The sequence below is a fragment of the Lampetra planeri genome, chromosome 5, assembly GCF_965212315.1.
Source record: "Lampetra planeri chromosome 5, kcLamPlan1.2.h2, whole genome shotgun sequence".
NCBI classification, from domain to species: Eukaryota; Metazoa; Chordata; class Hyperoartia; order Petromyzontiformes; family Petromyzontidae; genus Lampetra; species Lampetra planeri.
Window position 1 is genome coordinate 16,897,868 of NC_136111.1, and position 114,632 is coordinate 17,012,499.

The 114,632-nt window shown below is 52.1% G+C and overlaps 2 protein-coding genes across 6 annotated transcripts; one reads left to right on the forward strand and one right to left on the reverse strand.

Annotated features, from left to right (window-relative positions):
- Positions 1 to 41,876: 41,876 nt before the first annotated feature.
- Positions 41,877 to 61,467, reverse strand: LOC144719037 (growth factor receptor-bound protein 2-like). 2 transcript variants are annotated; one of them, XM_078594784.1, is made up of 6 exons: positions 61,360 to 61,467; positions 58,241 to 58,758; positions 57,862 to 57,959; positions 48,507 to 48,629; positions 45,285 to 45,453; positions 41,877 to 43,073 (listed from the first exon to the last, which is right to left on the reverse strand). In XM_078594784.1, the coding sequence occupies exons 2-6, from the start codon at positions 58,316 to 58,318 to the stop codon at positions 42,891 to 42,893; spliced, it is 651 nt and encodes a 216-aa protein (XP_078450910.1). In that variant the 5' UTR covers positions 58,319 to 58,758; positions 61,360 to 61,467; the 3' UTR covers positions 41,877 to 42,890. The 2 variants fall into 2 exon arrangements, with proteins under 2 accessions (XP_078450910.1, XP_078450911.1); XM_078594785.1 differs by lacking the exon at positions 61,360 to 61,467 and adding an exon at positions 60,663 to 61,330.
- Positions 61,468 to 77,597: 16,130 nt separating this feature from the next.
- LOC144719031 (epsin-2-like) lies at positions 77,598 to 107,284 on the forward strand. 4 transcript variants are annotated; one of them, XM_078594764.1, is made up of 12 exons: positions 77,598 to 77,715; positions 79,257 to 79,919; positions 89,251 to 89,470; positions 93,500 to 93,618; positions 94,051 to 94,083; positions 96,569 to 96,640; positions 98,688 to 98,783; positions 99,345 to 99,765; positions 101,115 to 101,321; positions 103,684 to 103,779; positions 105,395 to 105,694; positions 106,906 to 107,284. In XM_078594764.1, exons 2-12 carry the CDS (start codon positions 79,515 to 79,517, stop codon positions 107,190 to 107,192), a joined length of 2,256 nt encoding a protein of 751 aa, XP_078450890.1. In that variant the 5' UTR covers positions 77,598 to 77,715; positions 79,257 to 79,514; the 3' UTR covers positions 107,193 to 107,284. The 4 variants fall into 4 exon arrangements, with proteins under 4 accessions (XP_078450890.1, XP_078450892.1, XP_078450893.1 ...); XM_078594765.1 differs by lacking the exon at positions 77,598 to 77,715 and adding an exon at positions 77,743 to 77,761; XM_078594766.1 differs by lacking the exon at positions 96,569 to 96,640.
- Positions 107,285 to 114,632: the final 7,348 nt, after the last annotated feature.

Sequence of the window (114,632 nt, forward strand, 5' to 3'; positions counted from 1 at the left end):
ATGAAAAATTACGATTACTTTACTGTACAAGTAAAAAGTTAGTGTTTTAATATTTATGTGTTTTTAAAACAAAACTTGTATGGCTCCTTTATACCAAACTAGCGGTAAGTACCCGACGTTGCCCGGGCGAAAAAGACAGGCGACGCACACATCGACTTACACACAGACATCGACCCACACACATAGAAACACATCGACTTACATGCACACACACACACACATATGGACTCACACAGCAACATATGCTACAGGCCTGGCACTAGCTTAGTCGTGCCACTGATCGTAGTGCAGACGTGAACACTCGGGTCGGGCTGCTACCGTCCTCCGTTGAAAGCCACGTCCCGAGGCGATGCCCGCGTTGATCGCGTGCACACGTGTGGGCACGTACACGTGCACGTGTGTACACCATGTACGTACACGTGCACGTGTGTACACCATGTACGTGCACGTGTTAGTATGCACACGTGTGCGTTGTCTACACCTACGTGCGTTGTGTGCACACGTGATCGTGTGTGTGTGTACGTTGAACTTCTTTCGCACCGCACGTAGCCAAGGTGCGGGAGGTATGTGCACCCTGCTAATCGGAGGCGTGTGCACGTGTTCGTTCGTGTGTGTGTGTGTACGTACGCACACATGTACACGTCCATGCATGTACACCTGTGTGTGTACGTACGCACACACGTCATCAACATTGCTTCCTCTTAATTCCCGCTGTGGCTGCGACTTCAAAGGGAACAATCACAAGTACGGGGAAGACATTCACGGGTGCGGAAGGGAATCTAATTATCGCCTCTCGCTTTCATAAATATTGCGTTTGTCTCCTCCTCCTCGTGAACCCGAATTAAACACCGTCCGACAGGAGCGCCGCGTGCAACGATCTCTCAACAATTGAGAAGTGTGGGGGAAGTGGAGGGGTGGGGGAGGGAGGAGGGGTGGGGGGCAGTGGAGGGGTGGAGGGAGGGAGGGAGGAGGGGGTGGGGGCAGTGGAGGGGTGGAGGGAGGGAGGGAGGGAGGAGGGGGTGGGGGCAGTGGAGGGGTGGAGGGAGGGAGGGAGGGAGGGAGGAGGGGGGTGGGGGGAGGGAGGGAGGGAGGGAGGGAGGAGGGGGTGGGGGGAGGGAGGGAGGGAGGGAGGGAGGAGGGGGTGGGGGCAGTGGAGTGGTGGAGGGAGGTAGGGAGGAGGGGGTGGGGGCAGTGGAGGGGTGGGGGGAGGGAGGGAGGGAGGAGGGGTGGGGGGCAGTGGAGGGGTGGAGGGAGGGAGGGAGGGAGGAGGGGGTGGGGGCAGTGGAGTGGTGGAGGGAGGGAGGGAGGAGGGGTGGGGGCAGTGGAGTGGTGGAGGGAGGGAGGAGGGGTGGGGGTGAAGGGAGGGAGGGAGAAGGTGGAGGGGGGAGGGGAGGGAGGGGGTGGGGGGAGAGAGAAGGTGGAGGGGGGAGGGAGGGAGGGAGAAGGTGGAGTAGGGGTGGAGGGAGTGGGAAGGGAGAAGGTGGAGGGGGGAGGGTTGCAGCACCAGATAGGGAGGTCGAGGATGGGGTTTAGGGACAGAGTCATCGAGGGGTCAGGGATAGTTCCATTTGTCTGCTGAGGCGAGCGGTTGTTCGCTGTGGGGGGCGGGGCAGGCGAGCAGGCGACCACGCGGCGTGGATCCCGTGCAGACGACGTTTCGGGCGAGCGCCACATTGCGGCGACAACAAAATAAATGGATCCGTCACGTGACGCGAACGCGTTTGCTCAACAAACGGCGTTTGGACACGAGCGAGAGGCGTGGAGATCTCTGTGTGTTGTGGCCTTAGTGACCTTGGGGGGCGGTGAGGGGGGGGGCAGCAGTAGCGGCTGCTGCTTCTGCTGCTGCTGCACCAACATCACGTGCACATTTTTTTTTGTCTTCTCGACAGACCTGCTCTCCACCTGAGGACGGCTGCTTGCGTTGTGGCCGAAACGTCGTGAGAATTATTTTATTATGTTTTATTTTTATTATTTTATTGATTTTATTGTTTCCATTCTACGTGATGACTTTACCGAAAGAACCACGAAGATCACGTGCACAGCCACTGGGCGAGGAGGCGGTGCGGGCCGTCGCGTGACGGCGTCTCGTGTCGTCCGTTCGTCGCGCAAATCCGTCACCTCGTGGGCGACACGGACCTCGAGTGTGAGATAGCCACGGCGACTGGCTAGAGCGGTGCGCGCTCTGCGTTAGAACGGAGCGCGCTCTGCGTTAGAACGGAGCGCGCTCTGCGTTAGAACGGTGATCACACTCTGCGTTAGAACGGTGATCACACTCCGCGTTAGAACGGTGACGGCTCTGCGTTAGAACGGAGATCACACTCCGTGTTAGAACGGTGATCACACTCTGCGTTAGAACGGAGATCACACTCCGCGTTAGAACGGTGATCACACTCCGCGTTAGTTCGGTGATCACACTCCGCGTTAGAACGGAGATCACACTCCGCGTTAGAACGGTGATCACACTCTGCGTTAGAACGGAGATCACACTCCGCGTTAGAACGGTGATCACACTCCGCGTTAGAACGGTGATCACACTCCGCGTTAGAACGGAGATCACACTCCGCGTTAGAACGGTGATCACACTCCGCGTTAGAACGGTGATTACACTCCGCGTTAGAACGGAGATCACACTCCGCGTTAGAACGGTGATCACACTCCGCGTTAGAACGGTGATCACACTCCGCGTTAGAACGGTGATCACACTCCGCGTTAGAACGGTGATCACACTCCGCGTTAGAACGGAGATCACACTCCGCGTTAGAACGGTGATCACACTCCGCGTTAGAACGGTGATCACACTCCGCGTTAGAACGGTGATCACACTCCGCGTTAGAACGGAGATCACACTCCGCGTTAGTTCGGTGATCACACTCTGCGTTAGAACGGTGATCACACTCCGCGTTAGAACGGTGATCACACTCCGCGTTAGAACGGTGATCACACTCCGCGTTAGAACGGAGATCACACTCCGCGTTAGAACGGTGATCACACTCTGCGTTAGAACGGAGATCACACTCCGCGTTAGAACGGTGATCACACTCCGCGTTAGAACGGTGATTACACTCCGCGTTAGAACGGAGATCACACTCCGCGTTAGAACGGTGATCACACTCCGCGTTAGAACGGTGATCACACTCCGCGTTAGAACGGTGATCACACTCCGCGTTAGAACGGTGATCACACTCCGCGTTAGAACGGAGATCACACTCCGCGTTAGAACGGTGATCACACTCCGCGTTAGAACGGTGATCACACTCCGCGTTAGAACGGTGATCACACTCCGCGTTAGAACGGAGATCACACTCCGCGTTAGTTCGGTGATCACACTCTGCGTTAGAACGGTGATCACACTCCGCGTTAGAACGGTGATCACACTCCGCGTTAGAACGGTGATCACACTCCGCGTTAGAACGGAGATCACACTCCGCGTTAGAACGGTGATCACACTCTGCGTTAGAACGGAGATCACACTCCGCGTTAGAACGGTGATCACACTCCGCGTTAGAACGGTGATTACACTCCGCGTTAGAACGGAGATCACACTCCGCGTTAGAACGGTGATCACACTCCGCGTTAGAACGGTGATCACACTCCGCGTTAGAACGGTGATCACACTCCGCGTTAGAACGGTGATCACACTCCGCGTTAGAACGGAGATCACACTCCGCGTTAGAACGGTGATCACACTCCGCGTTAGAACGGTGATCACACTCCGCGTTAGAACGGTGATCACACTCCGCGTTAGAACGGAGATCACACTCCGCGTTAGTTCGGTGATCACACTCTGCGTTAGAACGGTGATCACACTCCGCGTTAGAACGGTGATCACACTCCGCGTTAGAACGGTGATCACACTCCGCGTTAGAACGGAGATCACACTCCGCGTTAGAACGGTGATCACACTCTGCGTTAGAACGGAGATCACACTCCGCGTTAGAACGGTGATCACACTCCGCGTTAGAACGGTGATTACACTCCGCGTTAGAACGGAGATCACACTCCGCGTTAGAACGGTGATCACACTCCGCGTTAGTTCGGTGATCACACTCCGCGTTAGAACGGTGGTCACACTCCGCGTTAGTTCGGTGATCACACTCCGCGTTAGAACGGTGATCACACTCCGCGTTAGAACGGAGATCACACTCCGCGTTAGAACGGTGATCACACTCCGCGTTAGAACGGAGATCACACTCCGCGTTAGAACGGTGATCACACTCCGCGTTAGAACGGTGATCACACTCCGCGTGATAACGGCACGCGCGTTCCACGTTGTGCGAGAAGTGTTCCCCAACGGGTGTCCACGTGGCATCCCACTAAAGTTCCCCCGCCACCCCATCCAGCTACCCTCGCCCCCCCCCCCCCCCCCCGTGACACCCACCCGACACCCACCCCCCAACGCAACCCGCCGCCCCGCACGAAACAAATGGTGACATTTGTTTACTTCCGAGTGTTGTGGGGAGTGTCTCGGCTTGCTTCTCACCCCCCACCCAACCCCCCTCCACCCCCCCCACCCAACCCCCCTCCACCCCACGCCCACCCCCCGCCCCTTCGTCTGTTGTTGCAATCGCGACAATTATCGCGGCTGGAGGCGATGCTGCTTTAGCCGCCCGCTAATCTCGCCCAGGACCCGATCGGTTTTGATAATTTGGGGTGTTAATTGCTATGCTAATTGCGTAGTGTTAATCGGGACGCAGAAGCGGCTATAAATGTAGCTGGGACACAGTTTCACGCGTTTACCTTCCACCTCCCCATCTACCACCTCCCCATCTACCACCTCCCACCCTCCCCACTCAGATTCCTCCTCTTCACCAGATTCCTTCTTTCCCCGCGAGATGTTAACTCCCTCGCCTGGTACACAGGAGGTCGTGGGTTCGATCCCGACCCTGACGCCTGCTGTTGTATATTTGGAGTTTGCGTGTCTCTCTCTCATCATCATCACGGTGGCTAGGAGATGTTAACTCCCTCGCCTGTTACACGGGAGGTCGTGGGTTCGATCCCGACCCTGACGTCTGCTGCTGTATATTTGGAGTTTGCGTGTCTCTCTCTCTCTCATCATCATCATGGTGGCTAGGAGATGTTAACTCCCTGGCCTGTTACACGGGAGGTCGTGGGTTCGATCCCGACCCTGACGCCTGCTGCTGCTGTACATTTGGAGTTTGCGGTGTCTCTCTCCCCGTGGTCGCGGGGATTTTTCTCCGGTGCCTCCGGTTTTTCCCCTCCAGATTTAGAATCAACGCCACGCGTTTAGAACATTCGGCCGCTCTACATTGCCACGTGACGGTAAGCCCACTTCATTTGGGCCATCGTCTCTGATGGCTAAAGTCGCTTCTGACAAAAAAAAAGCTGTTTCGCTCAAAATCTTGACTCGAAGCTTTCGTGACTGCAGGAATTCATATTCTTTGGGTCTTTCGGTAAAGTCACGGAGATAGGTTCAAAGAAAATAACAAAATAACAACAAACAACGATGTTTCGATCGCAATACAAGCGGTCGCATCATCAGGAAAAAAGGGTACAGCTCAAGTTGGCCTTATCTGGTAAAATAAAAAATAAATGTTTCATAGTTTTAGTTTAATGCGTTTTCCCCCATCCGGCAAACCGTGATCTGCACCCGTTTGACGCGCGAATGGGGACGGAGGGGAGAGCGAGATTTGGGTGGCGTGGCCGCGGGAATTGTGAGGGTTGAGTCGACCCAGCCGTACCCCAAGCCGCGATCATATTTCGAAATCAGTCAATTTATCACGTAGGCCTTCGCGACCGAATATTATCCATAATAGAGGTATGTTTTCGTGGTTAGGTCGCATAAATAAAACATTTTTGTAAGGTTTGTCACGTAAACAACACGTGCCAATTCGTTACGAGTACAGCACATCGGTGTGTTGGAGAGTAAACCCACTACAACATTGACAATTCGAGTACCGAACAACGACCAGCATCATCAGGCGACAGCCAGAATTGTGGAGAAATCCTCCCCCTGCTTCGGTCTTAAATAGTCTGGGGGGGGGGGGGGGCATAACCGTGATGACGTCACTCGTGAGCCAATCACGTGGGGAAACCAGATTAGGGAGGGGGGGGCACTTTCGCCGATAAGACATCGTGAGTGTGAGTGAGTGGCCGCCACACATTTGAAACCATTGGGGTTTCACAGCAGCACGATGGTGATGATGATGGGGTTGGGGGGGTTATTCAAATGTGTGTATTGTCTGGGGGAGGGGTGGTGGGTGGGCCCTATTCAAATGCCACCAGGGGCAGCCAGTGACCGGCGGCTATGTCGATGATGGTGTGAGTCATGGTCCGGAGTGAAACCTCGGTTGCTCCCCCACCCACCTCCTCCCCACGGTGACGATGGTGGAGGGTGATGGTGGGGAGGTTGGGAGGATGGAGAGAGGTTTTTGGAGAGGTGGTGGAAGTTGAGTGCTTTCCTGGACCCTGTCCGAGGAGGAGGGTGGAGCTGTAGGGCGGACATGTGCCAGGGTGGCCGGGGGGGCCACTGTGGACAGGTGACACCGACCGGCAGCCTGGGGGGAGGAGGCGGTGACTCGTGGTGTGAACTTCTTTCGCACCGTACGTGGACAACCATGCTAAACGGAGGTGTGTGGTGATGGTGGTGGTAATAGTGATGACGGTGGTGGTAAAGGTGATGACGGTGGTGGTGGTGATGATGATTATGATGTTGATGATGATATTGATGGTGGTGGTAATCGTGATGACGGTGGTGGTGGTGGTGGTAATAGTGATGATGATAGTGGTGATGATGATGATGGTGGTGATGATGATGGTGATGATATTGATGGTGGTAAAGGTGGTGATGGTGGTGGTCGTAATCGTGATGACGGTGGTGGTGGTGGTAATAGTGACGGTGGTGGTGATGGTGGAGATGGTGATGATGATATCGATGGTGGTAGCGAAATGACGAGGGACAACCCTGTAGAGGCGGCTGTCACGGGCCAGGGTCTTCCCCGCGACTGGACGAGGCGAGTCGGGGAGCGCGCTTTGGTCACTGCGCTCTTCCCGGGCGGAGGGGGTGGACCGAGAGACGCAGGTGGCTGATCCGAGGGGGAGGGGCCGATGGGGGGGAAATCTCCTCCCCCCCCCACCACCGTCCTCGGATCGGCAATGCCCCCGCGACCCCCCACCCTGTCACCCTTGAGACCTCGACAATTGCTATTTTATTGATGTTTACCAGATAAATACATTGGATGTATTTTTCGATTTTCAATGTAGGGCCACGATTTAATAGGCTTGGTGTTTTGATTAACCCCCCCCCCAAGCACTCTGAGTACGTTTCTAGATCCATCTGTGGTGTGAAGCACGAGTTTGGTGTTGCCAGAACATTAAGGATGGCAGATGGGGGTTGTTCTGTTAGGTTAGAGATGATGATGATGGCGGTGGTGAAGAGATGGAGCTGATGCGGTACGGGAAGGGTGTGTAGCTGAGAAGACTTGCCGATGACCGGTACTAGCGGTGTCAAGATCGGCCTCAGTGGAGGAGGCTCGTGAAGGACGCTGCTACTGGGCAGTTGGAGGCAGTCGCCCTCCAACAACAACGGAGGGCGGAGGAGCGACGCTCACAACAACGAGCGGAGCGTCGGGTGGATGAAACACGGCAATTTGGCACAGTAGGGGGTACAGTTGGGTGCAATCTACCAGGCATCTCAGTCAGTTAACCCATGGCACCTGGGTCTGTCCCGAGACATCCTGTCAGCGAGCCTTCGACACTTCACGTGGCCTCAAAGTGCACCTGGCCTGGCACATGCGCGGTGGTGATTCATCGTCACGCAGTGGCGAATGGCTGATGTCGGGATTGGTGATGTGGGGAGCGGTGGTGTAGCGGTTAGCGCGCTGCGCTACAAACTCGGCGACCCGAGTTCGATTCCCACTCACGGCCAACACCAATGACGTCTACCTGAACCGGTCCTGGGCCTCGCCTAAGTCGACTCAGCATCAAACGTAGTACCTAGTGGGGTGTATAAACATCGCCTCGTGAAAGACAAAGGCGGCCGGGCGTGGTGGCGGCCACCCACTCCTTCGTGTGCCGTACCGGCCTTCATAGGTGCTCCTCGCTAACAGCGCTTGCCCCAACAGTCTGTTAAGGCTACGCGGGGGATCTTTGTCTGTGTGTGTGTGTGTGTGTTTCCATCCGTGTGTGGATGTCGACGCGAGCCCGTGTGGTGATGAGCCCGGGTACCTCTCCGTGTGGAGGTGTGCGAGGTTAATTGCCCATTAGTCTGGCTAATTGACTGGGCACTCCGACAGAACGCCGGGGGGAGGTAAAGGGGAAGAGAGAGTGGGGTGGCGACAACAATCATCTGTACCCCCCCCCTTCCCCAAACATTCCAGATAACAACAACAACAGCAGCAACAAGACCAACAACAAAAGCAACAACACAAGCAACAACAACATCAGCAGCAACAAGACCAACAACAAAAACAACAACATCAGTAGCAACAACATCAGCAGCAACATCAGCAGCAACAACAACAACAACAGTAACAACAACATCAGCAATAAAAACAGCAACAAAAGCAATGACATCATCAGAAAAAAACAGCAACAACGACAGCATGAAGAACAGCAACAACAACAGCAGCAATATCAACAACAACAGCAGCAACAAAAACAACAACGTCCTTCAATCGAAAAGCTTCGCGGTCTCAAGACTCATTCGCAGGAGGAGGCTCCTCCTGCGGTACTGGAGTATTTGGGTCACCTCCTGATTGTTGTCATCATCATCATCAGCAGCAGCAGCCATGCTCCAACCACTGCTCAATGAAATCCTTCCCAACACCTCCGGCGATGTTGGACGATCCGCACCGATTTCATTCAACAACACAATCAACAACAAAAGCAACAACAACATCAGCAGCAACAACAACAGTAAAAACAACACCAACATCAGCATAAACAACAACAGTAAAAACAACACCAGCATAAACAACAACATCAGCATAAACAACAACAGTAAAAACAACACCAGCATAAACAACAACATCAGCATAAACAACAACAGTAACAACAACATCAGCAATAAAAACAGCAACAAAAGCAATGACATCATCTCCTCGTGCGGACAAAGTTGGGGGGGGGGAGACCACGTGGTAAAGCCTCCCCGGTTCACCACGTGGTCCGCGTGCTGCAACCAAGCACGTGGGGAGGGTGCCACGTGGTCTCTAAACAGTCTCCTGGCAGCTCACTGGTGCCGGTGCAGTGGCTGACGACTCAGAGACATACTCTTAGTTCTTTCGGTAAAGTCACGTAGGTAAAAAATGAAATAAAAATTTATAAAAAATAAAAACAATAAAATCACGACGTTTCGGAGGCAACACAAGCTTCCGTCTTCAGGTGAAACTGTCACAGCAAAAAAATCTGTATCAAGTGAAGAGAAGTCACAAGAGGTACGACCTTATATACTGGTTAAGGGGGGAGGAGCCAGGAGGGGCAGTGGGAGAGGAGGACTTTACCGAAAGAACTAAGAGCATGAATCCTTGCAGTCACGAAAACTTCAAATCTATACTCAGAGACACTCAGGGTAGGAGGCTCTCTGTTTATTAACACGGCCTGACAGTAACACTTAGTGACTACAGTTCCCAGTCAGCACGGCTGGTAGACTGTCTGACTGACGACGCCGAGATGGTGAAGACTCGAGCAGCAGCACGACGGGGGGGGGGACTCCCCTCCCCCCCACTCCACACGACAGCCCCGAGCTCCCCTCCCGGGGGCCCCTCTTATACTGCCAGCGTGGCCTGGCTCCGCCCCCGGCCACGCCCCCCTTCTGGAACCTACCAGCGGGTTATCGGTGTGCCCCTCCCCCTAGATCCCTCTCTGCTCTATCACGTGACCTGCTGTCAGTCAGGGCTGCTGTAAGCTGCAGACCCCCTTCCCTGCCAGCAGCCTATGCTGCTTCGTGATCGATTCTATGTCACTAGACCGGTATAGCCGGGGCACGGCTCACTGATGATCGTTAATGACCCCTGGAACACCCTGGAGGCCCTGATGAAGCTGGCCGTAATCACGGGCGAAACGTCGTACTCAAATTGTGGTAATCTCCAACACGCAGGTGTGCTGAAGTAGTCGCGGATTGGCACGCTTTGTTTACGTGCCAGACCTCACGGATTGGCCGTGTCGGGTGGCGGTGGGTTAACGACACGTTCATATTGACGCGATGTTACCCCAACAACAACAACAACAACAAACATTTATTACGGATAATATTGGCCGCGTTTCATTTTTTTTGTTACATTTGGGAGCCTGCAGCTGGTGACATATTTAGCCGATAAGTCGTTACTATCATCGGGACTAATTGGCGGGCGATAGCCGGCAGTGGCTCGCCGATGATCCCTGATGACAGCGATGAACTCTACGCGAACACCCTGGGTCTCGTTGGGAGGTGTGCAGCTTAGCACGCGTCTCGCTGAATGACCCTCGAGCATGCTAATGGGACCCTACCATCGCACGCTCGTCTCGTAATTGGCAAACTCGGCAGCCTGGCCGACGACTCCACCGACGATCTGTAATGGGCGCGATGACCCGTGTAGAACGATCGGCGCCCTGGACGGCGCTCTCTCGCCGAAGCTGGGCTTCTCGGCTCGCTGGTGATGCCCAAAGAGGGCGAAGCGCCTCTTTGTTTGATGCCTTTCTCTGCACCCGCCGGCATCGCTGATTGATTCTCACCTGCCAGGGAACAAACCTCCTTACGGCTCTCCCGCTCACTCTCTTACACTATCTCACACCGCCCCCCCACCCCACCCCACCCCTCCATGTCCACCTCCGTATGGGTCCAGGGAGGAGACACGGGGAGCGAGAGGTGAGTTATTGAGGGAGAGGAGAGAAGAGGGAGAGATATGGAGAGGTAGTGGTCAGGAAGGGACACACGTGACGTTGAGGGGGTAGAGATGTTGAGTCGGCCGACGAGGAGAGGAGGGTGTGGGAGGAATGGGTGCTGGTCGTGATGGTGGTGGTGGGGAGCGGTGGTACAGCGGTTAGCGCACTGCGCTGCGCTACGAACCCGGCGACCCGAGTTCGATTCCAGCTCACGGCCACCAGCACCAGTAGTGACGAATATCAGAACCGGTCCTGGGCCTCCCACCCAGGTCTACTCAACCTCAATTGAGTACCTGATGCGGTGTGTAAAATACATATCGCCACTGGGGAGACAAAGGCGGTCGGGCGTGATACTGGCCACCCCATCCTCGTGTTTACCGTGGCGGCCTTCGCTAACAGCACTTGCCTCAGCAGTCTGTTGAAGGCTATATGGGGAATCTTTGTCTTTGGTGGTGGTGGGGGGGAGAGTGTGAGCTGTGCTGTGAGAGATGAGAGGCGGCGTTGAAGGACGCTGGGAGACGGAGAGGAGGGAGGAGGAGAGGAGGGAGGAGGAGAGGAGGAGGAGGAGATGAGAGAGGAGGAGGAGAGGAGGGAGGAGGAGAGGAGGGAGGAGGAGATGAGGAGGAGATGAGAGAGGAGGAGGAGAGGAGGGAGGAGGAGAGGAGGGAGGAGGAGAGGAGGAGGAGATGAGAGAGGAGGAGGAGATGAGGGAGGAGGATAGGGAGGAGGAGATGAGGAGGAGGAGGAGGGGGGGGTAGAGGAGAAGGAATAGTAGAGGAGGAGGAGGAGGAGAGGAGGGAGCTGACTCACGCCCCCTCTTCGTCTCACCCACTGTGACAGCAGAAGTGAAAGAATGATGCACGCACAGACTCCCCCTGCAAATACTGAACAGCCCAGCATCCCTTTGTCAATCCTCATGTGTTCCACAAAGGCAGACAAAGTCCCCCCCCCCACCCTACAGCCCCCCCCCACCGCCCCCGTATAGCATTGACAAACTATTGAGGCAGCTGCAGTGAGCGGACACTTATGAAGGCCGGCACGGCACACGAGGGGGGGTGGGTGGGTGGGTGGGTGACCGACAACCTCACCCGGCCGCCTTTGTCTCCCCAGTGGCGATGTTTGCTGCACGCCGCATCAGAGGTCCTCGTTTGAGGCTGAGTCGACCTAGGTAGGGGGAGGCTCGGGACCGGGTTCAGATAATCGCCGCTGGCGTTGGCCGTGAGCCGGGATTGAACTCGGGACAATCCGCAGCGCGCTAACCGCTACACACACACACATTCAAACACAGACAAAGATCCCCCGGATAGCTTTCAACAGACTGTCGGGGCAAGTGCTGTTAGCGAGTCGCACCTATGAAGGCCGGCACGGCACACGAGGGGGTGGGTGGCCGGCACCGCGCCCGGCCGCCTTTGTCTCCCCAGTGGCGATGTTTGCACACGGCACTAGGTTTACTCATTTGAGGCTGAGTCGACCTATGCACGCTGTCACACACACACACACTCATTCACACTGGCACAGGCACACCACCACCAAGCTCACAGGACGATCCATCAGTGCTTCCCGCCGTGATCTGTACCCCCCCCCCCCTCTCGGCTCCCCCACCTCCCTCCCCCCCTCCCTCCCCCGCTGACAGAATCATTCCCTGCAAGGTCAGCCAGTCCGTCCGTCAAAGATGACCGCATCAGGGGCAGAGTTCACGAGGTGCATCGTCGAAGTCGTGAACGGACTGGGTCCCGGCACTGGCAACGCGCTGCGACAAATAACAACAAGAAAAAATTACAGCACAATCCACGCGGACGATTGGTCCGACGATTCTGGCAGTGACCCTATCCCAGGGCCATTTCTAGCTCTTTATCGCAATGGATAATTAATAATTGGCCATGAATCCGACACGCAAAACACGCAACAGGTTCCGTAATATCACTGTGGCCTGAAGAAGTAGATATATCGATAAAATATGCGACGTTTCAGGCTATGGCCCTTCTTCATGGCAGCACTACGTAGAGAGGCCAGAGGGACGGAGTGGCTGGATTGAGTCGCAGACTAAGGCGCTTGCTGAGAATTAAAAAAGTACGTTTCCTAACGATCAGTTTTGTCAATAGGCAATTTAATAGTTGTTCCTAATAGCCATCGAGTAACGTACAAGGCCCTTCAACAACCACAAGCTACTCTGTATAACGATCAAATAAGCTCATATCAAAAGTAAACAAAATAAATTAAATCGATTTTTTTTCCTGTGCACCACTGCCAAGGCAGCATCACCAAACTATTTATTTCGATAAAAAAAATTAGGGCTAATTAATGCATCATTTAAAAACACGTTCTATTCATGTATAGCACTGTACATGAGTCGAAGAGAACGTTATCAGCTCGTGTGCTGTTGCTCGGCGGATCATTGCATTCCCAGCCAGCGCATGGCCAAGCAGCTTCTGTTTGGCCGGAGAGAAGTGGGCGCGGGGGGGGGAGAGCTAAACGGGCGCGGCACGGGCTGGAGGAGAAACGGAGCTGATGTGCTGGAGGAGAGAAGAGGAGGAGGAATGAGGAGATGAGGAGGAGTAGGAGATGAGGAGGAGGAGGAGGGAGGAGATGAGGAGGAGGAGATGAGTAGGAGATGAGGAGGAGGAGGAGGAGGAGGAGGAGAAGAAGGGAGGAGATGAGGAGGAGATGAGGAGGAGATGAGGAGGAGTAGGAGATGAGGAGGAGGAGAGAGGAGATGAGGAGGAGGAGATGAGGAGGAGGAGGAGGAGGAGGAGGAGAAGAAGGGAGGAGATGAGGAGGAGATGAGGAGGAGTAGGAGATGAGGAGGAGGAGGAGGGAGGAGATGAGGAGGAGATGAGGAGGAGTAGGAGATGAGGAGGAGGAGATGAGGAGGAGAGGAGGAGGAGATGAGGAGGAGGAGGAGGAGAAGAAGGGAGGAGATGAGGAGGAGATGAGGAGGAGTAGGAGATGAGGAGGAGATGAGGAGAAGAAGGGAGGAGATGAGGAGGAGGAGATGAGGGAGGAGATGAGGGAGGAGATGAGGAGGAGGAGATGAGGAGGAGGAGGAGATGAGGAGGAGGAGGAGATGAGGAGGAGGAGGAGGAGGAGAAGAAGGGAGGAGAGGAGGAGGAGAGGAGGGAGGAGGAGAGATTGCGTGATCCGGGTTTTACTAAGTTCCAGTTTCGGTCGGGATCAACTCAGCCAGCCGTAATCGTCAAACCCCAGGGCGATACGAATGTTGTGTTAATGTATCTCCCTGCATGTCCCACGATCTCTACGGATCTCGGAAACTAAAGCTAAGCTGCAGAGAGAGCCAGGTCAGGAACCACGGGCGGTAGACTGTGTAAGTGATCATGCACACGCCTACACGTGTGTCTGTGTAGTACACACGTGTGTGTGTGTGTCGTGCACGTGTGTGTGTACTACACACAGACACGTCATTGTGGCAATGTGTGGTGCAAGGCCGTAATTATAATATATATTGGGGGGGGGGGGGGACATCCCCCCCCCCCCCCAATATTCAAATAAGCTCAAAATGTTCCCCCCAATATATTGCTTTTAAAAATATTTTTGAAAATTGCTATGCTATGTAAATAAAAAACAATAATTCGTTAAACCTTGGCCACAATATCTGTACTTGTCTTCATATAACGATGCATAGATTTCTGTTTGTATGATTGTGGTTATGGTTGTCCTTTATTAATCCCTAATCTCTGCCATTACATACAATGAAACAAGAAGAGGAAAAAAAGAAAAAAAACAGAGACATGTAATACAATACACTAGTAGACATTATTGTAAAAAATAAATAAAAAGCCCATCCCATGTGTTAGTGGATTTTAAAATATTTTAGGCAGGAAATGAGTTTTCAAATTTAGATTTTTTTTATGGGGGGGGGACCCCAGACCCCCTGGAAAATGTGGTCCCCCCCAATGTTGACTCTATGGTTACGGCCTTGGTGTGGTGCACATGTGTGGTACACATGGGCACAATGACGGAGTGTACAAACTCAGCCACTCACACACCCACACTCACCCACACCACTCACCCACGCCACTCACACTCAGCCACTCACCCACGCCACTCACACTCAACTCACTCGTGCACCCACTCACTCGCCCGCACCCACACACTCACTCGCCCGCAAGCACCCACTCGCTCGCACGCACCCACACACTCGCACCCACGCACTCACTCGCCTGCACGCACCCACACACTCACTCGCCCGCACCCACACACTCACTCGCACGCACCCACACACTCACTCGCACGCACCCACACACTCACACACACGCACCCACACACTCGCTCGCACGCACCCACACACTCGCACGCACCCACACACTCACTCGCCCGCACCCACTCACTCGCCCGCACCCACACACTCACTCGCACGCACCCACACACTCGCTCGCACGCACCCACACACTCGCACGCACCCACACACTCGCTCGCACGCACCCACACACTCGCTCGCACGCACCCACACACTCACACACACGCACCCACACACTCGCTCGCACGCACCCACACACTCGCTCGCACGCACCCACACACTCACTCGCACGCACCCACACACTCGCTCGCACGCACCCACACACTCGCCCGCACCCACACACTCGCTCGCACGCACCCACACACTCGCACGCTCGCACGCACCCACACACTCGCTCGCACGCACCCACACACTCGCACGCTCGCACGCACCCACACACTCGCTCGCACGCACCCACGCACTCGCTCACACGCACCCACACACTCGCTCGCACCCACACACTCGCACGCTCGCACGCACCCACACACTCGCTCGCACGCACCGACACACTCACTCGCTCGCACCCACACACTCGCTCGCACGCACCCACACACTCGCACGCACCCACACACTCGCACGCACCCACACACTCGCACGCTCGCACGCACCCACACACTCACTCGCACGCACCGACACACTCACTCGCTCGCACCCACACACTCGCTCGCACGCACCCACACACTCGCACGCACCCACACACTCACTCGCACGCACCCACACACTCGCTCGCACCCACACACTCACTCGCACGCACCCACACACTCGCACGCTCGCACGCACCCACACACTCACTCGCACGCACCCACACACTCGCCCGCACGCACCCACACACTCGCACGCACCCACACACTCGCCCGCACGCACCCACACACTCGCTCGCACGCACCCACACACTCGCTCGCACGCACCCACACACTCGCTCGCCCGCACCCACACACTCACTCGCACGCACCCACACACTCGCACGCACCCACACACTCGCTCGCACGCACCCACACACTCACTCGCACGCACCCACACACTCGCTCGCACGCACCCACACACTCGCTCGCACGCACCCACACACTCGCTCGCACGCACCCACACACTCACTCGCACGCACCCACACACTCACTCGCACGCACCCACACACTCGCCCGCACGCACCCACACACTCACACACACGCACCCACACACTCGCCCGCACCCACACACTCACTCGCACGCACCCACACACTCGCTCGCACCCACACACTCGCTCGCACGCACCCACACACTCACACACACGCACCCACACACTCGCACGCACCCACACACTCGCTCGCACGCACCCACACACTCGCTCGCACCCACACACTCGCTCGCACGCACCCACACACTCGCTCGCACGCACCCACACACTCGCTCGCACGCACCCACACACTCGCCCGCACCCACACACTCACTCGCACGCACCCACACACTCGCCCGCACGCACCCACACACTCGCTCGCACGCACCCACACACTCGCTCGCACGCACCCACACACTCGCCCGCACCCACACACTCGCTCGCACGCACCCACACACTCGCCCGCACCCACACACTCGCTCGCACGCACCCACACACTCGCTCGCACGCACCCACACACTCGCTCGCACGCACCCACACACTCGCCCACTCTAAGTCACACTCGGGACCGCGGCGCCGCAGACACGCGAGAGAGCGGTTGGAGACCGGGTCGATCGTCTCTGAATTATTAAGCGGAGACCTTGGGGCTGCTGCTGCTGCTCTAATGATCGGGACGCGGTCCCCACGGGCCGGCCCAGCTCGATAGCCCCCACCCCCCATCCCCCATTCCCCCCCCCCACTACCCCCCCCCCCCTCCATGCACCCCGCCCCGTGAAATCCATCAGCGCCTTAATAAACTGCGCGGCCTCCTCTCCCGGCATCGCCACGGAGATTAATAACGCGGCGAGGGGGTGGAGGAGGGGGTGGAGGAGGGGGTACGGGGGTTTTAATCAAGTGTGAGGGATAGGGAGGGGGGAGATAGGGGGAGGGGTGGGGTCGTTCTTAGCCCCCCCCCACCCCCCACTTCTGTCCTCTGTTGAGCCTGCAGATGTCACCCCGTCTCTGTCTGTTGCCCCTCCCCCAACTACTACGTCCCCCCTCTTTAACTATGACCCCCCCCCCCCCCACGATCCCCTCCCCCCCTTCTTCTCCATCCTCTGTTGAACCCGATCGGCTGCTGCTCCCCCAGGCACGTTTATATCTGCGGCACTCAGACAAGGGGCTGGGAGGTGGGGGAGGTAAGAAGGGGTGGGGGGGGGGCAGCAGGGGAGAGGGGGGGACAGGAGTAGTGGGGGGGGGCAAAGGAACAGAAAACCTGCGATCGTCATGAACACGACGAGTCATCAACCAGTCAACCCTCAAGGCTTCTCCTAGCCACAGTCCTAGCCATAGTCCTATAGCTGTAGTCCTAGCCATAGTCCTAGCCACAATCCTAGCCATAGTCCTAGCCATAATCCTAGCCATAGTCCTAGTCATAGTCCTAGCCATAGTCCTAGCCGCAGTCCTAGCCATAATCCTAGCCATAGTCCTAGCCATAGTCCTAGCCATAGTCCTAGCCATAATCCTAGCCATAATCCTAGCCATAGTCCTAGCCATAGTCCTAGCCATAGTCCTAGCCATAATCCTAGTCATAGTCCTAGCCATAGTCCTAGCCATAGTCCTAGCCATAGTCCTAGCCATAGTCCTAGCCATAGTCCTAGCCGCAGTCCTAGCCATAGTCCTAGCCATAGTCCTAGCCATAGTCCTAGCCATAGTCCTAGCCGCAGTCCTAGCCATAGTCCTAGCCATAGTCCTAGCCATAGTCCTAGCCATAATCCTAGCCATAGTCCTAGCCATAGTCCTAGCCGCAGTCCTAGCCATAATCCTAGCCATAGTCCTAGCCGCAGTCCTAGCCATAGTCCTAGCCGCAGTCCTAGCCATAGTCCTAGCCATAATCCTAGCCATAGTCCTAGCCGCAGTCCTAGCCATAGTCCTAGCCGCAGTCCTAGCCATAGTCCTAGCCGCAGTCCTAGCCATAGTCCTAGCCGCAGTCCTAGCCATAGTCCTAGCCATAGTCCTAGCCATAATCCTAGCCATAGTCCTAGCCGCAGTCCTAGCCATAGTCCTAGCCGCAGTCCTAGCCATAGTCCTAGCCATAGTCCTAGCCGCAGTCCTAGCCATAGTCCTAGCCGCAGTCCTAGCCATAGTCCTAGCCGCAGTCCTAGCCATAATCCTAGCCATAGTCCTAGCCATAGTCCTAGCCATAGTCCTAGTCATAGTCCTAGCCATAATCCTAGCCACAGTCCTAGCCGTAGTCCTAGCCATAATCCTAGCCGCAGTCCTAGCCATAGTCCTAGCCATAATCCTAGCCGCAGTCCTAGCCATAGTCCTAGCCATAGTCCTAGCCATAATCCTAGCCACAGTCCTAGCCATAGTCCTAGCAATAATCCTAGCCATAGTCCTAGCCGCAGTCCTAGCCATAGTCCTAGCCATAGCCCTAGCCATAGTCCTAGCCGCAGTTCTAGCCATAGTCCTAGCCGTAGTCCTAGCCATAATCCTAGCCATAGTCCTAGCCATAGTCCTAGCCATAGTCCTAGCCATAATCCTAGCCATAGTCCTAGCCATAGTCCTAGCCATAATCCTAGCCGCAGTCCTAGCCATAGTCCTAGCCATAGTCCTAGCCATAGTCCTAGCCGCAGTTCTAGCCATAGTCCTAGCCATAGTCCTAGCCATAGTCCTAGCCATAGTCCTAGCCATAGTCCTAGCCATAATCCTAGCCATAGTCCTAGCCATAATCCTAGCCGCAGTCCTAGCCATAGTCCTAGCCATAGTCCTAGCCATAGTCCTAGCCGCAGTTCTAGCCATAGTCCTAGCCGTAGTCCTAGCCATAGTCCTAGCCATAGTCCTAGCCATAGTCCTAGCCATAATCCTAGCCACAGTCCTAGCCGTAGTCCTAGCCATAATCCTAGCCGCAGTCCTAGCCATAGTCCTAGCCATAGTCCTAGCCATAGTCCTAGCCGCAGTTCTAGCCATAGTCCTAGCCGTAGTCCTAGCCATAATCCTAGCCATAGTCCTAGCCGCAGTCCTAGCCATAGTCCTAGCCATAGTCCTAGCCGCAGTCCTAGCCATAATCCTAGCCGCAGTCCTAGCCATAGTCCTAGCCATAGTCCTAGCCATAGTCCTAGCCGCAGTCCTAGCCATAGTCCTAGCCATAGTCCTAGCCATAGTCCTAGCCGCAGTCCTAGCCATAGTCCTAGCCATAATCCTAGCCATAGTCCTAGCCGCAGTCCTAGCCATAGTCCTAGCCATAGTCCTAGCCATAATCCTAGCCATAGTCCTAGCCATAGTCCTAGCCATAATCCTAGCCGCAGTTCTAGCCATAGTCCTAGCCACAGTCCTAGCCATAATCCTAGCCATAGTCCTAGCCGCAGTCCTAGCCATAGTCCTAGCCATAGTCCTAGCCATAATCCTAGCCATAGTCCTAGCCGCAGTCCTAGCCATAGTCCTAGCCATAGTCCTAGCCATAATCCTAGCCGCAGTCCTAGCCATAGTCCTAGCCATAATCCTAGCCGCAGTCCTAGCCATAGTCCTAGCCATAGTCCTAGCCATAGTCCTAGCCATAATCCTAGCCATAGTCCTAGCCATAGTCCTAGCCATAGTCCTAGCCATAATCCTAGCCATAGTCCTAGCCATAGTCCTAGCCATAATCCTAGCCATAGTCCTAGCCATAATCCTAGCCGCAGTCCTAGCCATAGTCCTAGCCATAGTCCTAGCCATAGTCCTAGCCATAGTCCTAGCCATAGTCCTAGCCGCAGTCCTAGCCATAGTCCTAGCCATAATCCTAGCCGCAGTCCTAGCCATAGTCCTAGCCATAATCCTAGCCATAATCCTAGCCATAGTCCTAGCCGCAGTCCTAGCCATAGTCCTAGCCATAGTCCTAGCCATAGTCCTAGCCGCAGTTCTAGCCATAGTCCTAGCCATAATCCTAGCCATAGTCCTAGCCATAGTCCTAGCCATAGTCCTAGCCACAGTCCTAGCCATAGTCCTAGCCATAGTCCTAGCCATAGTCCTAGCCATAATCCTAGCCATAGTCCTAGCCATAGTCCTAGCCACAGTCCTAGCCACAATCCTAGCCATAGTCCTAGCCATAGTCCTAGCCATAGTCCTAGCCACAGTCCTAGCCATAATCCTAGCCATAGTCCTAGCCATAGTCCTAGCCACAGTCCTAGCCATAGTCCTAGCCACAGTCCTGGCCATAGTCCTAGCCATAATCCTAGCCATAGTCCTAGCCATAATCCTAGCCATAATCCTAGCCATAGTCCTAGCCACAGTCCTAGCCATAGTCCTAGCCATAATCCTAGCCATAGTCCTAGCCATAGTCCTAGCCATAATCCTAGCCATAATCCTAGCCATAGTCCTAGCCATAGTCCTAGCCATAATCCTAGCCATAGTCCTAGCCACAGTCCTAGCCATAGTCCTAGCCATAATCCTAGCCATAGTCCTAGCCATAGTCCTAGCCATAGTCCTAGCCATAATCCTAGCCATAGTCCTAGCCATAGTCCTAGCCATAGTCCTAGCCATAATCCTAGCCATAGTCCTAGCCATAGTCCTAGCCATAATCCTAGCCATAGTCCTAGCCATAGTCCTAGCCATAGTCCTAGCCATAGTCCTAGCCATAATCCTAGCCATAGTCCTAGCCACAGTCCTAGCCATAGTCCTAGCCATAATCCTAGCCATAGTCCTAGCCGCAGTCCTAGCCATAATCCTAGCCATAGTCCTAGCCATAGTCCTAGCCATAATCCTAGCCATAGTCCTAGCCATAGTCCTAGCCATAGTCCTAGCCATAGTCCTAGCCATAGTCCTAGCCGCAGTCCTAGCCATAATCCTAGCCATAGTCCTAGCCATAATCCTAGCCATAGTCCTAGCCATAGTCCTAGCCATAGTCCTAGCCATAGTCCTAGCCATAATCCTAGCCATAGTCCTAGCCACAGTCCTAGCCACAGTCCTAGCCACAGTACTAGCTGTAGTACTAACCATAGTCCTAGCCGTAGTCCGAGCTGTAGTACTAACCGTAGTCCAAACACGAGCGTTCACATTCACTCTTATCCGAACCATGGCCTTCACCATCGCCATAACCGTCACCACCCTAACCCTGGCTCCAAACCGCTCGCTGCCTTATCGCTCGCCTTGTATCTCACAGAGCCCCGATCTCTAACCCCTGACCTTAGCGTGAACTACCAGCCCCTCCTCCACGTTGTGGGCGTGTGGTCAGCGGGGTGTGCGGTGAGCGGGGTGCGGTTAGCGGTGAGTGTGGTGTGTGTCAGTGGTGAGCGGTGTGTGGTCAGTGATTGTAGTGTGTGTGAGTGGAGTGTGTGGCTGAGCGGTGAGTGACTTCCGTGTGAGTGAGTGGAGTGTGTGGTGAGCGGTGAGTGGTGAGCGGTGTGTGGTCAGTGATTGTAGTGTGTGTGAGTGGAGTCTGTGTGGTGAGTCATGAGCAGTGAGTGATTGTGGTGTGTGTGAGTGGAGTGTGTGGCTGATCGGTGAGTGACTGCCGTGTGAGTGAGTGGAGTTTGTGGTGAGCGGTGAGTGGTGAGCGGTGTGTGGTGAATGATTGTGGTGTGTGAGTGGAGTGTGTGGTGAGTGGTGAGCAGTGAGTGATTGTGGTGTGTAGTGATCGGTGAGTGGTCAGCGGTGTGTGGTGAGTGATTGTGGTGTGTGTGAGTGGAGTGTTTGGTGAGTGGTGAGCAGTGAGTGATTGTGGTGTGTAGTGATCGGTGAGTGGTCAGCGGTGTGTGGTGAGTGATTGTGGTGTGTGTGAGTGGAGTCTGTTGCTGAGCGGTGAGTGAGTGCCGTGTAAGTGAGTGGAGTGTGTGGTGAGTGGTTGTGGTGTGTGTGTGTGTAAATGAGTGAGGTTCGTGGTGTGCGGTGAGTGATTGTGGTGTGTGTGAGTGGAGTGTTTGGTGAGTGGTGAGTGACTGCTGTGTGAGTGAGTGGAGTGTGTAGTGATCGGTGAGTGGTGAGTGGTGTGTGGTGAGTGATTGTGGTGTGTGTGAGTGGAGTGTTTGGTGAGTGGTGAGTGACTGCTGTGTGAGTGAGTGGAGTGTGTAGTGATCGGTGAGTGGTGAGTGGTGTGTGGTGAGTGATTGTGGTGTGTGTGAGTGGAGTGCGTGGTGAGTGGTGAGTGACTGCTGTGTGAGTGAGTGGAGTGTGTAGTGATCGGTGAGTGGTGAGTGGTGTGTGGTGAGTGATTGTGGTGTGTGTGAGTGGAGTGTTTGGTGAGTGGTGAGTGACTGCCGTGTGAGTGAGTGGAGTTTGTGGTGAGCGGTGAGTGGTGAGCGGTGTGTGGTGAATGATTGTAGTGTGTGTGAGTGGAGTCTGTGTGGTGAGTGGTGAGTGACTGCCGTGTGAGTGCGTGGAGTGTCTAGTGATCGGTGAGTGGTGAGCGGTGTGTGGTGAGTGATTGTGGTGTGTGAGTGGAGTGTGTGGTGAGTGGTGAGCAGTGAGTGATTGTGGTGTGTAGTGATCGGTGAGTGGTCAGCGGTGTGTGGTGAGTGATTGTGGTGTGTGTGAGTGGAGTCTGTTGCTGAGCGGTGAGTGAGTGCCGTGTAAGTGAGTGGAGTGTGTGGTGAGTGGTTGTGGTGTGTGTGTGTAAATGAGTGAGGTTCGTGGTGTGCGGTGAGTGATTGTGGTGTGTGTGAGTGGAGTGTTTGGTGAGTGGTGAGTGACTGCAGTGTGAGTGAGTGGAGTGTGTAGTGATCGGTGAGTGGTGAGTGGTGTGTGGTGAGTGATTGTGGTGTGTGTGAGTGGAGTGCGTGGTGAGTGGTGAGTGACTGCTGTGTGAGTGAGTGGAGTGTGTAGTGATCGGTGAGTGGTGAGTGGTGTGTGGTGAGTGATTGTGGTGTGTGTGAGTGGAGTGCGTGGTGAGTGGTGAGTGACTGCTGTGTGAGTGAGTGGAGTGTGTGGTGAGCAGTGATTGATTGTGGTGTGAGTTAGTGGAGTGTGTAGTGACCGGTGAATGGTGAGTGGTGTGTGGTGAGTGACAGTGGTGTGTGTGTGAATGAGTGAGTTTCTTGGTAAGCAGTGATTGATTGTAGTGTGTGTGAGTGGAGTGTGTAGTGAGCGGTGAGTGGTGAGCGGTGTGTGGTGAGTGATTGTGGTGTGTGTGTGAATGAGTGAGATTCATGGTGAGCAGTGAGTGACTGCTATGTGAGTGAGTGGAGTGCGTGGTGAGTGGTGAGTGATTGTGGTGTGAGTGAGTGGAGTGTGTGGTGAGTGGTGAGCGGTGTGTGGTGAGTGATTGTGGTGTGAGTGAGTTGAGTGTGTGGTGAGTGGTGAGCGGTGTGTGGTGAGTGATTGTGGTGTGAGTGAGTTGAGTGTGTGGTGAGTGGTGAGCGGTGTGTGGTGAGTGATTGTGGTGTGAGTGAGTGGAGTGTGTGGTGAGTGGTGAGCGGTGTGTGGTGAGTGATTGTGGTGTGAGTGTGTGAATGAGTGAGGTTCGTGGTGAGCAGTGATTGATTGTGGTGTGTGTGAGTGGAGTGTGTGGTGAGTGGTGAGTGGTGAGCGGTGTGTGGTGAGTGATTGTGGTGTGTGTGAGTGGAGTCTGTGGCTGAGCGGTGAGTGACTGCCGCGTGTGTGAGTGGAGTGTGTGGTGAGTGGTGAGCGGTGTGTGGTGAGTGATTGTGGTGTGTGTGAGTGGAGTGCGTGGTGAGTGAATGACTGATGTGTGAGTGAGTGGAGTTGGTGGGGAGCCTTATGCCAGCAGCGTGCCTTCGACACTTCACGTGGCCTCAAGGTGCACCTAGCCTGGCACAAGTGCCATGGTGACGTCACCGCCGCTGAATGGAGGAGTAGTACGCTGCGCTACTAACCAGGGGACCCAGAGCTCGATTCCTGCTCACGGCCAAGACCAGTAACGATTATCTGAACCGGTCCTGGGCCTCCCCTCGGTCGACTCAGCCTCAAACGAGTACCTGGTGCGGTGTGTAAACATCGCCACTGGGAAGGTCAAAGGCGGCCGGGCGTGGTGCTGGCCACCCTCTACCCCCTCGTGTGCCACAGTGCCGGCTTTCACAGGTGCAGCTACTCGCTAACAGCACTTGCCCCAACAGTCTGTTCAGGCTGTACGGGGGGAGCTTTGTCTTTGCGCGGTAAGTGATGAGCGGTGAGTGAGCGGAGTGAGTGGTGAGTGAGTGAGTGAGTGGTGAGTGAGTGGTGAGTGGTGAGTGAGTGAGTGGTGAGTGAGTGGTGAGTGAGTGAGTGGTGAGTGAGTGAGTGAGTGGTGAGTGAGTGGTGAGTGAGTGAGTGGTGAGTGAGTGGTGAGTGAGTGAGTGGTGAGTGAGTGAGTGAGTGGTGAGTGAGTGAGTGGTGAGTGAGTGGTGAGTGAGTGGTGAGTGAGTGGTGAGTGAGTGAGTGGTGAGTGAGTGAGTGGTGAGTGAGTGGTGAGTGAGTGAGTGGTGAGTGAGTGGTGAGTGAGTGAGTGAGTGAGTGAGTGAGTGAGTGAGTGGTGAGTGAGTGGTGAGTGAGTGGTGAGTGAGTGAGTGAGTGGTGAGTGAGTGGTGAGTGAGTGAGTGAGTGGTGAGTGAGTGGTGAGTGAGTGAGTGAGTGAGTGGTGAGTGAGTGGTGAGTGAGTGAGTGAGTGGTGAGTGAGTGGTGAGTGAGTGGTGAGTGAGTGAGTGAGTGGTGAGTGAGTGAGTGAGTGGTGAGTGAGTGAGTGAGTGGTGAGTGAGTGGTGAGTGAGTGAGTGGTGAGTGAGTGGTGAGTGAGTGAGTGGTGAGTGAGTGGTGAGTGAGTGGTGAGTGAGTGAGTGAGTGGTGAGTGAGTGGTGAGTGAGTGAGTGGTGAGTGAGTGAGTGAGTGGTGAGTGAGTGGTGAGTGAGTGAGTGAGTGAGTGAGTGGTGAGTGAGTGGTGAGTGAGTGGTGAGTGAGTGAGTGGTGAGTGAATGGTGAGTGAGTGGTGAGTGAGTGGTGAGTGAGTGGTGAGTGAGTGGTGAGTGAGTGAGTGAGTGGTGAGTGGTGAGTGAGTGGTGAGTGAGTGGTGAGTGAGTGATCGTTGTGCGGTGAGTGAGTGGTGAGTGAGTGGTGAGTGAGTGGTGAGTGAGTGAGTGGTGAGTGAGTGAGTGAGTGGTGAGTGAGTGGTGAGTGAGTGGTGAGTGAGTGGTGAGTGAGTGAGTGAGTGGTGAGTGAGTGAGTGGTGAGTGAGTGGTGAGTGAGTGAGTGAGTGGTGAGTGAGTGAGTGGTGAGTGAGTGAGTGGTGAGTGAGTGGTGAGTGAGTGAGTGGTGAGTGAGTGGTGAGTGAGTGAGTGGTGAGTGAGTGAGTGGTGAGTGAGTGGTGAGTGAGTGAGTGAGTGGTGAGTGAGTGAGTGGTGAGTGAGTGGTGAGTGAGTGGTGAGTGAGTGAGTAGTGAGTGAGTGGTGAGTGAGTGAGTGGTGAGTGAGTGGTGAGTGAGTGGTGAGTGAGTGAGTGAGTGGTGAGTGAGTGGTGAGTGAGTGGTGAGTGAGTGAGTGAGTGGTGAGTGAGTGGTGAGTGAGTGGTGAGTGAGTGAGTGAGTGGTGAGTGAGTGGTGAGTGAGTGAGTGAGTGGTGAGTGAGTGGTGAGTGAGTGAGTGAGTGGTGAGTGAGTGGTGAGTGAGTGAGTGAGTGGTGAGTGAGTGGTGAGTGAGTGGTGAGTGAGTGAGTGAGTGAGTGGTGAGTGAGTGAGTGGTGAGTGAGTGAGTGAGTGGTGAGTGAGTGGTGAGTGAGTGAGTGGTGAGTGAGTGGTGAGTGAGTGAGTGGTGAGTGAGTGGTGAGTGAGTGGTGAGTGAGTGAGTGAGTGGTGAGTGAGTGGTGAGTGAGTGAGTGGTGAGTGAGTGAGTGAGTGGTGAGTGAGTGGTGAGTGAGTGGTGAGTGAGTGGTGAGTGAGTGAGTGGTGAGTGAATGGTGAGTGAGTGGTGAGTGAGTGGTGAGTGAGTGAGTGGTGAGTGAGTGGTGAGTGAGTGGTGAGTGAGTGAGTGAGTGGTGAGTGGTGAGTGAGTGGTGAGTGAGTGGTGAGTGAGTGATCGTTGTGCGGTGAGTGAGTGGTGAGTGAGTGGTGAGTGAGTGGTGAGTGAGTGAGTGGTGAGTGAGTGAGTGGTGAGTGAGTGGTGAGTGAGTGGTGAGTGAGTGAGTGGTGAGTGAGTGAGTGGTGAGTGAGTGGTGAGTGAGTGATCGTTGTGCGGTGAGTGAGTGGTGAGTGAGTGGTGAGTGAGTGAGTGGTGAGTGAGTGGTGAGTGAGTGAGTGGTGAGTGAGTGGTGAGTGAGTGATCGTTGAGTGGTGAGTGAGTGGTGAGTGGTGAGTGAGTGAGTGAGTGGTGAGTGAGTGGTGAGTGAGTGAGTGGTGAGTGAGTGGTGAGTGAGTGGTGAGTGGTGAGTGAGTGAGTGAGTGGTGAGTGAGTGGTGAGTGAGTGAGTGGTGAGTGAGTGGTGAGTGAGTGGTGAGTGGTGAGTGAGTGAGTGGTGAGTGAGTGGTGAGTGAGTGAGTGAGTGGTGAGTGAGTGGTGAGTGAGTGGTGAGTGAGTGAGTGAGTGGTGAGTGAGTGATCGTTGTGCGGTGAGTGAGTGAGTGGTGAGTGAGTGGTGAGTGAGTGAGTGGTGAGTGAGTGAGTGGTGAGTGAGTGGTGAGTGAGTGATCGTTGTGCGGTGAGTGAGTGAGTGAGTGGTGAGTGAGTGGTGAGTGGTGAGTGAGTGGTGAGTGAGTGGTGAGTGAGTGAGTGGTGAGTGAGTAGTGAGTGAGTGGTGAGTGAGTGGTGAGTGATCGTTGTGCGGTGAGTGAGTGGTGAGTGAGTGGTGAGTGAGTGGTGAGTGAGTGAGTGGTGAGTGAGTGGTGAGTGAGTGGTGAGTGAGTGGTGGGTGGTGAGTGAGTGGTGAGTGAGTGGTGAGTGAGTGGTGAGTGAGTGGTCGTTGTGCGGTGAGTGAGTGAGTGGTGAGTGAGTGAGTGGTGGGTGGTGAGTGAGTGGTGAGTGAGTGGTGAGTGAGTGGTGGGTGGTGAGTGAGTGGTGAGTGAGTGGTGAGTGAGTGAGTGAGTGGTGAGTGGACAAAGAGGAGGGGTCAGGTTCGGGTCAGCGCCCCCCCCCCACCCCCTCCCCTCCCCACCACAGAACCCGTTAGAATCCAATTTCGATTCCCGATTCCAACTGGGCCAGTGCGGATCTCTGCGCGTTTACTTCGCCGTGGGTTGCACTTCTTCAGCGCAGCAATTACAATCACCCGGGCGTGACCTCCCCTTTCCCCCAGCACCCCCGCGAGGGTGGGTGTTGGTGGTGGGGGGGGGAGAGACACGTGGGGGTTAAAAGATGGGGGTGTGAATTGGGGTGTGTGGGGGGCGGAGCGGACACTCCTTAATTGCCACAGCCTGATGATGTTTGTGAAAATCGGACAATTACAATTAGGATTTATGGTGCGCGTCGGCACTCACGAGGGAGGAAAAGTGGAGCAGCCCCTGCCCCAACAAACCACCCCCACACCACCACCACCACCACCCCCCACACTCACCACAGAACCCCTCCCACCCAGCACCGTTTTACAACCAAACGAGGAGAGTTAATGAGCTGATAATTAATTATCCTTTATTTAGCAAGGTGAGAGGAGCCCGTTGAGATTCGCTATCCGGTTTGCTACGGGCCGCTTTGAGCACATGTCAACATCACCATCATCACCATCATCACCACCACCACCACCATCATCACCATCATTACCACCATCATCACCACCACCATCACCACCACCATCATTACCACCAACATCACCACCATCATCACCACCATCACCATCATCACCACCAACATCACCACCATCATCACCAACATCACCACCATCATCACCACCAACATCATTATCATCACCATCATCACCACCACCATCATCATCATCACCATCACCACCAACATCACCACCATCATCACCACCATCATCACCACCAACATCACCATCATCACCACCAACATCACCACCATCATCACCACCATCATCACCACCACCATCATCATCACCATCACCACCATTATCACCACCATCATCACCACCATCATCACCAACATCATCACCACCAACATCACCATCATTACCACCATCATCACCAACATCACCACCATCATCACCAACATCACCACCATCATCACCACCAACATCATCATCATCACCATCATCACCACCACCATCATCATCATCATCACCATCACCACCAACATCACCACCATCATCACCACCATCATCACCACCAACATCACCATCATCACCATCATCACCACCATCATCACCACCACCACCATCATCACCACCATCACCACCATCATCACCATCGCCACCACCACCATCATCACCACACCACCATCATCACCACCAACATCACCATCATCACCACCAACATCACCACCATCATCACCACACCACCACCATCACCACCATCATCACCATCATCACCACCAACATCACCACCATCATCACCACCATCATCACCATCATCACCACCATCACCACCATCATCACCACCATCATCACCACCATCACCACCATCATCACCACCATCATCACCACCATCATCACCACCATCATCACCATCATCACCACCATCACCACCATCATCACCACCATCATCACCACCATCACCACCATCACCATCACCACCATCACCACCATCATCACCACCATCATCACCACCATCATCACCACCATCATCACCATCATCACCACCATCACCACCATCATCACCACCATCATCACCACCATCACCACCATCATCACCACCATCATCACCACCATCATCACCACCATCACCACCATCATCACCACCGTCATCAGCATCTTCCACTTTCCGACTCGGTATCTGGTGATAAAGAAAGGGGGGTGGGGGGCAGTGTAATTGTCGTGACATTGCAACATCGCATGGGTGGAGATCTTCATCCAGCAGTGGGAATGCCCCTGGCTGCTGCTGCTATTGCTGATTATGATGATGATTATGATGATGATGATGATTATAATGATGATGATCTGGAGTTGAGTGTTCTCCCATCTCTCCGCGCCATACATTGCAGTCCGCGTGGGCTTTAAACCAGATCACCGCATTAACGACATAGTTGCACGGGCATCAGTAGTACTAATCACATACCTGCATTTCCCATATCCCCTCCCTTTGATGCTGCTAATCCTGCATAATGCACGGGCATCAGTAGTACTAATCACATACCTGCATTTCCCATATCCCCTCCCTTTGATGCTGCTAATCCTGCATAATGCACGGGCATAAGTAGTACTAATCACATACCTGCATTTCCCATAAATATGCTAAATTCATCTTGATATGCAAATTATTTAGTCAAGGCGCCCTTTCCCCCCCCTTCCAACCCAGCTTAAATATACGCTCCAAGCATGGTGCTGTTTCATTCAGACGCTGTCGCCTCGACAGACCTGGTTTTCACCTGAGGACGGCTGCTTGCGTTGTGGCCGAAACGTCGTGAGAATAATTTTATTATGCTTTATTATTGTATTACTTCCCTTCTACGTGACTTTACCGAAAGAACCAAGAAGAAGAAACAAATGCCCGTTGCATATTCACGTCTGTGTTTAAATAAACCTTACTTCAGCGAAACCAAAATATTACGTTTTAGAGAAATCAACGGGGAGGGGGGGGGTTACAATGTATGTTGAACTTCTTTCGCACCGTACGTACATCTCATCATCACCCGACGCTGCCTTCGGTCTGACTCTTCGATGCAATTACAAATTCTCCGGATGATGAGACGCTTCGGAGAGGAAGACGCACTGCCGACGTTTACTTTCAAAGGTGGAGGGGGAAGGCGAGGGGGGGGGGAATGTGTCTCTTCTAGAGGCCGATCTCGCTGCTGATGACGGTGGTTGTTGTGGAAGCCACCCTGGCGAGCGTGATTATAGTGACATCGCCACCGCTAATTGGTAATTTATTGGTGAATGCTGACACGGTGGTTTAGCTCGCTTGGGTTACCACCACCACCAGGGCCACACCCCGTAGCGCACACCCCACTCACCACGCATCCCACTCACCACACACACCACTCACCATACACACCACTCACCACACACACCACTCACCACACACACCACTCACCACGCACACCACTCACCACACACACCACTCACCACGCACACAACTCACCACACACACCACTCACCACACAATCCACTCACCACACAATCCACTCACCACACACACCACTCACCACGCATTCCACTCACCACGCATCCCACTCACCACGCATCCCACTCACCACGCATCCCACTCACCACTCACCCCACTCACCACTCATCCCACTCACCCCACTCACCGCACCCGCGTGAACATCCTGAAACAAGCGACTTGTAGCCGCGTTCATCTCCCACACGCACGGACAGACAGACAAAGACCCCCCGTGTAGCCTTAGCAGACTGTTGGGGCAAGTGCTGTTTGTGAGCAGCACCTATGAAGCCCGGCATGGCCCACGAGCAGGGTGGGTCGGCAGCACCACGCCCGGCCGCCTTTGTCTCCCCAGTGGTGGTGTTATTACACACCGCAACAGGTACTCATTTGAGGCCGACTCGACCTAGGGGAGGCGCAGGACCGGTTCAGATAATCGTCACCGGTGTTGGCCGTGAGCGGGAATCGAACCCGGGTCGCCAGGTTCGTAGCACAGCGCGCTGACCGCTACAGGAATGATGAATGAGGCTGCCGAGCCAGATCCGACAGTTCCAAGTCCTTGACTGCATGGAGTCCTCGAGAATCTGACTGAGTAACTGCGTGTGCGTGTGTGTGCGCGCTTGTGTCACTGACTCACACACACAGATAGGAACAAAGACAAAGATCCCCTTTATAGCCTTCACACACAGACACAGGGACACACGTACACTCACACGCACAGTGATGTAAGAGTGCGTGCCTCTGTGCGTGGGAGTGCGTGGGTGCGTGAATTCAATGCAGGCGCCTGTGTGCGTGCGTGTGTACACGTGTTCACATCTGAATGAGCATGCGTTTGTGTGTGTGGCTGTGTGGGTGGGTGTGTGTGAGTGTGTGTGTTGAATGGATGGCGTTAGTGCGCGCGGCGTAGCAGTTAGCGTGCTGCGAGACGTACCCGGCGACCCGAGTTTGATTACCACTCACGGACAACGCCAGCGACGATTATCTGTACCTGGTTCCGGGCCTCCCCTAGGTAGACTCAGCCTCAATGAGTACCTGGTGCGGTGTGTAAATATCGCCACTGGGGAGACAAAGGCGACCGGGCGTGATGCTGCCCACCCACCCCCCTCGTGTGCCGTGCCGGCCTTCATAGGCGCTCGCTAACAGCACTTGCCCCTACAGTCTGTTAAGGCTACACGGGGGGGGGGGGGGTCTTTGTTGAGTGGATGGCGTTATTGTCACGTGTGTTTTAAGTGTGTGTGCGTGTGTGTGTGTGTGGAATCGGTGACTCCACGTGCCCTCTGACACACTCGCGTGAGACGCTGACACAATGAAGTCACAGTGGCTGAGCCGCTTTAGATCTCAGCCCCTTCGGGGGCTCTGGAAACCCTGGCCCGAGCCCCTCCACCACGTCCACCCCACCCACCCCACCCCACCCGGCCACCCCCATCCGCCTTTGTCTCCCCCAACGAGAACGGGGGCCCGGGGGAGGTACGGTGACAGGCAATGTCACCGCCAACGGTGTCGCCGCGTCAAAGTCGCGTCCCTCGGGACGTCCTGTAATTGGAGATTAATTAATTAACAAAAACAGCCGCGCCTCCTTAATTATCACACGGCAATCGGTTCTCAACCCCCCCCCCCCCCTCTTTTCTTTTTTGCGGATGCCGCGTTCTTGCAGTGAGGACATTTAGAGTGAACACCAGTGCCGGGTTAAGATAGTGCGGGGCCTGTAGCACATGTTATAAAGGAGCCCCTGAATTTAAAAAAAACACGTACATTTTTAAACACAATTTTTTTACTTGCATAGTAAAGTAATTTTATTTTGTCATTTGCTATATAGCCAGATAATACGACAAATCGCTAACCTTAAACACTCAGTCGTTCATAAAAGTTGAAGGCGGTATAGTACTATAGTAATAGAGCAAGTGCAGAATCACTGAACCGGAATTCATAGTTATTCTTTGGTTCTTTCGGTAAAGTCACGTATAAATATAAAATAATAAATTAAATGAAATACTAGCATACGATGTTTCGATTGCAACACAAGCAATCATCATCAGGTATAAATTAAATAGAAACACAAATCTAGTATACTTAGAAATGTAATGTAATACAACAGAGAGTCAGATAACATAACGGTCAACACCCTACCTGGTTGATTACGTTCTTCATAGGTTCCATTGTGGGGGTGGGGGGGGGGGTGTACGTGTGCGTCCGGTCTTACCTTTGGCAGCACTTTCGATTTTAATTGGCGTAGGACGCGTTTAGCAATCATCGGACGCGTGCAGCGTGCGTGACGGCGACTCGCCGTCTTATTCCCCCGCGGACGGAGCAGCTCGCATTGCTGCACGTCTTCTCGGTTCTTTCGGTAAAGTCACGAAGAAGGGAAATAATAAAATAATAAAAATATAACATAATTAAATACAATTCTCACGACGTTTCGGCTACAACGCAAGCAGCCGTCCTCAGGTGAAGAACAGGTCTGTCGGAAAGACAGCGTCATTTTATTATTTCCCTTCTACGTGACTTTACCGAAAGAACCAAGAAGATGAATCCCTGCAGTCACGAAAGCTTTAAATCGTATTTGTGACGACCACGTGGTGGATGTCGCGAGGACCTGGAGTCCGCGACCACGTGGGCGACGACCCAGGACCACTCTGCTCCCCGCGCAACGAGGGGACCAACCCGGGCCCCCCCCCCCTATCACCACCCCGCTGCCCCCCTCCTTGTGGACGGCGAGAGGGACCCCGGGACTCTGGCCACTACCGTCCCCTCGTGGCTGCGTGCGGGAAGTGCGGTTCGCGGTGTCGGCGCAGTGGTGGCTCTGATGCTGATGCTGCCACGTGTCTGTTGCCTCGAGCCCATCGGCAGTGCGCGTGTGTGAAGGCAGCAGCAAGAATTCATACTCTTAGTTTTGTCGGTAAAGTCACGTAGGTAAAAATTTAAATTAAAATTGATAAAAAATAAAGTAATAAAAATCACGACGTTTCGGAGGCAACACAAGTCTCCGTCATCAGGTGGGACAGTCACAGCCAGATTTGCTGTATCTAGTAAGGCAGCAGCAAGGTTTGGTGGATCGCTGCACATATGGTGTTGTGAATCTCCCCGTTCCCCGTGGGTGGGCGTCGAGGGAGGTGTCATAACAACTCGGGCTTGCCAGGAGGAGGCTGTAGAGCAAAGTTGCCGATTAATCGCCGTCTGTGTCCATCTGTACGGGGATAGGGCGGTGCCTCCTCTCGCCGAATAATAAACAACACTCATCATCAAGGAGCGCCGCCGTGGCGAGATGTTAACTGCCTCGCCTGGACTACAGGAGGTCGTGGGTTCAACCTCTGACGCCTATATATTTGAAGTTTACATATCTCTCCCTTTCTTCCCGTGGTTCGCATGGATATTTTTTTTCCGGGTCCTAAGCGGGTTTCCCTCCACATTTAGAATCAATATCACGCGTTTCGAGTGTTTGGCTGCTATAATTTTTCACACGGTGAGTCGCTTTCGTTGAGCTATCATTTGTGGCCAGGTCGCTTTTGAAAAAAATAGCTAAATAGCTCAGTGGGCCTTACCTAGTGAAAAAAATAACAATTTTAAAAACATTTGCCAAAATATATCTTTATTTAAAACCGCAATGTAAGCGGGGCCTTCCTGAACAAAAGTCATACGACTCGGTTTGGCTTTCCTGGAAAACATTTAAAATATTATAGAAGTTAAAAACTTGGGTCCAATCCGTGGGGAGGGATTATTTTTCGGAGCTCAGCCCCAGACAACTCCGGCTAAATTTAAACCCTGATTTTGTGTTGTTGTTGTTTAAACTCCTCCTCCGTCTTCCCCCACACACGTTCCGATTAACGCCCCCCCCCGAACACCCCTTCCCACGTGGCTATTAACCTCCCCCCCCCCCGGCACGAGACCCTTTCCCCGCCCACTCGTCGTTAATTGCAAGCAGGGCGATAATTGGTAGCGCGCGTGACCCTATCGCTCAGCGAGATCCCTTACACACAGAGGGGGTCATTGCCCTCCTTCGCCCCCCCCCCCTCGCCGCTCCCACCCCGCGACATAGGGTCACGTTCTGGCCATTGTGAACCTCGCCGGCTCAGCGTGGCGACCAGCGGAGGACGGGAGGGAGTCTCCGCGAGCCGGCGGGGAGCGTGAGAGCGAAATTGGCACGAGGAGGAGCAGGAGGTGAAGGAGGATATCGATGGAATTGAGCGGCTCCCATCGCGGATCCGTCACGCAGTGACACCCTGCCCGGTACGTGCCGTCTGGTCTGCCCGTCTTCTTCACGAATTTTTTATTTTCCATTTTTGCCATCGTCAGGTCTCACAGATTCCCCGCATCACCCAGCTCGCTTTGCTGCGTCGTTTATTTCAGTGCCCGCGTGACTCCGATGTCCCGTAACTTTCGCTTCCTTTTGGAGGTCGTTTGGATTTCTTTCTTCCCCCCCCCCCCCCCCCCCAGAGATCTCAACATTTTCTTTCAGCTGTCTAAAGCCTGCCGGTCCACCCATCGAAGATCTCACCGATCTTACAGTCTTTCCCTTATCTCAAAAACATTCCCAAATCTGCAAGTGTCACAAGGCGCTCTACGCTGATGAAAATCTACCTAATTCTCCCCACTCCTCCAAATCAGCCAAATATCCCCCTCCCATATTTAAAACTCCCCTTAGGGGGGGGGTCCTAATTTGAAATTATGAATTTGGGAAAATGAACGGGGAGGGGTTGTGGTGGTGATGGGGGGGGGGCTTTAAATGTTCAAACTCCTCAAGAGATGAGAGTCGAGCTATAGCCAAGAGATGGAGATGTAGCGAGATGGTCGAGTGATACTAACGACTCTCCCTTTGTCTTCCCAACGCAACGATGCCTCATTACTTTTCAGCCTCCGAGCTGTCTGTCCCCCCCCCCCCCGTCCCTAGCTACAACCAGGCCTATCACAATCCTTCCTTATCAAAGCCCCTTGGTTCTACGGTCATCGAAACCTACACCGCCACTTAAAATAACCAAATTATTCACTTCAAATCATCATCATCCTCCGTACAATTTTAGAATTTCCGCGAAGCGCCTTGGCAAAGGCGCTGCGTACATCTTGACAGGATGATGAAATTTCGATTTAAAGCTTTCGTGACTGCAGGGATTCATCTTCTTGGTTCTTTCGGTAAAGTCACGTAGAAGGGAAATAATAAAATAATAAAAATAAAACATAATAAAATAAATCTCACGACGTTTCGGCCACAACGCAAGCAGCCGTCCTCAGGTGAAGAACAGGTCTGTCGGGAAGACAGCGTCTGTTCTTCACCTGAGGACGGCTTTGTGTAAACTCTTGTGCTTGTTGTGTACATACGAACCCGACGACCCGAGTTCGATTCCCGCTCACGGCCAACATCAGTGGCGAATATCTGTACCGATCCTGGGCCTCCCACAGGTCGACTCAGCTTCAAATGAGCACCTGGTGTGCTGTATGAACATCGCCACGAGGGATACGACGGCGGCCCGGCGTGGTGTTAACCACTCACCCCCCTCGGGTGCCGTTTCGGCCTTCACATGTGCTCGCGAACAGCACTTACTTGCCCCAACAGTCTGTCAAGGCTATATGGGGGATCTTTGTCTTTGTGCGCATACATTATTAGCAAAGGCAACGCGTTTTTTTGTTTCTTCTTCTAAAGCCTGGGGGCTGCACATTGGGCAAAAGACGCGATCACCCCAGGAATAGATCCTTGACCTCGGAGTGCGGTCAGGGGCCATCCATTTAGTTATTTAGTAGGAACGCAAAAATCGGTCAAAGCTTGAGCCCTCCCTGTACGCACGCGGACTTTGTACACCCCCCCCCCCCTGCATACGTTCGCTTGACGCACCCCCCCCCCCCCCAAAATCCTATAGAACGGCCGATATTTAATCCAAGCCGACTTGACAGTCCACCACCGGCTGCATTAAAGAATTCAGTTGCGTAATGTGGCCACTGATTTTGCTGAGCTGCGCGATAGCTGCAGTCAGTAAGGGGTACGGTGGCACGCGAAGTGACACCTCTCCCACAGGCCCACGTCTCCCTCCCGGCAGCACCGGTAGTTGTCTGACAGCTGAAGAAACTGAACTGTCGCTCATTTAAAGGCCAATGTAGACAGATTATTACCGAGGCTTCACCACCCCCCCACCTCGTTTTAGGCCGCCTCTCTCCGCCTTACCCCGAGCGGTCGCTCTGCAGCCACGCGTAGATTGATTTTGAAATCCCGCGGTGCTGCCCGTCCGTGATGCCTCCGTGATGCCCCCGTGATGCCCCTGTAGTGCTGCCTGTGATGCCCCTGTAGTGCTGCCTGTGATGCCCCTGTAGTGCTGCCTGTGATGCCCCTGTAGTGCTGCCTGTGATGCCCCTGTAGTGCTGCCTGTGATGCCCCTGTAGTGCTGCCTGTGATGCCCCTGTAGTGCTGCCTGTGATGCCCCTGTAGTGCTGCCTGTGATGCCCCTGTAGTGCTGCCTGTGATGCCCCTGTAGTGCTGCATGTGATGCCCCTGTAGTGCTGCCTGTGATGCCCCTGTAGTGCTGCCTGTGATGCCCCTGTAGTGCTGCCTGTGATGCCCCTGTAGTGCTGCCTGTGATGCCTCTGTAGTGCTGCCTGTGATGCCCCTGTAGTGCTGCCTGTGATGCCCCTGTAGTGCTGCCTGTGATGCCTCTGTAGTGCTGCCTGTGATGCCTCTGTAGTGCTGCCTGTGATGCCCCTGTAGTGCTGCCTGTGATGCCCCTGTAGTGCTGCCTGTGATGCCTCTGTAGTGCTGCCTGTGATGCCTCTGTAGTGCTGCCTGTGCTGCCCCTGTAGTGCTGCCTGTGATGCCCCTGTAGTGCTGCCTGTGATGCCTCTGTAGTGCTGCCTGTGATGCCTCTGTAGTGCTGCCTGTGATGCCCCTGTAGTGCTGCCTGTGATGCCCCTGTAGTGCTGCCTGTGATGCCTCTGTAGTGCTGCCTGTGATGCCCCCGTGATGCCCCCGTGATGTCTCCGCCGTGCCGCCTCTGCCTCTGCGTGCGAGGTGCAATCCGCGTGTCTCGCTCTCCCTGTTGTTGCTGCTGCTGCTGAACTCTGCCCCCGTCCCCTCTTCTCTGTGCGCTCCCTCTCCCCTTCCTCCCTCCGTCTTGCTCTCTTCGTCCTCCTCTCTGCTCTCAAATCGCTCCACTCTCTCCCCACTTTCTCCGCCCTCTCCATGGTCTCTCTCATCTCTCCCACTCTATCCCAGTTCTCTCTCTCACTCTCCGCTCTATCCAAGCACTCCCCCACTCTCTCCCAGCTCTCTCTCTCCGCTCTATCCAAGCACTCCCCCACTCTCTCCCAGCCCTCGCTCCACTTTCCCACGCTCTCTCCACTCTCCCAGCACTCGGCTCTATCCAACCACTCCCCCCACTCTCTCCCCCCGCTGCCTCCCGCATCTCCCCCTCTCTGCTCTCGCCTCGTCCGCACTCTCTCTCTCGGCAAGGTCGTCCCGGCAGTCGATGCTGTCGCCAGCGATGTCAGCCGTGGCCGGGAATCGAACTCGCGCCGCTCGGTTTCAATTGCACAGCGCGCGAACCGCTGCGTCAGCAAACCTGCTGAGGGTGCGTTTGGGTCGTCCACGCCACGCGGAGACCAAGGGACGTGAGATCGGCTCGCGTGCGCCTGAGAGATGGCGACAGGCTTGGGCTTCTGTTCATCCAGCAGCGGACAGATGATCCCCTGCACTCAAGCGAATCCCGTCTCGTGGCTCGGATTAAGGGGTTCCGGCCATGCTAACGTGGAATGGTCGGTGGGGTGATTTTGGGGGGGGGAGCGTGTTACGAGAGGTCACGCAGTGAGTGATGACGCAATCGACGTTCGTGCCGTCAGAGAAGAGGGGGCAGGGAGCGGCAGGGGTCAAGACCCCCGGTGCCCCCCCCCCCCACCACTGCCCTCGTTAATTAATTAATGGGCGACAGGGACCCCCCCCCCCCCCTAACGGCGGTGATGAATCTCCAGGCCGTGTTCGCTGTCGATCCCGCATCAATCGCCTGTTATTAATCACGACCCCCGAGAAATAATCGAACTCCCGCCATCAATCATCTTAATTGCCGACCGCGCATTGATCACAAGCAGCCCCCCTCCAACCCCCCCCCCTCCTCTGCCCCGGGTCCCCCCCTCCCCCACCGCGAGGCTCATTAAGATCGAGCCGCCAGACGATTGAAGGACTGAACGAATGAATGAGTTGGTGAATGAATCCCGCGTGGAGTGTGTGGCTCTCGGCCTCCTCCTCTGGGGCACCGTCCGCGTGATGGTGTCGTGCGCGTGGGGGTGTTGGGCTGAACGATTAATCGATTTCAAATCGAAATCGCAGTTTGAAACAATGCGATTGGCAAATCGCAAAGGCTGCGATTTTTTTGCGATTTTAAAAGTCCTATTACTTTATTATTGGATTTTTATTTATTTATTATAACGTTATTTATTTAACTTAACAATTGGTCTATGTTTGATTGTTCTATTTCAATTAAAACATTTTAATAAATACATGTTGGAAGCAATTAATATATTTTAAGTTCTCATCCTTGCATTATAATATATAGAGCAGTTCATATGTTTGATGGTATCGTGTGGTAATGCTCCGTCACATGTTTGAAATCTATTACACAGTGAATATTTAACTGAAGCTTGACTTTAAATAATTTAATCGCAATACCTGTCAGAAAAGTCGCAATGAGATATTATCCCCACATCGTTCAGCCCTAGCGTGGGGGGGGGATAGCTGCGTCAGTGTGGCATGTGTTGTGTGTTGTTGTGCGTGGGGGGGGGGGAGCGGTGGTGCAGTGGTTAGCGCCCTGCGCTTACGAACCCGGCGGCACCGCTAACGACCACCAACACGGCACCACGTGTGGCGAAATGCTCACGACCTCGCACGGTGTGCAGCAGGGAGGTTGTGGGTTCAATCCCGACCCTGGCGCCTGCTGTATATTTTGAGTTTGCGTGTCTCTCCGTCTCTCGCTCTCTCCCCGTGGTCGCGTGGATTTGTCTCTGGGTCATCCGGGTTTTTTTCCCTCCACACTGTATTTAGAAACATGCGTTTAAATCATTTGGCTGCAATACATTCCCACACAAGTCACTTCTGTTGGGCTATCAATCGTGACCAGGTCGCTTCTGAAAAAGAGCTATATAGCACAGTAGGCTTTACCTGGTAAAATAGAGTTTAGTTTTTAGTTTAACAGCAGTGATTATCCGAACCGGTCATGGGCTTCCCCTAGGTAGACTCAGCCTCAAATGCGTACCTGGTGCGGTGTGTAAACATCGCCACTGAGGAGGCAAAGGCGGTCGGGCGTGGTGCTGGCCACCCTCGTGTGCCGTTCCGGCCTTCATAGGTGCTCGCTAACACCACTTGCCACAACAATGTGTTGAGGCTACACGGGGGATCTTTGTGTTGTGTGCGGTATGGAGCGCAAGTGGTGGACCGGTGTCTGATATGTCATTGTGGGTGTCTGGTGTGGGGGAGTGTGCGGTGTGTCACTGCGTGTATTTTAATGTGTCCGGTGTGTCAGAGCAGCTGTAATCAGGATAGCGTCAGTGTCGCTGTTTGAGGTGTGCCGTGCCGTGCCGGCCGCCATGTGTGCTCGCTAACAGCACTTGCCACAACAGTCTGTTGAGACTATACGGCGGATGATTGTCTTTTTTTCGTGGTGTCTGCGCTTGATGGAGGTGTCGGTGTGGGTGCTTGGGCCTGTGTGGTTGACTGGAGTTGTCAGTGCGGGCCACCGCTTTACCGATGAAACGTATCTAACGTTGCTGTGCTGCCCGTCTGTGCCGCGGGCTGGATGCGCTCAGGCAAGTGCAGCTCCGACCGTCTGCTGGTGGCCCACTCTCCCCCCAGGCGAGGAATCCAGTGTGCAGCACATCACGTGCAATTCGTATCTGCCGTTCGTGTATACGAACGCTGCCGCGGTGCAATGGTTAGCGGAACGGCCTTGCAATCCGGGGATCGCCGGCTCCATCTCCGGGGGGGGTGCAGAAAATTGAAACTGACGGGCAAGTCCACCCCCAGTGGGACGAGTTCACCAGTCAGTCAATCGGCACGCTGGGGTACAGTCGTCCCACGGTTATCGGTAACGTCGGTTAACGGTGTTTCGGTTAACGTTTCGCCTACCATAGGACCCCATGGTTTGGACCAACGTTAACATTCCTATGCAACGTTTTCATGTTTACGTCATGCACGCGGGCGACAATTATCCGAGCGCTCGTAAGTGTGGCGGAGCCATGCCCTCAGCCAATCGGCGGCACGTGCAGACCTCGGCTGGCTTTTGTTAACATATTTCTTTCTGTTTTGGCAGTGGAAACAGCTCTCTTGCAGACTCATGTCGTTCGTATACTCGATTAAGTTATTTCGGTTAGCAGTAGTTTTCGTGAAACGGATTAAAAACGTTAACTGAGAAACTACTGTAGAAGCGTGGGCACCCCCCCCCCCCCCACCCCCTACTCCTCGAGCTCTGTCCAGCGTGGGAGAGGAGCAAATATGTCCGTAGTTTGAACTCCTTTCGCAGCACCGTACGTATCCAACCGTGCTAATCTCTACACCTACAACCAGTGGAGGGGCCCTTCCACCATGGCCTGAGCAAGCACTGGCAGGGCTTCACCTTCAAGCCTTCGCTTGCCCCTTCCTCCCGGCAGCGGGAAGCAATTTCAGGGCTGCAACTCCGCCTTGCTCAACGTAATGCGACTCGCGCGTGAGTCACATGGCGCCTCTGTAAACGGCACTCGTGGTACGGCATGATTGCGCATCGCATTGCGTTCCCGTTGACCTAACCTCTCGCCTCTTCACTTCAGCACCTTCATGGGTCAGGAGCCCCGCGAGAGATTCTGATTGGCCAGGTTGGTGTGTAAATTGAGGTTGGTGAAAGCTGGATTGCGCAAGAGCTCACGTATTAACTTTACACGTGCCCGTTGACACCCATTCGTTGCCGAGGGTCACTCGCTGGCTGAAAAAGTGGCTGAAAAAGTGGCTGAAAAAGTGGCTGAAAAAGTGGCTGAAAAAGTGGCTAAAAAAGTGGCTGAAAAAGTGGCTGAAAAAGTGGCTGAAAAAGTGGATGAAAAAGTGGTTTCCCCATTCAAATGCAGGTGGTTATGCGCAACTTCTACATTCCTATGGCAGGGATGAGACAATATGTAGAAGAGCCACTGTCGAGTTTTCCAAAAAGTGGCAACGTATTCTCCAGAATAAAAAAACGCAATTTTTTTTCTACCTAAAGCAAAAGTTGACTCTTAATTCCGCGAGGCGTGCGTGTGACCCACGCCTTTAGTTTTCCGCACCCCCCGATTAGCACCGTTGGCTACAACGGTGAAGAAGTTCAACGTGCATACATACGTAGACTTGAATAACTGTGACAACTGGGCACTGATCCTACCAATCGCGAAGGAAGCAACGGTTGATGTGACCCTATCCACGATCTGACCTTTTGACCGAGCGCCGCACTTGAGCCAATGTTCACCAAACGGCAAGGTGACCACCGCGCACACCCAAATGGGCTTCACAGGGGATTTGTGGGAAATTCCCATAATGCTCTGCGGTGCGACTTCACCTTCTGGCATTGTTCGGTTTAGTTGGGCTCCAAACGCCGAAGTGGGTAGCATGCGATGACGCAATAAGACAGCCGCACGCAGCGCTTTCATAATACTGTAGTTTATGTATACATTTTTGGAGTTTATTAAGCAAGAATGCATCGATTTTTATGAAAAGACATGCACTTTGTGACCGTGGTGAGCAGGGAACGAGTCACTGGAGTTCAGTACAATAACGCACACACGGGACATGCAGAATCACGCTGTCACAAAAAACACGCAAGTTTTATACAAAAACAGGAATCGCTTTACACGCCACGCGCTGGGTTTCGAGGCACCCCCCCCCCAACCCTCCCCTCCCCCCGCCCATGATGGGGTCGTGTGGCTCCGCGGAGGGTCGACTTGCCGCTTCTGTCCCTGCATGGCACAGTCCATTCCGCGAGAGAGCGCGGCGCCGCCAGAGGCTTTAGGCAAAAATAAAAAATAAAAATTCGTGCGGATCCCGTCGTCAGAAAGGCGGCTGTGAGATTGGGTTGTCCGAGCACGACCGGGAGTGATAATAAAAATTTAAAATACAAAAAGTGTGGCGTTGTTGGCGGTAAGCTGACCCCAGGAGTCGCGCGACATCATCATCATCACCACCTCCTCCATAAATAGGTGCACGACACTCCTGCCTGCCAGTCAGGCAAACGACTCACGTTGAACGCTGTCTACTTTGAAAGGCATTATCATGATTTAGTAAAGGTTGGCTGAAAGAAAGAAAAAAAACTCCCTTCTCGTTACGAACTGTAATAAAAAAAAACCCTGTCGGATCCACCGAAGCCAAACTCGTACTGTATCGTAGTGCAGCGGTGTACACAGCGCGTACAGTGCCGCGGGAAGGTCTGGACGAGCAGAATAACATAAAACATGGAAACCATGAGATGCTAACGAGACAAAGTCAAAGCGACGTAGGTTTTAAAACTCTGAATAATAATATTATATCATTATTTAACTTTTCTCTCTCTCTCTCTCTCTCTTCGTGGCTTTGACCTCCTCGCAGAAGCTCGCCGGCTCGCGCCGGGACAGGCTTAGCGGGGCGGCAGCGCTCAGACCTCCGAACCTCTGCCCGTGGGGGGGTCAGTGGCGCGACACGGGGGTCACGTAGTTTCGTGGGAACATGCCGAGCGCGCCGTGACACTTGCCCTTCCACCAGTTGGGGTCGGAGTTGTCCACCACCTGGATGAAGTCACCCCTCTTGAACTCCAGCTCGCCCTCCTCCTGCGGCTCAAAGTCGAACAGCGCCTGCACGAAGCTCGCCTCCTGGTGGACGGAGACAGAGAGGGAGAGAGAGGGAGAGAGAGGTTAGAGCGGTGATCTTCATAGCAAGGCCCACGGGCCACTGGCAGCTCCTGGTGGCCTTTATAGAGGCCCCCCCCCGAATCTACACAAATGTGAAAACACTCCTTGCAGGGCGGTGTGGCGGCCCTCACACTGATGTCTTATCGGCAAATAGGCCTCGGCAAGGTAAGGTAATTTACCCTTCTTACCGGGTAAAAGGGTAAAGGTAAAGGGGTAAAGTAAAGGGTAGGGTAAAGGTAGCTCGGAGAATTACCCAGTAGGGTAAAGGTAGCGCGAAGTATTACCCGGTAAATACGGTGCCTTGTTTACCACTAAAAGCTCCGTGGCGCAGTCCGTGGCTTCCATTTAATAAGTAATATTTTTTTTTACTTTTTAAAAAACACGCTTTTATGAAATGTACTAGTAATGGCAGAACTCCACGACTCCAGGAAGTGGCCCCGAAGCTTGCCATAACGTAAGGGGCCGTGGCCAATTACAGCCAACGTCAGTTGACCGTGGACAATTTGACCCAAGCTGAAACATAACATATAAAAAATAATGTTTTTTAAAATATATATTTTAATTTTTTATGATAGAATATAGTCTTGTCATCAGTATGACATAAGTATACCAAGTTTGCAGTCGATACCACATTGGAAAGTGGGTAAAAATTGAGTTACAAATTTGAGGATACAACAACAAGCGTGTAAAATTGGAATCATCGAGAGTATTCTATATGAATGAAGCGCTCTACCTAGCATTTGTCGTTATAAACCTTTTTCATGTGTAGTACCCCAGTAATTACCCTGTAATCGGGTAATTTGTATGGGGTAAGGGTAAAAGGTAGGGTAAAAGTAGGCTCGTTGTTTTTTACCCTTTACCTTACCTGCTAAAGGGTTAAAGGTAGGGTAGAGTGATTGTATTGTGGTAAGGTAAAAGGTAGGGTAAAGGTAGGCTCGTTGTTTTTACCTTTTACCTTACCTTGCCGAGGCCTATCGGCAAAAGTGGCCTCCCCTCTGAAAATTAGTGAAGAACACTGGGTTAGCGTGAGGACACGGACATTGCCCCACAGTTGAATCTCCATTTGCACGCGTGTATGTGTGCGTATGTGTGTGAACGTGGTTGTGTAGTGGTCCTGGGACTACCCGAGGTCCATTCAGCCTCTAATGAGTACCTGGTGCGGTGTGTAGCTGCTAAGGCGTAGTGTTGGACACCCACCCCCTTGTATGCCATGCCGGCCTTCATAGGTGCTCGCTAAACAGCACTTGCTCCAACAGTCTGTTAAGGCTATAAGGGGGGCAATCTTTGTCTTTGTTTATCTTTGTGTGTGTATGTATATGTGGTTGTGTAGTGGTCCTGGGACCAGCCTAGGTCCACTCAACATCGAATGGGGACTTGGTGCAGTGCGTAAAAACATAGCCGCTAGGGCGTGGTGTTGGCCACCCACCCCCTCGTGTGCCGTGCTGGCCTTCATAGGTGCTCGCGGACAGCACTTGTTCAAGGCTATAGGGAGCCTTTGTTATGAAGCAATAATATAGGTTGCTGGTTGTGGGTAAATTTACGAGTAGAGGTGAAAGCTTTTAGAGTCAGGAGCAGGGTTAAAATGTGACGGTTAGTAGTTTAGTACATTTTATAGTCAGAGCTTAAGAGGTTAGAGGCTTGAGCTCACATCAAGGGATATGGATTTGTGTGAATAAGCGGTTGGAGGATAACTGGCAAACGACAGTCATCCCTCACTGCGAGCACTGGCTGCACTAATCGAGTACTGGAGGGCAATACGTTCTGACCTGGCCAGATCACTGTGCTCAGTCACTACCAGTCACTGCGAGGGCTCCTTTCAGAGGTGATCAAGGTGTGTGTGTGTGTGTGAATGTGTGGCCCTACTCGTGCTGTGTAACAAAGAGATTCCCCTGACACCCCCCGGGTTAGCGGTGAGATGTTGCGAGGATTAGTTGCATGACCGCTGCGCATTCTCAACATCTCCACGGCGACCGTCTCTACGCGGCGACCATCTCTCCATGGCGACCGTCTACGCGGCAACCGTGTCCGCTGCGACAGCATCCGCGGCAACCGTGTCCGTGGCGACAGCCTCCACGGCAACCATGTCCGCGGCAGCAGCCTCCACGGCAACCGTGTCCGTGGCGACCGTGTCTGAGGTGACCGTCTCCTAGGCGACTGTGTCCGCGGCCTCACCGTCTGTGGCTGCTCCATGTCCCTTAGGAGGATGTGCTGCGTGCGTGAGATGGACGTGCTGCGGTGGTAGTCCACCAGCTCGTTGAGCGAGTTGAACTTGACGACCCACAGGAAGTACTTTCCGGCGCCGTCCCGCAGCACCTTGAAGTGCTGCACATCGTTACCGAACCTGGCACGGCAGGGGGTGGGAAGGGAAGGTGAGCGATTGGGGAGGTGGTGGTGACGAGTAGATTTAACCGTGAACCTCTGCACGCCACCGCTCGACCACGTCGCCACCCCAGCAAACGTGACCGCACAACGCGAAATATGAGCAGTAACACGAACGAGAGGTCAAAAATGAGATGAACAAGAAATACATTTTTCTTGGTTCTTTCGGTAAAGTCACGTAGAAGGGAAATAGAATAATATAAAACAATAAAAATTATCACGACGTTTCGACTGCAACACAAGCAATCATCATTAGGTGTGAAATCCACAGCAAGAAAATTTGAAAAAAGTGGCCGAAAAACCGCCACTTTTTTCAAAAACCGCCACTTTTTTCAAATTTTACGTTACTTTACCGAAAGAATCATGAATATGAATCCCTGCAGTCACGAAAGCTTTAAATAAAAAAAGAAATACATTATTTAATCGAATATCGAATCGCGATTCTGATCCGTTTTCTGTGGAAGCGACTACCCAACTCCAGCTGCGTTGCCTCTCTGTGCCGTGCGGGTCACCTGCAGTTTCCATTCACGACCACTGGGGGGCAGCAGTGCACCCCCCCCCCCCCACACCAGAGGTCGCAACCGGGTACCCGATACCCGTACCCTACCCGATACCCGGTTACCCGTATCCAGCCGGGTACGGGTAGACCGTGAGTCACTGGTGAGTAACCGTTTGTCACTCATTTCCCAACGTCTTGTCTCTTCTCCCAATTCAAGTTCCTAGAATCAACCCACCCGCGCCTGCAACGTGGCTTCATCCCAGAGGTCGCAATCAGGTACCCGATACCCGTACCCTACCCGTACCCGGCCGGGTACGGGTAAGGTACGGGTACGGCCGGATACGGGTACCCATTTGCGACCCTGGTGCGGCTGGGTACGGGTACGGGTAAGGAATCAAAACCCGTTTGCGACCTCTGCCCCACACCCCTGCCCCATCCCCCGAGTAGGTGGCAGCACAGATCCCCAAACTACCCGCTCAGCATGAAAAGCCGGGACCCACACTCGAGCAACAAATCGCGCAACCATGTCGCGCAACTCAAATTGCTTGCAACTTGCCTTGTCCACATCTGAGCGAGCAGTTGTGCGCCGAGGAAATTAAACGGCGCATTGTCGACTGTGACAGCCAATCAAGGGTTCACTCAACGCTCAACACGCGGTGGTGAAACGCGACGCTGCAAATGGCCGAGCAGATCGCCGATGTTCCAACGTCGATTCCCTCGCGATGGTGAGAGCAACCGGTGGTGGAAAATTGCTCGCGCAAAAAAAACGGTTGCAGAGACGTCCACACGTCTCTGCAACCAGTTGCGTGGGCAACCCGAGTTGAGCAGCCGATCGCTGGGGCGTGGACGTTTTACGAAGCATCGATTATTCATCGAGGCACGCACTGCCACACTCTCGCTTGAGTGGCGAGACGCGGACTCTCTGAGGCTGGGCGATGATTGCTGCGGCATTTATTATTCATCAGGGAAAAGCCTCGGCGAGTCGCGAGATCCCTCCCTCTCAGGAGAGTCCTGTGACGCTGCGATGCTTCGCAAATTCCTCGTCAACGAGCGGCGATATCGCACGTCCGTCCGAGTAGCGTAAACACGAGATTGTCCACCCGAGTGGCATCAACACGAGACTTTCTACCCGAGTGCAACTAAAATAATCCTTATGCAGTATAGTTATAGCCTACACATTATTGTATATGGGTTAAAAACGTCCGTAGCTATTTCAGTAAAAGCGAGTCGGGAGAAAGGAGGAGGGGGTCCACAGTCGTATCTTGCACAGCCCCTCCCCCCCCCCCCTGTTGAACTCGATAGTTGCGCCCCTGCCAGGGGGCGGGGACAAGACAGCACTGATGATCACCACAACGGGCAAAACCGCACAGAGTCATCGAGGTGCAGCATCGATAGGTTTTGGCGAAACACGAGCGGGGGCCAGGAGGGAGCACGGGGTCGGGGGGGGGAAGAGAGATGAGACGAGTGGTGCGCGAGTGAGGGGTGGGGGGGAAGTAACGATGACTTCGCAGAGAGGGGAAGAGTGCCCAAGAGGAGGTAGGAGACTTTCGAGGTGCTGGGGTCGGTGGGGGAGGAGTCTGTGGTCGAGAACAGGTAGGAAGCCGGGACAGCCGGAGGGACGTGGGAAAGAACGTGAGGGATGTCAGAATTGGGAAGAACTAAGTGGGTTTGGGGACGTTGGAAGCTCTCCTGATGAAGAGGTAGTTGACATGTTGACATCTCGCCTGGTATACAAGTGGTCAAGGGTTCGATCCCGACTCTGACACTTGTATATTTGAAGTTTGCATGTTCTCTCGCACCTGTGGTCACGTGGATTTTTCTCTGGTCCCTCCGTTTTATTTCCCTCTACATTTAGAAACGTGCGTTTATAGTATTTGGCTTCTATACGTTTGCACACGATAAGCCAGTTCGTTGAGCTATCATATGTGGCCAGATCGCTTCTGAAAGAGCTATACAGCTCAGTGGCCCTTACCTGGTAAAATATAAAAAAAAAAGTTTAGTTTTAAATAGTTTCGTTGTGGAGAGATGAGAGAGAGCTGGTTAGACGTAGGAAGAGCTGGGAAGACGTGGGGAACTGTGGAAGGCTGGAGAGCTACTGGAGAGCAGGTAAGAGTTGTATACGTACTCTTAGTTCTTTCGGTAAAGTCACGTAGGTAAAATTTTATTTTATTATTTTAATTTCATTTTTTACCTACGTGACTTTACCGAAAGAACTAAGAGTATGAATCCTTGCAGTCACGAAAGATTCAAATCTAGAATTAAGTTGTATACGTGTAGGGCAGCGCTCAGCTCCGGGACACTATTTATTAAGGACCGCCATCTCGTATTCGCGTGACGCTGCAGCTCTCGAAATATTGTTATCACTGACCAAATTTGGAAGAAAAAAAAATGGCCTTCTTGTTATTTTGGTTTTCCGACAACCCCCTGGTGTAGGGAGACGAGGGGAGAATTGGAGAGAGAGCCATGGAGCGATGGGAGAACCGGAGGGAGCTGCGGAGGCAGGGGGCAGTCCTCACTTGACGGAGAGGGAGAAGTCCCCAGGAGAGCTCTCGCTCTCCCGCACGAGGAAGGCGCCGTCGTTGCGCTGGGATGCAAGCAGCTCCTCGGCTTTGGCGCGCGAGATGCGTCCATGGAACCAGCTGTGGAACACACGCACAAGTGTACACAACACGCACGGGTACACAATATACACACACACATCACCACGCACAAGAATGTACACAACACACACACACCACCGTGTATGTATGTTGATGTACGTATGTTTAACTTCTTTCGCACCAAACGTAGCCTACCGTGCTAACCGGAGGTGCAGGGAAAGGAAAACAAACTAAGCACAAAAAGCAGTTTTCAAGGAATTAGATTTCAAAATAGATTTAAAAGTGCATTGCTCCAGTGGCTTCCTAATATCGGAAGAGCATTCCAGATGGCCGCAGAATCGCATCTGAAATTGCGCGATGCAGTGGCCGTCTTTTAAACACAACACGCACACACCACCATGTTACACATCATGCACAAGAGTGTACACAACAAAGACAAGCATTCCCCATATACTGATAATAACATTTATATAGCGCTTTTCATCAAGAATCTCAAAGCGCTGTACAGTAACAGCAGCAGAAGACACACAGCATAAAAATAATACTATCAATATATTTTAAGAATGATTTACTAAACGAAACGTATAAATAGGGTTTAAGGAGCATTTAAAAAAGCCTGAACAGACTGCTAGGGCAAGTGCTGTTCGCAAGTAATACCTATGAAGGCCAGCACGGCACACAAGGGGGTGGTGGCCAGCACCATGCCCGACCGCCTTTGTCTTCCCAGTGGCGATGTTTACACATTGCACCAGGTACTCATTTGAGACCGAGTCGACCTAGGGGAGGTCCAGGACCGGTTCAGATAATCGTCACTGGTGTTGGCCGTGAGCGGGAATCGAACTCGGGTTGCCTGGTTCGTGGTTCAGCGCGTTAACCGCTACACTACCGCTCCTGACTCTCACCCACTCATGCACTTGCTCACTCAATGGACACATTCACTCTCAAACTCACATCCACCCACTCGCTCACACACACACTCATAACGCAGCACGCTAACCACTACACTACCGCTCCCACAAATAACGCACACACACCCTTTCACACACATACACTCGCTCGCCCATCCATGCGGCGACACAAGGCACAGTCACCTCTAATCCAACACGATCACTGTCCTGGCCCCCTGCCACACGAATGTGGGATTTCCACTGCCGTCTGGGCGAGTGCTGCCACGTCGCACATTTAGAACAGGGAGACACTTTGGCGTTGGAACGTCGCCTCCGCTTCCCCCGTTCGCGAGGCCGGCAACGATTTATCGTGTCAACTCGATTCTCCACCATCAGGACGCACGCATCGTGCCGCGGGCGCGAGGGACAATTACCCCCAGTGGTTCTCTAAATTTTTTAGGCCCAGGGACCGCCCAGCCCCTCCACACCTGGTGACAAAACGCATTCACTTCTCTCTCTCAATACCACGAATACAATATTATTCATATTACCGGAACATAAGAAAATGAATGTACATTAGAACAGTTCTAAGGTTTTTTTTGTTAAGGGGGGTGGGGGGGGGTCTTTAGATCTCAGATTTAGGGTAGATTAATCAGGGTAGCTTAATTAACTTTATTTTTAAATTCAACGTCACGGACCACCGGTGGGTCCGGGGACCGCACTATGAGAACCACAACTCTGGACGAACGGAACAAGCGGTGCGGGAACCAACACGGCAGTACGAACGATACCAAAATAATTAGCTATCTCGGATGCAACCACGACGCTCCCGAAATGTGACAACTGACGGAAGTGGTGCGGGGATGGTGCGGGGGTGGTGCGGGGGTGGGCAGGTGGCTGGTTTACCACACCTGTGCCATCGCACAACGCGCGGAGATGCCCGGCGCAACGAAGGCGACGTCATAAAGCTAAAAAATATATATAAACTGTTTTTACTTTTACCAGGTAAGGCCCACTGAACTATATAGCTCTTCTTTCAGAAGCAACTTGGCCACAAACGATAGCTCAACGAAGTGGCTTGTCGCGTAGAAATGTGTAGTAGCAGCCAAATTGTCTGAACGCACGTTATTTCTAAATGCAGAAGGGAAAAGCCGGAGATCCCGGAAAAAAATCCACACAACCACAGGGAGAGAAAACACGCAAACTCCAAATATACAGGCGTTAGGGTCGGTATCGAACCCACGACCTCTTGTATACCAGGCGAGGTAGTTAACATCTCGCCACTGTGGTGCCTTGACACCACGCGCGCTAGCGCCGCCACCGCCGCCGCCGCCGCCGAAGCCAGCGCCACATTTGTAACGGATCCGTGAGCCGTGGCGGCAATGGGGAGGGGGGGGGGTCATTTTGAGCGCGCGGTTCATCTGCGAGCGATGTCCCCGGGACCAGCAGCTGTGTCGCAGGCAAGTGCGCGGTGCTCCCATTTAGGGGCCGCGCGGTCGCGGCATTCGCCACGGGCAGCTGCGCGGGGAGAGGAAGGGCGGGGTGGGGGGGCAAGGCGCATCTGCCCCACACCCACCGCCTCCCCGCCTGCGGCCCCCCCCCCCGACCGCGGGCCCCCCCCCCTGCCCACGGCCCCCCCCCCCGCCCACGGCCCCCCCGCCCCTTGCCGAGTGACAAGAGGAACCCGCGCTGGTTTTATTTATCACGGCGAAGATCGCTGTAACGTGGCCAGGTGGCTCAGCGGGAGAGAGAGCAGCTCGTGATCGGAAGGTTTGAGAACTCAAATTCTGGTTGTGGGTTGACTCGCCCCCGTCGTCCCTCCCAGGGTCTATAAAATGAGTAGCGCTTTGTGGGCAAGGCAACAGTGGTCATCTTATGGATCAACTCGCCCCTGTCACAGCTCAGGGGGGACTGTAAACGGGAGATGACATGTAAGCGACAAACGACCCGTTGTTGATTCGTTGAGAAAGACAAATATTGATAGGCTCACAGTACCTGTACGGAGAGGAGCCAACGAGAGTCGCTCATTTGAGACGTGTGCCGATTGCAATGCAAGCGACGCGCTCGTACTACGTTCAGGTTAGTAAAAAAGCGGCCGGCAAAAGCGAGAAAAATATCGATTCTTGAATCCAATCGCAACAATAAACGAGAGTGCTCCTGCGCACTAACGAGATTGTTCCTGGACGGTGCCCCCATCTATTTACGGCCCCAAAACAGCGGCGGAAATTCCACATTCCGATGCCAGGAGGGGCTGTTCTCTCCAAAGAGAGAGACAGCGCAGAACTGTTGACTTCCACAAAGTGGTAATTATCTTATCCACCTTGCACTTGAGCCCCCAGTGGAGGTGCTCAACTCTGGCGCCTGAACCTAACGAGTCGTGCTCTCCGCCGTATTGCCACCCCGGCCGGATAATTTAGTGGAGAAACATCTCGTCTCTCTAATGCCATTTTACTAACACCGTCCCCAAACAGCAATAGCAGCATCAACGACCGAAAACCAGACACTGGGGATTGCCTGACCCATCACACTAAGCAAGCTGCTTATCACACCAGCTTAAGGTGTCTAAAATAGCGGAAGCAGTGGTAACAAGGTAACGAGACATTTCAAACACTCGCTTCAAGTCCGCGCGTGCGAAACCAGCAAGAGCGACGTACGAATCGGCGCTTCCGTGATCAATCGACATCCCAAGGCGGGTGACGCGGAGAGCTGATCCACCGGTCGAGACGAAGCAGCCGGAGTGCCAGTTCCCAGACACTGTCCAGAGAGGCTGGGCAAGCGGGCAACCGCGGTGTGGGTACCGCGGACGTGGTAACGATTTTTTAGAAATCGCCTCCCTCACACTTGCGGGAGATGCCTTGTGGACCTCCACGAGCAGCTGCTTCTCTTCGTTAAAATAAAAACGTTATTTCAAATCCCTGGCCGACTTTTGCGCCGCTAATCGGTCCGTGCAAATGCGAGCTTTTCAACAGGGGTTTTTTCTGCCAGCTCAGAGAAGAGGAAATACCAAACGTTCGATAAGCGTCCAAGTCACTTTAAAATAAACCACACGACTGTTGAGCGAGATTGCAACGTTTTTCGGCCGCATTCCGAGGGGAAACGATCGCACGTGGGAGGAAGGAAGCACACATCGATTTGCCTACCATGCTGCTAAAAACAACTTACGCCACACAGCGACCGTACCGGCGGTGGCCCCGGCCGCTAGCGGGCAAGGGCAGCTGCCCGCACGCTATAACAGCCAACCAACAGCCGACTCGACCGAGCGATTAGGAGCTGCCCATGAGTTCACCAGCAAATTACGAGTCATCGCTCCCATCCTGCCCCACCCCTCCTCCACCTACACGCACTGGCATGCGACGATTGTGTCATCAGCATGTGGAAACTGCTGCGGACTCGCAATCGGGCTGCCCGCAGCCAGCTGGAAAACGCCAAGGTGATATACAGACTCCTTATTCCAACGGTTGAAGGTAATTTATTTGTCCAGAAGAGCACCGAGGAGCAGAGGTCGCAACCGGGTACCCGATACCCGTACCCTACCCGATACCCGGCTACCCGTACCCGGCCGGGTACGGGTACCCGTTTGCGACCCTGGTGCCGCCGGGTACGGGTAGGCCGTGAGTCACTGGTGAGTAACCGTTTGTCACTCATTTCGGGTAGGGTACGGGTACGGGTAGGGAACGGGTACCTATTTGCGACTCTGGTGCGGCGGGGTACAAAGAACCCCCCCCACATTTATTTCGCCTTACGCCAGAGGTCGCAATCGGGTACCCGATACCCGTACCCTACCCGATACCCGTACCCTACCCGATACCTGGCTACCCGTACCCGGCCGGGTACGGGTAGCCGTTTGCGACCCTGGTGTGGCCGGGTACGTGTACGGGTAGGCCGTGAGTCACTGGTGAGTAACCATTTGTCACTCATTTCGGGTAGGGTACGGGTACGGGTAGGGAACGGGTACCCGTACCGGGCCGGGTACGGGTACCCATTTGCGACCCTGGTGCGGCCGGGTACGGGTACGGGTAAGGAATCAAAACCCGTTTGCGACCTCTGCGGTCGACTGAACTCGGGTCTTTTTTCTGTGTTGGCAGGTTTGAACAATTCCACGGCGTCTAAAGACGTGGCTTGCGTGTGCAGAGAAATCCGGAGAAAATCCACACACGAGGGGGATAGCATTCCAAGGGGCCCGCATGGACGGGTTTGTGAAAGCAATTTATTGGATCACCGCTATCTCCCGACCACCGCACAGCCCTAGTGGGTTTGGGAGTGTTACACATCTCCACCAGAGGTCGCAAACGGGTTTTGATTCCTTACCCGTACCCGTACCCAGCCGCACCAGGGTCGCAAATGGGTACCCGTACCCGTTCCCTACCCGTACCCTACCCGAAATGAGTGACAAACAGTTACTCACCAGTGACTCACGGCCTACCCGTACCCTACCCGAAATGAGTGACAAACGGTTACTCACCAGTGACTCACGGCCTACCCGTACCCGTACCCGGCCGCACCAGGGTCGCAAACGGCTACCCGTACCCGTTCCCTACCCGTACCCTACCCGAAATGAGTGACAAACAGTTACTCACCAGTGACTCACGGCCTACCCGTACCCGTACCCGGCCGCACCAGGGTCGCAAATGGGTACCCGTACCCGTTCCCTACCCGTACCCTACCCGAAATGAGTGACAAACGGTTACTCACCAGTGACTCACGGCCTACCCGTACCCGTACCCGGCCGCACCAGGGTCGCAAACGGCTACCCGTACCCGTACCCGGCCGGGTACGGGTAGTCGGGTATCGGGTAGGGTACGGGTATAAAAGGTACCCGGTTGCGACCTCTGATCTCCGCACGACCCACAAAGCGCTGAATCGCAGGTGCGGCACCACGTCCACCGGAGGAACGGGCGGGTGACTTCACAAATCTCTTATCAGATTGGCACCTGAACAAATTTCACCAACGCTTTAGCTGCTCCGGAAAGGGCGCACTGCGTCACGCAAGGCAAAGTGCCGAAGGGTACGACCACAAATGGAAAAGTAGCTGCAGGATAATATTTTTTAAAAATATTTTAAAAAACACAACCCCAATCTGAAAACAGCCAGAGAGAAAGAACCAAAGAATAAAGCCAGAGAGGTGCCAAAGCACTTCAGCCACTCCTGTCCGTATGAACGTGACGAAACGTAACAGAATGCTGCAACCACAGCTGCAAACTTCTCTTCTCCGAAACCTCACACAGCACGGGCCACTTGTCTCACTGCGACCGAAACCGAACGAGAAAAGCGGACGTTCCCCCCCCCCCTCCCCGTGCGGCACCCACTGTCCGTCATCGCTTGCGCAAGAAGCGCGAGCGATCGTGCGGCCGAAAGGGAGCACGGCGGCGGCGCCCACACCAGAGGGGACGAGGCGACGGTGGTCAGGGTTGGTGCGGTGGTGGCGCTCGCAGACTGCTGCGTTTTTACAGCCGGTCGAAACCGGCCCGGCTCGGTGCAGGCATCGGGCTGTGTCCACAAGTGCTGCGTTAACCAGGGTTTGCGGGGCAAGGGTAGCGGCGTGCAGCTCGCCAACATGCCGTGTCACTGCTCAGGTCCATGAGCGTTACGGTTCCGCGTAAGAACATCCATAATAATCATCAGGGACAGCACGGGGGTCGAGGTGGACGTGAAGAGACGCTCGTGCCATGACGTCAATTACTTGATTTATCTCCACTGGCCGCGTTGAGTGTTAAATAACGTAACAAACAAAACGTACAGCCACTGCTAGACGAGCGCCTCTCCACGCAGTGTCAGCCACAGGCAGTTGTTGGACCATACTTCACCACACTAATCAGTCCGGGTCGGAAACGGTTGCAGGTTGAGGCCCAGGATGAGCTCAGGTATCGGTTGCCACCGAGACTGGCAGTGGCGGGAATATTGACTTAAGCTTCAAAGGACAGCATGCCGATCGCTACGCCAGCACTCCTAGAATCAGAATCTTTATCCTGGAGAAATCCGATGAGCTATGAAGCTCTTTTCACAGACTCGGTGAGGAGTGGGGGGTGAGGGTGGCGGGGGTACGCATAGTGTAACTGCAAAGCAACTCCCTGAACCCACACCCACAACACCTGGGCCTGTCCTGTGGTTTCTTGCCAGCAGTGAGCCTTCCATACTGGTGTTGATTGGTGGTGATAGTAGTGATGCCGTGGTGGTGGTAGTTGTGGTGATGTATGTATGTTTAACTTCTTTTGCACCGTACGTAGCAACCGTGATAATCAGAGGTGCGGGGGAAGAACGACAAACTAAACACAAAAAGCAGTAGGGGGCAGATCAGAAAGTTACAGAATGCAAAGTATAGGAAATGAAAGCCAATCACTGCAAATAAATACATCAAATGCACATATACTTGGGTAAGGCAGCAAAACAACAGCAAAAACAGTACCAGACCACACCAAGACAACACAGTCTCCCAAAAAAATTGCACATAAAAATTTAACTATAGATACATGGGGTAAGCATGAAAGTTAAATGATATTTGCAAATTCTGTTGTATCCGGCACTAATCTGCTGCTTCAGAATATGTTTTTGAAGGAAGATTTACAGTGTTAAGGGAGGAAGCAAGGTTTGTTCCAAAACGTTGGTGCTGCAACAACAAAGGGCTGTATCACATTCATATTCATGTTCTTTGGATATTTAAAATCAATTAGATGGACGTCTTAGGTTTCTTGGGTTTGACAATGGGGTGAATGAATTAGCTGAGAATAGTCCAGATTTTCCAATTAGGATGTTATGGATGAACAGAACCCAAAATAGATCTCTTCTTGCATCAAGTGATTCAAAAAATTTTATTTTTTATAGCTCTCGCCGAACGTGGGCCACTCCTACGTGAAACTCTTGTTCAAAATATCACTTCCCCCGTCCCCTACCACTGCCAGCTGTGGAGGCCATGGGGATGAAGAGGATGGAATGCTCACGGTGCTTCAGGGCACCGTGAGCGTGGTGACGCTGATCCCGGGCTGTGCCTCAGCCAGCACAGCTCCGTTTTGTGGTCATGGAAACCAAGCAGATTGGCGAGTGGGGGGGGCAGTGGTGGGTGAGTTGGGAGGGGCGGAGGCTCCATCCCCAGGGCTTGGCCACAGATTTTGTCAAATGATTTCCATGCAGCGTCGGGTTTCATGTCTGTGCAACCTGACGAGTCAACCATGTTAGAATGGTGCTGGATAACTCCGTGCCTTCCTGGGCACTCAACTCGCAATCAAGTAGTCTGTGAATGAGCCAGGGAAGAATTGGATACTGCGGCTATGGGCAAATATTTAGGGATTTCAGTTTCTGTGCCTGGCTAAAAAGAGTGGATTACGTTGCATAATTAACTTTTAGCAGCGATTTAAGCATGTTGGTTACCACTCAATATTATTTTTAACCATCTCTGATGGAACCAATGAGTAATGCGATTTTGTCCGAAACCCACGGCACTAACGTCGGGTAAAAATCCCAGTTCGAGGTCAACTCATTCCACCATCCCCCTGTTCTCGATAAAACAAGTAACAGACTGTGAAATGTCAACAAGAGTTGTTCTAATTAAGAGATGAGGGCCTTTAACCTCACAACCCTTACCGTAACTTTAAACCCTAATCCTCTTAATCTCGAATAACTCTGAGCCCCCTCATGAAGTGTGGAATTTCCGCCACTGGCTCAGGAACACCAACCAGGGTGACGCAACTTTGCACCTTTAGCGACGCGATCAATTTACCGATTCAGATAAAATTATTAGGCTCGCGATGCACGTGGCGCATGATGCACGCAAACACGTATTGCTTATAATGCATTAAATCTGCATGCAAATAATATGCCGTGAGGTTTAGGCTAAAGGAACAAGAAGAAGATGGAAAAAAGATGAAAGGAAATGAGAATATTTTTTTTAAACACCAAACCATTATAACCGATTATAGTTCAATCAAATCACAACCCCGAATTATGAGAATTTACTAAATTGCCCGGGCGGTGCACGTGCACGGTCACGAGCCTCGTCACTTGCAACAGCATTTAAAACGGGATGCCCGGACGATCCTTCGACGACCGACCCCTGGCAGAGCTGACTCAACCACGACTCCCCCCCCACCCTGCCCCCTGCACGGATGCCCTCTCAGCCAGCCCATTCACCGACACCAGGGGCACCGTGCCCGCCAATGTTGCCCTGCACGGCTGCCTTCTCAACCAGCCCATTCACCAGCACGGGGGGCATCAAGCCCACCCGTGCTGCCCTACACAGCTACTCTCTCAGAAAGTCCATTCACCGGCAAGGGGGCCACTGTGCCAACCCGTGCTGCCAATCATTTTCCCGCCTGCCCCGTTGACCAGCACGGCAGCACGGTGGCCACCCGCGTCTTCAGCTGGGCTACTGCCCACCTGCTGGTGCCACTTACGGGTGCGGCTTCATCTCTATGTAGTTCTTGGGGATGAATCCATCCTTGCCGTTGAGCTCCGCCTTGTACCAGTTCTGGTCGCAGTCCTCGTTGATCACCTGATCACGCCAAGACACCACGCGGTGGCACAGGGAGAAAGATTAAAGGGGCGGTGGGGGTAGGGGGCAAGTGTAGGCAGAGCCAGTGCACAGTGTGACATTGTCTAAGTGACAACAGCAGAGCCTGGGGTTGTACTGCACCAACCCGCAGTCTAAGTAAAAGGCTGACGGTACTCTACGTCTACCCAAGGGGGCACAAAGCTCCCCCCCAAAAATGTGACACTTGGGTCCTGCCCAGCGGCAGACTGCCCCCCATGCCCCCCCCCCGTGTCCCCTGTTACCTTCAGCACGTCGCCCCTCTTGAAGCTCAGCTCGTCGTCAGCCGTGGCAGTGAAGTCATACTTGGCTTGTGCTTCCATCGTGGCTCCACTGCGCGACCGCCCCAGGGGAATTTGGTGGCCGCTAAGCGTGGAAATGCAACTGGGTAAGGGTGTCCTGCTGGAGTGGTTGGGAAGGGCAGATGGCTCCGGGATAACCAGCGGGGATGGCCAGCAGCTAAGGTGGCTGGGTATGGTGGCCCGCACAAGCGGCCAGGCAAGTAGGGTGGCCGTGCAAGAGGGTTCTAATCGGGAGGCCCGGTAGCACGATCGTATAAAAGGGAGTCCGCGTTCGGTGACCCAGTTACGGTGAACCACTAAAGCGTGTGAGATAGGAACAACGAATAGGCAGATCGGTGGTGTGGCCTAACAGTATGGCCTCGTAGGAGAAACCGCTAAGATGGCCCTGGCGCAGTCACTGGTGAGACGGCACTCCCTGCGATGCTGCGGTGTGAGGTCACCGAGCTCCGCTGATTCCGGGCCTGGAATGGGAGGCGAAACGAGAGCGGGAAGGTGAGCAGTGGCACGGCGTGGTGAGGGACACCGCACAAAGCCTGGCTATCCGAGCTCGCGCACGCCATCTCTTGCTTGCACAAATACGCCATGTAGCCTCACACTCCGTCGCAGTTCACACTCCATCACAGTAGACTAACCATCACATTGCATACCATTAGAGTTGACAAATCAGATTCGTACACCATCACAGTTCACTCACCATCATGGTTTCATGAAGGCCATAATTGTTTACATCGTCACATCTCAAATCATCGCAATCCATACCATCATAGTTAACACCGTCACGGCTCATACCATCAGTTTTATACTATTAAAGTCCACATCATTAGTTTCAACCTACCCTAGTTCACACTATTACATTCCACCCCACCATAATCCAAATCATCACAAGTCATTGATACCACCACTGTTCACACCACAACACAATTCACAACACAATTCACATCAACACAATTCACATCACCACAATCACGCCATCACAATCCACACCACCACAGGGCACACCACCACAGGGCACACCATCACAGTTCAATCACAGCATCACAATCCATGCCGTTAAAGTCTGCACAATCACAGTCCAAACCATCGCAGTTCATTCATACCACCACAGTTCAAACCATTATAGTCCACAATATCAGTTCAATCACACAATCACAGTCCTCACCATCACAGTCTACACCATCATCATTCACACCATCACAGTCCTCACCATCACAATCCTCACCATCACAGTCCACACCATCATCATTCACACCATCACAGTCCTCACCATCACAGTCCTCACCATCACAGTCCTCACCATCACAGTCCTCACCATCACAGTCCTCACCATCACAGTCCTCACCATCACAGTCTACGCCATCACAATCTACACTGTCACAGCTAACACCATCACAGTTCAATCACACCATCACAATCTATAACCATTAAGTTCCGTACCATCACATTCCAAACCACCACAGTTCAAACCATCACAGTTCAATAATCATACCACCACAAGTCACAGCATCACTGTTCAAGCACAATCCATAACCATTCAGTTACGCACCATCACAGTCCAAATCACCACAGTTCATTCATACCACCAGAGTTCACACCATAACGGTTCAATCACACCCATTAACATCACAGCTCACCCCCATCACAATTCACCCCATCACAGTTCAAACCATCACAGTTCAATAATCACACCATCACAATCCACACCACCGCAGTTAACACCATCACGGTTCAATCACACCCATTAACATCACAGCTCACCCCATCACAATTAATCCCATCACAGTTCAAACCATCACAGTTCAATAATCACACCATCACAATCCACACCACCGCAGTTAACACCATCACGGTTCAATCACACCCATTAACATCACAGCTCACCCCATCACAATTCACCCCATCACAGTTCAAACCATCACAGTTCAATAATCACACCATCACAATCCACACCACCACAGTTAACACCATCACGGTTCAATCACACCCACTAACATCACAGCTCACCCCATCACAATTAATCACACCACCACAGTTCAATCACACCCATTAACATTACAATTCACACCATCACAACCCATAACCATCAGGTTCCGCACCATCACAATCCACACCACCACGGTTCATTCATACCACCACAATTCACACCATAACGGTTCAATCACACCCATTAACATTACAACTTACATCATCACAATTCACACCATCACAGTTCAAACCAACAGTTCAATCACCCCATCACAATTCACACCATCACAATCCACACCACCACGGTTCATTCATACCACCACAGTTCACACCATAACGGTTCGATCACACGTCTTCAACATCGCAAGCTCGCGACACCGTCACATTTCACCCACACCGTTACCCTTCGCACACCATCACCGCTCCACGACCCCCTCGCAAGGGGAGATGCAGAGGCCTGTGCAGGGGCAGCAAGGGGCAGATGCAGAGGCCTGTGCAGGGGCAGCAAGGGGAGTGAAGGAGGGCAGAGCGGCAGGGGAAAGGAGGGCCAGGTGGTGATGGAAGATGAAGGGCAGCGGAGATGGAACTGGAGATTGATGCAGCGCATGGGGGGCAGGCAGTGGTAAGCGGGCACACGTTGATGAGTAAGGGAAGAAGAAGTGAGAGAGGGAGAAACGGGGAAAGAAAGAGTCTAGGTGTGGAGCGGAGAGTGATGAGGGAGCGGATAATGAGGGGGAGACAGCGGGGAGAGTGGGGGGAGAGCGAGGTGGAGTGCGGGGAAGAACGCAGGGGGGGCAGAGAGGCACTGGGGAAGAATTGTGTGAGGGGAGACGAGGGGTGGGTGGGTGAGCGTGCAGGATCGAGGGGAAAGGCAGAGTGGAGAGAGGGCGGGGAGAGCGAGAGGAGAGGGCGAAGGGAGAGAGGGAAGAATGAGCGGAGAGCGTTGGGAGAAGAGTAAAGGGGAGAGCGGAGAGAGGGGGGGGGAGGTGGAGATCGGTGGCTGTGGAAGCGTAAAAGGAGAGCGGAGGAGTGAAGGGGGAGCGCGGGGAGAGCGGTGGCGTAGCGGGGGGAGCGCGAAGGGAGAGAGTTCAGCTCCACACCTCTTCTTTCCTCGTCCTCCTGCCATAGGCGCTCGCAGTGACGTCAACCACAGCAGCTCTCGCGAGAACGTGAGCCACAAGTCTCGCGAGATCCGCGCCGACCCCCACTGACCCCGCCCCTCCCCCATCCGAGCCCCCCCCCCACGCACCCCAAGGCCGAGAGTTCTCGACCAATGGCGTCGTGTCGCGGTGACGTAATTGCTGGCAGAGCCGGTCACGTGATAAGGTGGTAGCGGCGACGTGCGGGTCACGTGATGCGAGGGGTGGAGTGCAAGCCCCCCACTACCCCCCCCCCGCTGCTATTGTTATGCATTGGGCTGTGAGGGGAGGGGCCCTAAGCCCACGTGATCGGCATGCAACGTGCAGAGGGTACAAGCGCAGCCCTGCAAGTGGTCTCTCGCACCTCTGACTGGCGAAAAGACCTAGAATGAATAGATATGCATTTGCCTAGGAGAGCCGCACTGAGTGGTAGCAATACATCTGTAATTGTGTGTTTTTTTGTCATTTCAGCCAATGAACTATTCGTGTTTATGCATTATCCACGTGGGAGGAGGAAACCGGAGCACCCTGAGACAAAACCCCGTACAGATGGATGCAGATGGCGATTAGTCCACACTTTCAGTTTCGCCTGGCGAGCCAGGGGTGTGACAACAACATCCGTGCGGTGATCCACTAACCCTCACTGCCTCCACAGTGCTGCTGGATTACTCGTGCTGCCCCACCACCTCTCCTCCACTGGAGGGAGCTCTCGAGATCTCCTCTACAGAGTCGTTGGCCTACTCCTACACTCTGGCCAGATGTCCGAGAAGCGTTGGGAGAACCACCACACTCTGGCCACAGGGCAGTCCGTGCAAATTCCCAGTGGGCCGGTCCATTCCGAGGGCAGGTGGGCAGGTCTGTGTGGGGAAATTGCAAATGTGATCAGTGAGTTTAAAAAAAAAAAATTTTTATGAAAATATTGTGTTACCTCTAATGTGTACGCTTCATTGCTTATCTACGCTCTCTAGTTGACATTAAGTCCCAATGGGATCGCACGGCGAAATCATGCAAATACGTCATCACATCGCAAATCTAGCGACTAGTACTATACGATTTGTTATCGCACAACCTATTTAAACCGAAACAAACAATTGTCCAGAGCCCAAATTTGTCCCGGCGTGTTTACAAATGCGTGGGCCGCTTTTTAGTCACAGTCCGTCACTGCCCACACTTTACCCCACGGCGCCACACTCGACGTGCCAGTCGCGACTAATATAAACGGTCTATCCATCTCTACCGTTGGGGTGGACAGAAACATTTGCCAATTCGAATTGGCAATATTCAAACTATTACTAAACTAAACCACTATTTCGATTTAAAGCTTTCGTGACTGCAGGGATTCATCTTCTTGGTTCTTTCGGTAAATTCACAAGCAGCCGTCCTCAGGTGAACCGGAGTAAAGTCACAGGCAGCAGTCCTCAGGTGAAGAACAGGTCTGTCGGACATACCTGTTCTGCACCTGAGGACGGCTTGCTTGCGTTGTGGCCGAAACGTCGTGAGAATTATTTTATTATGTTTTATTTTTATTATTTTGTTATTTCCCTTCTACGTGACTTTACCGAAAGAACCAAGAAGATAAACCACGTAAGACCCACTGAGTTATACAGCTCTCTTTCAGACGCGACCTGGCCACAATTGATAGCTCAACGAAGTGGCTTATCACGTGGAAACTTAGTGCAACCAAATACTCTAAACGCGTGTTGATTCCAAGGCCGTAATTATAATATATATTGGGGGGAGACACATCCCCCCCCCCCCCCCCAATATATATTGTTATAAAATAGATTTCTGTTTATATGATTGTGGTTATGGTTGTACTGTATTCATCCCTAATCTCTGCCATTACATACAATGAAACAAGAAAAGGTAAAAAAATATTTTTCAAAAAACAGCAATGTAATACAACACACTATTAGACATTATTGTAAAAAAAGTCCATCCTAGGTGTTAGTGAATTTTTTAATATTTTTGGCAGGAAATTCGTTTTCAATTTTATATTTTTTTCTGTGGGGGGACCCCCAGACCCCCTGGAAGATTTGGTCCCACCCAATGTTGACTCCATGGCTACGGCCTTGGTTGATTCTAAATGTGAGGGGACCCGGAATAAAAATCCACGCGACCACCGGGAGAACATGCAAACTCTAGATATACAGGGTTGGGATTGAACCCACGACCTCCTGTGTACCAGGCGAGGTAGTTAACATATCGGCACCGTGGCATCCGTTGCGTGATTACGTGTTAATTTCTCCTAAACAAATTGCGGAAGAAACCACTTTTAGTGTCGCTATGAAATGTTTTGGGTGCGCGCATATCTCCTTGCCCCACTCCTGATTTGCACTTCTGTTGAATTCGACATGACGTCTCCGTGTAGAAAATGTTGTGGTAAATTTGGTTGATACTTATACGTTACAGTGCATCAGCCATGATCAATCCACTCCCCCAAGCACATCACTGTGTCACGATCCTACAATGCCAACGATCAATCCAGAACAATCCACAGCACTTGTACTTCACTTAAGTTGTACTCCGCCAAAATGCGAGGGAAGTGCATATCGTACGCAGTACTGTACAGTACTGCACGTACGTGTCGTGGAGGTGTGATTATTGGCTATCATGTGTCAACCCCTTTTTTTAAAACAAGAATGGTTAAGGCATAATTCTATGATTGAAGCACGTATTTCATTTCTGTGTCAATATTTAGCAGAGGCGGTGGCGGTTTGTTGATGGTGGTGCTAGCCCGCTGGAGACCATCCAGTCATAATTCACACATTTGAACAATTGCTGTGGTCATAAAAGCATAAATATATTTTTGTTGAATGTGTCTCGTGATTACAAACATTGTACAGAATCAGAATATTTATGCTGGAGAAATCCGAGCTCTTTTTCACATATGTAGAGTAGGCGCAGGTCAGAACATACTAAGGAGAAGCTTCCATAACTGAATATCAGAGTCGTGTGAGATAATTACGTGAATTAAGAGTATATATAACTAAGGGACCTAGTTTCACACACCAATACTATATAGGCCGCGGTTGCTATGTAGGGGTTTTTTTTCCTCCCCGATTTAGAAATGTGAATTATTGAATTACACTAAAAGTTTTTTTTTTATTTTACCAGGTAAAGCCCATTGAACTGTATCGCTCTCTTTCAGAAGCGACCTGGCCACAAATGATCTCTCAACGAAGTGACTTATCATGTGGAAATGTATAGCAGACAAAAACTCTTAAACGCGTGTTGGTTCTAAATGTGGAGCGGAAACCCGGAGGGCCTGGAGTAAAATCCACGCGACCGCGGGGAGAAGATACAAACTCCAAATATACAGCAGGCGTCAGGGTCTGGATCCCACCCACAATCTCCTGTATACCAGGAGAGGTAGTTCATATCTTGCCACCGTGGCGCCAATTTTTTGGCCTTTGCCGCCGACACACCTCTTTCGAATAACGTCACGGGATATGTAACGTCCACTGTATACTGAATACACCGAGTATAACCACACTTAAACATTTGAATAGTACTGTAGTGACATCGGGGATGTCACTAGGTGTGTTGCTGTGTGAGGCCGGCTCTCGCCAGAGGTCGCAAACGGGTTTTGATTCCTTACCCGTACCCCGGCCGGGTACGGGTACCGGTACCCGTACCCGGCCAGGTAAGGGTAGCCGAGTATCGGGTAGGGTACCTGATTGCGACCTCAGGCTCTCACACAGCGCGGCGTGCGATGCACCGTCATCACGTACACCCCGTAGGCGGGTGTAGTACCAGCCCTAGTGGGGCTTGATGAGCGCTGGGATAGCGCGGGCACCACGCATGGCGTGCAGTGCGGGCTCCCACAACCTGCGGGTTAACGTAATGGAACCCCAGCTTTATGAGCCCAATTGGCTTGACCAATCCCGGCTTCTTTGATGATGCTCTCACCACGATGTATCATCCCACCTGGTCCTGGATCTTTCCCCTCCCTATTTTCATACCGTGCTACAAAGGGCAGTGGTTGCCCCTTCAAGGTGCGATGATGTCTGGAGAAATGTCCTCGTCTGGAGCATCTCAACACCAACACATTCGTCTCAACACCAGCAATGGCCCTCCTTTGTGATCGATTGTTTACACGCACAGTTTCGTGCGATTTGATGTGAACGTTAGAATCGGCTTGAATCGATTGATCGTTGAAAAACCTCCCCAATATTGTGCCCGTGGTCAATAAAATAATACAAATCTCGTTACGCTCTCACACATCTATAAGACGTACCCCCAATGAAGAGCAACAAGTACCATGTAGATTGCCGACATCAAAAATAAACAACCGAACCTCACGGTTTCAACCTTCCACGCCGCCAATGTTCGACGATCAACCAAATCAGGACCAGGCATGGGCGATGCGGCCACCTGATGCACAAATGGTGCATCAAACATTCGGCGGCTTGCGAGTGGTCCGGCCACGAATCGTAAACCATCGACCGCATTGTAAACAGCTGCTGTCTTTTACTCCTTTAAAGAGGGAATGGACGAGATCCACTCTGCTTATGAGCAGACAATTGAGTGGATAATACATCTAAAATTACATCTTTAATCTGCTGCTGTTATTCCATACGAAAGAAGAAGACGACTGTATAGATTCATTCTAGATTTGAAGCTTTCGTGACTGCAAGGATTCATACTCTTAGTTCTTTCGGTAAAGTCACGTAGGTAAAAAAATGAAATTAAAAGTAAGAAAAAAATAAAAAAAATAAAATTTCTTTTATTAATTTTAATTTCTTTTTTTTTACCTACGTGACTTTACCGAAAGAACTAAGAGTATGTATAGATTAAATTCGCGGTAACTGAGCCATTCAATCGCTTCTGTCCGAGAGTTGACTAAATGCAAGACACAAACCAACAAGGCATTCCATCGCGGGACGCTGCTCCGCTGATCGCGCAGGAGGTCTGCGTCCGATTCTGATCGGTGCAAGTAATTGGAGCGTAGCGGAGTGGGGGCGGAGAAATCTGACGGTGGGATGTTTTACAGCACAGGACGCCAATGCGATGGCATGGATATTAAAATACAGTACAAGGGAGGGGGTGGGTGGGTTACGTCTCATATTGTAATCCGGAGAATACAGTATAATATTACTCTTTGGTTGATAATTGTTTTTTTACCCTTCTATCTGGCAACAAAACTTTTTTTTTACTGGCAAATGAGGTTCCCATGGTACTCTTTGGTTCTTTCGGTAAAGTCACGTATAAAGAGAAAATAATAAATTAAAAGTTTTTAATATTTTTTAATTTATTATTTTCTCTTTATAAATTTCTCTTTATAAATACAATACTTTAAATAGTATTTAATTTATTAGTTTCTCTTTATAAATTTTCTCTTTATAAATTAAATACTTGAAATAGTATTTAAGTTATTATTTTCTCCTTATAAAATTTATCTTTATAAATTAAATACTTTAAATAGTATTTTATTTGTTTTTTAGTCTTTATACGTGACTTTACCGAAAGAACCAAAGAGTAATTCCCGCAGTCACGAAAGCTCCAAATTCAGTATAATATTAACAATTTTCTGGAGCGGAGGGGCTCTGCTGTACGATTGCATCCATCCGCCTTATCCGGGATTCATTTAACCACCTCGAATGTAAATTCCAGGAATTATAGGGGCTCAGTAAGTGAACGAGCTTGCAGTGGTAAGTTAATAATACAGTACCTTTGTCAATGCTGTCACCATCATCATCATCGAAGGCAGTGTGGCATGGCCTAGCGGTAGCGCGTTCGCCGCTTGTTGCAGATGTTTCACGGTTAGGAATCCTCCGGCCGCCCTGGTTATTGCTTTTATGCAGATCTAATTACCATTAACATACGTGCCGTCTGCTTCAGGGTGCACGTTAACTATGTCCTGTCATTCGCAAGACTATAGGCCATTGTCCAAGAGTCCAAATTACTCAATTGGGATTACACACACACAGCAATAATTATCACCCCCTACTGGCAGACGAATGCCCCATGTCACTTTTGCAGATGAGACTCATCCTGGTCTCTTGAGTTCTCACCTGGTTCAACAAAAACAAAACAAAGAAACTTAGATAAGGCACGGTCTATCTACTCCTGGCTGTTGACAGAATAACTGCCGTCATGAGTAGTGATCAATCCACCGCTAGATGAATGAAGTGTGTAATAAACCACCGAGCGCGTGTAAGACGTGCTGATGCCATCGCTCCATCTCCCCAGTGGTGGTCCTCACGGGCGCGTTCCGTCCCTCAGCTGCCACCCTGTGTTCACGTCATGATGGGTGCCTTATTGAGTGCACAGATGGATTTGTTACGTTAAATGTTTAATGCGGTTTAAATGCTTCTGAAGAAGAGCCATTGCCTGAAGGATTTCCCCCGATGTGTTCGTTCAGTCAGTCAGCCCCGTCCTTTATTTAAGGGACGACGAGGCGCCCACAGTGCCCAAACACGGACACGTGACACGGATCGCAAACACGGACACCGACGCAGACAACTAAACAAAAACCGATGAGTGCGCAAAGCGGCACGGAGAGGTGCACGCTTAGAATGTGCACCGAGAGACAGAAACACGAACTCGTGGAGCATCATGGGTAAAAAATGTTTAGCAGATATAAGCACAACTCCATTCTGTCTCCACATGTAAAAAAAAATTACAAATGTAGTATATCAGCCTATTTGTTGGTTTCCCAGACCAATAGTGTTAAGCAGCAATTGTTTAAACAAGCGAGACAAAAAGACGAACACGTGGATTAGAAGAACATACTCATGCATGTCAGAGACATCGATCAAATTTGACTGTGAAGAATAAGGTGGCCTAGGCATCGAGAAGGGACGATGGCCCGCTGGTCGAGACTAACGACAGAGTGGTAGCCAAAGGAGGGGAAACAGGCACGACAAATTGTAGCGGTGAAATCAGCTCGTTTGCAAAAGCCAGATTTGTATTTTTTTTGTGGGGTTGGGATTTCAACCTTTAGGAAATATTTGGCAATTTTTTTTTCCAGGAGAATCACACTGAGTCATGACTATTTTTCAGGAGGGTCCTGTTGCTAAATTGACTTTTTACTTTGTGATGTTCTCAACCAATTAACGACGGGTGTTGTTTATTATACAAGTGGGGAGGAAACCGAAGCCCCTGGAGAAAAAAACATGTCTTGCTCAAAGGGGGCAATGGTCAATCCCCGTACAGATGGAAACATATGGCGATTAGTCCACACTTGTTGTTTTCCTGGCGAGCCAGGGTATGGCACCTCCTCGATGCCCATGGGTCGGGAGTTTGACAACATTTGTGTGATTCACCAACCCTCACTGCACCCACAGTTTGCTGGATTACAGGCGTGTGCCCCCACTGCCCGGCAAAATGGATCACAGGACTGTGACAGATGGCGACAGCTTGTGGTAGGGGGCTTCAATGGAGCAGTGGATTGATCGTGGCTGATGATGATAGTGATTACAGTGTTATTGTTGTAATGCGTCGGTTGTGTCTGCTAGTGTTGTGTTTCATCACTCTCGCACCCTTGTCAGTGCCGTAGTAACGACATTATCAGCTCAGGGGGTGCGGCGAATGGTTCAGGTGGGGCCCCCAATATTCGATTTGTCTCGCACGGTTCGCAACCCAGGTTATATATGGCTGCTCCTCTTGCCTAGTCGCATCGTTACGCTCACGGTCTCGAACTCCGTCTTCGCAAAATGCAGACAATACAACTCCATAGTACCTCTTTGCAACATTACGTTACTGGTCTAATTAAATCAAAATGAAACTTGGAACTTAAATGAAAGCATTTTCATTACATTTTATATAACTTTGTATTATTTTACACTGTTGAAAACATATCTCATGGTGGTTGTTAAAGGGGCCCCCCAACTCGTAGCTTTGGCCACGAGAAAGGACCAAGGCACCCCCTGCCCCCGTCCGAATGAGCTACTGACCTTCGCGCTTACTTATTACCAGTCAATCCCGCTGGCATTGCTGTGCTAGGTTCGCACCGGGCTCTCTGACGCCTGGTTAAATTAGGGCACGCGACTCCCCTGGAATTGAATAAACTAAACTAAAACGTAACTATTTTATTTATTTTACCAGATAAGCCCCACTGACCTATGTACCTCTTTTTCAGAAGCGATCTGGCCGCAAATGATAGCCCAACGAAGTGACTTATCATGTGGAAATTTATAGAAGCCAAATACTGTAAACGAACGTTTCTAAATGTGGATGGGAAAAAACCAGGAGGTCTCGGGGAAATATCCACGCGACCACAGGGAAAGAGAGAGAGAGAACTCCAAATATACAGCAGCAGGCGTCAAGGTCGGGATCGATCCCACGACCTCCTGTGTACCAGGCGAGAGAATTAACATCTCTTAGCCACCGTGATGATGAGAGAGAGAGAGACACGCAAACTCCAAATATACATCAGCAGGCAGTAGTTAACATCTCCTAGCCACCGTGATGATGATGAAAGAGAGATTCTAGATTTGAAGCTTTCGTGACTGCAAGGAATCATCTTCTTAGGTTTTTTCGGTAAAGTCACGTAGAAAGTAAAATAAAATAAAAACAAAAATCACGACGTTTCGGAGGCAACACAAGTCTCCGTCATCAGGTGGGACCGTCACAGCCAGATTAGCTGTATCAAGTGAGGCAATGATTCAAGATGTAATCCCTTAAAAGCGAGTTGAGGGGGGAGGGAGAGGGAGGGGGGAGCTCATCAGACTATGGTAGCCAATGAAAGGAACGTATCGGGAGGGAGGGGGGGCGAGGCCAAAAGGGTGGGCGATAGACGTGGAAGCGCTTGTGCGCAAGCGGCCAATTACTGCACACGCCAACACAATGGAGCGATTGTGCGCAAGCGGCCAGCCACTGCACCCGCCAACACAATGGGCAGAGAGGAGGAGGGGAGGTCTAATACACATGATAGACAAAAGAACGAAAATGATGATGGGTACAAACTTAGGGGGAGCTCATCAGACTATGGTAGCCAATGAATGGAACGTATCGGGAGGGAGGGGGGGGGCGGGGGGGGGCGAGGCCAAAAGGGTGGGCGACGGACGTGGAAGCGCTTGTGCGCAAGCGGCCAATTACTGCACACGCCAACACAATGGAGAGAGAGGGGGAGGGGGGGTCTGATACACACGATAGACAAAAGAACGAAAATGCCCATGTTTATACCAATGCTGGCTGAACAATGAAGAGAGTACTGTTAAAATAACTGGGGATGTTAACACTCGGTAAAGTACAGTAAAATAGTGTTATCAACCACGCAAAAAAGACTTAATCACAAATTTTTTGGACCATCTTATCTGACAGGCACTATTTTACTGTACTTTACCGAGTGTTAACATCCCCAGTTATTTTAACAGTACTCTCTTCATTGTTCAGCCAGCATTGGTATAAACATGGGCATTTTCGTTCTTTTGTCTATCATGTGTATCAGACCCCCCCCTCCCCCTCTCTCTCCATTGTGTTGGCGTGTGCAGTAATTGGCCGCTTGCGCACAAGCGCTTCCACGTCCGTCGCCCACCCTTTTGGCCTCGCCCCCCCCCCCCGCCCCCCCCCTCCCTCCCGATACGTTCCATTCATTGGCTACCATAGTCTGATGAGCTCCCCCTAAGTTTGTATCCATCATCATTTTCGTTCTTTTGTCTATCATGTGTATTAGACCTCCCCTCCTCCTCTCTGCCCATTGTGTTGGCGGGTGCAGTGGCTGGCCGCTTGCGCACAATCGCTCCATTGTGTTGGCGTGTGCAGTAATTGGCCGCTTGCGCACAAGCGCTTCCACGTCCATCGCCCACCCTTTTGGCCTCGCCCCCCCTCCCTCCCGATACGTTCCTTTCATTGGCTACCATAGTCTGATGAGCTCCCCCCTCCCTCTCCCTCCCCCCTCAACTCGCTTTTAAGGGATTACATCTTGAATCATTGCCTCACTTGATACAGCTAATCTGGCTGTGACGGTCCCACCTGATGACGGAGACTTGTGTTGCCTCCGAAACGTCGTGATTTTTGTTTTTATTTTATTTTACTTTCTACGTGACTTTACCGAAAAAACCTAAGAAGATGAAAGAGAGACATAAAAACTCCAAATATACAGCAGCAGACGTCAAGGTCGGGATCGAACCCACGACCTCCTGTGTACCAGGCGAGGGAGTTAACATCTCCTACCCACCGTGGCGATGACCCCGTGCACAGTAAAGAGCACAGCACCGGCGACGTAAAGTTCGACACCGATAACCGGATCGACCTCTCCCCCCCCACCTCCGCCTTTTAAACTCTTATGGTCAACTCAAACATTCTTGGTACAATATTTTACCATACTCTCCGGATTACAGTGGCATTCCTCTTGTGTTTTAAGGTAAACGTTTAATAATCAGATAGGTATGTGTGTGTAGCCAGCTTTTAATCACAATCTTTATTTAGACTGGAGGAATCCGATGAGCCATGAAACTATTTTTCACAAATGCCCTGTAGGGGCGAGTCAGAAAATTACAACAACAACAAACAAACAATACAAAAACACGACAGGGGTGCAAAGTACAGCATGAGACAAATAAGCGACTTATTAACACCAGCGGGTGCGTCTTCATATATTCTACTTTACACAAGTACAGGATTGAATACCGCGGTCGTCAGAATATGCGAGAGCGGCGGAGCGCTTCCCATCGCTTCTCGTTCTGCTTGGCGTCGAGCATTTGTCTCCAGTATGACGATATAAGGAAGCCTGCACTGGAGCTCTGCGCTTTAAAGTCTAGATTTAAAACCCATTTCTTGAGAATAGTTTTTGTGTGTGTTTAGCTTGTTGTCCTTCCCCCCCACCTCTGATTAGCACAGGTGGCTACGTACGGTGAGAAAGAAGTTCAACATAGCATTGACTGTACAACAAAGACAAAGATCCCCCACGTAGCCTTAACAGACTGTTGGGGCAAGTGCTGTTAGCGAGTAGCAGCACCTGTGAAGGCCGGCACTGTGGCATACGAGGGGGTCGGTGGCAAGCACCACGCCCGGCTGCCTTTGCCTCCCCAGTGGCGATGTTTACTATACACCGCATCATCTACTCATTTTCGGCTGAGTCGACCTCGGGGAGGCCCAGGACCGGTTCAGATAATCGTCACTGCTGTTGACCGTGAGCTGAAATCGAACTGGTGTCGCTGGGTTCATAGCGCAGCGCGCTAATCGCTGCACCACCGCTCCCCACATTGACACCCCCCCCCCCACCGCCCTCCACCCCCTTTAAACCAGGTCACGCTGCAAGGTTGAGCTGATAAAACGTGGCTCACGAACACACGCAGCTCCCCTAAGCACAAATAAAGGACATTCCTGCCATTCCCAAATCGACCAATGGATAAAGGCCTTCCCAAGCCATGTCAGGAATTTGTGAGCGGTAGGGGGGATTGAGTCAGATTATGTATTTATACCGGAGGAATCCGATGAGCTATAACGCTCTATTTCACAGAAGTCCAGTTGGGGCAGGTCAGAACGACGCAACAAACAATACAAAAACTCGATACGAGTGCAAAAAGTATCGGAAATGTAAAATATTAAACCGTATTTCACCACTCTGGCTCGTGTGGGTTGATGAATGTGTGTAGGGGCAAGGGCAGGGCCCGTTGTGATATTATTCGCCACTGATAATTAGCTGCATGTGGCCGGGAATCAAACTCTGGTCGTGGAGGTTTGTCCTGCAGCGCACTGACCGCAGTTGCGCACGAATACATTTATCATCACCCACCACGCTAGCCAGCAAAACTTGTTAGTTTCAAAATAAAATGAAACGGCACTTCGAAGAGAGCTGGGTAGTCTGAGCAACTCTGTGAGTCCCTGTGCGAGTTTATGATGGGAAGTTGCGTAAGTCTATGAGTGCATTCCAGCAGAGGTGTGGACTCGAGTCATGTGACTTGGACTCGAGTCAGACTCGAGTCATGAATTTGATGACTTGCGACTCGACTTGGACTTGCATAACAATGACTTTGTCCCACCTATGAGATGTGGACTCGAGTCATGTGACTTGGACTCGAGTCAGACTCGAGTCATGAATTTGATGACTTGCGACTCGACTTGGACTTGCATAACAATGACTTTGTCCCACCTCTGCATTCCAGCACCTGCGTGTGAGTCAACACAACACAATGTGGATTGCAGATCGCGTCTTAATGAGACTGCATCTCAAGACGCTGTTCAGAAACAACGAATTTATTCCGTACGGAGAGTGGCAGTCATAGGAAGGGGGGGGGGTGGCAGCAAAGGTATTGAGCCTTGAACGTGAACAGGGAGGGGCAGAGTCAACATTATGTGTTGCTGCTGTGAGAGTTACAGACAATTGGAACAGCGGAGAAGAATAGGCGACCACCCACCGTTGGGAACGTTAACCAAAGGATGCTCCAACACAAAGGCTGGAGCGGCGAGTGGGGGGGTGTGGGGGGCACTCTCTACTCAAGCAACCCCCCCCCACTCCCCTCTGAAATCATTAAACCATCGAACAAAGGGGGTCAATGCATCGCGCGCTTTCAGATGCGCTTCTGCGGCCGTCTGGAGGAACGCTCTTCCTTCTGATATTGAGAAGCCACTGGAGTTATGCACTTTTCAGCCTGGATTGAAAACTCGTTTCTTTAGAACCGCTTTTTGTGTCATGTTTGTTGTCCTTCCCCCGCACCTCCGATTAGCACGGTTGGGGGCCGTCCATAAATGACGTCACGCACCTAGGGGGGGATCAGACATTTGTGACGATGTGTGACGAGGGGGGGGGGGGGGTGAGAAATGTGACGTCACATAAAAATGCGCAACTTTAAATAAATATAAAAAACACGTTCTACTTAATTAAATAGACTTTTAAATTCATGTTTTCTCCTACAACATCAGAGTGCAGCGCCATATTAAATACGCACTACAATGACAATAGTTTAAAGCGATTTGAAGCATGTTTTATTTGGGGGGGGGGGGGGCAGAGCTTTGTGATGTCATATTTGAGGGGGGGTCTGACTTTTTGTGACGCCGTGTGACGAGGGGGGGAGGTGAAAAATCGTCCGAAATCGCGTGACGTCATTTATGGACGGCCCCTTGGCTATGTACGGCGCGAAAGAAGTTCAACATACAGTACATATACAAGATGTTTTCACGAACTACTGGACTGTTATGGATTTTTTTGCATAAATAACAAATGTTGACGTCGATTTTATGTTTTCGAATAACATACAGTACTTGTAATGCAAATGTAATTTATATGCAATTAAGTTCGTTGTTCGGTGAGATTTGGTCCCCTCTCGCGGGGTGCCCTGTAAGAGGATAAAATGTATCCGCGACAGAATAAATGATAAATTATGTTTAATGTCTTCTTGGTTCTTTTGGTAAAGTCACGTAGAATGGAAGTAATAAAATAATAAAAATAAAACATAATTCTCACGACGTTTAGGCCACAACGCAAGCAGCCGTCCTCAGGTGAAGGTCACCTGAGGACGGCTGCTTGCGTTGTGGCTCCCATTTTACGTGACTTTACCAAAAGAACCAAGAAGACATTAAACATAATTTATCATTTATTCTGTCGCGGATACCTTCACCTGAGGACGGCTGCTTGCGTTGTGGCCGAAACGTCGTGATAATTATTATTTTATTACTTACCTTCTACGTGACTTTACCGAAAGAACCAAGAATATGAATCATTGCAGTCACGAAAGCTTCAAATCTCGAAATTTATGTTTAATGTTTTAGGCCCATGTATGGAGTAATTGGGCGTGGCGTTGCCCATATAAGGAATACCGGAACGGGAATCGACCGATCGAGCACGGATCAAGCAGTGTTCGAGCTATGACATTTTGAGTATGCTGGTCTATGTCAGGGGTGGGGAACGTCTGGCCCGCGGGCCGTATAAGGCCTGCGAAATCATTTGGTCTGGACCTGCCAAGGCAACCGCAGGCGGGACTCGAAATTCAATAAATCTAGGAGCAAACCTGGAAAAGCAGTTGCGAGTAGCAGCAACATCATCAATACCAGCTAGCATCACACGCCTCGCCAAAGAGAAGCAGTTCCAGCCATCACATTAGGGGTGAGTTAAGGAAATGTTTGACCAAATATAACAGGCTCATTTCTAAGTTGATAGTTTTGTATGGCCCACGAATGATGCTATAAATATCCAAATGGCCCTGGGCAGAAAAAAGGTTCCCCACCCCTGGTCTATGTGATCGAGCATGGATCAAGCATGGATGGAGCTGTGAAATTTGGAGTGCACATTATTAAACTGATTCCTGTCACGTGATTTCTGGATGGAAACCGACTATTTGTGGATCGCACATGATTTATGGATCTAAAGATACGATTTGTGGCTCGAAAAAGCCCAATATTAGACCACCCCTTGACGCTGATTGGCTTCCTTCAGCATTAATATAATGCATCATTCATTCTGTCGCGGATTCATTTTTGTTTCCTGTTTCAGCGCGCTCACTGCCAGGGCACGTGCAGTGCTGGAGATATCAGCCCCCCCCCCCGTGTCACACGAGGACGCCGCAGGCTGTTGTGACCAGGTCGCTTCTGAAAAAGAAGCTAATAGCTCAGTGGGTTTTACTTGGTAAAATAAAAAAGAGTTTATTTGTATTCATAGTCAGTGATTTATAATCCATGATAGAGTTTTTTGGGTTAGATTGCGTAAATATATAAATTTGTGTCGTTAAAACCCGCCACCACCCGACACAGCCAACTAGTAAGGGTTGTCACGTAAACAGAACATGCCAATTCGTCACTAGTACAGCAGGCTGTGTCGGGTCGTGGCGGGTTTTAACGACACATTCATATATTTACACGATCTAACCCAAAAAACCTCTATTATGGATATTGGTCGCAAAGCCTACGTGTTATACAGTCAGTGATTTGTTTATCTTTCCTATATTTTGCACTGCGATTGTGATTTTGTAGTTGTTACTTTCTGACACGACCCTACTGGACATCTGTGAACTAAACATTCTGATTCTGAATGTTCATTTTCTACCAAAACAGCCTTACTATACTTTGGTTCTTTCGGTTAAGTCACGTATAAAGATAAAATAATAAATTAAATAATAGCATATTTAAATTAAATAATAGCATATTTTATCTTTATTATATTATTTTATCTTTATACGTGACTTAACCGAAAGAACCAAAGAATAATTCCTGCAGTCACGAAAGCTCCAAAATTGAGCCTTACTATCATCACTACCATCATCACCAGTCCCATCAACACTACCATCAAACCCACCATTATCACCACTATCATCAAAACGACCATCATCGCCACCAATACCATCATCAACACTACCATCAAAATCATTATCAACCACACTCCCATAAACCCCAGCATGACAATTTTTTACTTGAAGCCACTGCCATCCAAATGTTCTTGTAATTATATCTAAAACCATCAAACTATCATCATTGTCACTGTTGCTCATGGGGAATGTCACTTCTAACCCTTCACCTCGCCAGCTCAAATTCGTACGGTCCTCCCTCTTTGTCGGCGCCTCTGAGCTCATGGTATAAATTCCACATTCCCATACAAAGCACAAGCAATCATTACTTCTCGCAAAGTGATCCGCGTTTTATCGACCTTGGAGGGATGGTGATAATGATGGGGCTGCATCTTGAATGCGAGTGTGACTTCAGCGCCACTGGGGTGTGATCAATACCAACACAATCATAATTTTCTCAGTCCGGTTGCTAAATTTCGGAACCGATTCGTCTTTTGAGCTTGTTACTTTCAGGGGTCTGTCCATGGACCCTGGGCAGAGTAACGTGGAATTTCAGTCATTTCCCGCCACTCCTCTCCCACCGGCCACGTGGCTAGTGAGGGGGGGAGGGGGACCTGCCTTGCACCCACGTGATCGCGGTACCACCCGGAGCCAGGCGCTGCGGTGACGTCACGAGGCGGCGTAACCGGGCAGTGTAAACACATCGTGACGTCATCGCAATGCGGATTACCTCACTCCCTCGACGATGACGTCGCCGGGGCGCGAGCCAAGCCCCTCAGTATGCGCATATGTAAATAGACTGTACCATTACCAACGCGAGAGGAGGAGGGGGGGGGGGTTGAGATGTCATTGAAATTTACATTTTTTGACATTTTATACAAATCCCAATTAAAGTTGCCGTGAAGCTAAATGTACACTTATTAAAGTAATGCTATTTATTTGTAGGTGTTGGTTTAATTCGCGTGGGAAGGCAGGCAGAATTTGACAACGGCGGCGTGCCGAGTTGATGTCCCCCCCCCCTCTGCCTGGGCAGGAGTTAGCGCAGCCCCGCCATTTTCCGCGGGGCCAAGGGGGGACGTGGGGACGCGGCTGGGCCCGGCTCACTCAGCCTGCGGGGCCCGAGCGGGGCGCACGGCATGCGGGGAAAGAGGTGAGGAGGATACGACGACGATGATGACGACGAGGACGAGGAGGAGGTTAGGCGGTGGCACTGAAGGAGGGAGAAACAATGAGGACAGATACAGGAGGAGGATGATGATGATGAGGGTTGCGCGCGGGGCTGAGTGGCTGGGTTCCGTTTCGGAGTCTCCTCCCCGTGTCTCCGTGCGTCTGAACTCCCGTGTCTCGCTCATGCGTGGCGCTTCGTGTCTCCACGCCTCTATCAGTCTGCTGGTTATATTATAATACATTAATCTCGCGATTCGTGTCCCGTATATCTATCTTGTGCCTGTGTGTGGTCCCTCTCGTCCGTGTCTGTGTGTATCTGTGTGTGTGTCTGTTCGACACTTCACGTGGCCTCAAGGTGCACATGGCCTGGCACAAGCGTCGTGGTGACGTCACCGCCACTTAGTGGCGAATGGCGGTTGTTGGTGTGTGTAAGTGTGTGTCTACCTGGTCTTGTATCGTGTCCGTGTTTCGCTGGCCTGTGTCGTGTTCCTCCTGCCCGTTGTTGACTTTGTGTCTCTGTCATGTTTTGTGTCTGTCATGTCTGTGTCTCTGGCCTGGTTGTCTTGGTTCCTCATCATTGTGTCTCTGACTTTCGTTTGTGTCTTGTCCACGTCTTTCTCCTGTGTCTTTGTTTTCTGTTTAGTGCTGTGTTCTCGCTTTCGTCTCTTGCCCTGCCCGTGTTTGTCTTTTGCCTGCGCATTCCAGAATATGTATTTATACCGGAGGAATCCGATTAGCTAAAAAGCTCTTTTTCACACATGTCCAGTTTCACAGATGTCCCGCTCTGTCTCGTCTCACGTGTCTACGCGTGGAACCACAGTACCTGGTTCTGTGTCTGTTCGTATGTTGAACCTTTTTCACACCGTACGTAGCCAAAACAGTGCTTAATTGGGTGGTTAGAATATCCCGCGTGACCTGTTTCGGTGTCTTGCACTTCTGTGTCTTCGTGGACACCCATGTCCTTCTCTGAATGCCCACTGTTCTACATGCCCCCCCCCTCACCTTAATTCGTGTGAGTGTCTGTAATTGTCTTAGGTCCACCTTTGCCCGTCTCTTCCACACCTTGTCTCGCCTGCGGGGGGTTTGTAACGAACCCCTTCGCCCACACAAAGCAAAGTGCGCGCTGGAAGCATTGACGACTCGAAAGACTCACATTTTGCCACCCACGCACCGCCCCCTCTCTTCCCTATCCAACTTCACGGGCTGACGAGGTGGATGATGATGATGGAGGAGGAGGAGGATGAGGCCCTGGATATAATCCTGTGCCCCTTGCGTGTCATGTTAAAGAAATTCAGTCCTCTGGCAATAACCTTGCTTCATGAAGGCCTCAACCAACGCCTTTCAGTCGTGGGAGTTATTTTGACCATACTTGGTGTGACCTGGCGTTGGGGATGGAGTCCCAGGGACCGGTCCACTAACGCTGGTCGTGGCCGGGATTCAAACTCGGGTGGGCGGGTTCGAAGCGCAGTCTGCCAACTGTCGCAGCATCGATGTTTAATCTTTGTGTTTTTATTAATGTTGCAGATGTCCATCCGTCTCTGGAGGAGCCTCAAAGGTCACGTCCTTCTAGGCTGGTCACGTGGCCTCCAGAGGAGGACCTCCTGACAGCCACTTCGCTCAACATCGCGCACGCTTGAAAAACCCCAGTTGTCTTCATCCTTGCAGCGTGGATTGCATTCATCTGCCAGCCAGCAGACGGGGAGAGAGGACGGACAGACTGGTGAACAAGTGAACCACCTGGCTAACAGACTGACTGTCCGATTGACAGACACCACCGCGGCCATGGCGACCTCGTCGATGCGGCGACAGATGAAGAACATCGTGAACAAGTACTCGGAGGCGGAGGTGAAGGTGCGCGAGGCAACGTCCAACGACGCGTGGGGGCCCTCAACATCGCTCATGTCCGAGATCGCCGACCTGAGCTACAATGTGATCGCCTTCCCCGAGATCATGTCCATGGTGTGGAAACGGCTTAACGACCACGGCAAGAACTGGCGCCACGTCTACAAGGCGCTCACGCTGCTCGACTACCTGGTGAAGACAGGCTCGGAGCGCGTGGCCCAGCAGTGCCGCGAGAACATCTTCGCCATCCAGACGCTCAAGGACTTCCAGTATGTGGACCGCGACGGCAAGGACCAGGGTGTGAACGTGCGCGAGCGCGCCAAGCATCTCGTCAGCTTGCTAAAGGTACGTGTGCATGGTGGCTGTGGTGGAAGCGTGAGCCGTGGTGGAAGCGTGAGCCGTGGTGTGGCCCCGATGTAGTTGAAATAACGGTGAAAGTTTACTAATTGCCTACACGCCCCTACCCCGCAACTTCTCTGTAAATGTATACACCACAGTAATTCGATCGGCAGGTCGAGTGTGGTGGGGTAAAGTGTGGGTACTCGCATCTCTTCCAAGACGTCTGTAGGTTCACAATAATACCCTCTCAAGGGAGGCTCTCTTGAGCCTCCAGTGGAGGCTGTTCCTCAGGCAGTGGCGTGAGGAAGTAATTACAGGACTGTGTCTTGCTTGATCTTTTACCACCTAGGCCAGTCATTGGGGTTTTGGAACATGCCAACGGCAAAGGGGTTTGTTAAAGGCTCTGCTATGTTGTCACTGACCAGGGCTAGCCATTGTAAACCAAATCTCAAATAAGACAATTTCAGGCCTGCCACTGTGGCACATGCTCGTGAGCCAGCGCCTTGCATTGGAAGCGAGGGGTTTGCGGGTCATGCAGAGATTTGTGAATCGCACAAAGCCGCTCGGTAGAAGGAAGAGAGCGGGTTCGTGACCCATCCGTGTGGACCTTTGGAGCGTTATCTCCTTCGTACCCTTGGTGAGTTATCTCCAGCTACTCTTGTTTCCTCCCACACAAAGCTAAACACTCCTGAAATTGAAAAAAATATTTGATTTGGGTAATTTTTTAACTCGATAGATTGGGCAATGGATTGTTTTTGTATGGGTTGCTCTGTTAACGCTATACATGAGAAATTGTCTGGAGTGTAAAGTAATTGGCCATACATCCCAATGCACTCCTCTCCTTAAACGTCTTGAGACTTCCCTTGGCAAGTAAACAATGCTAGTATGCCCATTGTTTTTATCACATCGCTTAATTAGAAGTCAGAGGTGAAGGTGTGGGCCTGCAATTGCGTTCTCACGCCACTGCTGGCAGAAGGGAGCTCTGGAGAGGAACCAGATTATTTTGGCTTAATCTTCCTCGATGGCCAGACATCTTGGAAAATGGGAGCAAGTAACCCACACTTGACCCCACATGACCAACCTATCCTCTCACCATGTTAGTGTTACCCGTTTATACTGCTGGGTGGAGGGAGTCGAGGCTTGTGAGGAACATTTTGCGCCACTGTTTAAACTACCGCGTTCGGAAGTGGAACGGAACCGGCGACCACTGGATTGCAAGTTCGGTGTGCTGACCGTTACGTCGTGGCAGCATCAATGACGCGTGGGTGAGATCCTGCACGTGTCTTCACAAGCCAGAACTTACAGATTTTTACACCGTTGCCAAATGTAACAACGATAATTTTAGCATATTTTTGTATTCGTACCATTCTTATATCGGCAAGGCCGTCACGTCTGTTTACACAGACGTCATACCCAGTCGTTTCACAGTAAGGGGAGGCAATCTTGCTTTCTATGGTCCCAGTTGAGTAATTTGCAGGTACGTTTTTTCAAAGTTGCTCAATTTTGTTCCGTGACACCGGCAACATAACGGCCTCCTCGTTACGAATGACGTCAAGGGGGATCTTTAACGTCCACTGTTGAAGCAGGCGGCGCGTTGTATCTGACAGTTAATACAAACCACAGTAATACCCAGGGCGGCCTTCCAGGTTCGCTGGATAAGATGATTCCTAACGGTGCACATTCTCGGGGCGGGGAAGTGGGGAGAAAGCATACGTTGCATGCCCAATTTGAAAACGTTTATAGTGTTGAAGGATCCTTCAGTTCAGGAATGTGTTCTTGCGCCAGAGCAGGAATGGGCACTGCGGAAGGTAGAAACAACTTTGGCTTAGCCATTACATTTTTATAGCCAATAAATAAAAATAAATGGGGGTGGAGTGGCTCTGGGGTGGTTGGCCTGCTGGGCTCTGAACTTGGCGACCTGTGTCCGATTCGTGGCCACGGCTCGCATCGGTGTCAATCGCCCTCCTGTGTGCGACTGCGGTTACAAAACTCCAATCGATGAACCAACATAACTTTGCACTACCCCAAATATAGAAGGTGGTGAGTGAGTGAGTGTATCAGTAATTTGTCAACTCTCACACGAAAGCAATAGAATGGCTAAATCTCTAACCACTGAATCTCGAATCGTTGCTCTTCATAGGCCATACAAAACAAAGTGGCGAAATGATATTAGAACCGGTCCTGGGCTCACCCCCCCCCCCTCCTTATGTATGTTCAAATTACCCCCAATACTGGCATGGCACATGGGGAGACATTCAACTAACAGTTGATTGACAACGGTTATACAACCTTTTCAGTTGTTGTGGTGTCAATATATCATCTTTGGCTATGGACTTAATTTTGCCCCTCGGATGTCAACATTATTTTGGCTAGCGGGCGTTTCTCTGTAGTTGCACCAGCAGCCATCTGCTTTCTCCCACTGCACACACGCAGCATCCAGGCACCATCCACCTTCAAGAGACAGCTCAAGGCTTTCACCTGGTTCAGGCTCTCGTCTGTTAATTCTCTCAACTGATTCGGGCTCTCACCTGGTGCAGGCTCTCACCTGCTTCAAGCTCTCAACTGTTTCATGCCGGCATATGAAGGACTTTGAGTTCTGGCTCCGCGCCGCCAGATTTTTCGATGGAACATTGCGTTCGATTCATGAAACATGTACGCGTTATAATTTTTATTATTATTAATATTGTAATCAGCAAATGAAACGGCCGCGGTCTGGGCCTTGCTCTTGAAACTGTGATGATCTCATCAGCATCTGTGCTGTGTTAAATTTGGTGCCTGTCTGTCAAACGGTTCCATGTAAAGTTGGAGAAAGTGTCTTTAGATTATTTGGCTGCTATGAATTTCCACACGATAATCCACTCCGTTGAACTATCATTTGTTTCCGAGGTTGCTTCTGAAAAAAAAGAGCTGTATAGCTCAGTGGGCCTTACTTGGTCAAATAAATTAGTTAAAATAGTTTTATAGTTTAAGTTAGCCTTCACACTCAAACGCACAAAAGGGGCAGTACTTTCATCTCGATCAGTGGAATTAAGCCAGTGGTGGAATTCCACTTTGCTATAGCGGGTCCCAGTGAAGTATATTTGTAGGCTAACCATCGTTGGCTTAACTGAAAGTGGTAAGCCATTTGTGTTTCTCAGACGGATGAGGAGGGGAATGATAATGATGATGGTAATAGATGTAGATGATGTGTGTGATCACAAGCCTTTGTCTCAAGGAAGGACCTGGGGTATAACAAAACCGCAAACAAATTCTAACACAGTAGGCAAGCAATCTTTCAGCGATCGATCGATCGAGTTGACCCGTGACCGGAATTCTAACCCACGACCTTTCCGCCATGGAGGAAGTCTGGTCCTCCCGAGTACTGAGCCACCCAGCCCGGGCAGATTCATTGCCCCTAAACTCCACAGCAGCGTTCGACAAAACCTCTCAGCCGAGTTAATTTTCCGTCATTACCATCATTATGGGACATTATCTTGGGATTAAGTGTTGGGCCATTGGGTTTGGCTAGTTTTTTGTGGTTGCGTACGTGCGTGTGTGCGCGTGTGGTTAGGCCACCGAAGGACACCCTCAGTGTTGTGTCGCTCCTAGCTCCCGCGTTGCACACAGGTATCCCGTGGATCAGATGGATTTGTATCGGGTCTTCACCTTGGCGGTGGCGCCTATGCGAATGGTGACACATCCGTGTGCCCTCCAGCCACAGAGAACCTGCAATTTTAACCCTTGAATGTTACACTCACTCTGGCGTAGTATGTGGAAATACTATACTATGCCATGTCGTTCTAAAGCTAAACTATTACTTATACTATACAATACTTGAAAATATTAATTGATGCCACCTTGATTTTTGCCACCTTATCTCTTTACAGTGTTATACAAACTATTCAACACTTACTATATACTACAATGTGATATTCAACATTATCCAAGTCAATACTCGATTATCCAATATTTTAAAATAGTTTTTGATTTATAACCCATAATAGAGGTTTTTGGGTTAGATCACGGCACATACGCGATCTAACCCAAAAACCTCTATTATGGATGATATTGGTCGCGAAAGCCTACGTGTTACTATTTGATTTGATGCAATCACACCATACCATACAAACTATTCAACACGACACTACAATGCCATTCAATAATATATTATTGTTCATTAATATTACGCTACCATTCAGTAATATACAGGGTGTTTAAAAAAGACGGACCCGATTTGAAATCGAGATATCTCTGCAACCACGAACCGCCCATGAATGAAACTCTTACTGTGTTGTATTACATTACATTTTTTTACATTACATTTCGATATTTTACTAGGTTATTTAATTTTAGTGTGTCCTCCTGATTTTCAGGCTTACTTGCCGTGCAGCACCACGTCTGTTGACCACTCATTGATATGCTAATTTTTTCTCTAACCCCCCTTCCTTCTCTCTGCCTCCGCCCCCCCCTCTGTCTATTTAAGGCCACCCCACAGAGACGATCACCCCTCTCTGTTACCTGTGTTGCTCCCGCTATGTATCTTGGTGATATCTGTCTGCTAATATGTCTGTCTATAGTTTTCTGGTTAGATTTTATGTCGCTATTTCATTATACCTGATGATGATTGCTTGTGTTGCAATCGAAACGTCGTGTTCTATTATTTAATTTATTATTTTATCTTTAGACGTGACTTAACCGAAAGAACCAAATAATAATTCCTGCAGTCACGAAAGTTCTAAAATGAAGATTAAACTCTTACCACTTGAAAGGGCGGGGCATAGAGAGGGCGGGGCATGGAGAGGGCGGGGCATAGAGAGGGCGGGGCATAGAGAGGGCGGGGCATAGAGAGGGCGGGGCATAGAGAGGGCGGGGCATAGAGAGGGCGGGGCATAGAGAGGGCGGGGCGTAGAGTTTCAAATGATTACCGCTATAGATGCCTCTCTCAGCGCACAAACAGCCCCTAGCCTCAGTCATTCGCAAGACGCGCTGCCTCAACGTTGGACAGGTCGCACGGGACCCCAAGACTTGGCGCTACACTCTTGGCCCCCAAGATCCCCAGACATCATCACACCCTGCGACTTTTTCTTGTGGGGATACGTCAAACAACGTGTTTTTGTGCCACCATTAGCGACTAATCTGGATGACCTCAAAACAGAATCACGGCAGCGGTGACTTCAGTGAAAGAAGACACTTTGAGAGGCGTTTGGGACTAATTCAACTATCGTCTCGATGTTGTCCGTACAGCAGGTGGAGGGCACATAGAACATTTATAAAATGGTTAGTAAAACTTTATAACTCATTTTAAACCGTTTGTAACTTTTTGTGTAATTGTAGCATGTTGCCATCGTGAAATATACTGCTTTGAAATTGGCTCCATCTTTTTCGCACACCCTGTATAATTGATTGCAATGCTGTGCAGTACCTTACTCTCACATACAGTAAGCACAATACAAACTATTCGTCGCAACACAAATTAACACAACGGTTTTCATTACAAGAGGGCGGATTACCTTACGGGACTATTCGATGTAATGCTTTACCGTAGTGTGCACACAATGTGAGGGTATTGAATATCAATGGATATTCAAGATTACACTATCAGGATGTCAGAGTGTTTCCCTGCTCAAGTGAACGTGGATTGGTGTTCATCTCCAATTACGCCCCTTAGTCCGGTGGTGTAAATTCCACATTCTCATGGCAGGTGTCAGTCGCACCATGAGATGACCGCAGTTGACTCCCAACAAAATTGCTGTTCATTTTATCAATAATTTCTTTGACGAGGGTCCTGCCAGGTTTTAGCGGAAGGGGGAGAAGTTTCTGCTGTGTGTGATCCCAATTGACTAATTTGCAGGTAATTTTTCAGCATTGTGACTTTTGGTTAATTTCCAGTCAGCATTGTATGGGGTTTAAGCTATCGGACAGAATTTGGAGAAAGTCGGAGGAAACCCATGCAGAACAAGGGTAGAACAAAAAAATGCCACACCAAGGCACCCGAGTCAGGATCAGAATCTTTATTTAGACTGCAGGAGGAATCCGATGAGCTATGAAGCTCTTATTCACAGATGTACAGTATGGGTGGGTTGGCAAGTTACAACAACAACCAATAAAAAAAAAGATAAATATAAATGTGTAATTAATGAAGTCCAAACCCAGGCCCTTCTTGGTGCGAGGCACAAGCATTACCACTCTGCTGCCACCTGCCCACCCAATGATAATGATGATGAAAATGTTGACAGGGCGATCCTTTAACCAGGATTTGAACTCGCAACCTCAATGCCAGCCGGTCACCGTAAGACAGTTGACAACAACACAGTGCAATGCAGGCAGTCCTCGACTTACGAACGGGTCCTGGCTGCCGTGGGTCGGGATACGGGTCCCCCGGGTAGAGAGAGGCTGTAGCACAGGGGTCGGGAACCTTTTTGACTGGGAGAGCCATAAAAGCCAAATATTTCTAAATATATTTCATTGAGAGCCATATAGTAATTTTTAACGTATAATAAATTAAATATGTCTTACTTTTAATGCGACTTCTGGTGCTGTGTGGTTTTGCTGATGGCCTTGTAGTCTGGTTATACGTGGTGAGGTTGAGCTTCGTGCAGGCATGACCCGTGAAATTTATCTTCAAAACTAATTTCTGTTTACTTTAAAACGACACAGTATTATTAAGCAATATCACAAGTATTTTAAAATCAGTTCCAAACTGATTTTTTATTTTTCAACTCAAAATTGTCTGGGAGCCATATGCCGTCACTGGAAGAGCCATATATGGCTCGCGAGCCATAGGTTCCCGACCGCTGCTGTAGCAGACACTGAGCCCCGAGTCGTCGGGGGTTCGTTTCACGTCCCAGTTGCTTGTGCGGTTGTGGAACAATTCCCCAGAGTGGGCCGGCTTGGCTCTAAAAGTGGACGTTAAAGAGCCCGTCGTGTGGTTCGCTGGAGCAAGTTGTCGTGCGCCTGCGTCACAAATCAAATCCCGTCATCAAAATTTTCAAAGTTATCCCCCAAGGGAGATGGCGAGTAAATGCTCTCTGCATTAATGTTGAACGTCGTCACGGTAAGTGCTGTGGTGATGCCCGCACGCTCTGCCATCGATCGCTAAAGTCTGCCAGACAACTATTGCGCACTTCTCGAGATATGTGGCATATATCATCGTAATCGTTGTCATCAGTCCTTTTAGCCGTCGGGCGTTATGGGGGTTGCGAGTGATGCTTTATAAATTACTCCTCTCTCCACCTCTTTGCGTATCATACAGTGTCTTGAATTATTTTCGGCTCTTTATTATAATGATAGTAATTGGTACGGTTCGGTATTGACGCTCTTGTTCGCAAGGCTATCGCGAGGGAAGGCGGCTGCTGTGTTCCATGGACACAGACTCTTCGCACCTTCGATTTAGCATGGTTGGCTGCGTACAGTGCGGAAGAAGTTCAACAGTCATTCACACAGACTGCATTCGTGTCTCAGTAGGGCGATGCGAAGTTGCTACACGTAATCCCAATTTGAGTAATTTGCGGTCAAATCTGCCAAATGTGGAGAATGACGCTGGCGCACGATGCGTGGCGAACCTCTGCAACAAGTGACGGACGGCGCTGCCACTACTGAGCCGCGTCGGGGTGCGCTTGAACGTAATGGGGAATCTCTGTTCCAGTTCCGAGAGTATGGAGGCCGTGAACACTTATGACCGAATCGCCCAGAATAACCCAGATCTGGTCAGATCTCAGAAGCCAATCAGAGTTGTTTGTAAGTATGTATGTATGTCGAACTTCCTTCGCACCGTACGTAGCCGACCGTGCTCATCGGAGATGCGGAGGAAGGACACCAAAGTTAACAGGAAAAGCAGTTCTAAAGAAATGAGTTTTCAATCCAGATTTAAAAGCGCATAGCGCCAGTAGTTTCCCTATGTATTGGAAACGAGGAAGAGCATTCCAGATGGCCGCAGAAGCGCATCTGAAAGTGCGTGATGCGGCGACTGTCGTCTTTGTTTGATGGCTAGCAGCCAAAAGCCGCTGCGAGGATGACCACAGTTTGCATGATGATGGTTTATGCTCATTGGCGAGAATTGAGCCTAGATCATGCTTGGATGGGTGACCACCGGTGCCGGATTATCGTAGTAGCAAAAGTACCACATACTACGGTCCCCGCACTTTCAAGGGCCCCACGCTAAATGCTTTCAAGCTATCAATTCCGGTTCAGTAATTCTGCACGTGCTCTATTACCATAGTACTATACTGCCTTCAACTTTTATGAACGACTGGGTGTTTAAGTTAGCGATTTGTTGTATTATCTGGCTGTATAGCAAATGAAGAAATACAATTACGTTACTATGCAAGTTAAACATTTATGTGTTTTAATATGTATGTGTTTTTTTTTTAGGGCCCCTTCGTAACATATGCTACAGGCCCCGCACTAGCTTAATCCGGCACTGGTGACCGCTATGCACAGACAGGTGTTGTTGGCAATTCAATTGTTGTCCTGTATTTTCTATGCTCCAGTGACTATTTCCATATTCTATTTTACCAGGCAAGGCCCACTGAGCTGTAGAGCTCTTTTTTTTCAGAAGCGACCTGGCAAACAAATGATGGCTCAACGAAGTGGCTTGTCATGTGGACATTTATCGCAGCCAAATATTCTCAATGCATGTTTCTGAATGTGGAGGGAAAACCCGGAGGACCCAGAGAAACATCTACGCGACCACGGGGAGGGAAACATGGAAACTGCAAATATACAGCAGGCGTCAGGGTTCAGATCAAAACCACGACCTCCTCCATACCAGGCGAGGTAGTTAACATCTCGCTACCACGGCGCCTTCCCCAATCGACACTGACACAACATGGGGAGGCCGTCATCCAGCAATGGATTGACAAAGAGAGGGCTGTGCGAGGTAGGGTCACGCAAGGAGACCCGTGTTTGCCCAGGTGCCCCACCCCCCCACCCCCTGGGGTAACAAGATGTGCTGAAAGGGGGAGAGATAAACATGGCAACAGCTTGGACAAGAGCCTAACGAGGCCAAACATCTCCGTTACAAGGGGGACCTCGACATTGATGAACTGGGGGATTTACTCGTGGTTTATCATTATTGATGGAGGAGCAGTCCGTTGTTCGGGAGATTGATCGATTGATCGGTTGGAGGATAGATTATTGATTGCCTGTAAACATCCGGCAGTGCATCAGCTTTTATTCAAGCGAGCCTGACCACTGATGAGGCGTTGAATATCGAAACCAGTCTCGTGTTTGCTTTGTCTTGATCCACTGCTGCTGGTGAGATGCACCCCCTGTGCATCTGTGTGGCTGTGTAGCCGTACCACTGTGTGGCTGTATTGCCGTATTGACGGACTGCCCCTCCCATTGGCTGCCCCGTCAGGACGACGATCGGTTGAGGTCGGAGCGAGACCAAGCGCTCAAGACCAAGGAGCGGCTCGCGCAGTCGGTGATGGGGATCGGCAGCGGCGGCGAGCGCGTGACGGCGCACAACGGCGCGCACGCTCACCCGCACGCGCCGGCTCAGCCGCACCTCGCCCACGGCGCGCCACAGCCTCACCTCGCTCACACGACCCGCTCGCGGCCCGGCAGCCACAACATGGGTACGCGTCGCACCACACCACACCGTGGGTACACGCCACAGACACCGTGGGTACCCACCACAGACACCGTGGGTACCCACCACAGACACCGTGGGTACCCGCCACAGACACCGTGGGTACCCGCCACAGACACCGTGGGTACCCGCCACAGACACCGTGGGTACCCGCCACAGACACCGTGGGTACCCACCACAGACACCGTGGGTACCCGCCACAGACACCGTGGGTACCCACCACAGACACCGTGGGTACACGCCACAGACACCGTGGGTACACGCCACAGACACCGTGGGTACCCGCCACAGACACCGTGGGTACCCACCACAGACACCGTGGGTACCCGCCACAGACACCGTGGGTACCCGCCACAGACACCGTGGGTACCCGCCACAGACACCGTGGGTACCCGCCACAGACACCGTGGGTACCCGCCACAGACACCGTGGGTACCCGCCACAGACACCGTGGGTACACGCCACAGACACCGTGGGTACCCGCCACAGACACCGTGGGTACACGCCACAGACACCGTGGGTACCCGCCACAGACACCGTGGGTACCCGCCACAGACACCGTGGGTACCCGCCACAGACACCGTGGGTACCCGCCACAGACACCGTGGGTACCCGCCACAGACACCGTGGGTACCCGCCACAGACACCGTGGGTACCCGCCACAGACACCGTGGGTACCCGCCACAGACACCGTGGGTACCCGCCACAGACACCGTGGGTACCCGCCACAGACACCGTGGGTACCCGCCACAGACACCGTGGGTACCCACCACAGACACCGTGGGTACCCACCACAGACACCGTGGGTACCCACCACAGACACCGTGGGTACCCACCACAGACATCGTGGGTACACGCCACAGATACCGTGGGTACGCATCATACACCGTTGGCACGCATTATTGACGAATGTGTTGAGTTTGTATTAATAGCCATTTTAATCAATGCTCTATATAAAAGCCAGGTGGAAGCCCAAGGGAGGCCTTGGTCACAGAATCATTAGATTGCACATATTGAACAGCATACGGGAGAGAAACCCCACGAATAAATAGAAAACGTTAAGTAGTTCGGTGATTAAACTTGAACATCGCACTTAAAGGCTTTAAGGAGGACAGCAAATGGAATGAAGCAAGTGCATGGATTCTGACAGATGCAGCGATCATCGACTTAAAGAGTAACCGAGTAAAATCTATGCCTGCACTCGCCCGTACATGTGCATCGAACCGCGTGTTGGAGGATTGGTCATGAACGATCAATGCAAATGATATGCTAATGAGCGTTTAGCAATAATACATAATAAGGATGTATATGTGTATGTTGAACTTCTTTCGCACTGCATGTAGCCAACCATACTCATTGGAGGTGCGAAATAGACAAGGCTGGACAATATCAACGTGACAAAAAATATTTCTCAAATTAAATAGTAACCACCCCCCTCCCCCCCCCCCCGGAATCGAATACAGCATGAATCGAATCATGTAGCAATCGATTGATTTTTACCCTGGGAGTCACGATTCGGAGTCTTAAGTCCCGTTTTTTATGAAGGCCGCCCCTATAAGGAATATAGCATCTATAGTGGGAGTGTATCTGTAGAATCTGTAGTTGCGTGAATCGAGAGTTTGTGCCCAGGTGCCGGCTCGGTGGTAAAGCGAGCCGCTCGCAATCGGAATGTTGCGAGTTCAATTTCTGGTTGGGGGGCTGACTCGGCCCATCATCCCACGGGGCGCCATGGTGACAAGATGTTAACTACCTCGCCTGGTATACAAGAGGTCGTGTGTTCAATCCCGACCCTGACACCTCTATATTTGGAGTTTGCATGTTCTCCCCATGGTTGTGTGGATTTCGGCTGCTATGCATTTACACGTGATAAGCCACTTCGTTGGGCTATCATTTGTGACCAGGTCCCATCTGAAAAAAGAGCTCAATAGCTCAGTGGCCCTTACCTGGTAACATAAAAATTGTTGAGTTTAATCCCTCCAGGGTCGATGAAGTGGTTGCCCTATGGAGAGACTTGTCCCACGCAATGCGAATGTGAAATGTCCACCACTGGCTCTTTCAAGCTAAACGAAAGAGAAGATATGAATCGAGTGCTTCCCGTTAGGGGAACATGGAATTCCACCACTGGCTTTTGGCAATCAACAATAAAAAATAAATAATGATAGTCGCTCCCCTCATGGTAATGTGGAATTTCCACCGCTGGCTCTTATCAGCAGGAAATCACTTCCTGACTTTTTTTTGTCAGTGGCACAAAAACGAAACCCACCAATCGGCGGTAATCTATCCACGCATCACGCGTGCACGGTCCGGCGCACATGTCGCGAGCGTGACGGTTTACGTTCGCGAGAGTCCAAAGTCATTGTCTTTTTAAATCTCAAGTCGTCCACTTAAGAGCAGACTCGTGGCTCAAGCTCCCATTTCATCCCCGACTCCACTGCCCACTCATCACCTCTCAGCCCCGCACTCCGCACCGGGGCTCTCCAGGCCACGAGCCACTGATGATAACTCGGGAGCTCGGCGCGTTCGCTCCCCTCATCGCCAGTCTCCCGGATCGGCCGATGTCTGACGGTTGCTCGTGCAGCAGAGATGTCGGCGGTGCCTCCGCCCCCCTCTTCGCCCCCCTCTCTGTCCCCGTGGTTTTGCAAGCGGCTGCTCGCCTGTTTATTGCGGCGATGGGCGAGTAAATGACGGCAGTGGGTCGGGTGAGATGGGCGGGGCGAGCAGACGGTGAGAGCGAAATCTATCGCGAATGGCCTTGCGCAAGGCCGGCGGCCCCTACAGACAAACCCCGTGGCTCCCGGGTCCTTGTGCCCGAGCTGTCACTCCTTATTTAACCGGAAGGAGTGCCCGCCGAGACTCGTTGTCACCTGCGATGTCCACTGTTTAACCAGGAGGAAGGAGTCCATCGAGATTCCTTGACTCTCCGTGTCCTCGAGTCAGAGAACAGCCCACCGAGAATTCACTGTTGTCACCTGTCATGTCCTTAGGTTTTTTCGGTAAAGTCACGTAGGTAAAACATCAAAATTAATGAAAATAAAATAAAATAAAACGGAGACTTGTGTTGCCTCCGAAACGTCGTGATTTTTTGTTTTATTTTATTTTATTTTCATTAATTTTGATGTTTTACCTACGTGACTTTACCAAAAAAACCTAAGAATATGATTCCTTGCAGTCACGAAAGCTTCAAATCTAGAACCTGTCATGTCCCTTATTAAAAGCCTGTCGAGATGAAGTACCCGCCTGTGATTGATTGGGGTGCGTTGTTTAGCCAGAAGAGGGTCCATTGACGATTCGTTACTTCTTGTAAATTGGCATCCTTCATTTTAACCGCGAGAGAAGCGAGAGAGCGAGAGAGACCAGATTGACTCTGGTTGTCGCATCGTGTCCCGAGCCAGCGGGGGTGCTCACTCGGACTCGGTGTCACCTGTCATGTGCTTTATTTCGATGGGGAGAGAGCCAGGAGAGAGCCACAAGTGAGCCTTTTGAGGCTCATTGACTCTTTATGTTCTTTATTTAATAAGAGAGCCCACTTCGACCCATCACCTGTGACATCATTTATTTAGCCTGGAAAGAGCCTATGGGGACTAACAATATCTTCTTTTCAAGCTGAAAGCCCACTCAAGATTCCTTGTCACCTGTGACCAACAACAATACATCTGGTTGTCCTTCCCCCGCACCTCTGATTAGCGAAAGAAGTTCAACACACATGCAATACAATATGTTCCAGCAAACCATAGGTTTAGTGTTTGCTTGCGGGGCCACGTGACCACCAATCTCTATCTGTAATTTATCTCTCATCTCGCCATTCTGTATCTCTGCTTATATCAGCGAGCCATATCCCTTGGTGGTCCACAGCTCCACGAGCCACTCACAAGAGAATTTGTGGACCACTTTGGCCCGTGGGTCCGCAAGCCAAATGAAGAAACCTAGTTGCACACCGCGTGTCCGTGCATCTCGACGCCCAGACTCCGAGTGACTTTCACTGCCCCCACCCCCCTCTGCCTCCGCGGTGGCGCAGGTGGCACCCTGATGTCGCCCCCTCCGCCCGACCTGGACCAAGTGCGGCCCAGGAACACGGGCGAGGAGGAGCTGCAGCTGCAGCTGGCGCTGGCCATGAGCAAGGAGGAGGCCGAGCAGGTGGGCGCTCAGCACTCGCTCGCTGGCTCGCTCGCCCTACACCTGTTTGCCTACTTACCTGCTCGCTGGCCCTCGCTCACCTGCACACTCGCTCACCTTCTCGCTTGCCCACCCTCTCACCGGCTGTCCGACTTGCCTCTTCAGCTCCACACCAGCTCGCTCACTTCACTACACGCCCACCCGCTGGCTCGCTCTATCACCTGCTCACTCGCTGACCCGCTCTCCCGCTCACCCCTCAAACCTGCCGATGTATTTGTCCCCTCGTCCACTCGTGCCCACCAACTCTAGCTCGCCTTGCTGCCCGCATGCCTGTCCTCTCTGCCTCTCTCTCTCTCGCCCGCTTGCTCTCCCGCTCGCCCACTCACCCGCCGCTTGACCCCTCAACGCGCCGCTTGACCGTGAGCCTAACCTGGCGCACGTCGGCGCTCCTAGGTGGCGGCCGTGGGGAGAGAGGAGGCGACACAGGTAGGAACCCTCGTCCCCCACGCACACACAAGACACACGTCCCCCACACCTCCTGCTCCCACCCGGCACACCAGCTCCCCCGCCCCCGGCCCGCACATGGTCTCCCCTGCTACCCCACACATCCCCTGCACACCCACATCCCCCCCGTACACCCGCTGCCTGCACTCGCCCACTGCCCCCACTCCCTGACACGGCCACTGTGCACATCTCCCGCACGAGTTTACGCGGCGGCTGCGATGGATGCGGTACTCGTGATGTCACTTCCTGTGTGTGCTGGTGGTGGTAATGGGTCATGTTGCGACGAGGCTGCAGCTGCTCGCGCTCGCACTGGCTCACGCTCACACTTGCTCCCACTCACTCGCATGCTCACACTGGCTCACTCACACTCACGCTCACTCGCGCTCACACTCGCTCCCACTCACTTGCATGCTCACACTGGCTCACTCACACTCACGCTCACTCGCACTCACACTCGCTCCCACTCACTCGCATGCTCACACTGGCTCACTCACACTCACTCGTGCTCACACTCGCTCCCACTCACTCGCATGCTCACACTGGCTCACTCACACTCACTCGCGCTCACACTCGCTCCCACTCACTCGCATGCTCACACTGGCTCACTCACACTCACGCTCACTCACACTCGCTCCCACTCACTCGCATGCTCACACTGGCTCACTCACACTCACTCGCGCTCACACTCGCTCCCAATCACTCGCATGCTCACACTGGCTCACTCGCACTCATACTCGCTCCCACTCACTCGCCCACTCACACTCGCTCACTCACGCTCGCGCTCACTCGCGCTCACACTCGCTCCCACTCACTCGCATGCTCACACTGGCTCACTCACTCGCACTCATACTCGCTCGCACTCACTCGCCCACTCACACTCGCTCACTCACGCTCGCGCTCACTCGCGCTCACACTCGCTCCCACTCACTCGCATGCTCACACTGGCTCACTCACACTCACGCTCACTCGCACTCACACTCGCTCCCACTCACTCGCATGCTCACACTGGCTCACTCACGCTCACTCGCACTCACACTCGCTCCCACTCACTCGCATGCTCACACTGGCTCACTCACGCTCACTCGCGCTCACACTCGCTCCCACTCACTCGCATGCTCACACTGGCTCACTCACACTCACTCGCACTCATACTCGCTCGCACTCACTCGCCCACTCACACTCGCTCACTCACGCTCGCGCTCACTCGCGCTCACACTCGCTCCCACTCACTCGCCCACTCACACTCGCTCACTTGCGCTCACACTGCCTCACACGCACTCACGCTCGCGCCTGCTCGACACGCGCGTGTCCTCCTGCGCCGGCACGGATCTGGTTCTGGCTCCGGCTCTGGTTCCGGCTCCAGCTCAGAAAGGGGGCAGCTGTGCCGGCTCCCCGTGGAAGCCGCAATCACGCGCCATGGTCCGCTGGCTGTGCTGGCTGCGCTCTCGCTCATCCCCCGCACACGTGGTCACGCTCTGTCTCGGCTGCTGATCCCCGGCCTTTGCCTACTCCCCGACGTCACTTCTCTCTCCCCAGTGTCGCCCTGCACATGCGCACGTGCATGAGCAAGCGTGTGTGTGCGCGCGCGAGAACGTGCGCGTGCATGAATAAGCACGTGCGCTTACGCATGCGCGTTCGCGCGTGTGTGTAGTGTAGCAGTTAGCGCGATGCGCTACAAACCCAATGACCCAAGTTCGATTCAGCCTCACATGAGTACCTGGTGCGGTGTGTAAACATCGCCACTAGGGAAACAAAGGAGGCCGGGCGTGGTACTAGCCACCTATCCCCCTCATGTGCAGTGTCGGCCTTCATAAGTGCTTGCTAACAGCACTTGCCTCAACAGTCTGTTACAGCTATACGGGGGATCTTTGTCTCTTGTGTGTGTTCTGTAGGGCCTAGTCTAGTCTTTGTGTGTTGTAGTCTCGTCTGCACAGCCGTGTTGTTTAGTGCCTAGTCTGTACCGTGCTGCAGTGCAGACCCGAGTGTGGTGCGCGCCGTCGTGTGCAATCCGGCGAGGACACATGGTGGTCTGTTGGGGACACGGTGAGTGCTGGCCGAGGGGGTGACGGCACTCTGTGTGCAAGCCAGGGCAGCGAGCACGCCCAGGGCAGCGAGCACGCCCAGGGCGCGTAACTCGCGGAGCGCCGCGTTCCGTCACGTGTAAGTTGCGTCATGTGTGACGGATAAAAGCCGTGCCCAGACCGTGACACTTGGCCCGGCATTGTGGGAGGAGAGAACGCCGAACCCCGTCTCCCACAGCCACCACCACCACTGCTGCCACCACCACCACTACCTACTTCATCACCACTTCTACCGCCAGCACCTCCATGACCACAATCACCACCACCTCCACCCACCACCACCACCACCGTCCTCTTAACAACCACCACCACCACCACCACTGTCTACTCCATCGCCCCTGTAGCCCCACACACACCTGACCACCACCCACCCCCCCACCCCACAGCCCTCCTCCGACACAGAGGAGGAGGTGCAGCTGATGCTGGCGCTGTCCCTGAGCCAGGAGCAACACCAGAAGGTAGCCCCACTGGGGCCAGCCGCCCCTAATGGGCCCTACTGGCCCTGTCGGCAAGCCCCGCCGCTATTTAGCGGGCTCCCACTAAAGCTGCGTTTACATTCGCGGAGCCCCTAAGGTCGTTTTACCCAAGAAGGTTTCGGCCAGCCTCAAGACTTTTTCAGGAGCATCCCACCACATCGGGATGTTTTTTTTATTTTTATTTAGCGGGAGATTTGATTCGTCCAGGAGAAAAGTGGAGAATTCGGAGAGAACCCATCAAGCATGCACTAGGGGAGGGAGGGAGGGGAGCCTAGTGAGACCAAAAGTCTCTTTTTTTTTAGGTAGACCTGGGTCTCCAGAGCAGCAGTGCGGGGGACCGTACATCGCATGCAGAGTCAATCCACAGCGCGCACACACAGGGGGTGATAGCAGAGGGCAGTACGGAATAAAACCCCACGGCCCCAGCCGGTAGTCTCGCGGATCTGCGCGATCCGCCAACCCTCGCAACCAGAGCAGTCGCACCACTCCCAGGCGTGCGCCGCCTCCGTCCCTTAGAGTTGATGGGGCCCCCCTCCACCGACGAGTTCCGTTCTGGACAGCTCTGTAGTGAACGTACGTGTCCCCCCTCCCCCACCCTCCCCCCTCCCGGTGTAAACGCAGCTAGTGGAGTCCACTCGCGAGCCTTGATCTGCTTCTCAAGATCTGTCCCGTGCTTTTATAAACGCTGTGCAGAATCGGCAGGCGATTTAAGGCTGTCGGAATTGCGATGATCCTTCAGCTGGCCATGATGATGATGATGATCCCTAAGAAGGCCAGGATGAGGGTGTGATCTGCCAAGGGCCTATTGCTGGGATTCTGTTGCGAACAATGATTGTTCCGGCAGCTTTGAACTGCACTTCTCTTTTGCTCTGCTGTGTAATCACTTGGGCGGGGAAGGGTGGTTGCTGGCCATGAGTGATTATATATATTTTTTATCTTCAAGAGGACACCGATTTGCGACTGCGTCCATCTCCCCCGTCTCCCCCCCCCCGTCCGTCCCCCCCCCCTCACTCCGGGGCGTCTCCGGGTTCGTTGCCGGGCAATCGGCGCCGCGAGTTTGCTCTGCAAATCGATCGTTGAGATCCTCCTCCTGAATCGTGTCCTTCTTGCTTGAGACTCCCTCTCTCCGCGCGCCATTGAGATTTGACGGATCGAGCGGTCAGAATTGCGTGCCTGAGGGAGACTTAAGCCCCCCCCCCCCCCCCCGAGTGGGATGGCGCGGTGCCCCACTCCTCCCGTGCGAGCAGCGGAGCGCCCGCCCGGGTGCAGAGACATCGGTGACTGGCGCGTGCGGTCGCGGTGGTGTGGCGGGGGTTTTGTTATGGTACACGGTGGACTTGGTAATTGTGTGCTGGGAATATGTGTGCGTGTGAAACGATGATGGTGTGTGTGTGTGTCGTGGTGATAGGTATGTTTGGTGGAGTTGATGGTGTGTATGTCTTTGTGATGGTCATTGTGTGTGTGTGTAGTGATGATGGTGGAGGTGGTGATGGTGTGCATGTAGTGGTGATAGAAAGTTTAGTGGTGGTGATGTGTGTGGTGGTGATGGTTTGTGAAGTGGTTATGGTATGTTTGGTGGTGGTGATGTATATGTGATGGTGTGTGTATTTACTGGTATGTGGTACGTGTTGTCAAATTTGGGAACAGTGGCGCATGCATTGGTAAGCGTGCTTGCGCTTCGAACCCGTTAACATGATGGTGATGATGCTGCTGGTGATGTTCCACGGAGATGGTGCAGATGATGGTGATGTCGCACAGTAACGGTGATGATTCTGGTGACGTTGCATGGTGATATTGCATGGTGATGGTTCACGGTGATGGTGATGGTGATGGTTCACGGTGATGGTGGTCATTAACGGTGATGTTGCATGGTGAGGGTGATATTTCATGGTGGTGGTGATATTGCATGATGATGGTCCACCGGTGATGGTGATGGCTTACCGGTGATGGGGTTCGTTGACGGTGATGTCGCATGGTGATGGTGATGGTGCACGGTGATGTGCCGTGTGTTCCCGTGCGCGTGCGTCAGGAGGAGAGGATGAGGAGGGGCGATGATCTGCGTCTCCAGATGGCGCTGGAAGAGAGTCGCAAGGACTCGGTGTCTCCCACCTCACAGCACAATGGGGTGAGCAGCGCAGCGGCCACCACCCCGACCGCACCAGCAACCCGCAGCCGCAGACACACCAACCACTCCACCAACCGCAGACACACCAACCACTCCACCAACCACAACCGCAGACACACCAACCACTCCACCAACCACAACCGCAGACACACCAACCACTCCACCAACCGCAACCGCAGACACACCAACCACTCCACCAACCACAACCGCAGACACACCAACCACTCCACCAACCGCAACCGCAGACACACCAACCACTCCACCAACCGCAACCGCAGACACACCAACCACTCCACCAACCGCAACCGCAGACACACCAACCACTCCACCAACCGCAACCGCAGACACACCAACCACTCCACCAACCGCAACCGCAGACACACCAACCACTCCACCAACCGCAACCGCAGACACACCAACCACTCCGCCAACCACAACCGCAGACACACCAACCACTCCACCAACCGCAACCGCAGACACACCAACCACTCCACCAACCGCAACCGCAGACACACCAACCACTCCGCCAACCACAACCCTGCCGTGTCCACCCTCCCGCAGCAGTCGCAGTCGCAGTCCCACTCCTCGCTGCTGGACCTGGCCGATGTGTTCGCGCCGGCGCCCACCCAGCCCGGCTGGCAAGGGGCCCCGGCTCCTCTCGCCCACCACGGGGGGGACGCCTGGGGTGGGCCCCTGCCCCCCTCCTCCGCGCACCCCCACGGGGGGGATGCCTGGGGGGAAGCGAGCGCGGGCGGCGCGTGGGGGGCGCCCCACCCCGCGGCGGGGCCGCCGGCGCTCGGCGGGGGGCCCTGGGGGGTCGCCGGTGGCGGCGGCGGCGTTCCCGTCCCCGGCACCCTGGCCGCCCAGGCGCGCTGGCAGCAGCCGCCGTCGGCGGCGGCGAGCATAGCGAGCGCGCCATCGCAGGATGCCTGGGGCGGCTCCGTCACCGCGGGGGCTTCCGCCCGTTCCTGGCAGCCTCCGGGTAAGAGGGGGGCGGGGGATACGTGGCTTGGTAGGTCGGAGGGGGGTCGGGTTAGTGGAGGAAGAAACCTGGAGAAGGAATCCAGAATGTTCACGGTGACGGTGCCAGACGGAGGAGTTGGACGCGGTGAGTGGGAGGCGGCGGCCGTTAAGCAGCTGTTGAGAGACTTGGACGGGGGACGTTGGCGAATGAGCCGGGACGCGTTGGGTGTCAGGAGCGGTCGGTACGGCGGCCTGCGGAAGGGCAGGGAGGGGTAAGGAAGGGGCAGGGTGGACCTTAGCCGGAGCTGGGAGGGATTGGTAGAGGTGAAAGAGGGAGAGAGAGCGGAGTGGAGTGGGGAGCACTCTCGTGTTGAGTGCCACTCCTCGCAGTGCAATGGACTCGAGTGGGAATTTGCTGGGAGATGGGGGAGGGGGGGTTGTGTTTCGCAATCAGCAGTTCCTCGCGTGCGCCCACGCGGTGCGGAGCGGTTCACCGCCCTCCCAGCGACCCGATTGCCACGAGATTGACTCGAGGTGAAATTCGACGATTGATTCTAGCCGTTGGATTTTTCCGTCTCGTGTTGGACGTTTCTTTCGCTCCGTTTGCCTACGTGCGACACAAGCGCATGCCATCCAGAAGTAATTTGCGCAGCTCGTGAATAATCGATTCCTGACACTCGTGGCACGTTTCGATGTACGTGCCGCGAGCGCGAGAATCGATGGTCCAAGCACTGAGCCCGATGCCGTGGAGGGTCCAGGTTTGAATCCAGACACAGCCGCCCATGATGAAACTAGGTTTCCGAAGCGTAATGAGCTGATGGTCTCCAATGACTGCACAAAACACCGGCACATTTCGTAGCCCCGATTTAGCACGGTTGGCTACGTACGGTGCGAAATAAGTTCAACATACATAATAATTTGCTTTTGGCGAATTTCGACCGAAATTTCCATTTGCAGCAGCGTTGATGGGAAAGTGCCGCCCTCCTAGGGTCCGGTTAAGAGGTTGCTTGGAAGACAAATGTCAGCAGTAGTCTGTGATATCAGCTTCGATAAACCACTCTACAATAAGGCAATGCAGTGCTCTGTGAGAATACTTAATGTATCCTTCAGAGCTTGCTCCAAAACGATTATATATGCAGATATACTACTTGTACTTCTAACGAGACAAATATATTTATCAACTCTTCTTATCTATTATATCTCTTAAAGTGTCGTTTGTTGGTGTCTCCTTGACATTTTGTACATTGGCCCAGATCTAGAACAAAGTTAATCTGCCCAAGTAGACAAACGTTGCACGAAGTCGCACTTCATTTCGGTCGGCTAACGTGTTTGCTACTCTTGTGTTTTTGTTGGCGTTTCACATCACAGGTCCCCTGCCCCTAACCTCCGTCGCCACCACCAGCGCATGGGGCCCGGTCTCCAAATCGCCCTCCGACCCTTGGTCAGCCTTCCCAGAATCTCCCGCTTCCCCTCCGCTCCCGGCATACTCGACGAGCCCTCCACCCATCCCGGCAGCGTCCGCCGACCCCTGGGCTCCGCTGGACGGAAGGGCCAAGTCCGCCACGTCCTCCGCGGGTACCGCCTTTCCGCTCGCGACCGCTCGGTTTCATCGGCCGAACGCCGCTCGCTCAACGGCCGCATCACACTGAAAAAAAACGGGGCGCTGACTTTGGAGCAGGAGACAGGGTTAGAGGGTTGGTGGGGAGGCAGTGGTAGAGGGTTGGTGGGGAGGCAGTGGTAGAGGGTTGGTGGGGAGGCAGTGGTAGAGGGTTGGTGGGGAGGCAGTGGTAGAGGGTTGGTGGGGAGGCAGTGGTAGAGGGTTGGTGGGGAGGCAGTGGTAGAGGGTTGGTGGGGAGGCAGTGGTAGAGGGTTGGTGGGGAGGCAGTGGTAGAGGGTTGGTGGGGAGGCAGTGGTAGAGGGTTGGTGGGGAGGCAGTGGTAGAGGGTTGGTGGGGAGGCAGTGGTAGAGGGTTGGTGGGGAGGCAGTGGTAGAGGGTTGGTGGGGAGGCAGTGGTAGAGGGTTGGTGGGGAGGCAGTGGTAGAGGGTTGGTGGGGAGGCAGTGGTAGAGGGTTGGTGGGGAGGCAGTGGTAGAGGGTTGGTGGGGAGGCAGTGGTAGAGGGTTGGTGGGGAGGCAGTGGTAGAGGGTTGGTGGGGAGGCAGTGGTAGAGGGTTGGTGGGGAGGCAGTGGTAGAGGGTTGGTGGGGAGGCAGTGGTAGAGGGTTGGTGGGGAGGCAGTGGTAGAGGGTTGGTGGGGAGGCAGTGGTAGAGGGTTGGTGGGGAGGCAGTGGTAGAGGGTTGGTGGGGAGTGGAGGAAGCGGTGGCCTGGCTGCTGGATGATTCTACTCGGTTATTGATGGCGGCACGTCGTCTCCTGAGCTGCTGCCCCGAGGCAGACCACGGCGTCGCTGCCACACGGCAGACGCGGCGATAAGGGACGCGACACACGGCCCACTCCCTCCCTCCCTCTCTCCTTCCCCACCTCACCCCCTCATCGTAGTCCCTCTCTCTTGCTCCATTAATCTGCCTCTCACTTGCTCTCCCACTCTGTCTTCTTGCTTTTCCTGTCTCTCCACTTGCTCTGCCTCTCTCTCCTCTCACCCCCTCTCTCTCTCTCGCCATCTTTTCCTATTATTCTCATTTTCCCTCCCTCTCTGCTTGTATTTATCTCTAATTGCTTATTCCCTTTTTACTTGCTCAGTGTGTGTGTGTGTGGTAACTGTCGATGTCTGAGTGTGTCTGAGTGCGTTTGTGTAATTGGTGTAATGGGGAGCGGGAGTGTAACTATAAGCGTACTGCGCTACCAAGCCGGCAACCCGAGTTAAATTCCCGGTCACGGCCAACACCAGTGACTATTATCTGAACTAGTCCTGGGCCTCCCCTAGGTCGACTCAACCTCAAATCTGTACCTAGTGTGATGTGTAAAACTTTGCTACTCAGGAGACAAAAGTGAGCGGTGTGGTGCTCATCACACACCCCCTCGTGTCCCGTGCTAGCCTTTATAGGTGCTCGCTAACAGCACTTGCCCCAACAGACTGGTAAGGCTATAGGGGGATCTTTATCTTTGTAATTTGTGTGTATATGTTTGTATGTATTTTGAACTACTTTCAGCATATTGGTGTATGGAGCTGACATGTGTATTTAGTATTTGTGTGTGTGTGTTCGGGGTGTTTGTGTCCATTCGTTTTGTGTTAGTGTGTACATTTGGTGTATTAGTGCGAGTGTGTTTTCTCATGTTTATGCGAGCGTGTATGTGTGTAATAAATTCAAGTGCGTTCTCCAGCTGAAGAGGCAATCCAACATCCTGCAAAGGCTGGAAATAAATAAAACGAACGATAACATTTATACTCCGCACGGTATCCTCGACCACGGAATGTAACAAGAATCCCAGCTTGCTGTGCATATCAGTGGCATCATCGTGCGCGCATGTGTGTGTGTGTGACGGAGTGTATTCTGCGGTAGTGGGGAGCGATAGATCAACCGTTAGCACGCTGCACTATGAACCCAGTGACTCGATTCTGGCAAATCGCCCGATGATGGTGGATGTAATTACCAGCGAAACGTTGTGGATTCACTCTTCCACACACCGGTGGGCTAAAGTAGTGAACTATTTGTCTTTTGTCAACGTGACACTTTTTTTACTGATTGGCCATGTTGGGTGGTGGAGGGTTGCGACACATTTATAAATAACGCGATCTAACCCAAAAACCTTTATTATGAAAAATATTGGTCGCGAAAGCCTACGTGTTTGTGGAATTTCTTGTGTTTCTACAATTGTGTATACTCTACGTGTGCGTGTGTGTCAAGTGCCAGTCGCCAGTGCCAGTCACCTTGAGTGGGTTAACCCACAACACCTGGCTCTCCCATGACCCTCCTGCCTGCAAGCAAGCCTTCCACACGTCAGCCCTCATAGTCGTTATCCCTTTCCCTGTTGCCGCAGCCTTCGACCCGTTCGGTCAGACGGAGGCGCCCTACCGGGAGGAGCTGGAAGGCTTCGGCAGGAGCGGCCCCACCGCACCCATCAACACCTCCGCGGGTACTACTCATGGCACGCACGGCACCACGCTCGTTCATCAACCGCATTCTGGCAGCGACAGGGTGGCGGCACAGTGGTATCACTCGTGCCTCGCCGCGAGAAGGGCGCAGGTTTGATTCCTGCCTGGGGGGACCCTTATTCGCGTAGAGTTTGTGTGGGGTACTTCGCATTTCTTCCATGGTAATAAAATAAAAAGAAAGAATTTAAAAAAAAATCAATGTCACCGGTCTTGAGCTGATTTCCCCAATGCTGAAAATGTACTTGCAAATTACACCAAAACCATTGCCCATTGCGGTGGGGGTTACGTTCTTCAAAAGAGCCGCAATCGACAAATCTGCGATCTGCAAACTCTGAGGCAAATTGCCAATCTAGGGTTTTGGTTCACGGTTCTTAATACGACACCCTCGTTATCCACCAACTTAATTTCCGCGATTTTGGCCATCCAAATGTGTGAGCGAGTGTGTGATCATAATGAGTGTATGCGTCAAAGGAGAGTTCATCATAGGCATCTGCCGCCCTGACTCCTCATCTCTTCCTCCCCTGTGTTCTCTCATCTCCGGCGACGCGTGGGCGCGCAAACCGGGAAGCGTGCGCGCGCGCGCGTGACTCCGGCATCAAACAGCCACTGAGTTGGCTGCCTGCTCACGCTCGCACGGCGGCCCCTGCTGCCCTTTCATGATGAACACAGCCTGCCCTGTCGCGCTTCTCCCCAGTCGTGTGCCACAAAGGGGCCTCCTGTATTATTAATGGCTTCTGCACTGACGCCTCAAAGAGAGGGGGGGATAGAGCACTTTGTTTATTCCCGCACTGAAGGCCCCTTGACTCGACGGCCCCTCTGTACCCGACCGCCCCACCACCCCCCCCACCCTCTCCACCGCCGCTGCAGTAATTGCAGTGCGAGGGGTTGCAGAGAGCGACTCTTCATCAGCCGAGTAGCTGCTCAGCCGACAACTTTTTTTTCTTTCCCAACTGAGGAGCGCGACAGGATACATATATATTCGTCGCCATGCTCCAAGAAATATTGCGTGCATCCGTCCCACCGAGAACTCTTCACGATTTTTCACAAAAGCTACACTGGCCCCTCAACAAACGGCTACGAAACTCACCGCACAGCTCGCCAACGCTCCTCAAATATGTAATATTTTGGGCGAGGTTATTTGGCTAAATACATTTATGAATGCATTTTCATTTTAAAATAAACGTCGCACCTGCGCTGTACACTGGCGCGATTAGCCGAGCGCGTGGATGCGTTTACACAATGAGTCGAGTGCTCTTAAACACTGGGTCCTTTGGCCCCGAGGCCCGCAGGTCACAAAGGCTCTTGCGGTAAATCCCGCCGTGAAGTTTGGCTGGAGAGGAGAGCAGCGAGTTGAAAGCGACACAAATGATAGACGAGAGAGCCTGTAGACAAGAGACACAGATCGTAACAGCCGCACACATGACATACGACGTCACGCCGCTTGTCTGCACACACTCATTCTAATTTGTAACCCTCCGCCCCACCAGATAGAAAATATAGTTTGGAGGACCCGCCCCCACCGCTCTGACAAAACAGAGGCCCCCGCCACGCGATAGACTGCTTTGTCAGCTTCTCTGTCCGTGCTGCCGTTGCCAGGTGAGCTGAGCATGCTGAGCGGAAGCTCCACGGGGGGCGGGGCGCAGCTCAGCCGGGGCTCCAGCCCAGACGCGTTTGAGCTGTCGAGCGTCGCCAGGTCCCTGCCGACGGCGCCGGCCCCGACGCTGCCGCTCCCGCAGGCCCTGCCCAACCCCAGCCGCAAGACGCCCGAGTCCTTCCTGGGGCCGGCCGCCTCGCTCGTCGACTTGGACGCGCTGGTTGGCCGGCCAACGGTCCACCAACCACCTGCCGGGGCCGCCGCTGCGCAACCGGCGTCCAAAAACCCCTTCCTATCCCTAGGCAAGGCCGCGCGCACCTCCGGTCTCCGTACGACCCCCACGCATCCGAAATGAGCCAGGGGGTGAAACGGTGCCAGTGACCAATGGGTTAAATTGTATTCTTCTGTGAGATGTGTTTTAGAAGTGTGCACGTTGTCGCCGATTCACGTGACCCCTATACAGCGTTTTGAGAAAACATTTTTATTGTGACCCCCCCACCCCCCCTCCCAAATTATGGAGAAATTATATTTTTTTGAAGGGAAGAGCTGGATTTTAAGCAATTTGAGTGAAAAAACAAATACAAATGTCGTGCAGTCATTGGTGGCCGTGCTGAGACGATCAACTCGTTACACTTGAGAACCCAGTTTCACCTCCAGCGACTCAAACTAAATTGAACCGAAGGATCTCATTGGTCCCACCTCGGTGTCTCCTACTCATCAGCCACCTGACTACCTCATGCACAAAGATCCCCCGTATAGCCTTAACAGACTGGTAGAGCACGGCACACGAGGGGGTGGGTGGCCAACACCACGAACAAACCGCTTTTGATAATTGTTGTTTTACCCTTTCATCTGGCAACAAAACTGACACCTTTTTTTACAAGGAGTCATGTTTGCATAGAACACAATACCTGCGGTCGTAATGCAAATAAAAAACATAACTCTGATAATGTGCACTGTCCTTGAAGCTTACATTATCAGAGTTATGTTTTTTGTTTGCATTACGACTGCAGGTATTGTGGTCTATGCAAACATGACTCCTTGTAAAAAAGGTGTCAGTTTTGTTGCCAGAAGAAAGGGTAAAAAACCAATTATCATATTTTTCTACTGGCAAATGAGGTTCCAATGGTGCAAACCGCTTTTGTCTCATTGGAGGCGGAGTCGACCTAGGGGAGGCCCAGGACCAGTTTTGTTAATCGTCAGTGGTGTTGGCCATGAGCGGGAATCAAACTCCGGTCGCCAGGCTCGTAGTGCAGCACGCTAACTGCTACGCCACCGTTACCCCATACACACAGACACGCACGCTTCCTATACTTTCAACCGTGATCTTCCCGAGGTTGATAAAAACGAGTCGTACCAATTTGAACGAATTTTTCCCATATTCACGAACTGACCCCCGCCAGAGGAATATAAAATTGCCACCGCTGGTATGGTGAAGCCGGCTGAATCGGCAGTCATGGCTGCCGGTGCTGGGATTTGTTCTAACGGTGAGCCCGCCTGTCTTGCCCCACAGACGCGTGCCAGGGGTCGCAGCCGACCAACCCCTTCCAGGTGATGAACCACTTCACGGACGGGTCCGTCCCCCACTACACCGACGGGCATGGCGCCCACTTCGCCGAGGCGCCCGGCGCCCCCTTCTCCAATGGCCTCGTGACGGCACCTCCCCCTGCGCTGGCCACTTCGGTCGGCTTCCCAGCCGCCGGCGGCCCCTTCGGGGATTTCTCTTCAGGGCCACCCGCACAGCACCTAATGGTGGCGCCCACTCAGCCAAAATTCACCACCAACCCCTTCCTCATGTGAGGGCCCACGGTGCCCATGGATTGACTTGCGCGGCGGCGGCGGCTCGAAGGGATTTCGGTTTCGTCGTTTCTGTTTGGTGGGGTGAAGGAGGGGGGGGGAAGGAGGGGGTGGGGGAAGGGAAGCTGTGTTTGGGCAAATGAGGGACTCGGAGGAGAATGGGCCATCTCGTGAGATGCAAAGCATCGAGGTGCGGGAGGGAGCTCGTATTTTGTGCTGCAGCTCATGTTTCAGTTCGTGACCGACTCATTGTCCGGCTTGCTCTCCCCAGCTTACGAGAGGCTCTCTGTCCAGACCACACTCTGGGTCGTGCTCCCATTTTCTGCTCTGGCTCGTGCTCCCATTTTCATGACCAGTCCGTACTCCGGCCCTTACTCTGGCTAATCTGACCAGCTCATTATGTGGCTCGTGACTAGTTCAGGTTCGAACTGCACGCCAGCACATGCTGTAACTTGTGCGCCAAGGCCGTGACCGGCTCGTGGTCTGTCTCATTAAAATAGGATCATGCTCAGGGCACTTTGATAGCCCATGCCGTGGTCCATGCTGTGGCCCATGCTGTGGCCCATGCCGTGGTCCATGCTGTGGCCCATGCTGTGGCCCATGCTGTGGCCCTGCTGTGGCCCTGCTGTGGCTCATGCCGTTTCTTATTCCGTGGCCCATGCTGTGGCTTATGCTGTGGCCCATGCTGTGGCCCTGCTGTGGCCCTGCTGTGGCTCATGCCGTTTCTTATTCCGTGGCCCATGCAGTGGCCCATGCAGTGGCCCATGCTGTGGCCCATGCTGTGGCCCATGCTGTGGCCCATGCTGTGGCCCGTGCTGTGGCCCATGCAATTCCTGATGCTGTGGCCCATGCTGTGGCCCATGCTGTTGTGGCTCATTCAGTTTCTGATGCTATGGCTCGTCTGGGCCGTGCGGTATCTCGCACTTCCGGCTATTGCCCTGGTTTGCGCTGGGGCCCGCGCCGACTCGCGGTGTCGCCGTTGTGAGTGAGCAATGCCAGTGGCCCCCGTGCCAACCGCGTTGATGACTCGTGGGGAAAGGAGGAGGGATGTGGGCGCGTGAGTGCATTGCGCTCACCGTGCACCCTCGCCCATTTTGTAACGCAGCATCAATGAAAAATAAGATATTTATGATTTGAAAAATGTAAGGGAATGTATTGGAAAAAAATATTATTTGCAAAGTAGTGTAATCTTTATACATTTTTGGGGCTAGTGGCTTTGAAATCCTGTAGCAATTTCGTTCCAGATGAGATATAACAATAATAATTAACATCGGGTCATAATGACCGTGTGCCATCACTATGCGACATTAATTATAGTATTAAAGTACTTTATTCTAGTATTGAAGGAGTAAAATTTGTGAGTATGTAAACTGTCGTACGTCTTGCACTTAACTGGAACCAATGTGAAGCTGTAGATCGGGCAGCTAGGGAGAAGGGATGTGGGTGGGGGGGCGCAGTGTGCCCTGGAGTTCGGCAGGGGGTTCGTAACACCGTGACCCCTGGGCATGTGGCAGTGTTGTGCTGTTACCACTTTAATTATTTGAGGACACGCATTGCCATTGAACACTGAACACTGACCGCGACATTCAGCATTAAACTTAGTGAAAAATAAAGCAGGTAGATCTGACTCCTCCGCTGTGCTTGTGAAATGTTTCTTGAAATTCGTCGTCGATCCAGCAAGGAAAGCTAATGGTAACCAGAACCTCCCAGATACACAGATAAACGATTGTAAGGGACTGCATTGGTTGTGGTGTACAAACAAATCACAGCTCACCACATTCGTTCAACTAAGCAACCACTTCGGGGCCTAAGTAGCTCAAGAGGCCCCGGATTCAGGAATATGAAGAGCAAGGGTGAAGCAACTATCAGCAAGAATTCAAATCCAAGTAAATATTAAAGTGAATGAACATTAAACAAGCAAATGAATCTCTCATCCCAATTGTGCATTGCTCTTCTCTCGTTTCGTTCCATTTTTGCCCCTTTTTCGACATCGCTCTCATCTCACTAGCTCGTTCATCTATGTCTCACGACATATCTCTGTCTCGTGTCTATATCTGTCAACTCACTCCCATCTGTCTCATCTCTCTATCTCTCTCACTACATCTCTTGTCTATATCTGGCAGGAGCCAGCATAACCAAGTGCTGATGACGATAAATGTCAACTTTTCATAAATTGGTGATCGTTTTATCGACAAAAAAGAGATGTTGGACTGACTTCCCCCAATTCAAGACTGAATTCACAACATTTATATTGACATCACAAGATCTCCCTTGATAGCACTGGGCACCGCCCATATAAATTCCGCATTCCTGTAACAGGGATTTACAAGGCCCCTGTTACGTCACTGTGTGGCCTGAGTTTTTACGGCATGAAGTCCAGCGTTTCGCTCCACGTCCTGAAGAAGCTCCCAGCGTGTGGGGCGAAACGTCAGACATCGCACCGAACAACAGTGATACATCCTGAAAACACATCGGAGAGCTGCACAAGTGCATGAACCTTACGCAGCAGCATTCTTTTCAACATTGGTCTTGCGGACAAACTGCAGTATGACCACGATCCATTGCAGAGAGGGCCTCTTGCTCTGCCGCTGAAGCTTTTTAATTTCCTCGTGGTGCACACACAAGTGGGAAGTTTATTAGCTGGAGAGAAATGATGCCCGACCTTTTGATCGACTGACCCTGCAGGTCAATATCTTCCAAGAACTAACATTTTCCATTATGTACCGTTGCACAATTTACGATTGAAAAATGCTGGCTTTCAAGGTCTGTTGGCGTAAAGGGTCATTTCTGCCTTTAAACGCCAAAAATGCTGTTTTGCTGCATTGGCACAATTTGTGGGAAACGGCAGCGATTTTTACGTTAAATTGGTAAACCCGGTAAGTTCTAAGTACAGGCCACATCACCCGTGATATTGATTGGTCTCGGCGCGAGAGGAAATCGGGCTAGGGCAGGGGTCGGCAAACAATAGCATGAGCCATTCGTTGGGGGAAATTCGGAAAGCGAAAAAAAACCCCTTTATATTTCAAGAGCCGCAATGCATAATAAATAACGTCACGAAGCAGTGCTTAAAAGAGCCGTATTATGGCTCCGTAGCCTTGGGTGGGGCGCCGCAGTGGCTAGGAGATGTTAACTACCTCGCCTGGTGTACAGGAGGTCGTGGGTTCGAAACCGACCCCTGACACCTGCTGTTGTATATTTGGAGTTTGCGTGTTCTCCCCGTGGTCACGTGAATTTTTCTCTTGAGTCCTCCGGCGTCGCCCTCTATATTTAGAAACGTGCATTTAGAGTGTTTGGCTGCTTTCCATTTCCACATCAGCCACTGCGTTGAGCTATCATGTGGTCAGGTCGCTTCTGGAAACGAGCTATATAGCTCAATGGGCCTTACCTGCTAAAAAAAAATGTTTTTTATGTGTCTTCTTGGTTCTTTCGGTAAAGTCACGTAGAAGGGAAGTAATAAAATATTAAAAATAAAACATAATAAAATAATTCTCACGACGTTTCGGCCACAACGCAAGCAGCCGTCCTCAGGTGAAAACCAGGTCTGTCGAGGCGGCAGCGTCTGAATGAAACAGCACCATGCTTGGAGCATGTATTTAAGCTGTTTTTATGTGGTTGCCGACCCCTGGTGCTAGGGGCTTAGTTGCTAAGGTAAGGGCTGAGATAAGAGACCTATTGACTAGAGTGGAGCTCTGTCGCCGGTGTACCGCGGCATTTTCAAATTTATCAACAGGCACATAGACACAGACTCAAACGTAAAACAATGGGACACGCAAACAACGGACTGTTAAACGATTAGCAGATGAAATAAATGAAATAACGCAGACATCAACATAAAACCATTCAATAGACACAGACATTGGAATTAACACAGTACCGTACATACAGAGATGAACATAAATTCATGAAATAGACGAACAGACGGCCATCCTAACAATTACCAATTATCTTCTTGGTTCTTTCGGTAAAGTCACGTAGAAGGGAAATAATAAAATAATTAAAATACAATTATTCTCACGACGTTTCGGCCACAACGCAAGCAGCCGTCCTCAGGTGAAGAACAGGTCTGTCGGAAAGACAGCGTCTGCCAGACCTGTTCTTCACCTGAGGACGGCTGCTTGCGTTGTGGCCGAAACGTCGTGAGAATTATTTTATTATTTTTATTTTTTATTATTTCCCTTCTACGTGACTTTACAGAAAGAACAAAGAAGATGAATCCCTGCAGTCACGAAAGAAGCTTTAAATCGAAAATTACCATTTAAACACAGCCGTCATTCGCCGCACAGTGGCGGTGATGTCTACACAGCGCTTGTGCCAGGCAAGGTGCACTTTGAGGACTCATCGAGTAGTTTCGAAGGCTCACGGGACAGACCCCAGGTGACATGGGTTGACTGAGATAACTAAATCCGGGTTTCCCCAACACCGGGCGAGTGACTAAACCCGAGCCTCAACGCGTCTCGCGGCTCTTAATTGAGTTGCGACGAAGCCTGGGGAACACGCAGCGCTCAAGGTGAGAGGCGACACAGGCGGCTGTGGAAATTCCACACTTCCATGACGGCACCAAGTCCGCCCAAAGCGGCGTATCACTTGAGAAAGAGACGCGCACAACATCGTTCTCCACGAACAATCCACTGCCGGATGAAAGTCCCACTGATTATTTGGTTCGAAGATCCAGCAAGATGATTATTGTTTTTTTCCTCTTTTTTTCTGGCAACAAAACAGGTGTTACAATACTCTTTGGTTCTTTCGGTAAAGTCACGAAGGTGAAAATAAAATAAAAATGAAAACAACGGGCGCGGCACGGGCTAGAGAGGAGATGGAGTGATGTGGTACAGGAGGACGTGGAGCTGAGTGGACTTGCCGATGACCGGTACCAGCGGTGTCAAGATCGGCCTCTGTGGAGGAGGCTCGTGAAGGACGCTTCTACTGGGCAGTTGGAGGCAGTCGCCCTCCAACAACAACGGAGGGCGGAGGAGCGACGCTCACAACAACGAGCGGAGCGCCGGGTGGCTAAAGCGCAGCAAGTTAGCACAGTAGGGGGCACAGGTGGTGCATCAGCCAGTCATCTCGGTCATTTCGGTCGACCCGTGGCACCTGCTGGGTCTGTCCCGTGACCTTCTGCCAGCGGGCGTTTGACACTTCACGTTGCCTCAAGGTGCACATGGCCTGGCACAAGCGTCGTGGCGATGTCACCGCCACTTAGTGGCGAATGACGGCGATTGTTGTTGGTGAGTGATGTTGATGGTGAGTGATGTTGATGGCGAGTAATGTTGATGGCGAGTGATGTTGATGGCCTGTTGATGGTGAGTGATGGTGAGTGATGTTGATGGTGAGTGATGTTGATGGCGAGTGATGTTGATGGCCTGTTGATGGTGAGTGATGGTGAGTGATGTTGATGGTGAGTGATGTTGATGGTGAGTGATGTTGATGGCCGTGTTGTTGTTGAGTGATGTTGATGGTGAGTGATATTGATGGTGAGTGATGTTGATGGTGAGAGTGATGTTGATGGTGAGAGTGATGTTGGTGTTGAGTGATGTTGATGGTGAGTGATGTTGGTGAGTGATGATGATGGCCGTGTAGATGGTGAGTGATGTTGATGGTGAGTGATGTTGATGGTGAGTGATGGTGAGTGATGTTGATGGTGAGTGATGTTGATGGTGAGTGATGTTGATGGCCGTGTTGTTGAGTGATGTTGATGGTGAGTGATGTTGATGGTGAGTGATGGTGATGGTGAGTGATGTTGATGGCGAGTGATGTTGATGGCCGTGTTGATGGTGAGTGATGTTGATGGTGAGTGATGTTGATGGTGAGTGATGTTGATGGCCGTGTTGTTGTTGAGTGATGTTGATGGTGAGTGATATTGATGGTGAGAGTGATGTTGATGGTGAGAGTGATGTTGGTGGTGAGTGATGTTGATGGTGAGTGATGTTGGTGAGTGATGATGATGGCCGTGTAGATGGTGAGTGATGTTGATGGTGAGTGATGTTGATGGTGAGTGATGGTGAGTGATGTTGATGGTGAGTGATGTTGATGGTGAGTGATGTTGATGGCCGTGTTGTTGAGTGATGTTGATGGTGAGTGATGTTGATGGTGAGTGATGGTGATGGTGAGTGATGTTGATGGCGAGTGATGTTGATGGCCGTGTTGATGGTGAGTGATGTTGATGGTGAGTGATGTTGATGGTGAGTGATGTTGATGGCCGTGTAGATGGTGAGTGATGTTGATGGTGAGTGGTGAGTGATGTTGATGGTGAGTGATGTTGATGGTGAGTGATGTTGATGGCGAGTGATGTTGATGGCGAGTGATGTTGATGGCCGTGTTGATGGTGAGTGATGTTGATGGTGAGTGATGTTGATGGTGAGTGATGTTGATCGTGAGTGATGTTGATGGCCGTGTAGATGGTGAGTGATGTTGATGGTGAGTGATGTTGATGGTGAGTGATGGTGAGTGATGTTGATGGTGAGTGATGTTGATGGTGAGTGATGTTGATGGCGAGTGATGTTGATGGTGAGTGATGATGATGGCCGTGTTGATGGTGAGTGATGTTGATAGTGAGTGATGTTGATGGTGAGTGATGTTGATGGTGAGTGATTTTGTTGTTGTTGAGTGATGTTGATGGTGAGTGATGTTGATGGCGAGTGATGTTGATGGTGAGAGTGATGTTGGTGGTGAGTGATGTTGATGGCTAGTGATGTTGTTGTTGAGTGATGTTGATAGTGAGTGATGTTGTTGTTGAGTGATGTTGATGGTGAGTGATGGTGAGTGATGTTGATGGTGAGTGATGTTGATGGTGAGTGATGTTGATGGTGAGTGATGTTGATGGTGAGTGATGTTGATGGTGAGTGATGTTGATGGTGAATGATGTTGATGGCGAGTGATGTTGATGGCCATGTTGATGGTGAGTGATGTTGTTGTTTAGTGATGTTGATGGTGAGTGATGTTGATGGTGAGTGATGTTGATGGCCATGTTGATGGTGAGTGATGTTGATGGTGAGTGATGTTGATGGTGAGTGATGTTGATGGTGAGTGATGTTGTTGAGTGATGTTGATGATGAGTGATGTTGATGGCGAGTGATGTTGATGGTGAGTGATGTTGATGGCCATGTTGATGGTGAGTTATGTTGATGTTGAGTGATGTTGATGGTGAGTGATGTTGATGTTGAGTGATGTTGATGGTGAGTGATGTTGATGGCGAGTGATGTTGATGGTGAGTGATGTTGATGTTGAGTGATGTTGATGGCGAGTGATGTTGATGGCGAGTGATGTTGATGGTGAGTGATGTTGATGGCGAGTGATGTTGATGGCGAGTGATGTTGATGGTGAGTGATGTTGATGGCGAGTGATGTTGATGGCGAGTGATGTTGATGGTGAGTGATGTTGATGGCTGTGTTGTTGATGGTGAGAGTGATGTTGATGGTGAATGATTTTGATGGTGAGTGATGTTGA

Coding starts and splice junctions, on each gene's coding strand:
- LOC144719037 (XM_078594784.1), bottom strand. CDS start 58,318: ATGGAAGCACAAGCCAAGTATGACTTCACTGCCACGGCTGACGACGAG. Junction 57,960..58,240: donor AGAGGGGCGACGTGCTGAAG/GTAACAGGGGAC, acceptor TGGCGTGATCAG/GTGATCAACGAGGACTGCGA. Junction 43,074..45,284: donor ACATGGAGCAGCCACAGACG/GTGAGGCCGCGG, acceptor TCCGTCCACCAG/GAGGCGAGCTTCGTGCAGGC.
- LOC144719031 (XM_078594764.1), top strand. CDS start 79,515: ATGGCGACCTCGTCGATGCGGCGACAGATGAAGAACATCGTGAACAAG. Junction 79,920..89,250: donor ATCTCGTCAGCTTGCTAAAG/GTACGTGTGCAT, acceptor CTGCCCCGTCAG/GACGACGATCGGTTGAGGTC. Junction 103,780..105,394: donor ACCCATCAACACCTCCGCGG/GTACTACTCATG, acceptor TGCCGTTGCCAG/GTGAGCTGAGCATGCTGAGC.